This window comes from Numenius arquata, chromosome 1 (assembly GCF_964106895.1).
Source record: "Numenius arquata chromosome 1, bNumArq3.hap1.1, whole genome shotgun sequence".
Classification (NCBI taxonomy): domain Eukaryota; kingdom Metazoa; phylum Chordata; class Aves; order Charadriiformes; family Scolopacidae; genus Numenius; species Numenius arquata.
In genome coordinates, this window is record NC_133576.1 from 21,816,845 (window position 1) to 21,960,263 (window position 143,419).

The following is a 143,419-nucleotide window of genomic DNA, read 5'->3' on the forward strand; positions in this document are numbered from 1 at the left end:
CCAGCGCTCCATGATCCAGAGGAATGCAAAACCTAACTGCTTTCTTGCCTGGCAATTACAACCTAGTTAATTGTGTACAACTGTGCAAAGGAAGGGAGTGAGGAAATTCCTTTCTTGACCCTTCCAGCAATTGACTTGTGCCCTGGAGCATGAGATTTGATTACTCATGTAACTTATTTTCCCCCAGCAGTTTCTTCTTGGTAGCTCTGGTGTGACAACTTAAGAAAGTTTCAGGACGAGTCACAAGAATACTCCACTGGTTGAACTTTAGTTTACATCATGTTATTATTGTTTGATATGCCTCTCTACTCCGTGCTGCATTAACAGATTTTTAGATTTTTGACTCGGATGACTAGTGTAACTATTGGGCTTGATTTTTTCATCGGAATGGTACCGATGAATGCAGTCATGCTCCGAGTTGCCTCTTTATTTTGCAGAGATTCTCAATGAGCCTTAAAAATCAAGTTTCTTTCAGTACCCAGAATCCAGCCTGCTACGCTGCCTCAAAATGTCTCTGGGGAAGTTACAATAGAAGAATCACTACTTGCTTTGTAGTTTTACCAGGAGTTCTGGTTGTGACCATTATTATTATTTTCAAGCTATAAATAATTGTGTAGTTTTATTCTACAATGGCAAACAACAGCTGGGTTTCTTCACTGAGGCAGTAGTTCAAAATGCTCTGGTTACATACCGGAAAGCACTGAATCCTTACCACTTCATTTGTTGTGACACGTTCTTTCAAAAAGAGTGCAATTTAATAATCTATTGGTGTATTGGTGACACCAGTTCCAGAAACGGAGGCTTGGTCTCAAGCACAGCTCCTCAGATCTATGGTGTTCCTCTTCTCACCAATCACTCTAAAGCAAGTACTTCTTGGACCTTTTTCAGGAGGGGGAGAGGTGCAGGGAAGGAAGAGGTTTCACCCGGATCATTTTCTTGACCTGGTTTTCACAAATATCTGCGTCAGCCCACCAAAGAAGGTCACAAACTATAGATTGGGATCCCAAATGAGTAGTTAAGGCAGGAAAAGGAAGAAACCAGACCAGTTTTGCCACCAAAAGAAAGACTGGGTGTAGTTACACCCAGTCATCAATGGGTAGCTTTATCTCAACTGGCTTTGTCAGGCTGGGTATTGTCTCTCCACCTGCAGGCAGCATAAAGCCTGAACCAACTCCCAGCTGTGGGCTCTGGCTCATTTGACAGAAATGCTGTCACATCCACACCTGAAGTGGATAAAATCTGTAAAGGTGAGGAACGAGGTAATGCAGAGGTTGTGATTGAGGGTGCCTGCTCAGAGGTGACTTCATTTCTGAAGTAGCTGAAGTGATCTCTCCTTCCCTGTTGCAGAAGCACGGCGCTGAAGTATTTTATTAACGTTTTCAATGCTCCTGATTAAAGCATACTTTTTGCAAACATTCCAGCATTTGATTTCTGCTTATACGAATTACCATGGAAACAAAACTTTTATTGGGCATGCTTGCATACTCCGGGGTGGAGAACTTAAAAAGCCTCTATGATACGCAATACAGTTGATGCAGCTTTGCAGCTGCCATGAAAACAGTTAAAGCTAGCTAGGTGGACTGTTGAACCCATCTACGACTCTTAGCTCTCATGCAAGTTTCCATACCGTTTTTCCTGACTTTCTTTAACAGTACTATTGTTGCTTTTGTTCCAACAAGAGTTTTTAGCTCTTTAGTTTTTGGAGTTTCGCTTGTTTGCTGTGTTTTAAGTATTTCCTACTCATAAAATGTCCAAGAGTGTATTTTCTTTTTTAATATGTTTTTAAATTGCCAGATTCTTGCCTGCTAGACATTCCAATTTATCAAGTTATTTTAGGGCCCCAGCTATGGCTGGTTTTGAGTACCTCTTGTTATTTTAGAAATAAGTTTTATTCCGTTTTTTTCTCTCCTTTGCTGCCAAGAAACAGATGACACTGACTCAGATAAAATTTTCCCAGCATACATGTATGAGGGGAAACACATTGTCTGCCTGATCCAATTTTGCTGCCACCTCACCTACTGTGTAGGAACTAACTAAAGGAACATTTCAGCCAGAGTATCAAAAGTCCTTCAGAGTAACAGTTTATCCACAACTGCAAAGTTACTCCTTTCTGTACTAACAGGCATCATTTTCCCTAGGGAGATTTTTGCAGACTATTACTTACAGTTTTCCCACTTAAAAGGAAAAGGAAGATCACATGAGATGAAGGGAAGGCTGGCTGCTTTTGGTTCTGGTTGTGGCAGGGTTAAAAGTCATTCTCGCCTCTTCCAGCTGTGAGCATGTTCTTAACTCTGCATTCGTTACATGCCTTTATTTTTTTTAACTTTGTGCACTCCTTCTTGCTCATTCAGTGAAAAAAACCAGAAGAGCAAGGTTCAACACTAGGAGTAAATAAAGTACTCGGACATTTGTGGGGTCGTGACAGAAGAGCTCATCTAGGTGCTGGCCTATTAGGGTATTGGTCTCAAAAGCTTGTCTTTTTATATGTAAACTACGGTAGACACCAGGACAGCCAAGGCCATTTATTTTATTGGGTTTTTTTTTAATATTCTCCGGTACTGTGGGTGTTACTATACAGATTCCAGACTTTAATGAGTTATTGCAAAGTTTATATTGTGGTAAAGTAACAGTTTTAGCCAAGTAAAATATCCCCTGGAATACGCAAGGCAGGAACCGGATCATGACAAACCCCCTTTCCTTGCGGCGGACGGGAACAGTCAGCGATGGCGGTAGCAGTTTACATCTGCCGAGTGCCGTGTGAGCTTCCACGTGTCCCGCAGGACCCCTGCACGGCAGGTAGGCACTGAGATACCCAAATTTCCTCTGTGGGAAAAGAAATGGGGAAGGGTAGAGTGATGAGGCCACCACACAGCACGGAACAAGATTGCTACGCGGGATACACTGGCTCGCTGCCCTGAGCACAGTCTTCCAGGCTGGCTCGCATCTCTCATCGCTGGTGTTTTCCTTACCAAGCTGACACTCTACGTACGCCTGGAAAGCGAAGGTTCGTTGTAGCCCCTGGGGGCTCCCAGCACCCACTGATCCCGGGGGTGGGACGGCGCCTCCCTGGAGGCTCTTCGCCCTTGTTGTTCTCCTTGGGAACAGCTGCAACCCAGGGGTTAGCCTCGCTGCCTCTGTCACCGAGCGGGGACCCCCGAAGGGCTCTGGATCTGCACCCCTCAGCCACTCGCCAAACAGAGGAGAGGTGAGGTGCGCTATACGGGTAAACACAGTTTGCCCAGCTGGGGTTGGTTTGTACCTTTGCTTTGGTTTGGAAGTAGCACCAGCAAGGCCTGGCTGGGCTCACCAGCCCCACTCCCCGCTGTGGGACAGCGAAATGCTGGTGTGCATCCTTTGCTGATGTATGGGACCTGTACAGGGGTCTTTTGGGGGCCCTGTGTGCGTACACACATATACATATGTATATATGTGCGTATAATACGCATATAATATATATACACAAGTATATGTATGTATAATACACATATATATGTGTATATACATCCATATATGAATATAATACACATATGTATGTGTATGTAACACTCACATACACACACACGTGTATTTTTTTCAGGTAGGACTAAGTTGCGGGAAGGCTTCTGGCAGGCGGCAGCAGGGTGGCGACCCCCGGGCTGGGGTGAGCGGCAGGGACACCCCACCCGGGCACGGGGGCAAGCCGGCTCTCCCCTCGGGGGTTGGGAGGGCGGAGGGCAACCCCCTGTCCGACACGGCTGCCCCGGGGACGAGGAGGAGGAGGAGGATAAGGAAGAGGGAAGGCGCAGGTAAAGGCACCCCTCAGCCCCAGGCAAGGGAAACCGGGCCCGCGCCCTCCCAGAGCCGCCCTGTTTGCTCAGCTAATCTCGCAGGCAGGAAACTGCCATGCGATTCATATTTATGCATCGTCGGCCGAGCCCCCCCCCCGCCCCCGCCAACCCCGCGCTTGTCGGTATTCCCTGTGCGCGTATCCCCCTTTCCGCCCCGTCCACCTTCACACACACCTCCCCCCCCCCCCCCCCCCCCCATTCCGTGTCCCCTTCGGCCGCCCCGCTGCCGCGACCCCGGCCTGAGGGGAGCAAACCATTCCGCCCGCGGGGGGTGCCCCACGCCCCAGCCCTGCGCGGGGCGGCGCTGGCTGCCGTGCGGGGGGCGGCTCCCGGCGGCGGGGGGAGGCGGCAGGCGGCGGCAGGGCCGACGGCGGCGGCAGCCGGTCGGGCAGCGGGATGCGCGGGGGGCAGCGGCGGCGGTGGTGAGTGCGGGGCCGGGGGGAAGCTCCGTCCCGCGGGGGGGGGGTTGTAGCGCTGCCGGGGCGGCGGCGGCTCCGCTCTCGGGGATGGGGAGAGGGTCCCTCCCGGGCGCGCAGAGCCCGGGCTGACGCCGGCTCAGCTGCTCACAGCTGTCCCCGGGTTTTGGCTACTTTTAGGGGAGTTTTGTGTCAACCCATCCCCCGCCCCCCACACACACCACCACCCCCCCCAGCCCCCTCGCGTTTCTGACGGGTGGGGGCGGCGAGGTCCCTCCCTTGCCGCCCGGCTCGGCGGAGACCCCGGGACCGGGTTCTCCCCGTATTCCCTCTCGGCGCCAGTCGCTTCTCCCTCTTTGTCCGGGTGTTTCCCCCCCGCCGGTGCTGGCGGGCGCTGCCGCGTCCCCGCCGGCGAACAAAGCCTCTGCCCCGGCCGGCGGCGGGGGCGTCCGTCCCCGCGCGTCCGTGGGCTGAGGAAGCGAGGGGGGAACGGCGGGGCTTGGATTGGCTTGGTTTTCCACCGCCGATGATCTACCTGGTAGAGGGGAAGACGTAGGACGGGGCTCTTTGTCCGCGCTTCTTTGTTAGGCTGGTGGCTTTTCAAGCCTCCTGCGGCGGTGCGAAGGCTGCTGTGCCCGGCGGAGATGGGTTTCTCCCAGGGCTGAGCTGGTGATGGATGCCGCCTCGGCATCGCTGGAGTTGAGCAACAGGAATCCGGCATTACGTCCGATTGGCTTGCGGATAGCAAGGGGGTTTGGGCTGAGGTCTCCCCTGGCAGATTTCTAGCCCGGCAGTCACCCCTGGCGTTAGCCCTGTCAGAAGCCGGAGCCGGGGTGTCCTCGGTATCTGCCAGAACCACACGCTCGGTGGTGGATTCAGCTTGGAGATGGGAGACTTTTCGGAAAGCTACCTGCAGCCCACCAGCAAAAGGTGGAACGGGCTGGTCACCCAACAGTCCCAGCTCCTTCTCCTCCTGCCTCAAAGCTGCCTGAGGAATTTCCCTATGTGCAGGAGTGTAAATAGACTGGCTGTGCTTACATAAAGGCTCTAGAGATGGGCTTTCTGCTCCTGCCACCGAGTGCTTGTGTGATCTTAAACACATGGCTTTTGTCACCAGTTCCTTTTCCCCCAAATGCTTCTCTTGTCAACGTGTCATCTTGCCTGCATGCCTTCACTCTGTACGTGCCCGAATCCTCCACGTTTGCATCTCTAGGCAGCTGGGTGGACACGGTGCCAGTCAGAACACGGTGAATATTTCATCTTTGTGCCGCACCTTCCCTCTCTTTGGGGGAAGAGGGAGATAAGAGAGAGGCAGTTTTGCAAGTTCTCACATCTGGTGAACTTCCAATTTTTCCTTTCTCTATATTCTCATAGATAAGGTCCCCAAAGATAAGGTATTAACATAGGAATAGAAGAGAGATGGGAGGAGGTAAGGCGTGGTGGTACCAAATGGAATCGCAAAGGATGAGGATGGGCTTGCTTTCCCACAGCAGAACGAAGCGACGTGGGAGAGAAAGGAGAAGAAGTAATCAGAAGATGGAAGAGTGCCTACCTTTGCTGTCAAGGGGAGGGGTAGGCTGAACTAAGAGGGTAACAGAGGAAGAGATACTTTACGGCAGTCAAATAATAACACCATATTGCTTCCAGAGCCAATAGTACCGTTTTTGTTTGTTTTACGCAGTTGCTTTTCCACACCTTCCATTTTGACAAATGCTAAATTGAATCTTTTGTGTGTCTCTGGTTTTACTGAGGGAATGGAAATCTTTGGCAGCAACCAGGACAGGAAGAGTTGTCATTTTTCCCATTTTTTCCATATCAGTTACTGTCTATGCTTATCAGATACAGTTAGCGATCAGCTCCTTGAAAGTACGCAAAGACACCAGTCGACCTTTGTTGGGAAGGAACAAAATCTGTCATGAAAAATTTGGAGTATTTGGTTTTTAGATAGGAAGCAGAGGATGGGTCAGATAAGATCGCAGGTCCAGCTTGAGGCTGGAGTTGGATCAGAAAGACTGAAGGGGCTTGGATGGGAAGATCTTGTCTGTCTTTTCCACCTGAAGCTTCAGAGAAAAGCTGAAATAATGAAAGTGGGTGGGGGGAAGTGCTGGTGATTGTTTATCAAGGAATTAATGTTGTCTTCACTGCACATGGTGTGTATTCTTTCAATTTTCATTTTTTAAAACAAACAATTCTGATGTGTAATAACTGCCACTGTAGCAAACAGTGCTTCCTGTTGAATTAACTGAACATCTATAAGACGATGCCCTGTTTTGGGTGTTCGGAGGAGATGCTGTTCTTTTAGGTTTTGTTTTAGCCCAGTGGGGCACATCCAAGATGCCACAGAAATCCAAGAGGAGCTTTCTCCTGTCGAAGGTCCTCCAGAGCCTGCAATATAGCCATGAACTCTGTAAATGTGACCAGGCTTGATTTTTTCTTACTCAAATCTCATACAAGTGGAATAAGTTTTTAAGTGAACCATTTTATTTAACTTCCTTAATTATGTTAAATGATGTAACTGCAGGTACAGTACCTGTATTCCTCGCTTGAGGGAACACAGCCCTGGGACTTGCTGATAAATGCTGCCCCGTGTTTGTGCCGATAGACCCATGGCTTGGTAGCAGAACAGCCATGGTGGATGCCACTTGAGCTGTCACTTGTCATGATGTGGTTTGCCAAGCAAGTGTGATGAGAAGGATTTAGTCTGGGGGCATGCTTGCTGCCCGGAGAGTGCTGGAAAATGAAGAAGCGTTAAAGAGCTGGAGGGGACGTTTGGAAATATGGGGCAAGCATCTCGGGAGGGAGACAAATTGAGGAGAGATGGACAAATGAAGTAAGAGAGACACAAACTGTCAGAATAAGTAGGCACTGGAGGGAACTGATTAACGAAAGGAAGTGACAGGCACAAAGTGGCAGTGAAAGAAATCAGCACAGAGGAAAGCAGATCGTGGGCAAAGGTTGCCTGAGAGAGTGGGAAAATGCAATAGGCAGGAAAAAATGGTAAGGACATCCAAGAAGACCAAAAAAAAAAAAAAAAAAAAAAAAAAGAAAAAAGGGAGTAGATGATCTTGGAAGCTGTTCTGATTAGTTTTTCTAGCTGTGTAGATTTTCTGGACTTACCTACCTGCTGTCTATGGCAAACTTTCATTGGATTTGTTAGGGGCATCCTAGAGGCGAGCTTATCATGTCAGGTAGAATGGGAAAGGAGAAACTTTTCTTTAGGGTCTTTCTGCTCTTGTACAGTGAGATTTTCTGCTCCTATACAGTATGAATTTGGATTCATAATTGTTTTTCATTCAACCCCCTTCCTGAAATTTTAGATGAAGAAGGTCTGTATTTCCTGGGCTTCAGGGGTGAGAATTGTATTGGTCTAGAATATTTATGTGCATTTATTACTACACCAACTAGGTTGTTTGGTTTGGGTTTTGTTAGTCTGCACAATGAAGTGTAAGCAATCACAGTCCACCAGCCACCACCAGAGCTTTCTATTTGCCATGTCTGTGGGAATTTTTTAAGTCTCAATTTGCAAATTTTTTGAGCAAGTTCAAATTTTCAGTACAAAAAGAGTTAATGAAATAGTGTCAGAATAATACCAGGGAGCTTGTCATTACTGGCATGAGATGAATCAGTCATTGGGTCAGATAACTGACTCTTAAGTTTAACTACCAGAAAGGCACCAAGACAGAAAAGAGGAGTATGACTTGAGGTTAGCTTGTCCTCTGCCAGCCCTGTTTTTCTGCATGAAGAAAGGTGTCCATTGTTTTAACAGAAATCTCCTCTAATACGTTTCTACCTGTCGGTTTTGTTTGGGCAGAAAAGAATTAACTCTTCTTCTTACCTCAGTGAACTAGTCCAGATGAAACAGTGGTTTGTGTGACTGCAAAATAAGGAGGCGACAGTGATGCCTACTAAAATAATGCAGCTTGAGTAGGTGGTCTAATCTCTTGTCCTACCAAATGCATAGAAATGAGATTAGATTAATTTAAATGTGTAGTTCAACAGTTTCAGGTAAGAGTAGCTATTAATGCACAAAAGTTATAAAGCTCCAACATTTTCACTGTCATTTTATTTGGACACACTCAGCAGTCGGTGTCTCTTATGTCAGTGGTTTAAATCTCAGTTTGTAGTCACCAAACTGTAGTATTTACATGGTAATGAGTGTTTTCATTTTTGATGCACATTTAAAATTGTCAGTTGTCATGACCTGATTAAGATGATTATGTGGCTTCCATCTACTGGAAAGAGCAATTGATTTGACAATGCCTACAACATCAATCCTTATCAAGTAGGAGAGCATCATGCTCATACAGTAGGACAGAATAATGAAAAATGTCATATTTGGGTGCAATTTTTGGAGTAGTTGGGGGTAGTTATTCCAGTAAAATAGATATGGATTATGAGGGGAATAAAGTTATCTAGGGTGTTTTCTGTTGTTGTTGCATTGCCCTTTTTCTGCTCCTTCTCCAATATCCAACACAATAATTTCTCAGAGGAAGAGATAAGCCGTAAGAGCAACTTCCTCTGCCGCTCCCTTTTCCACATCGGAAACCTGCAGGATTACGAGGGAGTGACTTAGTCAAATCTGATTCACAGATATTTGATTTTTAATTTATTTAGTGTCGGTGAAGGTGCCAAGCTGTGAGCTTTGGGAACTAAAACACCCTATGCCTGTAACCAGACCTTGTGCTCGCTTGCACCACAGGGACGAATGTATTGCAGGACCTATGTCGTGAAAAGCCAGGGACTGAGCAGATTTCAGGGCTATGCTGGCAGGAAATTAGCTGTAGCTTGGGGTCTAGTATATTGTGTTGCGGGGGAGGAGGAGGAGGAAATGAAGAAGGATGTTTAAGGCGACCTTTAGATAACAGCCTTGACGAGTTGGCCGGTTTTTGGCAGAGATGGCTGCTCTTATTCTTAAGGATGTGTCCATTTGCTAGTTTATGGGTACAGAACCTCCACCATATTTTGCAGGTACCTTTCTGTGAATATATTGTTTTAGTTTGACAGTAAGCTTTAAGGGGCTTTAAGGGGTGTGTAAAGACGGGTTTACACTTAGGTGTTTTTGGAGATAAACTGTAGATCCTGGTGAGTTTTACTTTCCCATCAGTTTGAGCCTATCAAGGCTTTTGTTTGTAAATAAGCAAAGTCAGGGGAAAAAAAACAGGCTTGATTTAATCAGGAGCAAGTACATTGTCTTCAGATTATGCAGGAAAAAGGTAAATCAGCTTGGGAATGGAGCAGTCCATTTATGCACGTAGGTGTGCTATACCGTGGGAAAGTTAAATCTCTGGGCACCGAAGCCATCAGCACTCATTCACCAAATTTAGTCCAGGGTGAAAAAAATTAAGAGGCTAACTTGTTTCCAAAACAGTGTGTGTTTTATTGGAACAGATGAAACAGACCCTAATCATTTGAAAACCTTCTTGTTTCAGAATAAATTAAACTCTAATGATGTTGTGCGGACGGTGGCAATGAAGGGTTTTTGTCCTCACCCTCCACCACTTGGGGTCTCATCTGTTTTCTGTGAGTGGCTGTACACTGATGTAGGAGTTTCTGAAAAGTGTCAGAGACAGGAGAGAGGACAGGAGCTGCTGGGAACCACTGGTAATGTTTTGCGAGAAACTGAAAATGAAGAAACGGCAAAGAGCAGAAAAACCTTAAAGGAGAGATGGCCAAATTTGAGAGATTTGTTTAAAATCGACCGTTTATTATCAGTCAGAGGAGCACTTTAGCAATGCCTGAGGTATTGCAACCCACTCAGTTGGTAATGTAAGAGCAAAGTGGGTGCTGTAGCAGACTCTGCTAAAAGGAGGTGGGTACCAGCCCAGGCAGAAGTAAAAGAAGGGGTGAGAAGCTATGTGCTGAGAAAACATTGCCCTGAATCTATGGACTAAATGCTGGGTAGAGTTATACCTGTGGCTTGGTTGAGCTGCAGCTCCAGGCTCCTACACCAAGAGAAAGGAGCTTTGACTGTAAGGCCACCCTGTGTTATAATATCTTAAAATTGGAATCCTTTGTTTGACTCGCCGCCTGTTTGAGTCATGAATCACTGTTTCTTCTGGTCGTTAGTGAAACAAAACTTAATTTGGCCTGGGCACTGTAGAGATGAGACATGATTGGTAATGCTGTATACATTCACTTTGGATGACTTTATAAATCCCAGATGAAATAATTTTGCTTTGTTCCAGCCAAGGCAGAGCACGGCATGTGCTCTGTAACGAGAGTCAGCCTCGCTGGTTGTCGGATGAGGCCCTGCATAACCCATAAGAAAGAATATGATTTCATGAGAGCAGATAAACTGTGGATTTTGATGTGTTCATTTGCTTAGCTCTTTAATTCATTAATTGTTTCTTGCTTATGCTCACAACGGAGAGTTTTAGAAAGTTCTTCCCCCCAAAAAATCCAGTTATTGCTAGGTGACGACTTCTCTGATCTCTCATCCTCTAAGACAAGAGATGTGTAACGAGTTCTCAAACTTGAACTGAAACCATATAAATATTTAACCTTAAAAATGACATTTTCCCTTTCAGCTATTAGCAAACCCAGGTATTCACCAAACTGAATTGAAGATTGAATTTTCAATTACATAGAAACCCTTCCCTCTCAGCTGTTCTCTCCTTAGTGTTTGTCACATTGATTAAGCAGTAACCATCATTTTATGAAATAGAAAGGATGGGTTTTTTGGTGATCTTATCAATGATTTTAACCATAAAGCAGCAACGTTAGAGACCCGGGAAATCCAATTATACCTTTTCCTTTCTTTTAAAGCAGGCCTTTCATCTGTCTTTTAATTCCAAGTTGTCCATATTTTAGTTTTCTGTTCAATGGTATAATTATACTTTTGTTACAGAACAGTGTGAAATGTTGAGAGTCACTAGTTTCCTGTGTCAAGTTGAACCTGTCCTGAAAAGTTACATTTTTGGTTGTTCTCTGGGGAGCTCTGGGCTTGAAGTGCGGTATTTTTAATCAAGATTACACAAGTGATATGCCAAGACAGCAAGGTAACGCCAGTTTTAACAGGATTTCTGTCCTAGTCCTCTACTTTTTGTAGGCAGGTGAAAGGCAGAGAGCCAGTTGGGCAACTGGGAGAACCACTGTTAGCTCTTGCTGGGGTCAGCTGCCTGTTGGCCGCAGCCCTGCCAGGAGGTCCCGCAGGCAGCCCCCCTGCCCCGCTCCTGGCAAGGCAGGCACCTGGGATGCTAAGCAGGTTTTGAGTTTGGAGGGTGCGAGGCAAGCTGGAAGGAATTAGGGAAGGAGTCTCTCCGTGGGTTGGAAAACCCAGGGGGGTGAAAGGGACGGTAAATGTTTCTTGTCAGTAAAATAACCTCTTGAGCATGAAACCTGGGTTGAAAAGCTATCGGCCGCCCAGGCTGTTTCCTTCCATCTGGTCTGGGGAACTTCAGTCCCGTGGGGCTGGAGAGGGCAGATGTGGTGGGTGAGTCCCCCCAGGATGTACGGCGCTCTGAGCCTCTCCTTCATCTCCCTGGCTCCTTGGAGAGCAGAACTGGTTTTGGGGCATTGTAGATTGTGTGCTCTTGGAGGAGGCTGTCAGGGTGAAGCCCACCTCTCTCTGTGAGGGAGGGAGAGGTGCCCGATGGGGCGGAAACTCTTTCCTTAGGAGTGAGAAATGACCTCTGCAGAGAAAGAAGCAGCACTGGGAAGTGAGACCAACGCAGGGGGATTCCTGGGGGAGCAGAGGGGAGGGATGGAGGGGGGGGGGGGGGGAGAGCCCCCTGGGGGGAGCCGGTGAGGGAGAAGCCTAGAGGTCAGGCGAAGGAGCTTCCCTCTGCAGGGATTAGCAGCCAGCTCCCTTCTCCCAGGGCTGTCCTCCCAGGATAATAACGTGAAAAAGCATGGCATGAAAAGTCTGTGCAATGGAGAGCTGAAATGTTGCGGCTGTGATGACTGCGGTTAATTAAATAGGTGGCTCGTCTCTAGACAGCCCCAGACATCTGTCTCCATTCTTCACTTGTTTTTCTGCCGCGTTTCTATTTGCTTGTCCAGAGTTAAAGCCCAGAGGACCTACAGATGGTCACCATTATTTTTGTCACTTGATGCATTATTTTTTTTTTTTAAAGTTTTTTTGTCGACCTCTTACAAACAGATGTGTGTATAAAAATTAAATAAATCTTTTAATAGAGCAACTCACTAGAGATCTTCTATGTGGATTTAGATTTAATTTTAGTCTTTAGTGGCTGGGGTTTAATTTTGTCATTTCTTTTAAGCCAAGTCTCTCTTGTAGCCATATCTTTTTTTTCTTTTTTTTTTTTAAATAAACTTTAAAGAATCTCCTTGCATTCCTAGTCTGGCTTCTTTGGAACCTCAGAAATCATTGCATGCCAAAACATTTTCTACGTTTTGGATTGCATACCTGTTTTTTGCATAGGTTTCTTCATGATTGCAGGATGCTAGTGTTGCGTGGGCTGAAATTGGGCTATTGGCTTTCAAAAATAAAATCTTCAGTAGAAAAGTCCAACCTTGTTAATGATTTCTTAAAGAAACCACAGGATTGCAGGCAAAACTCTGGAGCTGTGACTAGTAACTGCTGGCACAGAGTCAGGATCATAGATAATAGCTGATTATCAAATCAAATTATATGGACTTTTAAACTTATAGAGCAACTGCAGACAGTTTTTTTTCATTGTCTCCACATTAAACGTGGAGTGCTCTTTCCAAATATCTTTTAACGTATTTCTTTTCGAGTTGTCTCTGCAAATTTAACTGTAAGAAAGCCAATTTTGTTCTATGTTACACACTTGGAAAATGTTCTCAGAATACAATTTTTAACATTATTTTCCTTTGTTACTTTATTTGCAGGTCAAAATTTATCTGTTTCACTCCAATTAGTGTTGTTTTAACCATCCTGTAGAAGATGAATATGATGCCAAACAGAAACAACCTCTCTTCCTTTCAGAATGCTGGATCAGGTAATCAGTTAATAAATATGAAGTTTGTTTGTAAACGTATTGAGATCTTTCAGAATTTGTATTGATTTTGGTCCTTTAATTCTCCTAACACGTGGATAAGATCAGCGCTCTGTTCTTATTCCACATCTAACTCCGTTTACCAGCCAAAATAAGGCCACAGCTGGATATGCTGCAGACAGCCAACCCTCCCCCATCAGTTTAATGCCTGGCTGGAATAGACATCAGTGACCCCCAGCTAAACAAGTCAGGGAAGGAAGAAAAGGAATGAGGGGGAAAAAAAAAAAAGAAAATTAAGAAAAAGAAAAAAAAGGGAAGAATTTCCTTCTCTGTAGCTCCAGGCAGCAAATACTTTGCTAAACAGAGCAGCCTTGCGCTGTGTGCTGAAGGTTACCAAGCGAAAGCTGGGGCTGACCTGGATGTGGGATGGGTTCAGGGCATGCTGCGTGCCGGAGCTCCCGGCCTCAGTCCCTATAGCGGCATGCGAAGGCAGTGTAAGCCAGGATGTGTAACACATCCTGGCGTATTCACAAAGTCTCATCTCAAACATTACCCTAAAAATAAACAAAACAAACAAGATCTGGTTTGTGGGAAGCAGCTACGGTTCAGCTAAATACATGCTGTCGTCCAGTTGGGATTTAACCATATAATTGCGGGCACTGTGGTGCTGGAACCAAAAACGCAGAAGAACTGGCATAAGGTATAGTAGAGAAAAGCTGAATCCAAGTGGCTACACAAAGGTATCATGACCTTTTCTTACTGTACTTGTTTGGATTTCAAGTACAATGAACCCCTCATTGCTGTGGTGAATGGGCCTGAAAGTTTCCATGAGCTAACTTGTTTCTTGGCAAAAGCATCCCGTCTTTTTAGGATTAAATGTGCCCTACTGGTGTTGCAAGGGAGTAATAAACAATTATTAATGTCCCATTAATGTGTCTGCTAAGCTATTTATATAGGAGCCAGTGTAATTTATGCAAAAACATTTGAAGTTCAGCTGTGTTCAAGTTATGATTTGGACAGTACAATTTTGATATGAGATTAGCTTTTATTTTTAAGAGAGATTTGGAAGAGGGAAGGAGAAAGAGAGATGAGGATGGAATGCTTCCACAATGGAAGGCTAAGAATACAAGCATATACATTGTGCTTTATATCTGTGCTCTTAAATAACTTTTACATCTTGTTCTTCTTCCTTATAACACCACTAATATAATGAATGCTTGATCTTTTCCAGATGATTTTGTCTTGTTCCAACAAGAGTTCTGTTGAACGTGGGTCACATTCCTCCTTTTGTTCATTTGAACTTTGTCATTGCTGTTGATCAAGAGTTGTGAAAATAGCTAAAAAATGTCAAGTAAAATGTCAAACTATAAGAAACTACAGTTTCACTGCTCACAGGTCTGATGGACCTCTGTGAACTTACTGGTTCAAAGGCAACTTAGTTGTGTCGTCATAATAAACATGTTAAAATTACAGGAGATAAAATCACAGTCAGCATAAAAATATTAAATTCTGTGTAGCAGTAAACCTGAGGCTTGGTTTTGAAGCTGCAAGTTAGTATTTTTGGCCACTACCAGAGTTTATAATATAACACATGCTTAGCCAGGTCCACTGTGCTCAAGAAGGTGTTTGATTTTTCTTTTTTTGTTGTTGTTTCTTTCCTTGTTTGTTTGCTTCCTCCCCCATAATGCTGACTCCTTTTATCTTCTGCCTATTCAATTACATTATTAATGCTGGTTACCCTTGTTTTTAAACTTATGGGTTTGTTCCTTAAGAACTGAGGAGAATGTATTGTTACATGCTTACCACAGTTTGCGTAGAGGAAGCCTGTGCAACTGAGGTCTATTGAATGATGCCCTGGACAGTAATGCCTTGTTGGCAAGGAAGGTCTCAGAAACAAAAACCCGCTCAAAGAATGCATTGCCACCTTCCACTAGATACCTGAACCCTAGTGATCCCCAATATCAACTCTGGTGGGGGGGCAGGAATTCAGGTTTTCTGCCTAGGTTCATGTAATTGTCTGGGGTGGTACTTGGAAGAGGATTAAAGTATTGCCTCCGAGGATTTTAAAGGCACTTAACACATTTAAATGTTAGGTTTTCCTACCGAGTGACAAGCTGAGATTAGGTTTCTCATGAGGTGGCTGAAGTCACAGGTGAAATGTGACTGAGCCAAGAGTAAATCCCAGGTTTGACCCTTATTTTCAGAGGCAGCACTTGCTGGCACTGCAGGAACTGACACTGAAGAGTGCTTTATTAGTTCGAGGCACAGCCTAGCACATCCAAGGAGCTGCTGTGAAGTGCTAATGGTGCCATTTCTACAGCAGCTGAGGTCTAAGTGCAAGCCTGCCGGGGGTCCTGTTTGTCTCCTGCGGTGACTGACACTGTCACAAGCTGAATTCCTTTCTTTGCTTTTGGCAAAGTGGATCTCAGAACTGTAGGCTGGAGCTTGACACATCGTTGAACAATAACATCTACCACAGCAAAGGCTTTTTTGGTCTGTATCCTCTTCCAGAATATAAATTACAATTCTGAACAAGCGTTAGGCCCCGGAACCTTAAGCCTCTGTCAGTGTTTTTCATGATCATGTGTTTTTGTTGTTGTTTTGAATGAAGTCACGGAGCCTAGCATTATATTCCTTAAGGCTATCTTTTAACTAAAGTGCTCTTTGCAGATGTAGTTACAGCTTTGTATTTTAAGAGCACTGAGCTGAAACACCTTGTAAAATGGGCTTTGGTTTTGTAGTTTTCCATGAAGCTTTGTACAACAATCCACAGAGTAAGCAGAAAGGTGACAAACTCGTACTGGGCTTTGGATTGAGCTCATTAGGGCTCAGATGCACTAGCTGCACAGGTTAAAAGAAGAGGTGGTCCAGAGCAGTATCTTATGTTCTGTATTCTGAGCCCTGGGAGACCTGCGTTCAGTTCTTTACTCTGTTCTCTGCTTTGCATTTTGTCCCTGCACCTCAGTTCCTCAGCTGTGAAACATCATGACAGTAATGCTTCTTACTTCATGGACCTCTTAGTGGACTCAGGATTATAAAGGCTGAGACACAAACTCCTGCAATGGATGGGACGTCAAAGAGTCTAGCTTCTTTCCAATGATGTTGCTGATTTGTAGTATGAATTTGGTGATGTTGCTGTACCCCTTCTTTTTTAGTCTCCGCCTTTTGCAAAAGCAGAGATGTAAAAGTTGTGCATCTCCTCCTTTGTATAATGATCTGAGACACATTTATTACAAGCACAGCAATTATTACAAAAGTTTTTTTCCAGGTGTGTAGGCATGCACATGCAAGAGGCTTACTCACTTGCTAAAAACACTTTTTTCTTGTTTTCTCTTCCTTACAGATTCCAGTAAGATTATGGCAGAGTATAGCCACGCACAAGCCCAGATGGAATTACAAAATGCTAGTTTGGGAAAGGGTTCTGTGGCGAATTCTCTTGAAAATGGTCTCCAGGATATTATGGAAAACCTCAACCCGAAGAAATATTCATCAAGTCTCAAATTTAAAACAAACGGGGACTATGCCGGCTCGTATTTAACCCTTTCACAACCTATGCCAGTTAAACCTAATCCTTCCTCCAGTGTTAAAAATACACACTCTGTTACCAAAATTCAAGGAGGCAAGCAGTTCCCCTGTGAAAGCCCATATCTTCCAGATAAAAGCATCTCTGTAAAGCATTTAGGTTTCATATCGGGCACGTCTCCGTCCCTCAGTGGGTACAGTTTAGGAAGGACAGACTTTGATATTCATGCCAACAGAGAAAATGAAAAATCCTTTGGACACGTGGATAAGTTTCACTACTCAAAGTACAGTCAGAGAAACAAATCCTACGACAACGTCTACTTCCCAGGAATGTTGGAGACGAAGAAGATCTCCGGTTCTCTTCTGACCATGTGGAATGGAAGCTCAGGGAACGAGCTGATGCTTTCACCTGCTAGCAATTCAGGGGCAGCCAGCATGCCTTCTAGCCCAAAGCAGGGCAGGAGGATGAATATGGAAGACAGCCTGGCCCTTCACATAAAACCAGTTAAGCACAAGGATGTGATGATGGAGACTCTGGGTTCACGGCCTAGAAAATACTCTGGTGGATCTCTAAGTCATATGGGAATGTACAGTCGTTCCCTACCCAGACTTTATAAATCAACAGAAAGCCAGCTGGTGCCATTAAGTTTGCCACCCAGAAGCTCTCTGGGTAATACTAAAAGGAGAAAACTCGGAGAAAAAGATCTACCTCAGAATGCTTTGGATGCTGATAATTATCTGAATTTTTCTTGCAGCTCAGGGGTTTCACCACATGCAAACTCCATCTCTGGGAATAATCCCTATGCCAGTTCAACTCTTAGTGTTCCTGCAAGCCCTCGAATTGCTAAAAAAATGCTTTTAGCACCTGCTTCCCCATATCTTTCTGATGATTTTGATAGACTTGGACTCTCAGGTACAAGTCCCAGTAGTTCTTTCTCCCCAGTGGATTTTGACAGGTCATTTTCTGTTCGAAGAAACCTTTCCACCAGTTCTGTGGAACTTGACGACCCAGATCTTGAAAGTTACAGACAGACGCCAAACTCACTGCAAACATCCATGCGAGAGCGGAAGAACAGCATTAGCTCCATTTCGGGAAGAGAAGACCTCATGGACTACCACAGAAGGCAGAGGGAAGAGCGGCTTCGGGAGCAGGAGATGGAACGGCTGGTAATTTTTTCCCTTCCTCATAGTTTTTTGTGGCAGTTAGTGTTTGCAAAATGTCCATCCCAGATCTAGCCACCAGGACTAGAAAAGCAAAGCATAAGATGCTGTATTTTGAAATTCAAACGTTGCCTGCTTCAGATGCCTTGTTCATTATCGCAGTCCATGAAGCTAATGCTTAAATAGCATCCTGCCGTAATAGCTCGGATAGACGGTACCATTAAGCCAACTTAAAAAAATGTTGGAACCCATGTAAATTGCATTCAGTCATTCTGTGGGCTCTGTTAAAATGTCTACGTACATAAAACCCACAAATTGCACTGCAGGGATCCAACGCTTTTTGTTTTAGATGATGGCGCTTTTTTTGGTGGTAAGTGGGTAAAAAAAAAATGCGACTCCGCTATAAGCTGCTCAGCCATGTGTGCTGCAGAGTCAGGTATACGTTGGTGGGGTTCAGTATCCATCAGCAGAGCTTTCTCTGCTTGGTTGTGTTTTTTTCTTCTGAGTATTTTCATTAAAATACAGGCCTCCTTGCTTCTCCCCCTCCCACAATGGAGTGTAGCAGAGGGGGACAGAGTTTGTCTCTAGGCAACGTAAAGCGGTGCATACTGCTTCAGTTTGGGATTAAATTTGGTAGTAAAATGGAGTTTATCTATTATTGAAACAACTTTTTGGGCAGGAAAAAAAAAGTCTCTTCAGAACACACAGAGGTGGTTGAAGCAGTGTCTTGTTGAAAGAGTCTCTGAAAGGATACTTAGTATTTCTCTGAAAAAAGTTTTCTCAGTGGCTACAAGAGTCTCTGACCCTATTGACATGCGTTCATATTGTACTGATCTTACCCTCCGTATAGAAACCCAGGCTCTTAGATGCGCCAATTGGTGTCACTGAGTCTTAGCAATACTTAGTAACTCTTTAGAAAGTCTTTACACTTGTGTGCTTTAATTCAGATCTTCACGGATTTGAGCAAAATGGGGATAGGATGCTCTTAAACCTCTGTGGTTTGCGTACCGAGGGGGAGCCTGCGGGGGAGGTCACTTCCCGGGCAGGCCGGGGTGAAAAGCCGTGGGGAGGCGGGATGTGAGCGCAGGGGGATGCGGACGCAGGGGCTGCCTATCAGGGACCACTAGCAATGGCCTGGCACCCGCGCAGGGCCACTGCTCCCGCTTCGAGCCGCACCTGCGAGCAGGTTCAGCTGGAGTTTTGTGACCGGCTCAGATGTCTCCCTCCCGCCTCACCTACGTCCTTGACACAAGCTGGTGAGGACCCTGGCAGGTGGGCAGGAGCCTGCCTCTTCATCCCCGATCTGCTCACCGCTGTAGTCTGTCAGACACACGCTGTTGGTTTGCAAGGTGTGAAAATGTGCATCTTTGCCTGTGTAGAGTTGAGGAGCGGGTGTGAGGTGAGAAGCCCCAGCCCTGCCTTGCCCCTTTTGCCCCATGAAACCTCTGCCGGCTCCCCCTTGAAGCTGCGGCTTCATGGGAGCAGGGGCCGGGCTCCTCTGGGCAAGGAGAGCCAGCTGTGAGTGGAAATGCCTGGGCGGCTTAGGAAAGGTTGTTACGCTTGCCCACGTCAAAGTGGGAAGCATCAGCAGAAATGGTGGCGGGTTATTTCTCTCTCTTCTTGCTGCCTTCTCCCTGCCGTTCCCGCATTCCTTTCAGAAATCTCCTCCCTTCTCCCTAGTCCTGGTATTTTGTGTGTGCAAAGTGGTGTTTGTTTGCTTCTTATCAGAGGGTTTTCCAGACAGTCAGGCTGTAAAACCTGAGATAATCAGTCATAAAAGACAACGTCGTAGACTGTATTTGTGTTTCAAAGAGAACCGCTTTTTTTTTTTTTTTTATTTTTGGTGAAGGTTGGAAGATAGGGGGTTGTTTCAGTATTCAATAGTGCTAAAATGTTTTATATTTGGATTTAATGACTACTTCTCCCCTGCCCCCATTTTTTTTTCTTGCCGGACAATACTTCCTTGAAGTCCTGATTCTTTAAAAAGAGAATTTGCCTACTGTTTTCCCAAGCATGTTAAAGTTTTTGAAAGAAGATGTTGTTTTGTGTGTTGGATGTAATTTAACATGAAGGAACTTCCTCCTGCTTGAGTTCATCTTCTGTTCACGATACTGCTCAATATTTTCTTTCCCCTTGTTAAAACTATCTGGTGGAAGAGTTGAATGTCAGGAGATTGCCTCCCTCCAATTGTCTGAGAGTCTGAAAAATGCCATAGATAGGTTTTTAGATGTCTGAGAAGAAGGAATAGATTTAAAAATAAAAAATCTGCACGTCAGCTCTTTGTACATTAGGGCCTGTTCTGTTTTGGTTTTGTTTTAGTTTTGTCTTTCTGTGTGCATCTAGTCAAGGGTCTATCCAAACAGGGTCCTTATATATCCAGCCTGACCTTCCAAAGAGCACTTTGGTCTGACCTTGTATACTGCGAGATGGACAAAGGTTAGAGATCCAGGTCTGCTCAAGTCTCTCTTTTTTGGCGGGTGGGGAAAGGTGTGAATAAAAGCCCACAACTAAATAAGCACCCATGGATAGCAAAACTGTGTGCTTTGGCTTTTCAGTGCTGAGTAAAAGTCCAGATTGATTAGCTGGTTGGAAAATGGAAGCGGAAACGTAGTCTCTCTTTGTACAAGTATGAGACTATTAGATACTGTGGTTTTTGAAGCAAGGTATGCAGAAGAAAAGTGTAGGACTACTTGGAGAACTTCCTTGGAAACATAACCCTCCTTTTTAGAGGATTAGACTGCTCTATGGCCCAGATATGAAGTGTAGAGCATCTTTCATTGCACCAGCACTGCCCCTGTAGCTACCCTGCTGGCACAGAGTGGTCTTGGGGTGTTGTGTTTGATACCTGCTATTCACTTCTGGATTATGTATTTACTTTTTTTTAGTAGAATCTATGCACACAATGTAATCTGACCTAGTATCTGTCCTTGGTCTCTTCTATTTACTTTCACTTGTTTTCTTTTTCTTTTCCATATAAATTACCCTATGAGCTTAATTTGTGCTTAGTTTGCCTTTTAAGTGACAGAGGCTCCTCTGGAAATTTGCATTTTGAACTGCTGCTTCAGCCTGCCTATGAAGCCAAATGATCTGCTGTCATCGCCCAAAGAAATAAACAGAGGATTTAAAAAAATGGTACAAATAGTGAAAATAGGTATTGCAGGGAGTGTTTTTTTGGGAATGATTTAAACGTCTGAGTTCTAATTTGTTCCCATGCACCAAACAGAAAAGACATGTATATACTTGTGTAGGATTTGGCGTTTCTCCCTCTGTCTTTATTTTGATTTGCCTTTTATGGCTGGGTTCACCCAAACTAGCTGAAGACTGGTGCCTCTTCTGTTTTGCCAGCCTGTGACCTGGGGAGCGGGAGGAACCGGAATTCCCGTTGCTCCCATCCCTCCAGCGTTACTGCTGGGCGCTGGGGACGGGTGGGCTGTGGGAGCCGGTGGGATGGTGCGAGGTTGCTCCTGGGGCTTGCACAGGCAGCGGGCTGGTGGTGGGTCATGATCTGCTTCTACTTCCTTTCCAGCCCAGCTGACCGGACATTGCCTCTTGGCGTAGGGATGTTTATACAAACTTTACACAAGTTGAAGTCAGCATTAGATATTGCTAAAGTTAGCCCAGGAGCCTTATAAACAAGGAAAAAAAATATCACTGTGATCTAAGAATATTGAATGAGATTCAGTTAGCTATTGGATCTTTTTTTATTTTTTTTTTTAATTTTTAAGAGGAAATCTAACGCTTTTTTTTCTATCTGAGATAAAAGCCCAGCTGTGGTAGCTGCTGGAACTGAAAGGCAGTCTTTCTCTTCAGCCCATGGGGAGGTCGGGGGTGGAACAGCACGGGCGACACAGTCAGATAGATATTAAGGCCATCTGTTTTGTTTGATACCCACTCATTTGAATAGCACTCAACTGGTTTTTTTTCTACTGCTGGTTTTTTGGCAGTACAATGTATTTCCTCTAGGTGGTGGTAGGTACTTAAAAATTACACGTACAGTATCTACATGATACTTTCCATAGTCCAGCTGTCTGCAAGGATCTGTAAACATAGGCTTGCTAATGAAGTTTTATTAGATGCAGGAATTGTGCTGGGAGAGGTTTCAGCTTATATGACTGATGCTGAAAAGAGCAATAGTAAAATTCAAGAAACTTATTTCATAGTCCATTTTTTTCATAGTCACAAGAACATAGAATTTCATTCAGTTTATTCAGCAAGTAGAAAATAATACAGAATAGCCTTGTGCCTGATTTGCATTGATGCATTACAATTTAGTAAGATGTGCTCATGTGAGGGGAAAATGAAAATATTTTGGAATTTTCAAAGTGGTACTGCTTTAAAATTATGGTTAATAGAGCTTATGTAAGTCTCCCATACAGCCTGGAAAAACCTCATATACGTGTTTTATAAATTTATATTGGCACTGTGTCTTTTTATAGACCTTTTAAACGTAAAGTACCCAAGCTGTATGTTAAAGTGTAAGTGACTTACCTCTTACAGGAATCCCAGCCAAGTAGACGAAGGCTAGATCAAGATAATTTTTCCCACCTCTAGTATTTGAAGGTCTCTATAGTGTTACAGAATAGTTACTTAACATCAATTTAGGTTAGTAAATGAACAAGTGCTATATAATAGGATAAAAAAGCCCCACAAAATATAATTAATACTGATGACTCAGTAAATTTTCAGGAAGGTTCAGTTTCAGTTGTGTTCCAAAACATTTCTGCGGATTCTTTAATAATCCAAAGTGTGGATTACATATACTTAATGTTTGCAGCTACAAATTTTATGCAAATGAACAATACGAGCCAGGAAGAAATCAGTTTCAGGAGACCTATTTTTCTGTACGGAAGCGAAGTACTGCACTGGAGCTCTAGTCTTCAGGCTCCTGCCCTCAGGGTGATTTGAAAAAGGGGCGCCTCCATAGGTGCTGTAGGGACAAAAGGGCACTGATCTGAACAAAAACACAGTGCTTTGCTGAAAACCTGCACTTACGCTTCTGAGGGCCGAGAGGTGATAATTCGCAAGCGCAAGCTGTTATTTTGGAAGGCAGTGGCATTTCCTCAGGAGCCGAATACGTGCCTGCAGATACAGGAGCTAGGTCTGCAGAAAGTCATCTGCTCGGTTCCTCCCTGGAGGCCTGCTCTACTCCATGCCACCACTGATCTCTTCTGGTTTTGCCACTGTTTCTCCTGTGCCTGTAGTGGGAAGGTAAGGACGAGGCGTGCCAGCCTGGTCCTCTGCTCTGAGCTGAGGTGGCCTCTCTGCGGTGCTTCTCCGTGGAGGTGCCTCTGCCGTGAAAGGCTGCCTGCTCATCGCCTGTGGGAGACGGACGTGAAGTACGGGCGCCTTCTCTGAATTCTGTGCTGCTGGTGGGAACTGAGGAGCCAAAAGACTAACTATAGCAAAGTGAGAAACTGGTGCAAACTGGAGGGAAAGGGAGGAACAGTTGGCGAGCTGTTCTCAGACCCAGTTAAAGTCTAGCTTTGAAATAAGCTTCTCGGTATCTTGACAAGTGTGAAATCCCCAGCTCCTTAGATATGCAGGAAGGAAAGAGAAACCTTTCTCCTGCCTCTTGCCCATGGGGTACTGAATGGATTTGTAAGAAAGAAAATTTGGGGAGTTTCTACTGCTCTCTTCCCCAGACTCTCTGCCTCTTCTCCCCGCTGTCCTTTTTGACTAGCTGCTGCTCCAGGCTTTTGCTGTGGAGCTGGTTGGTAGCCTGCCTGTGAGGTTTTTAAAGTGCAACAGTGGAAAAATGCTGTTCTTTGGTGGCCAAAAAGAGCAACAGCCTCTTCTTCAGGCAAAGGGAGCCTTGGCTGCATGGTCTAGCCATAATTCTTGTTAGCGTCACAAAGGATAGACTGCACATATATTTTTAATGAAATCTGGGGTTATCTAGTTGCTAATGGTACTTACCTAAAAAGCTTCCTGCTGGCCACAGCTGATTAACCAAGTCTTGCCTTGATACCTAGCTACAGCGTCATCTCTATGCATTTGTAAAATTCATATACGTGACACGCACCAGATGAACAAATCCAGGAATCGTTAACACGGTCGCTGTTAAAAAAGTGGGAGATATTTATCTTTGCTATTTTGGAATATTTTGCTTTACAGTGTGCCAGGGATGTCCCTAATATCATTGTTAATCAATGACAGAGGAGGGTTATTATCTCCTTATCCCACCCTTCTCCTTGAGCACCTAAATTTGCAGCCATCCGTAGGTGGTGTGTAGCTTTGCAAAGCCAGGAGTGGTGAAACTGCTCAGGCAGAAAGCACCCAAGACCTGTGTACTTGTAAGAGATCCACTGAAAATACATGAAGATGTTTTAGTCTGTTAGAAAGGACATTTTATGGGGAAATACACTGACAGGCTTACATAGCTTGACTCAACACCCCTCCCTCCCACCAGAGCCAAATTTAAACCAGTTTCCTTCTTTTGACATACCTTTTTTTTTTTTTTTCCCTCTGCTGTGTTCAGCATCACAAATAACTTGTGTGGTATTTCTTGGAAAATTATTGGCTGGATTTTCCATGTGCTACTGCATTTGCTACACTTTCCATTGCAGGGGTGCTTTCCTAGCTTCCTGCTTGACTCAGAAATTTATGCGGGAAACAGTTAAATGCAGGTGTGCTGGAACTGGAATGAGTTGGCCAAGATGAACTGATGAGAATAGAGCGTATAAAATAACCACAGAGCTTCCTGTCCCTAAGCCTCTCAGCACATGTCAAAATAGAAGTGAGAGGTATCGGTATTTCTGTAATGTGTCTGAAAGTCCATCAGGAATTTTTCAAAGACTGGCAGAGGCTTTCCTGCAATTTTTAAGCTTTCCTGAGCATCTGAGACTTGAGGGGTGGGGAAAAGAATCCCCCCCCTTTTTTTTTTTTAATGACAGCTTAGCAAATGGTGGCCTTGCAGTGAGAGCCCCTTACCCGAGTGCTTGGACTAGGATGACCAGCATCTGTGCTTCAAAACTTGCCATTTCCTATTGTTATTATTATTGAAGGGATGGAGGCTTGGCACCGGGTAACCTGATATACCCTGTTGTTGCAGGGAAAGATGGGACTCCGCATCCTGATGCTGTGCTTCCCATCTAATGCCATTACGGCGACCGTGTGAGAGGGCCAGGCCCGGTGCCGTCATGACAGGGAGAGCTGCATAATTACCGGTGATCCCAGCCAGGACTTGCACAGCGCTTTAGGAATTGGGTTGCGTGGCCAAAAGAGTTAGTAAGAGGGAGGATAGCGGGGTTGGAGGGGTAAGGGAACAGGCTGAGGGTCTGGCAGTGGTTGCATGGAGGGAACAAGGCTTTGGGGAGTTATAATTATGTCAGTCGTTTGGGGTTGAAGGATGTCTGCAGAATCTGCTGGACCCGTTTCGTGGAAAATACGAGCTAGCAATTGCTGCCCCAGGCTCCGTTATTTTAGCGGCTCCTCTCTGCCGGTGCTGTTACAGGAGACCTCAGAGGAAACTTGCAGTGGGAACCTGGGAATAAGCTACCTGAAGGCAAAATTTCTGTCTCACGGTGCTCTCTTGGTTGGGTAGTGCTTGGAAATGGATGGGTTCAGATGGGTTCTCCAGCTCCGAAATGCAGCTCTTAACTGCGAGTGATGCGGGGTGATGCGAATGTGTAGCGCGTACAACCGGGTAGTCTCTCGGTAGCTGTATAAAAAACTGGGTGCTTGTAAAGTAGTGTTAAATTTTCATAAAACTCCCATGGCTTGCTGCAGGGAAAGGGCAGGAAATGCATGGTCCAAACTGCTTTGCTTGATCCTTGTTATCACTTGCTGTTGGGCGTAGAGAGTGTTAGGGCTGTCAGAAATAGCTGCTTCGTAAATCCTGTTTGCAAATGTAATGCCAGGTAGAGCTTGGAAAGCGAATATGTCTGTAGTCGTTCCTGGGGAAGGAGGCTGAGGATTTTGGTTTTCTGGCTTTCTTTTTAAATACTACTAAAAATAAGCATTTCCTAGAAATCAGAAGTGAGATCATTAGTGCAGCTATTAATGCCAAGCATGGAACTCTCACAGTGATCTTTTTTTTCCAGCAGAATTTTCAATAGGCTTATGGTAAGCAAATTTTTATTTACATTATTTCTCTTCTTTGGCAAAAGAAAAATGAAATTACATAAAAGCATTACCTCTTAAAAGTGAAAAGGTAAAAAAAAATTATTTGACAGAAGTTGCAGGAAGATATGCATACCTTTAGGAATTAAATGTTTATAGCAACTTGAAGCACATCATGTCAAACTGGCACAGCTATTCAGATTCTCAAGTTTGAATTGTTAGTATGAATCCATAGGGAATTTGAATTAACTGGTAAATAAAGATTTCACTGTGCATTTGACATCTATTGTATTTTAGGTGTGATGCCTCGTTTTTCTGTTAATGCTCCTAAAATTGTGGGTTTCTGCCAAAAAAGGGAATCAAAGTTAACGAAACAGAAAATCAAAAAAAGTCAGGAATGAGTGAGTTCATGGAAAATCTGTGTGATACTTTGCAGCTTGGTGGGAGTATAGCATAAGTGTGAAGTGGAACAATTAATGATTTATACAGCGAGCTCACTGGACCTGTGTACATGCATATGGAGTATGGTTACAACCTGAATAAACAATATTAATATTAAAATTTTCTACATTGGAAAGATAAATAAGTGTTAGGACATCTTATTTAAGTAGCTATTGATTTCTGTGAAATGTACTTTTAATTCCTTAAGTTCTTCTTCCATGTTTACTTTGATTCTTCATCTTGCACTGTAATTTATTTATGTATATCTGTTAATTATCTCTAAGTGCTAGAGACATACATGCGACTGGAGGACTTTAATCCTTCACTCTAAAAAAAAAAACCAACCAACCAACCCTAAAAAACCTCCAGCAAACTTTTTTTAACCTCATCTTTAGCTCACATGTGACACTTAGTGCTATTATCTTTTTTTAAACTAGGAACGACAGCGTCTAGAGACAATCCTCAATCTGTGTGCAGAATATTCCAAATCTGACAGCGACCCCTCTGCAGCTACAACAGTTGCTGATGTTCAAAAAATTAACAAAGAACTCGAAAAACTTCAGCTCTCCGATGAGGATTCAGTGTTTGAAGACTCCCAGATGAATCTGGAAACGAGGTTCAGAAGCCAGTTGAAATCATCTGCCAGTGATTCGGATTTCTCGGAGCTGAGCAACCACAGTCGCAGCACTTCTGCTTTCCTCTCCCCTAGAGGGTTGAGAGCTGATGAGCACTTTAACGAAAGCACGAAGCCTCCACCTTTCCCTGCTCCAGGCTTTCTGAAGGATGCCAATGAATCGTCCTACCTAAGCATCACACCAAAGGTAATGCTCTGTAGGAGGAAAGAGTACAATCTAGGTTTGACAGCTTGAAATCCTCCTCTAGGAGTCAGCTGTCCTGACAGGGGCCATGGTTAGAATCACAGAATCATAGAATGGTTCGGGTTGGAAGGGACCTTAAAGATCATCTAGTTACAAACCCTCTGCCATGGGCAGGACACCTCCCACTAGACCAGGTTGCTCAAAGCCCCATCCAGCCTGGCCTTGAATGGTTAGGATGGCTTAGGTGTGAGAATTAATCCCAGAGCTCATACAGTTTAGCAGCCAGCAAACAGTTATTTCATTTTCTGTGAAAGCTGTTGGTACTGGAAGTTGGTTGGGTTTTTTTCAGAGGGATGTAGTTCAGAAAGAGTTTTAAGATTTTCTGAGGGAGAAGGATTTGCTTGAACAATTACAGCTACTTAAATAAGGAAGGTTTCAGGAACCCTGCTTGGCACCGTGCTGGGATGTAGGGGAGAAGAGAAGCTCTGCCGTCTTCTCCCACCCTGGGGCTCCTGTCTTCTGTAAGAGGAGGATGTTTTCTTGTGGGCAAACCAGAACGGTTGCATGGCGGGTGAAGAGGAGTTGCCTGAGCTGAATTTACTGTCCTGTCTCCTTTCCCAGGATTGGACCTGGGCCACTTGTCAAATCAGCTGTTGCCTCTCATGGGGTGCGGGGCAGCAGCCAGCCTCCTGCTGCTCTGACCCAGCTCCTGCACTTGACAAGCTGCAGCTCCTTTTCTGTGTGCTTCATCCTGCTGTTCTGTTACTGAAGGGGAATTGTCCTTTTAAAAAACCGAGCTCGCAGCATTACTAACAATTTCCTTCAGCTAGGGCAGCAGCAACCTCCTCTGGGGTGGGACAAGAGCCTTTCGTCATCTTGAGTCAGTGCCTAGGCTTTGGTGCGCCAGACCAGCAGCAAGTCCTGGTGACAGGCAGTGCGTTAAATAACTGTATTCAGGAGTTAGAATCAGGAGCATAAGATGACCAAGCAAAGCCATAAAAGCAGGTTTCTGTTTAACAAGTTCACACCTTCAAAATACTTTGTGTCTCTCCTTTTTACTGCTATTTACGCACTGTATGAGCTTCAGCATGGTTATATGCTTAGCATGAATTGTATTTAAACTCTACTTACACTTCTATTGACTATAAAGATGTTAAGTATGTGTAGAGGAAGAGAGGTGTGATTGATAGAAAAACTTTTTATCTTATAAAGGGTTATCTCTCTGGAAATCCCTGCTGAGTCTTTCGGTGTGAAATTATGTTGAACAGAAACGAGATATTATGTCTTGGTCTTTTCATGTTGAAAAGGTAGTAAGACATTTCATTTACAAGTTACCGTGGTCTTGCATTTCTTTCCCGTTTGTTGCTTTCTTTGTGCAAGTCAGAGATCCTATTTTGAACCCTTATTAGGAAGTTGAAATCGAAGATGTTATGTCAGCATTATCTGAACAGGATACCGGACAAAAAGAGGCTTTCCTGCTAGGATTACTAATGCTAATTAAGGAATACCATTCATTTGTTCATTGTAAAGGCTGTTCTGCTAAGCCCTGAGAAAAGCAGTAACAAGCAACTGTGTTAATGAAACACAGCTCATTGTTTTAAAATATCAAGATCAGATTTGTCCCAGGATGAAATGCCCGCTCTCAGAATAGCCATTCAGTAGCTGAGCAAGGCTGTGTGGTCCAGTGGTTTATGCAGCCCACTTCTAAATTCTGACTGGGGACAACGAGCGAGTAGCCTTACCAGAGTAATTGGATCACAAGCCCCTGGGGTCAGATGAACATGAAGAATACATTTGAAACTCAATACTCTTTGATCTGGCCTTTGCTGGTATAAGATCACAGGTATTTTCTTAATAATGTTGTTTAATTCTTGGCACAGTTATCTAGTAAGTAAACGGCAATGAAAAGAGCAATGTTAAGTGTATGACTTCCTTAGTGCTAAGGGGGAGACAGAACCAACTTTTGTCCTTATTTTACAGAAGCTGCCCATCTTAATGGCTGGCTGCAAAAACGTCCTATCCTACCTCCTGGCTTTTATTATATGAACAGCTGAAATTTACATAAAAAGCATCTTCATCTATCTGTGTTATTTTTATAAGGGAAAAATTAGACTTTTATAACCTAAATAGCGCAGCGTGTAAAGTATTCTCAAAGGTTAGGTTTTAATAATTCTTGTAGCATGAATAGCATTTATTGTTAAGTATAGTATTTACTTCCAATGCCTGGAAGTAAAGTATCATGTTTGTTTCTCTTGTACACCTTCTAAATATAGAAATAGGAATATAGTAGATATGAAATACATAAGGGGTTCAAAACCAGCAGTACAGTACTTGTTTAAAATGAACACAATATGAAAGGGGGAAGGAAGGACATTGTTTAACTCTTTTTCTAATGAACTTCTTGTAATGTGCAACTGCAGATACCAGAATGCACAAGTGATGAGCAAAGAGGGCAGGAGCTTGGTCGACTGGAGGAGGAGCGCATAGTAATCCTAAATAACTTGGAAGAACTTGAGCAGAAGATCAAAGATTTAAATGACCAGATGGATGAATCCTCGAGAGAGGTATGAAATATGTTTTGGTTTTAAATGTCTTGCTTGTTAGGTATGTCTACATAGCATAAGTCTGATGGCTTCAGCAAGTACATAGGGAACTCACAGATGTATGTAGCCTTCATATTCTGTGCTTTTTCCACCAGAATTAGGCACAGAATCATGGACCTGGCAGTCTCCTGCTACGAAGGGTATTTTTTCCCAGCAGGGAAGTGGATGTGATGCTCAGATTAGCCTTTCCCAGCTGTAACCATTATACTCCTAAATGGAATTAGAATAATCTTGCTTGTAGAATGGTCATGCAACTGATCCAAATACCTTGTGTCGCTTGGGAGTTTTATAGTGGTATCTCCTGTGACTGTTTAAAGAGAAAGGAAGTGAGACAACTTCCTTTCAAACCTCCTTGGCTTTACAGTGGCAGGGGTATGTTGGCACCCTCTTGACTTCTGGAATCTCACAGTTGCAGACTAAGCTGGCCAGGCATTTGGGTTGTGCTTGCTCCAATTATCAGCGACAGGAAAGAAACAGCTGTTCCAGAAGGGTTTCCTACGGAGCCTGGGCACAGAGAGCTGGTACAGTATCATAACAGGAGGAAGCACAGAGGAGAAGTGTTAGAAAAGAAAAGGTTTTGGAAAAAAGAATCTTCAAACTAAAGTTGGTTTGGACTTTATTTTGCAGTATTTTATGTTGCAGTTTTACTTTTTCTCAGATTTGTGATCTCTTTTTTTAAACTTTCTTTTGTGGGAGTAAAACTTAATTTTTATTTTTTATTTTATTTTTAAAATGTTTCTCTGTTGTGAATAATCACCAACTCACCCCCTTAGCCCAGAAAATAATGTGTATCAAGATTTCTTCTTAATCTGGACTGCTTCTGAAAAATGTTTTGTGTTCCTAGTTGGATATGGAATGTGCCCTTTTGGATGGGGAACAGAAATCTGAAACAACAGAGCTGCTGAAAGAGAAGGAAATATTGGATCATCTAAACAGAAAAATAGCTGAGCTGGAGAGAAATGTTATTGGTGAAAAGACAAAGGTAATTGAGTTATCTTAGCTAGCTGTATTCTCTGTTCCCCTTGATCTTCAAAATACATTTGTATGGTTAACATATTGATGGAAGCTTTTTTATGAAGTACTGTCTAGAAGTAAATTTACTTGATAAATATGGAAGAAAAAAAATAGTTGTCTCACCATCATCTCCCTGTAACAGTGTTGTTTCCCAAGGTATGCTTGACAAGCAAAATATAGTATGCTTAAAGAAAAAGACCTGTCCTACTGTGAAGATATTTTTGATTAATAAAAATATCCATACAGGGCTTGGATGTGAGTTATCTGCTGTTTAAAAGAATAGTATAAATTGAACTTTTCCACTGTCCTCCATTGTAGGTTATATATTTTGAACTAAAAAAAATTAAAAAATTAATCCTTTATCAGCAAACGAATAGAATGAAAGAAGGTTTCAGAAGATGGCTTTGTCTAATATTATGTAGAATGGTATATAAGACATCTGTTAAGTATGTAGTTTAAAAGCAATTATGTTGGTTTATTTTGTTTGCTGTTTGACAAATTCAGTACTGTGGAGCGTTCTGTGTGGGATTAAGTCAAAGGAATTAATTAGTTCTCCTGTACAGTCAGATACTTAATTGCTGTCAAATACGCAGCAAGTATATATAAGCATATATTTGCAAAATTGGATAGCACTATAATAAGATTTTAAGTTCAGAAATGGAAAGGGCCTGCCAGATGAATCTCTCCACCCCAAACCCGGGAGAGCTGGTTCCCTCCGGCAGGCTCTCTGCTGGCCTCTCCAGGCGGGCAGTTCCCTTTTCCACGGGGTATGTGCCACGGCCAAGAATATCTCAAGGTCAGGAAGTTTTTCCAGGGCTTCCAGACAGTAATGTTTCCTTTTTAAATTTCATCCTCTGCCTCATAATTTAAACCTGTCACTTGTGGAAATACTCTAACTAGTCTCTCCCCCTGTTTTTTTTAAGCTTTCCAGAAATATCTGAGAGTCATCTGCATTATTTGCTTTTGCTTAGATAAGCTGCATGTTTTTAGCTCTTTCACAGTTCCCATTTATTTCATGCCTTACAGCTTGCATTGTTTTATTCTGAACTTTTTGTCTTCAATTTCTGTCATGAGCCTGAACGCTGTTTTGCAGCTGTACTCATCAAGCCTGTGTCTGAGAAGGAGAATGGTGCTGTCAGCTTTCTGCTCTGTGGAGTGACAATACGCATCCAGTTTAAGCTTGAACTTTTCTGGACTTTCTGGCCTGCACTTTTCCTTGTTCTCACGTACCCCTCAGTGATCCTTCAGCTTTCGGTGTTGCCTGTGGTCACGTTCTAGGTTGTCCATGGAACATGTTTCATACTTGTTTTTTAGTATAAAGATGAGGTTAAAGTTGGTAATGGCAGATAGGGTGGTGCAAGCAAATACCCTCCAGAAGGATGCTGCTAGAAGTTTTGGTTGGTGGTAGCAAATAACCTACCCAGAAATTCAAGAGATCTTTTGCCTTTTGTATTTGTTCCCTAGTAACCTCAAAGTTCAATGAAACTAGTGGAATCTATTCTAAAACCTTTAGGTTGTTTAGATTTCCTTGCAGTCATATGATGGAACATTAGTGTGTAGCAGTCAGAAAATTAAAGTGCCAGGTCTAGTTTAAGTTTTTTGAACTGAAACATGAAAAGCAGCCTAGAAAAAGCACTATTGTTATTTAAAAAGCAAGTTCATGCAAAACATTTTTTTTTTTGCCATGAAGCATGCCACTAGTCAGATCAGTTACAATATTTTAGTTGTCTTTTTTTTTGTGTTCCTTTTTTAAACAAACAAACAAAAGCCCTAGCTGTGAGTGCGTGCTCTAGGCTTAAAGCCATGGCTTACTTAATACAGAAATTAGCTTTGTAGAAATAAACTCTTAAGAGAGCCCGCAAATTTTCTTCTGGAAGATGTCTGAAAGTTTTGCATAAAAGTGGAAGTTTAAAAAAGAAGTAGGAGACAAGCTTCTGTAAACAGGCAAAATATGAAGTGACAGCTGAAGTGTTCTGGAGAAAGTAGTGTCAGCCAGCAAAACAGATGGCACTCATGTCAACAAATAAAACTTCTGGCTGACTTGAAACAACAGTGTTTTTTTTAAAATCTTGATTTGTGTGTCTGTATGTTTAAGGTTGCAGCCCTGCAGATCTGATGCAAGATAGGCAACGTCTTGGCGCTGTAGTAGTACAGTACCCAACCCCCCCAGAAAAGGGGTGCTTGGGTGGAGGCAGCAGGTGGTCCTTCTTGCTGAAATTTATGACCTCCTTAACAGAATTAAGGCTTGGGTTTTGGCCCTTAGTTGCCACCCTGCCGATGGTACTTTTTGTGTTGTTTCTTCCAAGAACAAGCATCCCAGTGTCCCCACAGTGGTCACAGTTTCTTCTAGTTACCTGAATATTTCACCCCTGATAATATCAGTGGTCTTGGTTTTGGTGGTGCCTTCTGGCAAGAAGCTGTCAGGTCCCATCGCTTGGACAGTGGTTACATTTCTGTCAGAGTAAGAGAGTGATATCTGAATACGCTGCACAGTGTCATCTTGAGGAGAGAGGGAAAGTTAATTTCGCTCACGAAATGATGCTGGGGCATTAGCGTCATACATGATGGCACTCGTCTCTGGAGCGACTTCAGCATCTCCTGGAATTTGCCACTGATCTCGGCACCTGTTTGACAGGAAACCCCCGCCTGGTTGTGTTTCATCCTTACCGATGCACCTGTTTGCAAAACTTGTGAAGTTCTTAAAAAGAGAGATCATAAACTACAGCCATCATAAACTACTGGGCCGTGTTGTGTACTTGAAATAGACTGTAGGTCTAAGCTCTTGTACCACATTCTACTTGATTCTTTTATTTTTATTTTTATTTTATATTAACGCCCTGTGCACAATTCATTTAGATGAGGACACAAGATTTTGCCAACTTCTGCGCAGTTTTAAAGCCACAGTTTCTAGCCCTTGCAGGGCTAGAGAATTGACTGGAAAACATACTTGAAGGCAGGGAGAGTTGTGAGGTCAGTTTTGGGGCTGTGCTAGCGTGCTCTTTGCTGCGGTACAACATCTCTGTGTCCCAGTACCTTGCTGGTAAATCAGGAACGGATTTTGCATAGTGGGCTTGTATGTTATATGGTACGCTGCATTCTGATCTCATTTGAGTCCTGTGCGCAGCCCTGCCTGAACACACAACTAATGGTGAGGAAGAATGAACAAACCAAGGGGGAAGATAATGTAGTGCACACCGTGTGGTGAGCTGAAAGCATTTCCCTGGCTTTTGTGAGTATGCCACCACACACATTGTAAGGAACGAAGAAGCAATTAGTGTTGATTTACTTAGGTTTTGGAAATAAGAGCTATGAGCGGTTGCTGTTTTGAAAAGAAGATGACATAGCCTTTCAGCACCGTTGCAGAACTCAGTGTAGTTCTGGCTGTGGTGCATCTCTGCCAGGTACAAGTGCCGACAGGATTCTGTTGTCTTGGCTGGGGTAGCTCCTTCCAGAGCTGGGGAATGGGAATGCTGTCTGGCACGGCCTGTGCTTTCAGCAATGCTGGAAATCGTGTTAGTGTATGGAGTAGAGTCTAGCTTTGCCTTCATGGTTGTGCTTCTTGAGCACAGCTGATAATTCATTCTTTCTTTATTTTTTAACGGCATATTTGCACTGCATATTTGGTTTTATCCACAGGAAAAGATGACCCACAATGTATTTGAATAGCAGCATTTAAGATATCAATTGCAAGTTCCAGTTATGCAGGGACAGCCCTGATAAGTCACTAGTAACACAATTTGACAGGTACAGCTTGAAGCTCTCCAGGAAAGAGCTTTGATACAGATATCGACAAAATTGCTTTCAGCGCAGCCTGCTCTGGAGAGAGCCGAGCTGGGCAGTATCCAGAAACAAGCAAGCAGGTGAGCCATCTCCCTTTTGCCCTGCCACCTGACCTGCCTTCCTGTAATTACTGCGGCAGTCATTCATGTTACTGTACTGTTGGTGTACAATAATGCTGGTATTGTTTTAAGTGGAATAGCACCTCAGGTTCCTGGTACTATTTACAGTTATGACTTCCTCCTGGTGACTCTTCAGTCACAAGACTTAGTTCAAGATTGACATTTGTCTATAAGGAAGCTGGAGAAAATTGCATTTACCTGATTGGATGTAATCCAGATTTACCCAGTACTTTCTTTTCATACCGCGCTTCCTTAGTCTGTGTAGTTTTAAAACATGCAGTCCAGGTATATGTGGAGAAAGGATGCTTAATGATCCGGCATGCCTGATGTCTCCAAGTTAAAGCATGAGGTTGAAAGTAACAACATCGCCGGGGAAAGAAAGAAAAGATCAGCGAGCATGAATAGACAGGAATAACTGAAAATGAGTAATGAATTCAGCAGAAGTGCTGTGGGAGGTAATCATAGCTAAGAAGGAGTTTTGGCAGAGAGTTTCAAAACAATTATTTATGCAAAGGTTTAGACTGCATTTTAGGAGGGGGAGGTTATTCCTCTTTTTCTGGAGGACCTTTGCCTTATCTCATGGTGGAAATACGTACTCTGGGACTCTTTTTATCAAACTGCGTTTCCTGTCCCTTTTCGAGAGCAGAAATCAGGAGCAGCTGGCAGTGGATAACTCTTTTTTTTTTTTTTTTTTGAATACATTTAATTTTGTCCACATGCTTTTGTGGAAATATTTTTCAGTCATTAACAGAATGTCCCAGACATGCCAAAACACTTGAAGCTCAGCCTCTTTGCTCAACTAGTACTGCAAAGACTTGCACAAATTGAGCCAAGGAAAGAGCAGCTGTCTGAGCGATATGAAGGGGAACACCAGCAATCAAAGTTAAATATAATGGTGGTCTCTCCTCAGTCCTTCCTCTCCTGTATTCAAAAGTCCTGCTGTTGTTTTTTATTCTGATGAATCTGACAAATTTATGGCTCATAACATAGTCTTTTAAATCTTTTCTGGTCAGATTCCAGTTCAGCAAGACGTAAACAACTGTTTTAAATGGATGAGTTATCATGTCTATAACATTATTAACCTCCCTAAGACAAGATACACAAGATTAAGTATTCTGAGGAATGCTTGTCTCCTCTGGGTGTATCCACATAAGGATATCATGTGGAGAGAACACTAATGAGGAAAAAAATGAATATGGAGACTCAAGGAGAAAAATCTGAATTCACAAGCTTTCTTTTGAAATGGTTATGGAATAGCAGGATAGGTTGCACCACTAACGGAAATCCTCTTATTGTCATCTAGATGTTGAGAACTGTACAGAATATTAAATTTCTCACTTGAAATTTCTTTCATCTGGTTTAGATGATTATTTCCTCCTCTTCTAAATTCATGAAGGAACAGTGCTCTGGAATCAGGGGTCTTCTTTTGCCTCCCCATCTGTTCACTAGAACAACACATTGCAATGGTCAGAGAATGAGTTTAAAAACTCAAAAAAACTTGAGTTGTCTTAGGAGCAAGTTAATGTGTCCACTTATTGTGATTTTTTTACTTAAAGCAGAGGTATTGCTTACTGTGATTTAAAAGGCTTTAACATTAGCTTTATACATGCATGGGAAACAAAACCATTGAGATCTCTCATACAGATGCCATCACTCTATATAGTCTGTTATGATGCGTATAATAAGTTACCACTCACAGAGGAAAAAGAACTATTGTGAAATACCTTCTTCTATTGTATTATGATCCTTTTCACATGCCTGGCATACTGGGTTTTTGCACCCTTAATGGTTTCTTGCATGAAACCCACAAGGATTTAGTGACAAATAACTAAATCATTTTATGCTGCCGTTCTGAAAGATGGCAAGGAATGCAGGAAAGAGTACTCTGAAAAAATATAGAAGAGGAGCATGTACAGTATTGCACAGGAGGATCTGTTTCATTTCAACAGTATTTTTTTAATCAGAGTTGCACGAGGTCTGATTTGTATCAGCCATAGCATTGGAAATGCTTTCAATATGCAAGAGTTCCCAAAGAGTTGGTAGACCTCAGGTTTAACACTTTCCCCATGTGTAGCATTTGCCCTTTTCATGAGTAACCGCTGACGATCAGATAACGTTTGCTAGCCTGCTTTCTGTTAGGGACTAGACTATTTTCATGGCAAGGGTTAAGCCAATTTTATCAGTGAGTTGTTAAAGTCAAGTTTTCTTGCTCTTCCACTTATTCTCCAAAATATTTTACTGAATGGACAAACTCTGTGGCCTCTCACCACTTCCAAGTGGAAACGTATCATTTCTGTAGTCTGCTCTTTCTCCTCCACTTCTAGCTTTTGCAGCCCTTCTGTTTGCTGTAGATTATTTTGGAGAAGGGGAGGGTCGTTCTTTTGGAGTGTATAAGAATAAAGTTTGGCCAGAGGTGAAAGGATGAAGATGAGATGGAGAAGCTTTTCAGAACAAACAACTGCATGTGCTTCTCCTTATTTTTTAGAAACCTGTTAAAGTTGTGAGACTAGCTGATTCCATCCTGAGAGACAGGGCGTGCATGTCTAAAGCTTGGTGTGGGTAATGAGAGGTTGCTACCTTAAAAAATGATGAGTTGCAGGTGAGTTGGACTGAGGAAAGTCCTGGAGTTCTTCAGACTGGAACATCTGAAGTGTAAGAGCCTGTTGGATGGGAAGGCATTCAGTATTTTTTTTTTTTCTTTGTTTATGGCTTGTGGGTTTCTTTGCAGTTTCTCTCTCTCTATGAAAATAGCACATACTTAGCTTTTTTGTTGGGTTGTGGGGGTTTTTTTTGAGGGGTTGGGTTTGGAAGGTTGTAGAGTGAGCCCAAGTCACCTACCCATACAGTCCATTTCACAGTGACCTGGTAAAAATGGTAGGTTTCTAGTTTGTTTTTTTTTTCCCCCAATTTTTATCTGGATTTTTGAGAAAGCTTTCTTTGTTTCACCCACATTTACTCTGACTCATTTCTGCAGAGTCTACCAGTTTTTGCAGGAGGGTTGGTTCAGAAGGCACATATATGTGCAGACAGATGCTGCTCTACAATTATAGCCTGCCTGCCTGCAGTAGCAGAATATGGTGAATGACAAATCGAAAAGCAGAACTTCTCTGCAGATGAGGTATGGGGACCTGCTAGGGGTTTAAGTAGCAGTATTGATCAGGCATAGGGCATCCTTAACCACAGGAGACAACACTGAAGCAATTGGTCTCTCCCTTTCTTTATGTTGTTCCCATTCTTCTAGGGGCTATGATTGTCTTTTTATGTCCTCTATGTCCTCATCATCTATGAGATGTATTGGATATGTATTTGACATGTATTTTTTTTCTTTCTCTTTGCTCTAAAATCAATTTTACCAGATCTAAAGGTTGATTTCCTTTTGTGACCCGTGTCGATCTCTTGTGATCTGTGTTCATACGATGGGTGCTCTGCTGACATCCTACATCTGTGCTCTTGGGCGACAGTGTCACACGTCAATTCTTTCTACTGCTATCCTTCACAATATTCAGATATCCTCTAAAAATGATCCAAGCTGTGCCCCAGCATCATCAAAAAACAAATCAGTCCTGCACTCAGTCCTGGCTATCCCCAGGCTCATTTAACATGTATCTAGAGGCAGACCACAGGGTAAGTTGGGCAGTAGGCTAAGACCAGATGTTATGCTTTACTGAGCTGTACTTCTTTTCTGTGGAAACAGGATGTTAAGAATTCAGCCAGACTACAGATTAATGCGGCTCCAGAGTCAGTGCTGGGGCTGGGAAGCGTTTGTCTGCGGAGAAATTCTTAACAAGTACAAGCTCATGTGGTTAAGATGAGGATGCGGGGCTGGAGCACGTGGGTTCTGTTCACAGCTCTGCCACTGGCTGCTCCTGAGCAAACAGCCCGTGGAGTCAGCCACAGGCCCACGTCAGCTGCATCTTGCACTTAACTTGCAAAGTTATTAATCTTTTTCCCTTCCAAAAGAACTTGCCTTGATCCGTTTATGGGAAGAGACTGTATGAAAAAAAATTCTGATTATTCATTTATTTATCAAATTTCTTTTGTGAATTAAACCGACTTTACTGATGCACAGCCAGAGATGTCAGCGAACTTAACTCCACAGCTGCAAAACATATAATGCCTCTCATTGCTGAAAGGGATATTTCCTGTTAAGACTGCACATTTTGAAGGGAGCCAGTTTGGTGGGATGTTAGCACTTCCTATGCTATAAATAGACCAGATGAGTATCACTTTCAGTCTCAAAGGAATACATTTCTAATTTCTTGAGGGAAGTAACAGTATCTCTGGTAGGATTCTCAGGGAGCTTTATACTTGCTGATGATGTCTCCTCACATTTGAGATTTGATTTGCTTGTTAATGAATGAGCCTGCTTGTTGCAGCACATAGACATTTAGGAGTGCTATTAATAGCTTCAGAGGCACAATACTGCTAGTTAAGGTCAGAGAAGTCCTTGCTGCTTTAGATTGCTAGGTGGGCAGAAAAGGAAAGCGAGATACAACATGGTAGCCTGGAGGCTAAACGTTAAATGGACAGCGAGGTTGTGAGGAAGGGAACTACCAGTTTATTCATAGATTTCCTTCCATGTCGGAAGTAGGGATGATTCAGCAAATGGGGTTCCTTGGGGACAGAGGTCTAGAGGTGACCTCTCAAGAGTTGCATGCTTCTTCCTCATTGTGCATCTTACACGTGCTACATCCCCCCTGTTTCTGAGCCCTGCTGCTGTTGTTAGACAGAGGCTAGTGCAGGAAGTCCAGGTAATTGAATATGCTGGTTCAGCTGCTCATTTTTACAAGCTTAAAACCAAAATAAAAAAAAAAATCTTTTGTGTTCAGCATTTTGTTCATCTGATTATATGAGCTGCACGTAAAAATGAAAATAACAGTTGGGAATTTGGTTGACATTGGGCTTGAATGAGAATGCTTCCTGTTGCTGTTTTTAAATACTGGGAAAATGAAATCCCAGCCCCTGATCCTGCTCAGGTTTAGAGATAAAACCATAAAGAAAGCAGGCAGCTAATACATGTTTGTTATTGTGCCTCTGCCATGTGTGAGGGTTTGAGAACCGCGTCAGGAACAATAAAGAGAAGGTTTTGGGGAAAGACCATCCCACAGTTTGAATGCCAAGTACTGTAGACTAAAAGAAGTTTCTTCTCTGTGGTGTGTGCTGTCAGGGTGCTGCAGAGTGTCTGACCATACAGCACCCGCTGAGCCATGCATTTGATTTTAAAATTAAATAATAGTTGGGACTGGAAAGGGGACAAGTGAGTGGATGCCATGACAGAATTCAGCTGTTCTTGGAGCATCCAAAAAAAGCTGATATTTTGGGGCTGATACTGCTAATTTTTGAGTATTAAGGAGTTATGGACCATTTGAGAGGAGATGCATAACTACAGAACAAGAAGTGGGAAAAGGGAACTATATCGGTGTGACTCTAGAAGGTAGCAGAGCACTGGGCTTCAGGGACTTACTTGATTAATTGTGCCTGGCATATCAGGCATATTGGTTTTTTCCAGTTATTAACTTCTCAGTTGAAGAAAACACATCTGCTATGTTGGCCAGTGTACATGCCAGTAAAAGGCATTGAAAGAATTTTTCGCACTCTGGTTTATTCGTTCCCCAACTTTGGTCCATAGATAAATAATAGTCTACAAGGTAGTTTCAAGTGATCTACAGCCAGTCTTCAGAGCAATGCTGCACAGTAAATCATGTAGTATTTTATTACAAAGGTTTAAAGGTTAAAGGCTTTTGAGGGTGAGCAGCAGTATGCCGAGTACTGCCGCTCGAGCGTAAGGAGAAGAAAGCTGAACTCGCTGGAGGAGTCCCCTCCGATCCCTGCAAACAGGTTACAGTTCCTGCATACCCTGAAGCAAATGAATTAATTTGCTAAATCGCTTGGTGTTTCTGCTGCAACAGGATTTCCTGGCCAAGTTACTCTCTGTCTTGTTCTGCTTTTTCACTGCTTGCTAAAGGTACTTATCTGTACAGAGGCACATAGGCATGTAATTCATTCTCCTGGGAAGATCCATTTTCCCCTCAATGCCAGACTACAGTCATTTTCCATCCATTTTGCTTTCTAAAAGCTACTCTTCTCTCTCTCCTTCATCAGTTACCTCACTAACATGGCTACCATTTCCTCATTTTCTAATTTTGTTTTTTCCATTAGGCAAGACAAGTGTTTGGGCAGTAGGCTTTAATGGCATCATCCAGGCATGGGCAGAAAACACAGTGACAAGGGAGAGGGAATTAATCACCGCACTAAAATGATTAATGTTTTGTTTTGATCATTTTGCATCCCACCGTTGCATTTCAACTAACAACAGGTTTCTGTCCTTGACCAACGTGCTTCAACTCTTCGTTAACGTTTTGCCACTCACTGTCATAATCACTAACAACTGCTTGGGTTTGAAGGTAATTGTGTTTATTTTCTGGTTCATGCTTCAGGAAAAATTAAAACTTGATGCTGAGAGGGAAAAACTAGAGAGGCTTCAGGAGCTTTACTCCGAGCAGAAGACGCAGCTTGATAATTGCCCTGAGTCCATGAGGGAACAATTACAGCAGCAGCTGAAGAGGGTCAGTAGCAAGTTTCAAGATTGCACTAACTTTTTTTTTGTGATTTTTTTGTTTTGTTTTGTTTTGTTTTGCTTTTAGAGTTAAGTGTGACATACTCTGTTCCAAGTACCCAGTGTCTGAACACGTTTGCAACGTATAATTGTTAATAGTCACCAGGGTTATGTTTTTTTGTGGAATGCTTGTAATAGGTAATGTGCACGGTGGCAAAACGAGTAGAGCGCAAATGGGCGGATTAGAAATCATTTTATGTTGAATGCTTTTAAAGGTTTGGGCTACTTGCCTGTAATGGGCACCTTAGGGCTGCTGGGTGGTGTGGAAGCTGTTGTGAGGTTTAGATGGATGGCGGAGCATTGCTCTTTACCTGTGTGAACAAAGGCAGGAATTGAACTTTGGTCAGTGGGATCAGCCATTTCAGCAGCATTTTCCTGTCGCTGTCGTTTGATCCTGTTGTGTGTTGTGTACTCCTCCTTTGCACTGCTGTAAATGGCTCTCACTGAAGTAATGGAGAACTTTTTTTTTTATTTTTTTCAGTACATAGCTGTTAGTCTGAACTGTGCTTTGAAAAATTAAATTTTAATAATATACCTCTTATTTTAATGGCTTTGCTTGTTCCTACGTTTTCAACAGTTGCACATTGGTATAATAATCTTCGCATAAAATCTAATTGCAATTTGATTTCATTTTGTATTATTTGTAACCAAAAGAGCTACAATATTGTCTGTGAAGGCACAGTTATTTTCCAGGGAAGGATTTTGGAATTTATTAATGTTAAGTGCATTCTACAGCATATATAGCAAGCTTTGCTAGCTTTGGCGGGGGGGGGGGGGGGGGGGGCGGGGTGTGTGTGTGTGGACACAGGAAGGCAGAAATAATTTTCAAAGCACCAGTACCGCAAGCTCAAAAGGCCATCTGAAACTCAAACTACTTCCCCCCTCTCCCCCACCCCTCTTTGGTTTGAGTGTTTACATAGGGAATAAGGTCTGAAATAGCAGTGTCCAAAAAGTCATTTTTTTGCTTTAAAGGAAATATTCTTTAGATTTTGGTGTATTTGCAGAATTCTGTTTTGTTTTTTCAAGGAGCAAAAAGTAAAAAAGTCCAGCTTTGGAAATAACAATGTTAAATTCTTCTGTAGTAACCGAGAAGTTTGCTGGTTTTGAGACACTTAAGGATTTTTGTTAATACTGATTTTATTTTTTTAAGGTTACTATGTAATGTCATACATATTAAAAGGAAAGGAAGCCTTTCCTATGCAGTCATGTACTTGGAGGTATGAGTTAATAAGAAGTTGCAGTCTTGTTGCTATGGGATAGTATCACTATTGACCACCAAAAGGCTTCTAGAAATCTGATTAGATTTTTTAAATTTTTTTGTTCCTTCCAAGTTGGGTCAATAATGATCTTGAATTTGAAAGTGGGACAAAACTTGAAATGTGAGGGTGCAGTTAAATGTCCAGTTAGTCCTATTGCATTATTCCAGGCCAATTGCAGTGAAAGTTAGCTGTGGCTGCTGTTGTTGAAGCAGGAGAAGTTACCACTGAATTATTGCACAGTATATCTCAAACAGATATTAAGTGTGAGAGCAGCTAAGAAAATAATGTAAGTATTGTACCCAAAATATAGAAAATCTCTTCTTTCCCCTAAATCAGCCCAGCCCAGGATTAATGATCAGGGGCATCTTCAACTAGATCAGGTTGCTCTGCGCCCCGTCCAACCTGATCTCGAATGTCTCCAGGGATGGGGCATCTATCACCTCTCTGGGCAACCTGTTCCGGTGTTTCACCATCCTCATCATAAAAAACTTCTTTCTTATATTTAGTCTAAATCTACCCTCTTTTAGTTTAAAACCATTACCCCTTGTTGTATCGCAACAGGCCCTGCTAAAAAGGCTCATTGCAGGGGGGTTGGACTAGATCACCTTTAAAGATCCCTTCCAACCCAAACTATCCAATGGAAATCCCGAGTCTGCAGCAGGTTATGTTGTGCTACTTTCCTGCTAACATGGTCCGGTGTGAAATTTCCTTATTGCTTCATCTCTGGGACTTCAGTAACTTTGGTATTTGTGCCCAGAGGAGCAGGTAGCCCATTTCACAGTAGCAGCTGCCTGCAGGGTTGGGATGGCGTTTGGGTTGGGAGGGGTCAGTGGGCATGTGGACTACTGAGGGGTTGCTGCTTCCCGGTGTCCCAAATGAATATACGCTGTCCTTCTTGGGCAAGGAAGGACACTTCACCAGAGACTGGCGAAACCTGGGGTCTTGTGGAAGGCACTGAGGGAAAGCATAGTTCGTCCTGATGGCTTATTTAATTAGCAGGCTTAATCTTTCACTGTTAGTAGGACAGTGTCAAAGCTTGTTCGTTCTCATGTGCCTGAGTTATAAAGACATGCATAAAAGGAGAATGAGAGTGGATGCCTGGATTCCTCCAGAGATCTGAAAAGACACTGTCCAATGCTAGGAAATGCCTTACTCTTCAGATAAAATTCTCCAAATTTTTGCAGATGTTGCAGGCCTATGGAGCTCCCACCATACCCTGAAATAACGGCCAGGTTCTCTCCCATCAAATTTTCTCCAGTGCTATTAGAGAAGTAATGGAGATGACAAAAGAAATTTATGGTTTGGAAATGCAATACAAAATCATTGTCTGATGTTTTTTAAGAGATAATAAGTTACAATGTTTTCATGTCAATTGTTTTAATAAAAGGGAGGGAGTATACTTGCTACTTGGTTCGGGAAGCCATTATCTACAGCAAGAATAATAATCCTCCTACAAATCTTACGCTGCCGAGTAGGATCCTTGTGAAGGTCATGGCGAGGACTCTGTGGGCACATCTCAGAGCCAAACCTTGTGCCCCTGCTGCTGTGCCCTGCTCTCGCAGGCTGCCCAGAATCTCGGTCCCCATGGGCCTTCCTGGCCGGTGATCCCACTGCAATGTGCTCACAACCACTGGTAGAGCTAAGCTCCTGCCACTTACCCTTCAGAGGTTTTTTAATTTGAAAATTGACTTGGTTTCAAATTAGGAATGGATGTTTTTTACCCAGTGGACATGGTGGTACAGAATGTGGTGAAGTTCTTGTTCCATAGTGCGTCTCACCAAGAATATAGTGTTTCATGAGCTGAACTGGCTATCAGTTGCCTTTTTGGCTGTCAGTTGTCTTCTCTGAAGTCTGTCTCTTCCGCTTCAGTAGCAATTAATTTGGTATGAAATAGCCTGAATGTGTTGACTTCCACAGGTCAATGCTGAAGATGGCTGACTGGTTTGAATGAAACATTTTTGTATTGTAGGTAACCACTTTCTTGTAATTTTTAGCCCACATCTTTGCTTTCGATCTCTTCACTGTCTCCTACAAGTGGAAGGCACATCTTTGGAGAATAATGGGAAGATGGTGGCACTTCATATAGTAACTTGGATTCTTTAGCTTCTGTATCCCGTGTCTTTACCAGCTGGAAGCTGGTTTCAGATGCTTTTATACAGACCTGTCTGCTTATCTCAGTCACTAACCTTTGTCTTAGGTCGAAATAAGAAAAAGAGTAAGTTTGCATGTCTCTAAAATGATAGATTGCTTACAGGATGTGGGTTTTCTTACATATCAAGTTATGTGCAATGTGCCTATTTTAGAGAGCCTTAGCATTTAAATAATACTGCAATTATTAAAATCACCTTTATCTTCAGAAGTTTGGAACTTGTAAGTAGGGATTCATGTTATGAATACACAGATGTTCCAGGAGAAAGATTAGCATTCAGTTCTTGTGCTGAAAAGCACCATAAGTTTTATCTTGTCATCCCTAAGCAGAAGGCAGGTGTGTTCTTATTTCTTGGGTCTTTTTGCAGCATTCAACCTCTTTTTCCTGACAAAACCTGGCGTTAGTCCAGGGAAATGCATAAAAGTGGGCTGATACCCTTTCTGAAGTGATAGACTTACTAGGTAGGGTGGATGACTGGAGTTCTTAATTGTGTGTTTGCATAGGGAGAAACTGTTAGCTCCAATTTGGTGGTCCATGATCAGCTTCTGGCTGAGCAATTTGCATGGTTGGTCATCACTGCTGAGGTGATGGCAGTGTGCTGATGGTGCACAACTCCATGTATCTTTTGTCTTATCTGACTACAATAAAAACAGGGTTGGTGCTTAGGCTAGACCTGAAGAAATTCTAACTGCAGTTCAGACTCCTTCACTTGAGTGTGTATTCCCATAATTAGTTATTTCAGTGTGCAGTTCTCCAGTGTTAATGGGATGATACCAACCAGGCAGGACAGAAAGTAAGCGGATGCTCTCCCAATTTGCCACAAGACAACCTCACCAAATGGGTTCCATCTCTGGTGGTGTCACAGCTAGGCTACAGCAAAGTTATCTGCCCAGCCAGGGTGCCCACAGTGCCAGGAGGCTCCTGCTTGCTCTGAACGCAGCAAAACAGCTCCCTCACTGTGCAGGTGCTTCGTCTTTCTCGGCTGGGGGAGTCAGTAGGAGTGATGGAGAAAGGAACATCAAAATAATTATTAGCCATATTTGTTCTCCGAGTATGACAGTAGGTCATTAAAAGCTCTGAGCTCCTGTTTGAACGTGTTGTACGAGATATGTAAATACCAGTTTAGACTAATTTTTGTGTGTGTTTCTAAGTATCTCTACCCTGGTGTCAGTGAGAGCATGATTACTTTTTTCTTCTTGTTTATGTGTTGGTTTTTTTTCCTTAAGGATGCTGATATACTGGACATAGAAAGCAAACACTTTGAAGATTTGGAATTTCAGCAGCTTGAACATGAAAGCAGGTTAGATGAAGAGAAAGAAAACCTGACACAACAGCTCCTGCGTGAAGTAGCTGAATATCAGCGTAGCATTGTCAGTAGAAAGGTAAAAGCACTAACATTCAATTCATTTGTTCTTTGTTGTTGAGCATAAAGGGGATGAAACCAATCTACAACCTGCCTATCAGTAAGAAATAATGCAAAACTTTCCTCTCTGAAAAAGCTTTTGCAGGAGAGCAAACAGGATGGCCCAGTAACATCCCACACAGATCAAATCATGTGCTTCTCCAAAAGCAAATAAATCAATAAAATTCCATGCCCTGTTTGTATATTTGCATATGAAAATTATAGTCTTCAATTTACTACAAAGAGTACCAAAGCGTTGTTTTTCCTTCTTTAAGAAAGGAGACTTGTACACTCTGGACAAAACTACAGTTACTTTATGCTCATGATTGATGTTGATGTTAAATGATTTTGTTAAAATAATAATAGAACACCAAATTAATAAAATACCTTAATTTTTAAAAACAGTTTTAAAGGTCCTATCTCAACCAATTAAATACCAGTTTTTCAGAGATCAGAAGCTGCATCTCTAAATCAGTTCTGTTCATTATATGAAAGCTACTCACCATATTACCAAAGAATATGTGCAACTGTTCTTTTGTTTTGTCTATTGAATAAATGGTCTCTTTACTGTGTCTAAATCTTACTTAATTATCTGCTTCACAGCAGTGAAGTGTCTTGTAAAAACTTCTTTTCCTACAGCTTCATTCATATGAATGAGTGAAGTCTCATGAATAAGATCCTTGCTGCAGGTTGTCTTGTGCTTTGAAAGTAAAACATGTAAATTTTTTTCTTTTTATATTAGGAAAAGATTTCTGCTCTCAAAAAACAAGCCAATCATATTGTCCAACAAGCACAAAGAGAACAAGATCATTTTGTAAAAGAGAAAAACAACTTAATAATGATGCTGCAAAGGGTAAGTATTTATTGTCTTTCAAATATTTTAGCATGTAATAAAAAAGCATTTCATAGAATAAAAGAACACAGAACAAGAGAAGCATCAATTATGTAGAAGCTATCAGGTAGGTAATAATGCGATAGACATCTTTTGTATCCATTAACCTTTAAAAATAAAGAAAACTTTTGCAATTAATCAGCAGATTTCTTAGGAGAATATGCTAGCGACATTTGATAATCGAGAGGGTTTTAGAGGTGCCCCCCTTTCAGAGAATTCAACCAGAGGCACCCACCCAGGTGCTAAGGCTAGCAGCCTGTGCTCCCTGTGTGGCTCCTTGGAGCAGTGCACAGAGAGCTCAGACTTTGGCTTGTAATAGCCCATACTAGGCTACAACATGAGACACTTAACATCAGCTAACGCCTGGTTAATAAGAAGCTGGCATGAACCCTTCACCACTATTTTATGTTTTTCATCATGAGAGAAATCATGTTTAGTTCATTAAGCAGAATCAGCATTTTCAAAATGCTGAAGGAAGACCTATTTGGTTTGGCTGTGGTTATTAAATAACATCTTCCACTAGCTCTTCATTCTGTATCTCCATTTTTTGTTCAGTTCTGCTGTAAGTGGATGAAGTTGAAGTGCTGCTGTGCAGTTTCTAGCCTTTCATCTCAAGAATGTTTCTTTACATGCCTAAGGAAATGGCTAGCATTTATTTTCACTATGTGGCTGTTGGTATTTAACATAAAATGTCTCTTTTTTAACAGGAAAAAGAGAATCTCTGTAATCTGGAAAAGAAATATTCCACGCTTTCTGGAGGAAAGGGATTTCCTGTCAGTCCAAATAGTCTAAAAGAGGTAAAGAGATTCACTGCTTTTTACTTTACCATAAGTAACTTTTAATAATTTTAGTATTTAGTGAAGTTCTATTCATATATTTTTTATGAGAAGTGATGAAATTACTTTGTAAAGCTATTCATTGAAGTCCAAATGCGTGAGTGAGCAAAAATAGCTTCTCTTGACATTTTCCCAGATGTGACTGGTATCGCCTTTATCTCTTGCTCTGGAAAAATGATCATTTGTGGCGGGAGGGTGGTGGTGGTGGCGTGTGCCCAGTTTTCTCAAAATAGACAATTAAACCTCATTGAAGTGAAAAAGAATGAGGTCCAGGAATAACTCTGTTCAAGTATGAATACAGTTCAGTCTTATTTTTGCACTGTAGATTTTATCATTGCCTCCCTCCTTGGCCCCTTTTATTCTAAGGCTCTGTAAAAAGTATGATAAGTGTACATTTTGATCCTTTTAAAAAGCATTGAATTGAAGACTTTAAGGTATTGTGTTTGTAAGATACCTATTGAGCTATGTATTTAACTGTTTTGAAAGAGTAAAGGTGTCAAATATTTTCTTGCTGAAAAAAGTTGAGTTAGTTTGTGTAATGCATGATGAGGCCCTGAGCTTACCTGCAGTTGTCAAGACTTCAGAGCTTTGAGGGTACTGCTTTAAGCCTCAAGGTCCATGAGCAAGGACAATGTAAGGTAAGCCACAGTCCATTACAAAGATTCCGTCAGCACCTATGGTATTAGCATTGACTCGCCATATTTATCTTCTTGACTTGACTTGATGAATCTGCAAATTGCAGATAAACATGAAGTTACAAATGGAGAAGCGGAAAATCTAGCATTTAAAATACACTGACAGGTATCTGTGGCTGCTTTATTAACTTCTGCTTAAGAGGCCTGACTGGACTTGCCAGATCTCCTTGTATCAAAGCCCCGAACAAGGTCTGCCACATCTCATGATGTAGGAAGTTTGGCTCTTGAAGTCTAAAGCAACCACGTGTCCTCTTGGCACCTGGGAAATGTGGTCTTGCTTATTTGGGCTCAAGCTTGTGGTGAACCCAGGTGGCCTCCAGCACATGCCAGTGCGGTTGAACACCCTTCCTCACTGTAAGCCATCTTGCAGACACTTAGGCTTCCAGTGTCCTGGGTGGCAATCTGATCTGGACATCTGACCTCCCACCAGGACATCTGCAAGTCTAAACTTCATTTTTTTTTTCATTTTGAGATGGATCTGTTCATTCTCTCACTAGAGAGTGGATGCTATTTCTGGTTTTTATCTTCATATCCACATAATGGTTTGCTTAATCACAGATATTTCAAAACGCAACTACATTAAGTGAGCCTGACACTCTTTTTAGTGAAATGGGTTATTTAGTGGTATGGTTCTGTTCACTGCAGTGAAGTCAGTTAGGACTTACTCTATGGTAAATGAGGGAAGGAACAGCATTGGGTTATCTGTTTCATGCTCAGAGGCCCCATAGGCTCTGTCCTAAAAAAGAATTGCCTTTCCTTGCCAGATGTTACGTTTGTCTCAGTCCAGTTTAATTTCTCTCTGACCGTTCTGGCACCTTTAAAAATCAGGCACCAAACGATACACAGGTGTAAACAGACTCCCTGCACACAGAAGTGAATTTCATGTATCCGTTGAGTCTGTGGTCCAACATTTCTGAGCCCCTCTTCAAAGTCTCTCCCGTCCATCGCGAAGCTCACTCCCTGCATGCATAGCAATAGAGAGTAACACACCCTCACATAAAGAGGCAGGGTGCTTATTCCAGTACTTAAATAACCGAGGAAAATCAATATTGTTTAAAAGTTCAGCGTTGACAAAATTACTTGGATGCCTAATCTGATTTAAAACCATTCGTTTAATCTAATGTAATAGGGGCCTGAGCCAAAGCACAGCAGTCATTTGTCATTTGCTTATTTTTTTAACCCCACGGTGAATCCCCCTTGAGGTTGTGAGTCTGAACTGAACGGTTTTTATATAATTTTCCGGAACTGTGTACCTGTTTGAAATAACTGATTAAAATAAGTTGGAAATTATGCTCATAGATAATGGCATTGGTGTTTTTTTCAACCTGCCTTCTAGGATCAGTGCTAAGTTTAAAATGATGCATTTTTGAAAAGAAGCAATACAATAGCAGTCTGTGGCTTCTTTTACTGAATTGCCAAAGTATACATACTGACATGTCACAGTAATAGAGACATAGTCCCTTCAACACCTTCTCAATTTAAAAGCTGCTTACCATCTTGATTTTAAAATAAGCATATTTCTGTCTCATTTTTATGACATTGCTTAACAGTAATTTATTCTTCCTTTTGTTCTACGGATAAGGAGTGGGGACATTTGACTTTTTACAGTTTGGCATCCTATACACCATGGATTAGAATTTATATTTTATTTTTTGAATAACATTTATTCAGTTAACACCAGAACACACGCAATATTTGTATTCTGCCATCATGTTCAAATCTGCTTGCATAAGCCTTCTCTGCCGGCAGAAGCACACCCTGATGTCTGTGCCTTTCCTCAGTGTGTCACCTCCTGTGGTTTTTTGGGTTTTTTTATTTTTTTTTTAAAAAAAGACAAATTGTAGTGGCTATGGAGCTAACACTAACAGCATCTTACCCAAGTCTCCCGGTAACAACTAAAAGTTAGAAGCGGTTTCCAGACACTGCAAATGGAAGGTGTTGTGTCAGTGTAATTTATAGAGTAACAGTGGCATGCCTTTATGTAAGTTCTTCCCAGTCCTGTTAGTTATTTGGTTTGTTTAAACTAGCTTAAAAGTTAGGCAAGAAACAAATCAGGGTAAGTTATTATATTAAAACATGGGGGTTGGAGGGAGGGAGGATAAAAAAAACAGGTGAATAAAATTTGTTCTTTCTTTTTCTCCAATCTGCTTTCCCAAGAAAGAGCTACTTAATTTCTAAAGGGTATTTACATTTTTGTAAAGATTTTTGGTCACTTAATGTACATTTGCTTTTTGATCATACAAATGTATTTGTTTAAATGAAGAACAATTTTCAGAATCCAAGTAATCAACATTTTAAAAGCTTAATGATGATTTTATTTATGATGAAGTATTTCAAAGATAATAAATATTTGGCTGTATCACTCTAAACTAACTTTCATCGTACTGGATACATTAATACTCTTGCACGTCTTTTGGCTTTTGCTCCTTTTAACTTCTGAATTCCTCCTTTTAGGGCTATATCAGTGTAAGTGAAATTAGTGAGCTGTATGGCAATTCCACGAATATATCCCCTTCTACCCAGCCCCCCACAGATGCTGAAGCAGTTGCCACTGAGCCTTCCACGGCTGTGCTGACCAGCCAGCCACAAAATAAAGAGGTTTGTTTGAGAGACATTTCCCTTTGTTTGCATTGTTCTTTCATGGCTACCTTTTTATTTTCTCTTTTTTTTTTTTTTCTTGCTAATTCAACATGTAACAAATTGACCCTAAGGCATACTGCCATCTGCAAGTTACCGAGTCAGATAAGGATTAAATAGTAAAGCTGAAGGACTGCTCCAGTTGTAAACTGTCTTTGATGATGTAGGTGGGACTTCAAAGGCCAAAACACCTGAATGCCTATGACCCAAGCAGCAAGAAGTGACAATCTCTGCCTGTCAAACACTATAAAGTAATGCACCTTTGGAGAAATGGTCCGCAGACACATTTAACGATTACTCACTCAGTGGTGCTTAGGGGTTCATTCTATATGTTTTGTAGGGTTTTTTTTCCTGTGATGTGGCAGAAGTAGTATATTTAGGGCAGATGTGTAGCTTCTAGTTATCTTAGCTATTTCATGGAGTCTGTCCAATCTGTGTCTTCTAGCTTACTCTTTCTTTTCTTCATTCTTTGTGATATTTTTGCCTTTGTAATGACCATAGCAAACTTTGAATAAATCCCCTTTTAAAGGAATGGAATAATCTTGTGAATGTAAAGCCACTTATCTTTGTGTTGCAACTGGTTTAGAATTTGGCATTTCTGTGCTGCTTCTGGTAGCTAAATACGCCTCGGGAGTTGCAATACAACACATCTCCTTTCCCGCTAAATGCTCCAACAAAACACAGTGCTAAAACTGCAGCTTGTATGTGCCGTATCTTTTGAGCGATTCCAAAAAGAAAACTCTGTGTGTAATTTCTCTTTTTTCTATAAAGCTAAGATCACCTCTCTGTTCTGGATTTGTGTTTCCTCACTCTCTTTCTCCTCGCTCTATTGCTCAACTTCCATCAGTCCATTGGCCTGAGGTCATGGCTACTCATGTAGATCCTATTCCTTTATCTGATACACCTCCACCTCTGCCAGCTAAGAAACACCGCAGGCAACAACAGGTAACACATTCAAAGCTGATAACTTGGGAGTATTACTTTTGGTTGGTTTTGTTGTGGTGGCCATGAGGTTGATTTAATGTGTGAAGTTTTTTAAAGTGATGTGATGGATCATAAGTTGAGCGTGCGTGCGGAGTGTTGCACTTAAAGGCACTGCTCCTTTAAAAATAAGCACAACGCGTTCTAGAGTGTTACTGAACAAAAATTCTCCTTATATAAACAATCCAGAGGCTTATACTAATATTTTGGAGCCATTGTAACTGTCAGAAGACTTGCAGTCTGTACAATAAAGTACAGGTGGCCACATTTGAAATCCTAAATTAATTTTTCATATACATTTGAACAATGCCTCTCAAAAACCGCATTGGTTTTAAGCCACCGATTCATTTGAGTGACTTGTAAATAAATGTTTTTCTTTGTAGTTTGATTCCACTTGTACACTAGACTTGAGGTTTTTCTTAAAAAAATTAGATACAGGGACACGTACACAATATGTGCACATAAATTTAACGTATTTTATCAATCAGCATGATTTTGATGTGATATTTGTAGAAATTCTGGAAAGCACTGTGAAGCAGGAGGTACTCTGTATTTTAGATTTCGTGCTTTCCAGTGAAGTTCCCAGACTATCACCTTCAGTATATTCCATGTAGAGCATAAGTGAGCAAGTAGGTCAATTCATTTTGTCAAAACTGTGTAACAAATTACATTTGAAGCATTTCAGAAATCTGGAAGAGCGAAAGAAGCAGCACAGGGAATGCATGTACATGAGTGATACTTTACCTCGCAAGAAAACGACTCCCTCTGTATCACCCCACTTCAATAGCTCTACGCTTGGACGAAGCGTTGCATCTAAAGTACGTAGTTGCATGCTATTAATAGCCTTCCAATGTCTATATAAAAACCTATATCATGTTAGAGATAAGGTTGGGGAGCACTGTAAGCTTTACATAATCCCCCAAATTCATATCTGCAATTGATTTCGAAAGAAATTCAGGTTTATCAACATGTGGGAATATACATGAAGCTTTTACTTTGACTGCTGGAAATGCCATGCTGCCATAGTAATCATGCATTTATGATTAATGTATTGCAAGGATTATATTTCCAGGCTAGTTTAAATTGATTCTAGAGACCCAACAGGTTGTTTTCCTTCCTACCTAAGGCCTCTAAATGGTAAAGGTTGTGTATAAAGTGAAAATACTCTTTATTTTTGACATGGTAAATAAACAAACGGCAGCAAGGTGGATATGTAACTTCGGAAACATTTTGGTCTAACAGAAACTTTGCACAACTAAAATATCCATGGCTGATTGATATGATGTGACATTGATACCCATGACAAAGCAAGTTATTTTAACATTAGTTGCTGATACAAAAAAAAAAAAAAAAAAGTCTTGAAGTGTAGTTTTAAGCTTCTATTTATAAAATTTCCTGCAGGGACATTTACCATTAGGACAGAGCAACAGCTGTGGCAGTGTACTTCCTCACTGCCTGGCAACCATGACCAAAGAGTCAGAGTCAAGAAGGATGCACAAAGGTAAGACCTTTTTATTTGATTCACTGCTGCTAAAAGTCGGTGTTCAATTTTTCAGAAAATAAGTCTGAAACTGACATTGCTGTAATCAACAGGGCTGTAAAATAAAAGTTTCTGTCTTGGTGAAAAAAGCAAGCTCTAAATGCCAATTGCAGATATCAGCAAAATAAGATGTTAAGATTATGATGTAGGTGCACATGCAGTTTTGAAGTATGTGGTCATCAAATACACTCCCGTAAATAAGAAAATTATATTGAAAAATGCACATTGGTTTAACTGGGTAATTTCCATGCGTGGTTTTGATGATATTACATGTTGCTTTCTTCCTTTTTCTTGGTTTTTTTTTTTTTTTAGTAATTCTTTCCATGTTGTGATCTTAAAAATTGTTTTTCACAGCCATGTAGTTTTTTCCTGAACAAATTAATTCCCTAGACAGAGATACCTTTGCAAATCTGTAAGGGTACTATTGTAACTGGTCTTAAATATTTGGGTTACAAAATAGGAAAGGAGAGAGTTGTTCTCTCATGGATAGATAGTGCATTTTTTGTAGTAGGGACATGGCAATTCTGGATCCAAAAGTAAGTTACATCTTTGAAACATTGTCCTGTAGGCTATAGGATTTTTTGTCTGTTGTTTGTGGACTTAAGTCGATACACTTAATTTCCGCTTTAATGAGATGCATTATTCATAAGCGTCCCATCTTCACATGGAATTGCTTCTCAGTGCCGTCTGTCAGTTTCTTTTCTTCCCAGCATCTGCATCACTGTTATCGACGTAAGTGCAAAAGGTCCTTATGTAGAATTGCACTGACTAAGCCTGAGCTGAGATAGGATCCGTCCTGTTGTTCTAGGACTTGCCAGAGCCAGCAGCTGTTAAAGGTCAAAGAGCCCCGACTGAGGTCAGCCATACGCACCAAGATGACTCAATACAGGGGTGGAACAAGCTTGCTGAGAAGGGATTATGACTTACTACATTCACTTTATAGAGCTGATTTTGTTGTTTTTGAGCTTTGGTTATGCAGCAGTCCTTCCACAAACCTACCCTGTTGTGGCTAACTTGTCCTGAAGTATTTAAGATGTGATAGAAAAGGACCTTCATCCTCAACTTGGAATGCTTTGATGTAATGTGTGTGCAAGGATGGAATAGGTTGCAAGTACATTCAGACTCGTTATTAGGCTGTTGTGCAAAAAACACAGTCTGAAAAATCTTATCTGATATTATCTGTTAATAATAACAGATTATCTGAAAAATCTGAGTAAGATCTTCTACCAAATGAGTGGAACTCTGCAAGTGTGTAGATACTGCTTATATTGATAAATATGCACTTCTCTCCCTGCTCCAAAAAATTAGTTGTTCACCTAGAATACATGATGAATACATTAAAAGTGTTCTTGACTTGTCCTGCGCATTGAACCACTGTTTGCTTTCCTTGCCTTTCTTTTCCCACTTGACAGGCTTTTCATTCAGCCAGTTTTCTGTGTTCAGGGTGATGTATTGCAGACGACGTGGGGGTCTCGGGTCTCTGACAGCTTGAGCATGCAGCTGCACCAGCTGCATTGGAGCTGGGTTGTACTCGGCTCGGTGGCGATCCAGGGTCCGCATGATGAATGCCATTTGATCCACTCCGGAGCGTTGGCTATCACGCAGCGTCCCACAAACTGCTCTACAAAGAGGATAATGTGGTCCTGATGCAGTATTAGTAGCTTACCTCATTTCTTAGGTCTTAAACGCATTCGGCAAGCTTCTAGGCCAGATTTTGGCGTGTTTATGTAGATCTGAAAAAAAAGTGCCCGGAGGAAGAAGTGGCAGCTCAGCTAGTTTGTAGATATTATCTGAGAATCGTCACTAAATTAGTAATGGTATAAAATGATTTGCTAATTTGCTTTCTCCAGTTTTTCTAATTTCAATCCAAGAAGGTAAATGTAGAAGCTTGAAATGAAAAAATTCAAAGTGAAAAAATGAAGTCGGGAAATTAAGAACAGCCACTTAACTTTGAACTTGGATTTCAATCTCTTTGTCTTTGTGTGGGAACAAATAATGTCTGTGAATAAATTTTAGGTCAGAACCAGTAGGAAATATTTTAGGAAAGATTTTGAAGTACTAAATAGTCTTTATTGTGGGATTACCAAAACTGTGGTTAGTCAATCATGTGAATTCAAGAATTGTTCTTGAAAGAAACAGTCACTGTCAGTAATCATAGCCTGAGTTAAGAGCAACTTATAAAGAGGATGCATCTTTGATATAAATCAATAGTGGAAAAAGCTATTTTTTAGCAGCAACTCATGAAGTATTTTTGAAGCACTGTATTTATAAATTCACCTTCTGTGTACATGCCTTTGTAAGCAAACCATATGCAAAAAGAAAGAACGAAGAAGCTGCTATTTGGTACAATCTAGAGACCTCACTCTGCACAGGTCGAAACTTGGCCCCAGGAAGCTCCCCTGCGGGAAGCCTGCACAAGGACAGGCAGGAGCGAGGAGGGGGGGTTAACCGATTCGGTCCCATTGATTGCAGGATGACTCCAGAAGGGAAGAGGGAACAGCTAGCTGGGAGTTGGGATGTAAGACCAGACACAGCACTAAGAACAAAACTGTTGAGACAGAGAAGTTATGTACCAGCAAGATGATTATTTGTATTCTTTCTAAGCTCTACAGTACAAACATCTTCTAAGCTTTTCAAATCAGTTTGCCTTTTTTTTTTTTTTTTTTTTTTTTAACTCAGGAAAAGCCAGAAGAGGTATGAAAACATCCCTTTATCTGGCTGTATCTGTCATTGTCATGTTTTGGCAAAAGTACCAATTGCATCAGCACTGTCAAGTTGTTCCCAAGATCTTGGAAAACTTAAATAATGATAGCACTTCAAAAATTCTTTTTTCCTGCTGTCAAATAACTTGTCACAGCAAAACTTCTGATTAATGCTAATATCTGCAGAGCTACAGCTTTCTGCAGGCCTAATTTTTTGCTTCTTTGCTCATAGCCACACAAGTAGAGCAGAAAATTTAGAAATCTTTGCAGATCTGTGGGTGACAATGACAAGGTAGACAGACTTGGGCTTCCTACTTTGGCATGTTTCCATACAAAAAATGTATCTTGACATGTTAATGTCAATCTTTAAAAATAAGAAGAAAGAATGAAAATAAAAGAAAATGTTGTATCATGATCTTTTTTATGAAGTGCTATTTTTTAACATACTTGACAGTGCCACTTTTAATAACAGTTTTCACCTGGAGTTCTGGCCTCACCATAAATTTGTGGTGGTATATGTTTTTTTGTGATTCTGCAATAACTCTTTTGGATGTTTTTTTAAATGATATGGCTTTATGGATATTTGCAATATTTTGTTCAATGGGATGGCTGTTAACAGTGCTAAGTCTACTGCTTTACTACAGAGAATACAACTCAATGCAACAAGAAATGTTTTAGCTCTTGTATCAGCTTAGTCTTGGCTGATACAAGTCTTGGCTTGTGGGAAACTTTTAGTGAAGTGCTGGATCTTACAAGGAGTCTAATATTTTTAAGTGCATGTTCTGTGAATGGGCACCTGTGAAGTTAATAATTCCTTTCAGCAACAGATGTTGCCTGTGTGATGTGTCAGTGGGGCTGTAATGGAGGCAGGTTGGTTGTGAGCCTTCTCGGTGTAGGTACGCAGCTGATCCTGAGCTCTGAACCGCCTGTCGCTTACAGCATGAGGAGAAAGTGAGAACGTTGCGTTATGCTTTGTTTCGTGAATGTCTCTCATTTTGCGACCTAACGACTGTAGATTTCTTGCAGTGTTTAGTTACGTTTGCATGATTGCATAAATTTAACTGGTAAATGGGTTCTTTATCTTCATGGAAAGTTGACTTTCCTTTAGGAGACCATTTATAAAACTGCTATGTTTCTCTACGCCTTTTAGATGGGTTTATTTTTCAGTGAAATATAAGATACGGAATTAAGATTTCTGAGTAGTCAAGGCTTTGAAAAGGGATTGATAGAAAAACATGTATTTGAATAAGTTCTTTTAGTAATTTATTTTTTTCTCTCTTTCCATAATGAATAATTGATAATCATTTCACAGGAGCAATTAGTCATTCCAAAGGTTCAAGTATGAAAGGTAATTACTTATCTGCAGTAATAGCAGCATTTGCCATAATAATGGGAAAAAAACCATCAAACTGCACATGTGAATCAGTAACACCTGTGTTGTGTGATGCTACTGCCTATGACTGCTGAGGTGTATTTGTGTCCCTTTTGTCTCTTTTACTAATCGGTGCAATTGAACTTTAATTGAAATTTAGTGTTCTTTCAAATGGCAAGTAAAGTCCTGCTAGTTCCTTAGAAACCAGCTTTAATTGTCTGCAAGAAACCTTTGTAGGGTACAGAGGGAAGTGAGGGAGAAAGAGAAAACTATCTGCCTTGGAAATGCTTGTAGGGCATGATTTCCTTAACAATAAGCTTTAATGATTCAGCTTGAGTCATGCTTTTCAGATACCTTTTGGAGAATATTATAGTCTTTCCTTGGTAGAGCTGCAGTTGTTGGCTCCCTGAACTGGGGCTCTTCCCACTCTGGTATGGAAAAAATTACCAGACAGTAACCTTGTATGTGCAGATAGAGAACGGGAGTAAGGCAGGAATATATTCCCACTTTAAGCATGTTTTCCTAACATCAGTGTCTTAATAGTGTCTAGTAAAAATTTTTATCTGGACTTTGTTGCATTTGTACATTTGTCTGCATTCTTCCTCTCTCTGTTTATCTTAACTATGTGGAATGTCACTGGCTGGTTTCCTGTACGAATGGGAGGTTTTCATGTAGTCTAACAGTCCTTCCTTTGTCCTTCCTAACAGTCCAGCTCTGCCACCAGCTCGGATTTTGGGTCAGGAATGCGCAGAGAGTATTATCAACTTGACTGAGTATCAGCAGTGTGAGAAAGTCTCACTTCCTGCATTGATTGAAGGAAAAGATGAGCAGTGCGCTTGCATTTGTAATCGCATAGATTTAACAAACCTTAAAAGGGCACTGTAAAATAACTTCAGCAGTTAAAACGACAACTGTGATTATACTCTCCTCTTCATCAGGCAAGCTCAACAGCCTTTCTGTAAGCCTGAATAAATACTGCTGCATTATTTACAAAGAGCAATGGGGACATGAGATAAAAATAATTCTGAAGAAATATTTTTTTAAAGGAGACGTAGTCAAACAAAGTTCCCTGTGTTCAAGCAGGATGGCTTTTCAGAAAGGATGATTTTGTGGAAAAACAACAGCGCAAAGAACTTAATGTTGCATAAACCTTATTTTTCCTTACAGTCATTGAGCTATAGGGATCTGCATCAGTCATGTAGGGTGAACTGCAGTTTCAAAACTCCAGGAAAGTACCTCTACACCAGTAACCATGATGATGTGACAAGTAGCCTATATTATTTCAGCTGAAACTAAAAGCCCAGCTTGCAGTTACCAGAAGGCGAAGTTCCCCAAACAGACAAAAAAAAAAAAATAATTCCACATCCAGTAATATCAAGCAAATAAGTACTCAAGACCATTAATATCAGGACTTTTTTTTTCTTCCTTTAATTTAATCAGTGTCAATTCCTCAAGATCCCTGAATTTAGCTGCATTACTTTCCAGATTAGGCCTAATTTTCTTTTTAAAATGAAAATTTCATTCATTCAAATTAAATTTTCATAATACACATACAAGAATATATATTGAAACGTCAGCCATACTAATCTGCATATATCTGTGTCCATAATAGATTAAACAGGTATTTAAAGGTTTTATTTCAGTTATGATTAACTTGTGAAATTAACCGTAATATTGTAGTACTTCGGTCACAGTGCAGTGACCGAGGTGCTGTTCGAGTGACTGAGGTGATGTTCAAAATGCTCGTGCTGCAAATGTGTTATGTTCAGGTCAAAAAAAGTTCTGTGTAAAATAAATGTTTCCTCTGTACTCTGTAGGATATACCCATCAACGTATCTGTGAAAACCAAAGGCAGAAGTCTCCTGAATTCTACAGCAGAACAGCATCCGAATCGAATGTGTATTTGAATAGTTTCCATTACCCAGATCGTAGTTACAAGGACCATGCCTTTGATACGCTAAGCTTAGACAGTTCTGACAGCATGGAGACAAGCATATCAGCGTGCTCACCAGATAACATCTCCAGGTAAATCCTCTTTCATTCTGATGTTGCGATGGTCATAGGGTTATATGAAGAAAGAGCGTATGTAGATGTTGATGCTACGGTAATATGAATGCTGCTAAGTGGTTAAGAAAATACACAATCATTAGTCAGGCAGAACATTTAGTATTTGTGTTGCCCTTCATCATCAGGTTAAAATATCATCTCACCCGTTTATTTAAAGATGGAAAATAAAAATATGAAGAGGCTAAGTGATAATGTTGAAGGCCACAGAGAAGTCAGTGTCAGTCCTGAACTGAAATTATGAAGTCATTGACGCTCTTCTCAGAGTGGGTAATACCTGAGCTTCCTTCCCTGGTCACTAGAGACTTCCTGTGATAGGAAATGTCTCAAAGACATCTGCCGGCAATGAAGTACACTTGTTCTGCATGTCCAGCATGTTAATTTTACTAGAGCCTCGCACTTTAACTTTACTAGAGTCTTATGCTGAAGCACTTAGGGCTTCTCCGGCAATCTATTTTTGCCCTTTCCCCTCCCTCTTCTGGGTCAGTAAAAATGAAAAGATGACACTGGAAGGCTTACAGCCCTTGGCTGCTTTTCTCATCCTCAGAGGCTGTCAGCTCAGACACCGCTCCTCAGACAAAAGGAACATCAATGATCTGTCTTAAAAGAAAAGTCCAGCTGAGTCTCAAAACTGTGTGCAAATAATTTTCTTCTGACAGTCTGGTTTTAATGTTAGCGCTTTCATTTTTCCTCACAGTCCTGCCCCAACAGTTTCACGAGCGTAAGTGGGAGCTGATAATTGAGTACAACGTTGTCACAGGATTAAGAATCCCTTGTGAACACAAGGACAGCTTTTTTGGCTAGCATGTTGTGTTTTATTCAGCATCTGTTTCCTGTAACAGGGTGTCAGCCCACTGATTTCCTCTTTATCACTGCAATGTTAAGCGTTTCATAAAATACCAGTGCCGCTGATTCTGCTGGCTGGTGGGTTTGGTGGTTTTTTTTGGATTGGGTTTTTTGGGGATTTTTTTTGTTTGTTTTGGTTTGTTTGTTTGTTTGTTTTTTAAAGTAAAAACATTAGGACTCAGGTTTTGAGGATTTTTTTTTTAAAAAGGTAGACAGCAAGTTTCTGATAGCTAGAGACAGGCTGAGAATTAACCCTTAATTCTGCAGTAATCTAACATGGCAGTGGTATGAAATCTGTCTCTTTTTGACTTGCTGCTCTGACCATTCTGGAGGAAGTTGGCGTGTGTCTGAGCTACCTTGAGGCTATCTCACGGAATCTCCAGCTCAAGACTGGGGAGCCTCGACAGCTTTTGAGTTCCACTGGTTCTGTCGGCCCGTCTGTCTCCCTCTGGCTCTTCTGCAGCTTCCAGCCAATGCCAGAATAAAATAAGAAAAACCCAAACAAAACCAAACCCAAACCAATCCAAAAACCAGAAAAGGGCCCATTACAACAGACATTTCAGTTTCTCAGAAAGCAAAGATTGGTGAGGGAAGAAAAGAGTGTGGGCTGATTTTGCTGATAAGTCTTGGAAGACAGGCAGTTAATTTTTCTTGACAAAACTTCCCTTAAGCAAAATGAATTCATTCTTTTAGATGGTGTTTGAGAATCTTTTCTATCCTTATCAGACTTTGAAGGAAAACAATTTATCTTGCTTTGTTTTGACACATTTGAAATATATAAGGTATATATAGTCTTGTACAAGGTGAGAGACACCGTTTTTTGGGGTTGTTTTCTGGAAATGCATAAAATCTGTCCGTTCTCAAACTACAGCAGAAACAGAACCACAGTCATTCAACTCACTAAGCAATAGTTGTTTCGAGATTCGTGAGCAACTTATTTTTTCGTGGTTGAGGTTTCAGAGTTTATGATCTTCTATGAATTAATTTCAGTGAACAGGATAAGCAAATCAGGGATGAAAGAATTTAACTAAACTGAAGTATTGACAAGTTTTACACGGGTAAACCTAATGCAATTTATGCCTCATTGATTTTACTAAAGTTATTTGACCTAGATTCTCTTGGCCCATCAACTAAACATAGTGTGGCCAAACATGGTTTAGGCATCGATGGTGGCCCCCTTTTTTTCAGAGACTAAGCTTTTAGAGCTCAGCTAGATTTCAGATGGATTACACCTTTTTTCACAAGCTTGAGTTAAATGAGGTATGGGGTTTTTTTTTTTTGTATTCTATTGTATCCTCTCATGAAACATATCCCCAATATCAGACAGAGAAAAGTCTTCTGAAGAATGTCACACTTAAGACAAAAATCCTGGGGTCTTACAGATGTAACCGTCAGAGGCGTGCTCAGAAAGCAAAGGATGTAAGGATGTTTTTCTTACTTCCCCCTAGCCCAGGACATGTATTTGGACTACTTCCATTCTACCTGTGTCCTTTCACTGCTGGTCTGTATGCTATTAAGTAGCGTGAGTAGACCTGCCATCTGACACCTACTGCCACTCGAGTGGTCAGATAGCAGTTTCAGTACAATCCCAGGCCAGGTTTCTCTGTGCCCTAAACATTTGATTCCATTTTATTTCCTCAGGTTGTGCTTTAGTCTAACGGCATTATTAATGGTAATACAGTAATATTTAACATCAACTGTTTTTCTTGAACAGCTTAAGATGAAAAACAAAATAGAGAGCACACCATGGAAACGCCACAGTTGAAATGGCTGTTAACTTGAGAGGAAATGAAGTTGTATTGGAGAAAAGAAACGAAAAAAGGACAGGCAAAGGTGGCAGCTGTGTTGTGCTGGGCCAGGATCCAGCACTCTTTGTGATTACCCTTGTTTCTTTGGCTTGCCAGTTACTTTAACTAGTAGATCCTTCCTGACACTGCTCTGTCACTGAACGGCCTTTATGCATACCTCTTAATCCTCCTTATTTTTAACGAGCGCTTTTTGATGATGAGCTCAGTGAGACACAAAACAGTCTACAGCCAGAAAGACACCGGTATATTCAGATGGCTACTAATGCCAGCTCTGAGGATTGGTACTGTGTTCTCTTAGGACATGGTAACCACCTCCATCCATATTCTGTTATCTGGGAGGAGACGACAAATCACAGGGGATAGATAAGATGCATTTTTAGGCATTCGAGTGTGCATTTTTCACAAGTCTGCACAGGGAATGTGGTCATACCATATACTTTATACATATTTTTCTTGTTAGTGCCTACTGCCGTACCAGAACAGTATCAACTCCATTCTTAAACTGTCTAATGTTAGACTGTAAAACATGTCTTTAAATGCTAAGTATTATTTTAAATAACTGATTTTTTTTTGTGCAGTGCTAGCACTTCAAATGTTGCAAGAATAGAAGAGATGGAGAGACTTCTGAAACAAGCACATGCTGAAAAGACTAGGCTGCTTGAGACCAGGGTAAACATAATTTTATGAATAAAACTGAGAGTGGGGATGTTAATTGGATAATATCCTCCTAAATGCAACACTGGACCCTAAATAATTTACACCAAATAGACACTTAAATTACCTCTCCCCCCATAGTTTGGTGTGGTTTCACCCTCATACCACATCTTTGAGCCCATATGCAATAGCTGCTATTTCAATGGGTAAGTTGATGGCAAAACCCCATCAGAAGCCGGGTCAGCATTGCTCCTACACCTGCTAGGAGAGCTGCTTAAAAAGAACGTTACTTTCTAAAGTAGTAATATTTGCAATTTTCATCCCAATTGTCGGTCCACTTCGCTGGATATTTATTTTTGCCGACTTAAGAGGCAAAAAGGGATCTAGTCCTAGCTTAGAAGCTACATTATCAGCTATAGTTCCGCATGTAATTGAAGTTCTGCATGTGCTGTGGTATTTAGGAACGAGAGATGGAAGCTAAAAAACGAGCTCTGGAAGAAGAGAAGCGCCGCAGAGAGCAACTGGAGAAAAGATTGGAAGAAGAAACTAGCCAGAGGCAAAAATTAATTGAAAAGGAAGTCAAAATACGTGAGAAACAAAGAGCACAGGTGAGATACATTGTGAGATACATGAAATGGTTTTTAAGTGCAAGACTTCCTCTCAATGTACAAAAGGACTAAGTGTATTTCTGCCAGTGGTAAACAGAGCTACTTTCAGTTGAAGAGATGGATGTAGTATTTGTGAGGTGTAACTGTGCCGCTAAAAGTATGTTTGGGCTCTTAGAGCCATAGATAGATGTCTGAGTATTCACTTAAAGCTAAATTATATCATAGATATTTATTTAGCATCTTATATCCAAAATGCAAATATTAATCCTGTAAGGTTTGTTGCTGAGTATGGGCAGAGCAGAATTTCTTTAGCCTGAACAACAGAAACTTGTGAGTGTGTTAATTTTATAAACTATTGGTGGGGTTTTTTCTTTCTTTTAATACATAAAGTATCTTGTAAAGTGAATCGTCGCTTCCAAATATTTGACTGAAAAAAAAACCCCAACAGATAAAGAACCTTTTCCAGCTCCATATCTACTCTAGAGAAGAAATATTATTTTTCCTAATGTTACTGAGAAACATTCTTTAATTAAAACAGCATTACCTTCAACATCATCTTGCTTCTTGTTAGGATTTAGAGGTATCTTGAGCCTTCTGTAGGCTTAGATGTCTTGCCTATTTGTTTATTCCACCACAACTAATAAGATCTACAACAAATGGTACAACAAATAGACTAGGCAGTCATTTTATCGTTAGTATAGTATAGGAAGACAATGTCTCCATCATCATATATGTATCTGAGTGCAGAAGATTCTATATCATATTTGAAAATATTTCTGCTTTTATCTGTGCTACCTTTGCCAAATCTTTATTTCATGCGTTACTGTTATATTTTTTATGAACATTCCTGCATAACTTGCCTTTCTAGTTGATAACACTAAATCAGAACAATAGGACAACCCCAGAGGAACGCTAAGCTCTTTCTAGTTAAATATATCCATTCTTTTTTTTAATCTATAAAATGGAATTACCAAACATTAAATTTTATGCATGCTTTACTTGAATGCCTTCTTTTTTTCTAAGAAACTTTAATGACAACTCAAGTGTGGCATAAACAACAAAGCTATGCTTATATCTTTATCCCAAATTGGAGCATTCCTGTGTTGTAATAGAATGCCCTATCAGTTACTGCTAATTGGCAGACTTGGCAGAGAGGCTGAAGACGGAATTGGCAGGAAGACAAAACATATCTGTGAAAAATAACTACGATTTTTTTATTAGCTTTTTTCTTTCCTTTATACAGTGAGACTCAATTTTTTATTTTTTGTCAGCACTTCCTGATGCTTAGAAATGAACTAGGGGAAGGAATTCCACCTTTGCACTTGGCAAAGCTGGTGCCAGCTTGTATCATACAGGACTGCATAATTTTAGAAGGGTGCTAAGAGTTCTTGCAGGCAACACAGCTCCCGTTGCACCAGGAGGCTCTTGAGAATGCAACGAGGGAAAGTCCCTTTGATTTGTGACTCATGGTGGGATTTAACAGGCTAACTTTAGGCATGGAGCAGGGGCAGATTAGATTTTCCAGGTCACTGACTTCTCTGCACTCAGGGCAGAGGGAGAGCGGGAGAGGGAGAAGGGAAGGAGGGAGATGCACCTCTCACAGGTCAGTCAGAGCACCAAAATTCAGCTTCTGTTCTGAATTGCCTTGTGATGTAGCCTCTGCCAGCCTTGACTGCATCAGGAGCTCTGGGAGACTTGTCTTCTGTGTTTAAAATGAGGGGAGAAGCTGTGCATAGACCCATCGGGCACAGAAAACAAGCATACTCACTCCCTCAGCTGGCAAAGGTCACAAATCACTACATCCTCCTGCTTGTTGTCCCAACTTACATTATCTGGGCTTCACGTAGAGTCTTGAACTGCGATCAAGAATGAGGCACCGTTTCCTGTGCTGCTTTGCTGTCTCTTGCAGAGGGGTGCACTTCAGCTCTCTGTACCGCATTGCCAACTGTGAACTAGATACCACATTTAATTCGTTCAGAAGAAAATAATTCTGAAATTTGCTTACAGCAATTTCTGTGAAACTAACTAGGGATTACAGTTCACTCTCGTTATTTATTTTTTTTTCTGGAATAGCATGTTCTTATGACTTATATTATACTTTGCATGAAAATACCTGGAGCAGTAAAATATTAATGAGGGAGGTGTGTAGTGAGTATCTAGCCCAGAGAAATAAAGGGTTTGCTTAGTATCACACAAATGAAGTTCTTACACTTCAACTAAAGCAGCAACACACCTTTACATTTAATTAAAGTTTTATTTCTAAAACAGCATTTCTGTGCTGTTCCCCCTGTTTTAGCAGTTTATCAACTGATGATTTCAAGAAACTCCTATGCTATAATCTCGCTTTTATAAAGTTATCCTACACTTTGTAAAGTTACAAGTTTTAAGGATTTTTCTTTTTAAAAAAACAAAGGCTGCAGCAAAAGCTCTTTATTTTTCTTATGTCCATTCTTAGAATCTATTAGGCAGTTTACAATTATGTTCCTGCAGCAGAAAAAATGAAGGAGAAGTTAAGACCTCTGTTAAAAATAATATGATTTTCTTTTCTTCACTGTAGGCCCGTCCCTTGACTCGCTATTTGCCCGTTAGAAAGGAAGACTTTGATCTACGAAGTCACATCGAAACAGCCGGCCATAACATAGAGACCTGTTACCATGTCTCCCTCACAGAGAAAACCTGCCGAGGCTTTCTAATTAAAATGGGAGGAAAAATTAAAACATGGAAAAAACGATGGTTTGTTTTTGACAGAAACAAGAGAACCTTTACTTATTATGCAGGTAGGTTGCAGGATCGCTATTAGGCTATACTCGTCCTTCTGTTTTCCTATCAACCTCAGCTGAGTTGTGAACATGTAGGAAGTCCCGAGTAAAACTCACGTTTCCATTTTGTCGGGTGTTTTACACATACACTTGAGAGTTCGTGCAATCCCTTCCCTCTAGTGTTCAATCCTAATGCCAGGTAAAGCAGAAATGGGCATAACAGACAAAGGGAGAGATGTGGGTAGGCAAGCAGAAAAAATGGAAGATCATGAGGTTCCTAGTACACAGAATAATGGCTCCACATAGGTTTGGTTTTTTTTTTAAATATTATATACTTCCCCCAATGACAGAATGATTTCCTCCACCCTTCATACAAGAATATAAATTATTATACTGACCATGAAAATTAAATGGAATGCTTCTGCAGTGCTGAAAAGTCTTTCAGGAAATTAAATGCACAGGAGTAGACTTTTTGAGTTTGCTGTATTTTGAGAGTCTAAGGAATTTCAAATTAACAACATGCAATACTCTAAAGAGGTTTCTGTACACTAAGTTGTGTTATATGATATCTGGAGCCATTACAAGCATTACATTAATTTGTTATCTTGGGGTAAACACAGAAAATTGGAATTTAAGAACATATATGCCTCTGTGACTGCTGTGCAGATCTACACATGGTTTGACTTTGAAGATTCAGAGGAAGCCAGGAAAACATTTTGTGTTCTGAGTATTTATTGTTAGGAGAGACCAGACAGGGGCATATGTTGGATGGTCATTGCTAAGAAGCAGAAGAAAACATCAAGTACAAAACCCACCCACCCAGTTTCCTTTTATGACATTGCTGCTTTCCAGCAAGTCATAAGGAACTTAAAATTGATGGTAGGCTTATGCATTTCTCAGTCCATCTTTTTTAAAACACATATTTGAATTTATTACATTCATTCATTACATACCCACTGAATATTTCTTATTGGTTTGCAGTTATACTATGAAGAATGTGACAAACGTTTTTTTATTTTGTTCTTCACATCTGGTTTATTGGTTAGCAAGGCCCGTAGCATACAGTAGTGTTCCCATCTGGAACTGATTTTTTTAACTAGTTACATTAATAGTTAACAGTTTTGGTTTTGAGTGCAGTACAGTTGCCATAATGCAATTCGAATTACCAAAGAAAACTTTTCATAACGTCTCAAGGACTACAGCCAACAAACATAGTTTCGTGAGAATTCTGTACCAGCTGCACAAAAATGCAGCTGCTTCTATGAGTGAGGATCTGTCTACATCTTTAAATATATAGTAGGCTTCCAAAATAAATATTGATGCTGTAAATTCAGAGTAATTGAATTCTAAGTGAATATACCAGTATATTGTTTTAGTTCTGCAAGTGTACTGAATAAAGAACTCACCCTAAAGTCTGGCAATTTAGTGCAGCGACTGCAGCATCTGCACTTTCTGACCTGAAGCACACAGGGAACTCCACAAAGACTGTTGCGATGGGAGCTTGTGGGTACCTCAAATGCTCTTGTATCCAAGACCCCAGGTGGGACTTGCAAGGAGAGGGGATCACTGTTTGCTTGTACTGCATGGACAGTATGCTTTGTATAGTATTGCATTTAGCTTAGCGTAATGTGTGCTATAATGTTGTAATCTTATAGCTCACTACTTCTGCTGGTCCCCCGGGGGCGGGCAGGGAGATTCCCAGTGCTGGATCGTTTGGTTTCTGGGATTTCTTTTTGCCATCATATGAAGCTGCCTGCAGCTACCGGTAGGACGTAAACTGAGTTTTATGAGTGTTCAAAATGACAGCAGAATGTCTCATGGGACTGATACAAATGTTCTAAATGACTGTTCAGTTTTAGGGTGATACTAACTTGGGGTCAGAAGGCATTATATTCTCCCAATACAAAAGTACTGGGAATGGAAGAAAGTTTGCCCTTCGGCGTCATATGCAGTTGTGATGCGTCTTAACACCCTCTGGGATTATTTAACAATTTCCCTTCCATTGCAGGAAAACAGAAGGTACTGTAGATGCTTATCTGCCCTGTTCCTTTTTCTTGTGAAACATTATAGTTTTGACTGTTGTTACCTTCACAATCTGTATCCTCCTTGCCCTAATGATTCACTAGCTAATGGCGGGGCACAAGGTAATATCGGAAGGAGACTGTGTGTGGTCTCCCCTGAAAAGAGATGTCTAAAATAATTTGAAATTGACCCCCTGCAATTATCTGCTTCTTTCCAGTGCCTTTTATGGGAGATTGTCAGCTGTGTCTTCACTGTAGATAACAAAACTTACATGAGAATACTCCCACCCTGTATTTCAGCTTTGCTGCAGTGGGACATTGGTACCAGAAACATGGTACCACTGGATAACAACCTACTCCTTGTTAACAGCCTCCCTGGAGTAACCATCCATTCAGGCGTTCTTACCTCGGGCACTCTGAAGCAAATGGGGAGGTCCCTTTCACAACAGGGGCAAACTGCATCTAATTAATTTGGCTTTTACCTTGGATGTCAGAGTAGGAGAGTGCAAACAGGCAATTATGCTGCAGCTGGTGCCCAGGAACTTTTAATCTCCTGTAGACTTTTCCAGGTGTCAGAGCTCATAGAAACTTGCCTACAATCTGCTAACCTCACATTTGAGTAATAAATATTAGTTTGAGACTGAGGGATATTACTATAAATGGGAAGAAGCATTTTTTTTAATAAGTAGAAGCACAAATGATACTCTAATGTAAAGCTTTTGCTATCAAATTGTATTTAAAATTTGCCTATAACAGTTTTCCTTTGAAGACAAACTGTAGATCTTAGCCTGCGAGCTATGTGAAGTCTGGCTGGCTTTCATGGAAATGATGTATTTTGGAGATGTCAGTCCTTCTGTTGGCTGATGCCAGCCATAATGTTTAGACGCTTCAGCGAAGGGAGCGTCTTGCAAATAGATGAGGAAATTGCAAAAGCTTTATTTTCTTGGAAACGAGGTGGAAAAGAAACATATTAAAGTAGGAAACCCATCTATCGATGAAACTGACCAACCAGTAAGAAAGGTTGAAGAATTCTGTGGGATTTCACAAGCAGAAGTGTTAGTCCAGTTACTTACCAGCTGAACATATTTTGAAATGCAGACTAAGTTTTTGCTCCTTGAAGTACTGTTCATTTCAGTTCTCAAGTCATTCTCTCTCTTCCATTTTAGACAAACACGAAACCAAATTAAAAGGTGTAATATATTTTCAAGCTATCGAAGAAGTCTATTATGATCATCTAAAGAATGCATATAAGGTAAACTTTTTTATTGTTTTAACTGAGTATCATATAGCAGTACCCAAAATATGGTAACTGATGTAAAGTCAAAGGGAGAGCTGACATTATTAGGGGGGGAAAAAAAAAAAAAAAAGGAAAAAAAAGAAAAAACCACCCTCGAGTGGAGGAAAAGAAAGATGAAGCCAGATCAGTGACTAGCACTGTTTTCGTTTGGTTTGGTTTTTTACACTAATGAAAGCGGCGATAATCATTCTATGATAAGAGTGTCTACCTGCCAAGTAGGATTTGCTGCGAGGAATTCCTTAGCCCAGCGGCGAGACCACTGAAAGCAGCGGCTTTGGTAAATCAAGGGATGGCTGTATGCATCTGTCACAGGGAGGGAGTTAACTGGTGCTCGCAGCTTATGGCACCCCCTGCCTCTCATCTGTAATTTAAATGAGCTGTAAACAAGCTGAACATATCCTTGGCAGGTGGATTTGTGAAAGCCAAGGTGGTTTTGACCAGTGGACAGAGTGGTGGAGTTAGTTATTTGGGCATGAAACAACCGTTTGGAGCCCTGTACTACTGTGTAAGTCCAGTGAAAATATGTCATAAAAAGCGTTCACGCTGGATGCAAACACTTTAAACACATCTCTGCTTCCACTACTGCAATTTAGGATGCAGTGCTACAGCATTTTGCATCTTATCTTTCTCCGTAAGTAATTTCATTTCTGGTGCCAATAAATGGCTTTGCTTTCATTCTTTTGTTACCTTTCTTTCTGTTTTATTTTAGAGTCCCAACCCGTTGCTCACTTTCAGTGTTAAGACACATGACCGGATATACTACATGGTTGCTCCTTCGCCAGAAGCCATGAGGATATGGATGGACGTTATTGTTACAGGCGCAGAAGGCTACACCCACTTCATGTTATAATAAGAGAGGGCAATAGGGCATACTGCAATAACGTAACATATGAAGTTAGCCATATGTAGTGAAATCTGAAAAGCCAGTCCATACTCTGAAATATCCTCCTTATGATGTGCACCTGAAACCTCAGAATGAGATGGTTTTACAAATGCATTGAAAAGGGGGGCTTATTACTTATTTTAGTTGATCTTTATAGGAATGAAAGAGCTAAAGCTGTTGAGAGAATCCTAGTGCTCCAGGTAATTTAAATTACGGCATCTTGAGTCAATGATAATTTTCTACGAATTCTCTTATGCGGAGAATGTCTTCATAAACTCACACTAAACAGTTTACAAATGTGTCCGTTCTCATCAGTATGCAAAAATTCTAGTAATGGAACAAAAAGGTATAATAAGCATATATTTTAATATGCAGCATTTGACATTTATAGATGATTAGGTGAGTTTTTAAAACTTTTAGTCAAGTATTTTATAAAAATATAAACAAAACAGCAACCCTAAGGTACACACGGTTCTTGCCTTAGTAGTGAAGTATTACAACAGAGCCAAAGAGTTATACAAGTCCCTTATCATAATGTTTTCAAATTGTTAGTCGTACCTAACTTTCTGTAAGGGTACAGTGCCAAAACTCTTCATGACTTTTAATGTAGTTAAATTGTTACGATATTCTGTGTGTTCAAACACCAAGCGACACCAACGGTATGTTTAAAGTCTGCATCTATGGAGCTCAACAAAAAAAAGAGAAGGATAGTTTCATAAAGATGCATTTTTTCACAAGGATATGAAACAGAAACACATATATTAACTTCCTCATAAGGAGAGGTTTTTTTAATCTTTCCTGTTGAATAGAAGGAGCTGATTCTAGACCCTAGAGTAATTTTCTTTTATGTCGTAAGGTCCCAGCACAGTTCTAAATTTACTCTTTGCCAAGTGAACGCTCTATTGAAACCTCTCAAACGCTGGTCCCTTTGAAGCCAGCATCAAAATCTCTACCCATCTAAATTCTTTGGCATCAAGTTTTCAGTCCCAGAGAGTTGTTTTTTTTTTAAAAAGCATATCTGCACAGAATAGTGCTGTCAAATAGAATAAAAAGAGAGAGGCAAGTTCTAAGAGTTTACGCTAAGCAGCGTATGAATAAAAAACCCTGAAAATTTTACGTAGCAGAGACTGAGATTCCTAAAACAACAAAAGTACTGAGGGTGCAGTGGTCTCCCATCTTAAAATCACTTTCAAGGCCTTGAGTAATATTGCAAAAACATAACTTATTTAATTGAACTGAACTTCAAGAAAGTCTCATATAATATGACTTAAAAGAGGTTCTACTTCAGTAATCAAAACTTATGTGCTATGTGGTTTGTGTAATAAAAGAAAGCACATTAGCCTTTTTTTTTTTTCCTTTTGATGGAACAAATAAAAAACTGAAAGCAGAATAGAAGTATGCTGGCAGAATATTTTTGTTATACTTCTAAAACCCTGTATCTGTAATGAACGGGTTGAATTTTTTGTGGTATACACAGGTGATATGGTTGCTCTAGCACGACAAACATCAGTTTCGACTTGAATCATGAATGAAGGGACCGGCAAGATAATTGTTATCATCTGTGCAGATCATAGCTTGTAATCTAATGACTTAAAACACTATAAGAAATAATTTGCTTTGGTTTATATAATTATTATTTTTCCCTGATGTATCTTGATTTTACTCCTAAGTATGGTTATAAAGGTTTTCTAATAATGATTTTTGTATCCTGCATGATGCAATGAAGGCATTTCAATAAACGTTTTTAAAAATATGCTTGTTTTAAATATTCACTTGCTGCTTCATCTTGAGATATTTCAGCTTGTCTTTTAAATAGTATATACAGTTGTGCAAGCAATTTTGTATTTCTTAGAAATGCTTAATCTAACCATTCCATGTGTTTCCCTGTAAAAGAACTATGGAAAATAATCTTTTCAGATGGCAGTGATATTAAGAGTGTAGTCTGTTTACTGCATGTACATAATATTAATACCTTTCTCATTTTTTATGACCCTGTTTGAAAAATTTATCACCAGCCTTGGATATAGACAATGTTTGTTTAACTGCAAAACAGAAGTTGCTGAAGTGCAAGGCTTTCCTAGTTTTCCTAATATTTCCTTAGACATGACTTGAACTGCAGGAAGCATTATCTCATTGTAGAAGCCCATGCAGTTTTATGACTTTTTCACTAAGTTTGCTGTCATCATCACTAAGCGCAGTGGGTTTTGTAGTGGCGGACATCAAGATGTCTTGATGTCCCCCATGCAAAGCGTGGTGGTAAGCACCATCTTTTATGGTCAGTCTGCAAGCCCTCTGAGCTTACCCCCATGGGAGTCAAGTACCCACTTACCCTGAAGGACCTCGGGCAATTGCAGACCAGGTAGGCTGTGTCTTAAAAACCACTGCTGCTGCATCCCTTGACATACAGCTGCTGACAGGGGCTGGGGTGGTGGTTGCTTGGGAAAATACCTTTGCAAGCACTGACCTCTCTTAGCGTTGTTTTCTTCTTTTCTGTGTGGCCTTTATTATAAAAGGCACAATGCATAAAGACCTGAGGAATGGCCAAGCCCTTACACTGCTGCAGAAGTGGCCAAGGGAGGGACAATGGGTTCTGAAATGCCATTTCTGGCCATCTGTAGGGGACAGGTAATTGTATGAGCCAGCAGTGTGCCCAGGTGGCGAAGAAGGCCAAAAGCATCCTGGCTTGTATCGGGAGCAGTGTGGTGAGTAGGACTAGGGATGTGATTGTACCCCTGTACTCAGCACTGGTGAGGCCCCACCTTGAGTACTGTGTCCAGTTTTGGGCCCCTCACTAGAAAAGAGACATTGAGGTGGTGGAGTAGGTCCAGAGAAGGGCAACACAGCTGGTGAGGGTCTGGAGAACAAATCTTGTGAGGAGCGGCTGAGGGAGCTTGGATTGTTTAGCCTGGAGAAAAGGAGGCTGAGGGGAGACCTTATCACTCTACGACTACCTGAAAGGAGTTTGTAGAGAGGTGGGCATCAGTCTCTTCTCCCGAGTCACAGGTGATAGGACAAGAGGAAATGGCCTCAAGTTGCACCAGGGGAGGTTCAGAGTGGATATTAGGAAAAACTTTTACACTGAGAGGGTTATTACGCATTGCAATGGGCTGCCTAGGGAAGTGGCTGAGTCACTATCATTGGCGGTATTTAAAAGATGGGTTGACATAGTGCTTGGAGATATGATTTAGTGATGTTTTTTTCAGTGTTAGGTTGATGGTTGGACTAGATGATCTCAAAGGTCCCTTCCAAGCAAGACAATTCCATTATTTTATGATTCTATGTGTGTTACATTATACATGCATTACAAAATGTGTCCTTTGTAACCGTTTATCCCCATGTGCCTACAGGTTACCTGAAGCAGGGCAGTTTCCAGACGGGGTCTCACCAGCCTTGTCAGGTACAGAGACCTTCACGGAGGTTCTCATCTCCAGAATAAAGTTTCTTCTAGGGAAATCATAGAATGGTATGGGTTGGAAGTGACCTTAAAGATCATCTAGTTCCAACCCCCCCTGCCACATGCTGGGACACACTCCACTAAAGCAGGTTGCTCAAAGCCCCGTCCAGCCTGGTCTTAATACTTCCAGGGATGGGGCATCCACAACTTCCCTGGGCAACCTGCTCCAGTGCCTCACCACCCTTATTAGGAAGAAATTTTTCACTGTATCTAATCTAAATCTACCCTCTTTCAGTTTAAAAGCGTTACTTCTTGTCCTATGATAGATTCCCTCCCCATCTTTCCTGTAGCCCCCTTTAAGTAACCTGAAGGCCGCTATGAAGTCTCCCCGGAGCCTTCTCTTCTCCAGGCTGAACAACCCCAACTCTCTCAGCCTGTCCGAATAGAAGAGGTGCTCATTAAGTGTATTTATCGACAAAGCTTTGATTCCGACTTCACAGACAAGCACAGGCCATTAATTACGCTGACCAGACCCAGCCTCTTCCTCCCTTACGCCCCTTTCCCGCCGCCACGGCCACCGGCGCATGCGCGCTCCCAGCCCCGCCCGCCTGCGCCGTTTCACGCGCACCCGCGCTTGCGCTTGGCCCTGGCGCTGCCGGTGGCGCCTGCGCAGTGCGGCGCCCGCCCCGCCGCCCGCCCTGAGGGGCAGTGTGGGGCGCGCGGCGGCAGCAGCAGCCGCCATGGCGGTGGCGTCGCTGCGGGGGCTGGTGCGAGGCGGCGGCGGCCGGCGTTGTGCCTCGGCCGTGGTGATGTTGCTGTCGCCGCTGAGGGCGGCCCTGGGGCTCCCGGGTAAGGGAAGGGCCCCGGGGCACCACTGCTGACACAGGCTGGCGCCACTCCCCCCCCCGCCAGCCTGAGAGCTTGCGGGAGAAGGGGGTGTCAGAGGGGAGAGGATACGTGTCCGCGGCGGGTCTATGTGCCGCGTGTGACGGCCGTGGGAAGGGGTATCTGCTCTCTGCAGAGCGCAGGGCGGGCGGCAGGAGGCGGCACCTCCTCCTTCAGCGCCCTGTCTCGGTCGGGAGCGGCCAAGGCCCCTGGAGGGGAAAGGGGATGTTAAGCTCTCCGAGGGACGGGGTTTCTGACAGGCTTTTCTCCCCTGCCGAGCCTGCGGCGGGTGTTTCGGTGTCTGTGGGCAGGAGAGAGCAGGTACAGCACAGACCTGTGCGTGTCTCAAGAGCAGCTGCTTTCTCACGCGTGTTTAGTTCGCTGTAACTCCTCCTGCTGCCGCTGCTTCCTGAGGAGCTGGAAATCGGAGGAACTGGGCCGGTTCACTTGCTTGGATGTGAAACGTGCCTACGTCAGGCTTCACCGGGCACCTGAAAAGCTCACTTTTGAGGGAGATGATCCCCAGCCCAAACACATAGTGCCCCTTCTTGCTCTTCTGGACTCTGTCTGGCTTGTTATTCATTGCCTTAAATTTGACAGGCAACTGTTCTTCTTGATGAGGTAATGAACCTCATCTGAGGCTGCTTGATGTAGAAGTGAGTAACATTTGCCACTGAGGGTGCACATTTTGAATCTGCATGAAACCTGAATACAGTGGGGTTTTTCTTGATGGTTTTTCTGTGTGTTTGAAATAATTGAGTGTTTGCTGGTTATTGAGTGTGCCATTAGGTGCTTTGAGACTGGGCTAAGCAGCAGTTCCTGCTGGTGGGACTGGTGGCCTTCTTACTCCTGTAACATAGGCAATTGCATGAAATGAGGTGTGGACAACGTTGAGTCCAGAGCTGTGTTAATTTGCTGTTGCTGTGGACAGTGAGTAGATGGCAATGCTGGAAGGTTCCCGAGGTTGTTCAGAGGATTTCTTTGGCTTTGACATGTAGTGCTCTTCTCAATCACAGTTTCTGTTGGTCGTAACACAATTAAAATTGCATAGTGATTCTGATATGAAGAGAATTCCATAGCATCAGGCAAAGGGTCCCTGTGGTTCTTCCTGTAGCTAGCTCCTGCTGACTGTAACTTGCTTTACTAACTACTACGTTGCACCCTTCAGCAGTGCTTCCCTGCTTTTACGAAGGTCTTTCACTGAAATCAGGAGAAATTACTGTGTACCTACTCAGTTATCAATGTTTTGTCCGTCTAAAGGGAAGTCTGAGACCATGACTCTGGTGAGCCTTGCTTTTGGATTGCCTATGGTGGTTTCATTAGAGTTTTGCATTATTGAGATTAGCATTGCTGCTGGTGCACTTAAAGTGTCAAAACAGTTTGAGGGCACCTCCAGAGTGCTCCAGGTTGCAAAAACAGTGACTTCAGAGATGGTTATCGGGGCTTAAGGGGGAGAAAAATGCTCTTAATTTTTTTTTCTATGAAGTTTAGTACTTCTTGGTGTTACTCCTCTCTTACTGGCAGATGAAGAAGTGACTGACTTACTGATAGAGACACACACAAACCAAAAGCCATTATGTGGATGTATCTGAGTAAATAAAACTTTACTGTGGCATTTATTCCCCTTTTTATCCTATTCATGCATTGATTATTATAGAACTGTCCCATTGTTTCAGGAAAGATTTAATAGTTTTACTCTACAGTTCAAATGGTATAATTTCTGTTAGACTGTAGGACAAAGTGCTGAATACTGGCTGCATCCTGCATCTGTTATGCATCCACATTTCCTCATGCACGTGCAAGCTTAAGAACAAACAAAACCCCAAACCCCTTGAATGTAATCTCTCTGCTGGTGAGAAAATGTAGAACGCTGCAGAACATTTAAGTGGCGTAATGCTGTCACGGCCTGGTTTTGCAGTATTTATCCAGTTATTATACCACTATGAAGCCCTGATGTATTGTTTGGGGCTGCATAGTTTTCGTAACCTTCTATTGATTTACAGTATCGAAGAACCAATCTTCTTCTAATCTAAGAATGAAGAGTATCAAAGTCTTACAAGTCTTGACTGAGGTTTCAGTTTAACAAATTATCTTGCTTAGTGGGATAATAGAACGGATTAAGTGTCCATAACACCTCTCTACAAATCACTTGCCCTCACCCACAGTAGAGGTACAATTAACTGCTAAAGTTACATACTGTAGCAGCTGTTGAGATTCAGCATAATTATTAATCAGATAGCATTTCCTTTGTTAATCTTTTTTCCTTGTTTGAAACAACTCCATTTTTTAAATGGTTATTAATGTGAATAGCAGAGTCCAACCTAGTGTTTGCTTTCCAAATGTGTCTGGTTTGTTATCTTGAACTAAAATAATCTTAGGTTTACGCTGACAGGAAAACTTGTCTCTCGTGTAATATGTTGCAGATCGCTTTGACAGAAGTTGCACTAAATGATCTTTAATTTTTTTAAATATTTATGTTTGCAAAGTGTTATTTCATTCTGTTTAAACGGAACAGTCTGAGTACTGGACCAATGTAACATTCCCAGCAAGAACACACCAAACCGTGTAATGGGATGTTTGTCCCTCTTGGAGATGCATAAGAAAATCGTAGCTCTAAAATGGTCAATTCCGTTTCTTCTTATGGGATGTGTTTAATGTACTGCTCTGTATTTACAGAAAATGTAGCTTTATTTTGTTTTTTACCTTCTGTGCTTCACATCTCAGAAAAAGACTGATGTTAAGATGGCATAGTGAGACTTCTTTCCCTCGTGTTCCTGGCAATAATCTTTAACTTAAGCAGAAGTAGCAGTTGATGATACGATGAAACAGGCTAGATGTCAGTTATTTCATTTGGCTTTAAACAACACTAATGTTTTATGTTTGTCATATTGAAAAAGTTAGTCACAAGATTCTTTCCCAGTTCCCACTTTTGAACTTCCCCAGTGTACATCTCCTTCATAGATCTTGTGGATCTGTGGTTTTGATGCACATGCAGTTTTTGTCCTTCAGTTTTAATTTTAATCAAAAATTTATCATCTCATGTACTTGTGAACTTACCATTGACAGAGTACTTCAGTCCCAAAATTATATATTTTGAAATTCAGTCTGGAAAAAACCAAAAAGTTAAACTACACAGATGAAAAATTTTACTGTTTCATGTGAAATGAGTAAGTATATTCATGATAGTGTTAAGCATGAGGAGAAATGAAGCATAGGAAATCTTAGCTTTTGTCTTCAATCAAACACTTGGCTAATTGCTGAGTGAACTCCTTACATGGTTGGCATTTAATGATTTGAGAATGAATCACAATCAGCTTTCCCTTTCGGGTTGATCAGTACTAGTTAGTCATTAAAGAACATAGGAAATAATTTTTTTTCTTTTCTTTTCTCTTGAGCCAAAGTATCTTATTTTCACAAAATATGCCCATAGTTCCTGAATTCTAGTTTTATAAAATACTAGTATTTCTGCCGAGGTTGTCATGATGATTGTACTAAACAGCTCTTTTTATTAGTTTGCAGGCTGAAATCTTCAGTCAGCTTTCTTACTCGACCAGATCGACCAAATCTTGCTTATCATAAACTAAAAGGCAGGAATCCAGGGGTTATTTTCCTTCCAGGCTTTAATTCAAATATGAATGGTCAGAAGGCAACTGCCCTTGAAGATTTCTGCAACTCTCTAGGTCATGCCTTCGTCAGGTACATTCCAAGCATTGTTGTTGAGAATATGAAACTAGTATCATGGGTTGGGGAAAGGGTAAACTTTGGTGTTTGGATTGGAATGCCTGCTGTGCTGTTCACAGGCTAAGTGTCTTCCATTTCAAACGTAGTGTTTCTATCTGTAGCGAGACTGAGGTGAATCAGGAGAATGTATTCTGAAAGTAATTCAGAAAGTTCTCTGATAAATTGCTGTAGTCTAGCCAGTGCTATGTGTTACATTAAGGCTATAGGCACAAAAATGTAAAAGAAGAGACCTGGAGTTTGAATTTTTTAAGTTACCACTATAACCATGCTTATTAACTGCCAAATCTTATTAAGTTAGTGTCTTCTGTGGTTTTAGAAGAATATGCGTATCCTTGGTGATACTCTCTTTTGACAGACTAGGTTGAATGCTGAGTTTCATAAGTCTTCGAATTTGGGTATAGTGTTTGAAAGAGAGTTTGTACATTTTAAAAATAGTTTTAAAATTAAACTATTTGAGGTTTTTTTGTCTATAAGGGAAATTCTTTGAGAAATATCTGGGTAAATTTGGATATTGTTATATCAAATGATAAGAGCATGCTGCATCATTTAGTTGCATATCTTCTGTTTAAACCTCTTTTCATCTGATTTCTGGTGCTAGTGATATGCAGCACCAAGTAAGAAAATAATCACTGCAGTATCTTGTCCTGTTTATTTTGATTAAACGGTACTGTTTAACGTTGCTGTAGACAGTACTCTGATTTTCATTTTGATATTTACTTTTTCAGATTTGATTATACAGGATGTGGAAGCTCAGGTGGTAAATTTGAGGAATGTACAATTGGAAAGTGGAGAAAAGATGTTCTGTCTATACTGGATGAACTTACAGATGGACCACAGGTTATATTTTATTTTTAAACATAGAATGCTTTTTGTCTTCGAGGTAGAACATTAATCAAAAATATGCCATAATAGCTCTGGTCAACAGTAGCTTCTGTTTAACAACTGACACCTGCTCACTTGCAAGCTGAATCATTTGGGGGGACTTACTTGTAAAACCTCCTTTGCAAGCAGGTAGATCACAAAATCATGGAAACAAGGTTTGGCAGGACCTCCTGGAGATTGTTTATTAGAGCCTCCTGCTCAGAGCAGGGCCGTCATCCTAGGGAGTCTGAGAAAGCCTCATGGTGGAGTTTCCACCCGACAGGGGACAGGAAACTGTTCCAGTGCAGTACAGCCCTCATCATCAAAAAGTGTGTCACTGTCCCAGATATGCAGGAATGTTACAAGTTAAGATACTCTATATGATAAAATAGCTTTAAAAACCCCCAGGAGAAGCAGCATTTGACTTCTCCAGTTACTTTAGAAATGACTGTGAGAAACCTGAAATCTGCGATCTGGGAATACCTAGCATTGTGTTTAAAACAATTTTGTATTATGAATTGGTTTTGACTTCTTTCACTGCACTGAGCCTTTACCATGTGCATTTATTTTAAGAAGGAGACATGAAGTATGTATGTGATACTGAATTGTTTTAACTCTCATTTCGTTTACAGTGTTTCAGTCTCAGACAGCAATAACCAGCCATGCCAAACAAAAAGAATAATAAAATGCCAGATCCTGTGGTGCTTACTCAGGCAAAATTTCCACCGGAGGTGACAGCAGTTCTGCCTGGGTAAGGACAGCAGGATTATGCCCAAGGTTTAAGTAGTTAAACAAACTGAAAATTGGTATTTTTTTTTTTTTTTTTTTAAGAAGAAAAAAATATTAGCAGCTTCCTGTAAAAATAATCTCTCATTTTCTGTTTTTCAGATTCTCGTGGGTTCCAGCATGGGTGGATGGCTGATGCTTCACGCTGCGATAGCACGCCCGGATAAAGTAGCTGCTCTAGTTGGAGTAGCTGTAGCAGCAGACCATCTGGTAACAACTTTTAAGAAGCTTCCCATTGAGGTAAATGTTTATGGTTGGCCTTTGTGCAATCTAAAAATCTATCAAGCATTTAAGAAATTCTGTTCTTCAAACTGTACTTTTCCTGCAAGTCTTTTGCTAAGTTTTCTGTGTGGTGGAGGTAAGCTGAAAATTTACATTTTACAGACAAAAGTCTGCAAAATGCTGTGCGTCTAGTATGCAGTTAGTGTGAGCACGACCTAGAATGTGTTTGTATTACTGTGTCATATAGGACATAAAGTCAGATCCCTGCTGTTCAGCAGGCCACTAGATTTCAGTGTTGGATATCTTATATTTGCATTCAAATTGGATCCTTGTGCTTCCAGGGATGGAGAAGTAGCTGCTAAAGTAATTGAGATGACATCGGATGAGTTGAGTCCAACGCAGGTTGTGTGTGTAGAAAGGGAATTCTTCAGATTAGCGTGTTTGTAAAGACAAAGATTTAGGTGCTGGGAAATCTCTTTCTGAGTTGCTTCCTTGGTGGTGACAATGTCCAGTCTTCAGGAAAGTAAACCAGGTGTTACAATGTGACAAATATATATGACAATAAATAACTGATACTTGAGAATAATTAAAATATTTTCCTGATCTTTTTTCTTTTCCTAAGGCATTTCATAGTGTCAGTATTACCACTTAAGACTAAGGTAAGATTCTGGAAATGCAGTATTTAGACACAGCTGTTGTGGCAAAGGCTGAAAAGATTGGTCGTTGGAAAATTCATTTTTCCTAGGATTCTCCTTGTTTGAGGTTCGGTGAACTGATTGAAACCAAAGAGACTTTGGTCCGTGGTTGCTATACATCTTTTTCTTTCTGATAGATTCTGACTAAGAAACTTGATTTCATTGGTGATTCCTAACTAGATTAATTTGCAGGAGAGATGTGCGGAGTAGCTTTTGTGACATGGTAGGGACTTTGTCTTCTCAGATGCTGGAAGGTGAACAGGAATATGCCTTCTCTGCTAATAAAAATTAACAAAGTGAAATTTTATACCTGTGGAAGTTGTACTGCATTTAGAACAGAAATAAGTTGAGGCACTCTAAAGAACGTGTAACATCTATATCTTGTCTATTCTGTGCTCTCATTTTTTATAGGCACAAAAAGAAATAGAAGAAAAAGGTGAATGGAAGTTTCCAACAAAGTATAATGAGGAAGGATATTACTCCGTGACATATGATTTTATCAGAGAAGCAGAAAATCACTGTGTGCTAAATAGTCCTATTCCTATAACATGTCCCATACGACTTATTCATGGCATGAAGGATAGTGATATCCCTTGGCAGATCTCTATGCAAGTCGCTGATCGTGTTTTGAGCGAAGATGTGGATGTTATCCTCCGCAAAACTGGCCAACATCGGATGAGTGAGAAGGAGGATACAAAACTTCTTGTGAATACCGTTGATGATTTAATTGACAAGTTGGCAACAGTAGTATAAGCTGCAGATTAGCTAAGTGCATGAACTCTATACCTGACTCTTTTCCATGAGTAGCTGAAACCCTGTTCTTAACAAGATGATGCCAGGCCTGTGACTATCACAGTAGGAACTGAGCTTTTCTGCTGTTCCCTTACCTCTGTTTCATAAATACAGGTATTTTATTAATGCTGCATTTGCACAGAGAGTCCAAAATGCAGAGGAGCACTGCTGTTGGGTTTGGAACCTCTCCTTCACCACTTAAACCTTTTTTTGCAAGCTTCCTACACTTTTGTACTGAAAAATGTTGGTTCATTTTTGTTACTATTGGCATGTACAGTAAAACCTTAATTTCACACATCTTTGACACCTTTTTCACTATTTCCCTTTTGCTGTAACATTCTTGTATCTTATATCTGAAACCATCTGTGCGAACCAAAATACAACTTGAGTGTATACTGAAGTTGTTACTAGAAATAGTGAATAACATGAAGCATAATAAACATATTTCGGATAAATTGTATTGGTCTCAAGTACTGTTAAAATTGAAAAGTGGAAGGCACACCCTGATGGTGTGCCTGGGGTACTACAGAAGGAAGAAGTTTACTTCTAGGAACGCAGGGCCTCAAAGTGCAGATAGAGGTCATTTATCAATGCTTATCAGTAGGGCTTGTGTCCTCCAGGCTGTCTTTTTGTAATAGTTGATTTGTGGGTCTACTATTAAGGGAACAATATATAATCTTTGTGTAAACTAAAACTGCATCAATACAGTGACTCTTTTATAGTAGCTTCTTTAAAGTGGGGAGTACAGCACCACAGGGCATCGCTGCCTCTTTTCTGTGACTTGAGAACTGTAGATTACTAGGAACAGTGTCTTCCGAAGATAGGAATTTGAGGTGCACGAGTGCAAGCCTGAAAATTTGTAAATGAAACTTGGTAGTTGGATAATTCTTGTAACATAAATTCATAGAATTTGATAGTAAATGGATTTAATTGCAAGTACGACTATTACCTGTTTTTTGTCCAAAAATATGGTGCCATTCATACACTTGAAAGAGGGAGGAACTTAGGTGAGAGGCTGGAATTAGTTCAGGCTGGCCTAATTATGAAACATCAGTCAAAAGTATATAGTAGTTTCTGGCTTTATTATTTTAAATAGTAAATAGAATCACTATTGCTGCCTTAAAAGAATAAAGCTCCTGGGGTAACATATTTCTACAGAGTTTGTCATTTTTCAGTGTTAGCGTTGTGAGTAGAAGTATGTTGTTAGTAGAAGTACGTTGTATAGAGCTTTGCTGAGATAGTGTTTTTTAATTGAGAAAGAACACAACTAAAAAAACCAAAACCAACAACAAAACAAAAACCTGAATTTCAGATGAGTTCCTGTGAAGTACAGTTTTATTTAGGTTTCAATACTGCAAAAAATAAGTAAAAAAAAAATTTGAATTCTAGTATAAGAGTAAAACAGATGGCTCTAGTTTAGGTGCAAACTTTAATTCAAGTGTACCAATTCCCTAACTCAGTTAATCTAGCTCAGGACGCTTGTTTGAGGAATTGCAGTATTCTGTGAAATCTTGTTTCCAAGTATCTCTGTTTCTGGAGTAGACTTTTTTCTATCTGTATGAATATTCACTGAATTTCACTGAATTTTTAGAGTTGGAAGGGACCATAGAGATCATCTAGTCCAACTCCCCTGCTGAAGCATGATTGCCCAGAGCATGTCAGAGCATGTTACCCAGGACTGCATCCAGGCGGGTCTTGAAAATCTCCAAAGAAGGGGACTCCACAACCTCCCTGGGCAGCCTGTTCCAGGGCTCTGGCACCTTCACTGTGAGGAAGTTTTTTCTCATATTTGAGTGGAACCTCCTGTGTTCCAGCTTGTGCCCGTTGCCCCTCGTATATACAATTCACTTACAATACAATTCAATATACAATTCAATATACAATTAACTTCTTTTTTTAAGCTATAAAATCTCTTGAATGTGTTTTTTTACTTTTGAGAAAAATTAGTTCAGATAATTTATGCAAATTGCTCAGCCACTTCCATTCCTGAAGATTAAGCTGCGTTTCAGCTCTTAGTTTACCTGTGACAGTTAATCCACTTCTGTAACATCTCTTAGACTGCTTTGTCTCTTAGTGGAAGAAAAAGTTGAAAAAAGTGGACTGCAGTAATTCTAAAGTAGTTAATTTTAATTAAGGCCCAAAGTCACCAGCTGTGATAGATGTACTTTTTTGTTCACACTTATTAAAGTTATTTCAGTAACTGAAAAGTTTTGAGCTTTTTTTTTTTTTTTTTAATTGGGAGCTATACCTATAAATATTCAATTTGACTGTAACAGTTCGGTCAGGGAGAAGTCTTTATATGTCTGCATAAACTGTAGCTGTGGATTTCTCTTGAAAAGAATTGCATTGTATTCATTCAAAGCTTCACCTTAGCCTTTACTAAATAATTGATATTTTATGGCTAAGGTCTTTTTGTTACAATGCCTTAGAGCAAGATAGCTGAAAACAAATGCGAGGGGAGCAGCTGTCTGAGTAGTTTTCAGGGTGGTTTTTTTTTTCCTTGTTTGGTGATGAGTTTTGGTGTTTGGTGGGGTTTTTTTTCTTCCCCTATTATTCTGCTGTAATAACATTAGGTGGGAGAAGGCAGCATAACAGGATTGACACAACTGTTGGGGATACAAAACTGCAGCATCAGTTGCTCAAACCACAGCATAGCATGACTAAAACTTAATCCTAGGGAGGTTTGGGGTTTTTTTGCATGCCACTTGTTTTGTCGTTCTTTCTTTTTTCCTTCTCTGGTTACTAAGTGGAGATTAGTGGGAGCATTTACATGACAGGTACACCCAAAATTTCCTACATACAGCATAAATGCAAAGTCAGAGATGATACTTTCTTCATAGAGACAGTATTCCAGATAGGATTTTGAGATTCTCTCTGTTCACTTGACATTTTCTAAATTCAGTCTGTATTCCTTAAATATGAAGAGATGGCTTTGAGGTACACCTTATTCAGGCATACCGTTTCCTCTAACTTTGGCACAGTAAGTTCATTGGTATTTGTCTTTGCAGGCATAACATTTTCCTTGTGTTCATGCTGGAAATTACCAGCATTTTGATTACTGTCAACTTGGCATGTTCAAATGCGTGAAAGAAAGGATAGATGATAAACGGGGAGACTTACGTCCTAACCATGACTAGCTCTTGACCTATCAGGAATCTTGAATAATGTAATATTCACATATTGTGGTGCCATTCTGATTTTATTCTGTACTGTGTTTTGTCCCCTGAGTTAATGTCTCTGGCATCTCTTTTGTCTTTGCCAGTAGATGCCTAGATAGTGAATTCTTTTCAATATTAGTCATGTTTAAAAACAAGTATTTCTTTCCTCTGTAGAAATACTGTATTAAACTAGAGGATTATATGTTTGGAAAGCTCTGCATGGTGCGGATTTTTAAAATCCTTTGTAATGAATTCTTATGTTCTCTTTTTTTTTCCTTTTTACGGACTTCTAATTTGCTGCCAAATACAAAGTTTGTTTTGTGAATATGTAACATACATTTCTTCAACAATAGGCTTGATTCATATGAAATGATCAGCGTCTCATGCTTTCAAATTTACCAACTCTGCCTGGGGCGGGGGGGTTGGTTTTCTCTGAACACCTCAATCTACACTTAATTCTTTTCAGTAGCACTCTTAGCTTAAGTTGTTAGCATTCTCATTGTCTTTCACTTTTGACAGGTCTGAATGACTTCTGGGCTCACCTGTCACTGAGTGTAGTACAGGCATGTTGGGGCTGACAGGGCTGTCACAGTACGAGGAAGCTCTGGACACAAACTGAGCAACTCAGCTGCTTGTGGTGTTGATTTTGATCAAACAGTACTACTTGAGTAAGCACTTTGAGGTATTTATCTTCTATGTAACGCTTAAACTACGTAACACTAACTCCTGCTGTGGAGTTATAGTCATTCAAGTTTCATGAGTAAATAACAAAAAGCTTTTATAGCTAGGCAGGAAGCTTGATTAGCATATAAAACCAAAGAAGCAGGTAATAGTTTTCATTAAAAAGAAACGAGTATTACAAGCCGAGCTCAACTGTCCCTAGTCCTTACCAACATTTTTCTTTTAGATCTGTTGTAAAATCAAACTGCTTGAGACTTAACTTAGGAGACAAACAATTCTGCCTTCTATAAAGGAAGAAAATAGTGAGGCACACTTTCTATAAAGGAAGAAAATAGTGAGGCACACTTTCCTGTGTATGGGATTAAACTCTGCAATAGACCAGTATGTGTTGAAAGAGTCTTTAAAGCCTATTCAATTTGTTTCCTAATAAACAAGTGCTCTTATTCTGTGTACATTGAGCTGTACTAATGCAGTTTTATATACATGTATTTTTATCTTGTCAAGTATTCTACTTGTTCTGTCTCTTCTGTTGCTTGGCTTTGTATTTTACACTCCAGCTTTTTTTTCTTTTTTTTTTTTTTCAGGTAAGTGGTATTAAGTGTTTCCTGTAGTTTCAGTTTAGATAACTTACTTTCTCTTACATCAACACTAAACACAAACAAAGCAGTATTCACAAAAGAACCTAGCTGGATAGGCCTTAGAAGAACTGCCTCCTGCTGTTTCATTTTTATGTTAATTTTGATTACATGCTCTCTTGGACATGCTGTTATTCAATGGGGCTAAGAGATTTATGGTGCCATACTTTTCATATCAAATTAAAACGTGCTTAGAGAGAAACCTTCAAGCAGTTATGTGACTGCAGCTGCTCAAATGTTTTCAATGCTCTAGTTGTACTGTAATACAGAGTTACAACATTTTCTGAACCAGTGCCTTGGTCATTAGGTACATTAGGTCAGTGCTTGTTATTTTACCTTGGTCTATAGCCCCTCCTTCGGCGAGGTGGGAGGGGGAGGAGTGGGCGGGCAAATCTTGTCCTAGGGACTAGTAAGATTTAACTTCCTTGATTTTTAAGTTACTCAGCTGTGCTGTTATAGAAAGGCCTACCTTACCCTTTCAGATTTTTTTTTATAAGTGCTAAAAAATGATGTTAAAGGCTTCCCTGGAAATAGAAGAGGGTTATGTGTTTCACCTGTCTCTAAGATCAGCAGTTTCTGCTTTGGGCTGATGTACAAATTTAGTCAGTTGTGTGGGAATGCAGAATTTCACTAAAGCTTGGTGAAAATTCAACCGCTTTGTAAGGAATACATACAGAAATACCAAAAATCAGTGTGCACTCTCGCTTTTCCACTCTTGTTCTCAAGCCCAGCAGGGACAGGAAAGGCAGAGGGAACTCAGCTCTTCTGTTCAATAGCAGGCAGCTTGATACATACATGGTTTTATTGTCACTGTGCATGTTGCTTTTCTCCTGGCAGGTGTTTTCTAGGGGAAGAGATTACTATAACGGTTGGGAAGAAGAGACGGAGATGAAGGATGAAAAACTTGCTGCTCACAGATTTACTGCTCATAGGTCAGTTTACATAGCTCCGATTTACTTTATGACTGTAGGACCTTATCTTTCTTCAATATATATTTGCTTAGAACAGGAGAATGTTACAGCGTTGGCCACGTTATGCATAAATCTAAATTACAGGACCTATTGCAGTCTAGTTGCAGGCTTCACCTCGTATTTCTCTTTCAAGTCCTGCATATGTATGTTATATGGTCCAATGCTTCTATTCCATTAAAGAGAAACAGGCTTCCTCCATATGACACAGTAATTGTAGTTTGTGATCTGCTCACGGGCGAGGAATAGACGCGTTCTCAGCCTGTTACAGTGTCCTGTTTTGTGTTTGGCAAGGAGCTTTGCTTGGCTCTGCATTTATATTTGGAATGAAAAGCAAATGACAGCTGCTAAAACTTCCAGTCACTTGGTTCTGAAACTAAAATACAAATTTAAAATGTTTTTAGGCTAGCACGTGAAAGCTTGTGTTCTTTTTGGGCCTTCTGACCTGCACCCTGTTGTCCACTTGTCTCCCACGTGGCAACATGAGAAGGTCACTGCTGCTTGTCGGGGTGGAAGCAGGTGCTCATATCTGTAGCAAAGGTATGCTGAACAGTAGCACGCTTAAAGGTTGGAGTGATGTAAATGGCTTGCCCAGAGATAGGTCCTGGAAAAGCAATCCCTGAAGGACACGGGCTGCCTGGGATCAGATCCGGGCCTTATGAGAATCCTCTCCTTTGCTTCTGTGCTGAATGTAGTTGGCTGGCAGAAGGTGTGCCAGAGTGGGCTAGTCTTAGGACAGGAACTCTTGAAAAAGCCCCTGAAAGCAAAGCTAAATCCCCGCTAATAAGAAGCAGCATTTATTTAGTTAGGGGATTTGATCTTGTTTGTTTGCTTGTAAATCTTGCTATCTGTTTTGGCCTATGTTGTAGTGAAATAAAGATTCTACTACTTTTCTGTTCTCCTGGTAAATGTGTATTGCAAAGCATCATTTTCAGCCCAGTGTAGTTCTCAGAAGGTATTGGTTTTGTTGAGGAGAAATAAAAAATTGATGTGATGAAATGTGTTGGTTTTCTTTCAAGGAGTCTGTCACTCCAGCACAAGACTAAATGATCCTGAGAATTAAAATGCACAGTTTACCTCCAAGGTCATCTTGAGTATTGGGAATGCTGGCAATTGTATCCACAGGAGTTGATTTCCATGGGTAAGTGGTAACTGTTTTTGCTGGCAAGCTGCCTGGAAGGTGGTCAATGACTTATGAATCCCAGAAACACTTCTGGTCATGGCAGCCTTAGGAGTTCTCTTGTTCTGCAGATCAAAGCATCAGTGCATTCTGTTCTGTCCCACAAATAGGAAGGTCCTTCCTTCCTGAATTACTTTGCTTTTAATCCCAAATTTGAGGTGTTCAAACTATGCATTTGCTTGGGGCTTAACATCGTCAGAGCTGGCAAAGAAACCCCTTTGCAGGTGAAAGACAAGATGCTTAAATTATGCAATCCTGTGGTTACTGGAGAGACTATTTTAATTTACTGCATTCTTTCACCACTTTTTCTGAAGAGTGACTGTCACAACTCGGTATGATATTCCCATTGCTGTTGCACCTCCCACGTTTTATTCAGCCAAGCCCTTTGGTCACAGTGTCTTAGCCAGCATCTGTGCCCACCTGCTTATCTTCCATAACCCTCTGCATTTATTTTTTTTGAACGTCTGCTTTTTCATAGGACAGAGTGCTACGTTCTGAAAAGCGCTTTTCTGACGATGGCTGGACTTTGGCTGCAATGAGACACATTTTTACCTGCTTCCAGGTAGACTGTTTTCAAGGAGTTTTCTTTATCTTTGTGGTTTACTCATCGCAGCTTGCATGAGCTTGGATCTTCTTAGGAGTCTGGGCTTTTTTTTGTGACTCCTAATAACACATTGAATAGCTCGGGCCTGGGAACACATTCTGTACAAACTGAATGAAAATATATACAATCATTAATGATTTTTCAGTTACAGTCATGTTATAGGACCTACTAGTTAGCCAGCTTAATCTCTTCAATGTGTCATGTTGTTCTGGAGTCAGTTGAGTTCCCTAATCAACATACCATGCAGGTAGCCTACGCTAATGTACTATAGAGCTTTTAGTAAATTGCATCAACACTATTGCTTAAAAAAAATAAATTCATTCCATTGTTTTTCCCAAGATTGATGGCACAGAAGCAGGGTTATGATTTGATTAATCATACTTTGGAAATATTGGGGGGGGGGGGGAGGGAGGGAAGGAGGGGAGAGGCTGGCATTTTTCCAATCCTCTGCAGCTTTCCTGGTTTTCAAATCCTTATTAAAAATTGATATTGATGGACAAGCTTGCTTTTCAGCTTTCACAGTATGGAACAGTCCCTTGAGAATGGGTTGCATAGCCAGCATCTGTGAAGGGGGAGACCTCTGCTCTGCAGCTTAGGAGAGTTAAATTACTCATCCGAGCCCCTGAAACGGGGTCAGAGGCTGATGCAAAGGTAGGTGGCTTTCATGAAATCTCATTGCTAGTGAGCACTGAACACCCTGCTGTGACCAGAAACAGCCAAGCAACCTAGGTATCTCCCTTCTAAACAGCAGAATGCAAAAAGGCACGAAAATGCAAAATAAAGCTTCTTATTCTTCATTGCACTGGCCAAAGAGTGTAAGGACTGGCCCTTTACAGTTGCTTGAATGGAAAGGATGTCAAATTCATGTCCTGCCTTCTACTGTTGCAGCTGCAGTTTACTCCTCCTCTGATCTCCAGGCTTGGTCTGCAGTCTTGGTTCCTCCAAGGCATTTGCTATGCCTTCAACAGCGTGTTCGCTGGGATGGAAAGTGCTCAAGTGGTGGCCCTGTCACGTAGCATGCTCTGAGTTATGTAATCAAATGTTTCATAGGGTTTTAAAACTACCAGTGCAGTGAAGAGTAAGGTCTAGATGAAATGCCTGTGGAGGACAACAATGAATTGGGTCATCTATTAAATTTTTCATCTCTTGAGTCTGCTCAAGCCCAGCAGCATCCGAAGCTACATAAATCTGAGAATTCATGGTCTTAAAATGAGAAAGTAATGGACGAAGAAGCCATTATGAGGTAGATATACAAGGAGCTGTATTCCTTTCCCCCTTTTTTTTATTCTTTATAAATGCAGCAGGAGGGCTTTTATTGGCAAAGCTGATTGCGTATCCACCTCAGGTTTATCAGCCTCCTTTCATATGAATCATTTGCCAAAAGGGAACTATTTCATAGCAGGTTAGATAATGCAGGATGGATGAAAGATGTTTAACAAAGTCTGATGCAACTCAGAGAGGAGCAAAATCACTTCATTTAATAAAGGATAAATCTGCACAAATGAGACCGGAGGAAGAGTCTCATGTCTTAACGCTCCTTCTCTCCTCTCCCACCACTGCAGAGGTATAAGCAAGATTTAAACTACCTTACATGGGCATAGCTCCCTTGCTATCACTGGGGGTATGCTGACTCATACCAGCAGAAAATACGATCCTTGTGTTTTATGCTAGGTTTTCTAGTTTTCAGTGATTTCTCCTTGGTTTTAGCTGTTCAAGTGGTTTTCTTGGGACACTACTACCCTATTTGATAGCCTAATATATACTGATGTTCGTGTGATAATAATATTCTACTACCTTCCTTCTCTTCCTTGACTTTTCATCCTGTTGTTCCCTTGTTGAAACTTTTTATCCACACTTGAACAAGGAGGAGGAGAAATTATTGTTCATACTGCAAGCCTGTTAGCATCGTGATGCAGAAGGGAAAAAAATGTTTTACTTCAGCTTTGTGATTAAAAATAAACGAGATGTGTAGTAATTTCTGTTACCTTCATTTAACAGAGTCTAGTGAAGTCCCTCTGTTTGTGTTTCTAACTATCTGGCACTGGGATGCTTGGTGCTGCTTGGGCTGATGCAGCCTAGGTGGAGTAAAACAGCCTGCAGGGTGAACAGCGCAAGGCTGAGGAAGCAGGCATGAAAACAGACTGCAGATGGGCGAGATAAACAGGATCCCCAGGCTGTGACTGAGTAGGCAGGCCTCTTTAATGGCTCTTAGCAACGCCCCTGCTTTGACCCTCCTCATATGTGAGGAAAATCAAATCAATACACTGTTCTTCAAACCACGATGCTGCAGCAGCAGCAGGGCATTGTGGCAGCCTTCGTCTCTTAAATTCATCAACGCTTTTCTATTTGCTGATCTCTGGATATCCATCCCTGCATCTCTGCTGAGGAAGACCCTGGCTGCACCTTTAATCGGATTCCTTGAGCTCCCATGTACATCCTTCTTATTAGCAAGTATTAGGTAGGCAATTTTAAAGTGCTTTTGGATTTGCAGGCAGCTTTAACATTGATCTGAGAACTCTATTGTATTCTCTGTAAATATAGCAGAAGCCTCTCTTTAAAACCTACTCTGTTTCAAATCTTGTCTTTCTTCTTATGTTTTTGTGGTTGGGCAGGGGGGACTGCTGTTTTTTCCTTCTTTTTTTTTTTTTTTTTTTTAAAAATGATGTAGCTGATTTGTGCTTTTGGAAAAGGATATTCCCTCGTTGATCCCTCCCCTGTTCTGCAGAACAGCTATAACTGGTGCCATACAGTTACTTTCAATGTTGATGAACATCTGTTCAACTGTCTAACATATAGGGCAGGCTGCTCACTCTTTTATTCTTTAATTTTCCGGTGCGTACTTCAAAGCTGCAGATCAGGATTCTACCCACTAAGTAAGTTCTCCTTCGGTTCCAGAGATGGCTAACAGAGGACCAAGCTATGGCTTAAGCCGAGAAGTTCAGGAAAAGATTGAACAGAAATATGACCCGGAATTAGAGTCTAGGCTGGTGAACTGGATTATTGTACAGTGTGGAGAACAGATAGAGCACCCTCCTCCTGGAAGGCAACATTTTCAAACCTGGCTGATGGATGGAACAGTAAGTGTTTTGTCCGATTACATACTTGCATGTTTTTATATACAGTGTCCTTCTTTTCTGTCTTCATCTAGCTACACTGGTCAGAGCTTATTGCCAATGCAGAAATATATGTCTTATTATCTGTCTTATTATCTGATTTATTTCTTTTTGACCAGGAATCTTTATCTCAGAAGATAATTATTCTACTAGTGCACTGGGATTAGTACAGTACTTATGATTCTTATGAGTCATGCATGTTATATATGAGTATGACTCATTCCTTCAGCACCTTTTCTCATACAGTTAAATGAGATCTGTTCTAAAATCAGATGTATACTCTTCTCTTTAAGAAATAATCAGTGTTGACAGGGAGAGGTGAAGAGATATGATATAGGAAATCTGAAGGATTGGATTATGTCATAACTGTTTTCTTCTTGGGAATAATTCTGTAGCTAAAACATTGTATTCCATTGGTTTATTGAACAACAGGCAGATGCTGCAGTTTGCAGTGGGCTGTAAGAATACGCTAATCGTTGAATCTCTGCCAAAGTGACTTTAACAATATTTCAATTGACATTGCTTATTTTTTTGGCTCGGGCATGTGGTTTCTTCTCTGTCAGTTGTTATATAACCTTTACCAGTGATTGCTTTGTTGTTTCTAGCAGATTAGGATTTATATGCTCAGGCTCTTGCCATCAGTTAATGAAAGCTTTAAAGCATTTCTAATACACTTTGATTATTATCAACTCACTACTTTGTTTTTAATTGAAGAAATTATATCCCTGACAGAAACTGGCCAGGTCAAAAGCTTTTTGCAGCATCATTTCATGTGTGGAAATTGCGTCCTAGTTTGGTGACTGCTTTCTAATTTTGTTTCTGTATTTATCTCTCAGCTGTTATGCAAGTTAATAAACAGTTTACATCCAAAGGGAAACGAGCCCATTGCAAAGATCTCTGAATCAAAAATGGCTTTCAAGCAGATGGAACAAATTTCTCAGTTCTTAAAAGCTGCTGAAATCTACGGAGTAAGAACAACAGATATTTTCCAGACAGTGGATTTATGGGAAGGTAAAAATAATAAACTGGAAGTCAGCTTGCAGTCTTCATTTTACTTTGCTTTGATGTGTTGCGATGGTGCATTTTGTCTAAGACATATTCTCTAATGTAATTATCTTTTGTTTCTGTTTGCCTTACCTTATTACCATGTTCTTCCGGTGGTGCATTATCTCCTCTGAGGGATTTATACTGCCCTGAGGACATAACGGAGCCTTTCCAAGCTCATGTGTTATCCAAAAGCCCAATCATTCTGATAGAAATCCTCAGACCTTGTAAAAAATGTTCTCTATGCTAGTTATTTCCATGTAAATGGCTTCTAATAGCAAATATGGAAACACCTTATTTTCTGATGACAAGATTTTATTGCCGTTTTCAAATTATAAGCAAAGCTTAAATTAGAGCTATAAAATGCATTCCCAGGAGCATATATGCCTCTGTGAAGCTTACGAGGGCTCATTTCTGACTAGCAAGAAGCAAAATTCACTGCTATCACCATGTTAGCTGAGCATCTCTCTCTAAGCGTACAGTCTTTTAGGAGAGGTCACTATGGCAACAGCAAAAAGATTCAGAGTGCCCCTGTGGTTTTGCAGTAGCCCAGGTGAAGGCCATCTCCATCCCATGCTCGAAGTGGAAACGGCATGTTCTAGTTCCTGATGAGCTGAGTCATTTATGCATTCATATGGCTGGTTTTGCCCATGCCCTCTGCTGTGGTGATGCATCTCTTGCTGGTGCTCTAACCGAATACACTGTATATCCTGCAGCTCTCTGGACAAAGTGATGAAAAACGCTTTCTGTGAGGGCTCAAAACAAGGACAGCTCTAAGGTAGTGAAAGGGTCAAAAATCTGCCATGAGAATGAAACCGTGGAAAGAGGAAAACAATCCATTGAGAAAGCTGGTCATATAGTTTGTGTAGGAACACACATGGAGCAAAAAAAGTGGGGTCTGTCTTCACAGGCTGTTGGGATATATGGAAGAGATCACTCCCCTGAAGGACAGCTCAAGGAATGAAAGACTAGGAGGCTCTTTGCAGATGGGTTAGAAAGGAAGGATACACTGACAGCTGGAGTTACTGCGATCTGTAATGTTCCCAGAGTGCCAGATTTGCTTGATAAATCCTACCTTTGGGCACAAGGACAGGTTTGTTTCTTCCAGTTCAGTCTTTAGTGTTTCATCTAAGCTACCATTAAATGAAGAGATTTTCACTTCCCTGAACGCCCTTCCCCCCCTCCTCAGTCTAGAAGGCTGCTGAAAGAGAAGCTCCATCTATCTTGTAAGGGATGATAATAGCTCATTTCAGATGCTGTTCTTTGCAGTCTTTTGCTTCTCATAATGGCTTCACACCATGCAAATCAAAGTACGGTACATTGATCCTTACGATGAAAAGGACTTGCTTCAGAGACAAAAAGCTCCTAATGATGGTGGCTCTCTCCTCATTTCTCTTCCTTTCACTCATCACTTTTTCTCAACAGATGTAAGGAAAAAATCTAGTGTCTTCCGGAGAACAGGAAGTCAAAACACAACTTGCAACCTAGGAGGGATACATGCAAGACTTTTCTCTGCTATTATTTTAGGACTTCACAAAACTAGACTGTGTCTCCTCACTTTCCCACTCCCTTTTCATCCCTCCTGCTGCTCATTTCAGTGCTGAGATGAAACAGTATGTCTCCCCAGTAGTGAGTCACTACAGGCTTTTTGTGTCTAACTATAACTCTGACCTCTAGCATCTGTATTGCTTCAGGGCTGCATTGTCTGAACCTGGATGCATTAGCTGGACAGAAAGGACAGTCTCTTTTTTGCTATTTCATAATTACAGCACTCCTAACACTTCAGGACATAACCTCTTTAGAAAGAGAGGAGCTGTCAATATATGTTTATAGGGAAAGAAAAGTGCATGTGAGTGAAAACCAGCTTTTTTCTGGCACTAATTGTTTTCCAAGAGCTTTTGCTTTGAAATTCTTAGTAATGATTAATGAAAATGTTTTAGGATGCAATCTGCTGTTGGCTGTTTCAAACTCACTCAGTCCATCTGGTGCACTTTTCCTCATCTTTGCAACTTCTTGGTCCAGGAGAAGTATCACCTCTTTTCAGCCTTTCTTAAATGTACTGCACTGAGCAACTTTCCCTAATCCATGCCCAAGATACGATGTTCACTGTTTTTTACAGATCCCTCCCTGGTATGTTTCCAGGCAGGCAAGAGGCAGCTGTACCTCTGGGTTGCTTGTTCAGCCTTTACCAAAAAGCATTTCAGGAATACTGTGCAGAGCACAGTATTGGATTAGAACCTTCCTCTTTCTGAACCTGGAGAAAAAGGCCCTCTGGCCAGGTTTCCCCAAAGAGACAGGCTTACCGTGAGAAGTGACCAGGAAACCCGTTCTCCTTGTACAGGCAATGCTGAGATAGATCCTCTGTGACACTGTGCTATTCAAAGCATGCTGCAGAGGACACTGAAGATGCAGAAGAAATGCCGTCAGCGTGGGTCCCTGCAGCATGATTCAGGGAGGCTGAGGCTGGGGGCCGGGCAGGCGGCCCACGTGGCTGTCAGTGAGCGAGTACTGGAGCTGGGGGAAGGCACTGACCGCAATTTTCTTCAATGCCAGAGTCAAGCCTGGCTTCAGAGGATGCAGATTATCCCTTCTGTCAGGTGGCTGCAGTGTTAGGTGACTTTCTCAGTGGAAATTTAAAAATTTTCACTGCCCTTTTTATGCTGACCACCAAGCCCCTTGTATCCTTTGCTGGAAGAGGGCAAATGTCACAAGACCACATGGATTTGGGGTCTTCTCTCACCCGTAGCACCCCTCATGGGCAACAAGGAGGCTCTGGAAAGCAGAGCCGTGGCCGTGGCTTTGTTTTGTCACGTGGCGCTCGGCTCCCACTCGGTCTGTTGTTCCTCTGCAGCGTCTCCCACTCACCACTGACAAATAAAGCAGAGCTGAGTGCGGAGCGTGGGGGGGCTGCCAGATGGCTCCGAGAGGCTGATCATCATATTTTGCTACCCATCTTTTGTTTCTTTTTCTTTTTTTCTGTGCTTGCCGTCATTATTCAGCTCATTCACTTTTAAATTCTTCTTCTCATCCCTCTTCATCCCAGTCAGTCACCACGCTCCTCGTTATATGGGAGGCATCCCAAGGACGTTGTATGTGGCATCTGTTACAGCATATGGTACATCTGCTGCTTCGGGGAGCACTGGGTGTCTCTGCCTCGCGCTCTTCCATGTGCGCCTGTGTACGTGTGCGAGATGTCGGCTCTTCAGCTGCCCTCTTAAGCAGGGACCCCGTCTGATGCAGTTTGCTTTAACAAATACAGTAAAATGAGGGTTCTGGATGGCTGACAATTTATTTTCTGAGCAAACGGTCCCCTGCAGATAGGATTGCTATAAACGTTAATAGGCTGTATGACAGCCACAGTTGGAAGCTGCTAGATGTTTTCAGCTTTGGGGTGTCTTTGTCACCTCAGCCCAGTGCGTTACGCATTTAGTTTTGTATGTACCGAAGCCCTGAACTGCATCTGCCAATAATCGGGGTGATGCGCAGCGTAGACACAGAATGTGCAACGCTCACTTCCCTCTACACTCCAGCTGGTTTACAGCGATTTTTCATTAATACTAGTCTACTGGAGGTATTTCTGAAATCTGTTACCATCACGTCTCTAGTATCTCATGGGTTTATGAATTGCTTATTTCCCCATGTGAAGAACTTGCAGTCAAGATCAGATAAATTATTTTAAGAAAGAGGAAGGACTAGAACAGAAAGAAAGGGAGGGGAGTCACAGAAACACTTATGGAAGGATTTCAGAACAAGGGAGAGGCAAAAGACAGATTTTCAATAACTTACCACTTCACACGATTGGACATACATGCTGTAACTCATTTTTGCTCGGAGGTTTTCCACAAGTTACCGTGTCTGGATTGGGTAATGACTTAGAGTCTGTCTGACTCTGATGTCTTTATGTTCCCTGCCCTTTTTATATCGAATGAAAAAGTATAAGGGAAGAACTGAAAAAAAAAGGAATAATCTTAATTTTTTAAAAAATGTCTGTGTCCTTTTTTTTTTTTTTTTTTTTTTAATTCACTGGAGGGTTTTGGTGGTGATTTGATGGTTAAATTGGGAAGGACTAATATGAGTTATCTGCCCAGGAGCTCTCCAGGATTGCCATAAGCTCTGTTAGCACAGGGACTGGCTGTAAATACCAGGGGTTAAATGGCGGGATCAGTCTTACCAGCTTACAAGTGAAGAAACTGAGACACAGCAGTTATTTACCACATTGTTCTCCTTCAGCCATGTTTTACTGAGTATAATACTGTTCTTTGTACGCCAAAATGATCTCTTTTTAGGAGAAAATTTTGCCAAAAGGATTATCTAGAAGGACTTAAATAGTATGGGGAAAGGCACTGAAATAGCCAGAGGCCTGGAAACCTGGAAATATCTGAATTGTTAAGTTTTGCTTTAATGCTGTCCCTTTGATGACTTTTAATAAGCTCTTGCGTGTTAGTACCTATATTCAGCAACTGTAAAATAGCATTTATTATGCTGTTAATGTACTTTTTCAGGGGAGCTGAGTTAATGTGTTGGATAAAAGTGTTTATCAGTGTGCCATGCTATTTGTTGTGCAAGGATTTCTTATATTGATTTCACTGTCTGGCTTTCTAGGGAAGGACATGGCAGCAGTGCAGAGAACCTTAATGGCTCTGGGCAGTTTGGCAGTCACCAAGGACGACGGCTGCTACAAAGGGGATCCATCCTGGTTTCACAGGTAAAATCCAAAGCACAACTTCCCAGACCTGTCTTCCCAAGGAAACTGATAATATTATGTGTGTGCCTTTAGGCTTTAAGGAAGTTTAAAGGGAAAGGAAGGTAAGAATCTTTCCAGAATTTCCTTGTAATTGAGAAATTTTCTCTTGGGAATCTAGAGGAGGGAAGCAAAGACCAACCAGGCAGCAACATTTTCTAACCTTCACTGGTTCCCAACTTTATCAGCATCACTGCTAAGTTCACAACTTACCATAACTTGTCAGCCCAAAGTTACACCAGGGCTGCTGGGGAGGAGCTCTGTGGGAGCTGTGTAGCACAGCTATGCTGCTGCCTTTTCTCATGTAGGCCCCCTCACCACACCTTACCTGTCCCTTCTGCCCTGGAGCTGCAACAGCACTGCTGGTACCAGGATGAGGGAGCGCATCGCCCATTACTCCAGCTCTATTTTCCTCCTGGAGGCACCCCTTTCGACCAAGGCTGTTACAGGCTGTGTTGGTGTGGATGTGTGTGTGCACGTGTGGGGACCCTACCGGATGGCTACTTTTGGTAGTGCACACAGGTAGGAGTGCAACATCCTGCTCCAGGAACCTTCGTAACATATCCCTCTTGCTGTGTGATCACTGAGGAAGAGACATAATTTTCTTGTCCACTGATGTTATCCCTGACTCTTATTCCTTGGAAGAATAGCAATGATACTTAGGAAGCTCAGGCACCAGTTTTGATGACATTCACCTGTTAAGCAGCTTCAGCTAATCCTCTATATCCATTTTTGAGGAAAAGGGAACAAAAATGGCAGCAGCCATGCAGATAGGTGTGCCATAAGAGTAGCTGGTAGGAAAGGCGTACTTTTGCCTCACATCAGATAACAAACAGAAAGACTAATGGAGGCAAGGCTGTCATAGATGTCAGTAAACCCCCATAAAGTGACCCTTTTACCAAGCAAAAGAGAAGGCAGGAAGCCCATTTCCATTTCATCAAACCAAAAATCATTTCATTTCCTAGTCATCTTTTTTCTTGGGGAGCACCACTTATCTGTAAAGAATTCTCTGCCATGGCAAAGCTGTGTATTTGCTCTAAAATTCCATTTGTTTTGGCTAGGGACTCTGAGAAGCGGGTACAGGAAGAAAAGGAAATCCTTCCAGTTATCCCACCTGGCCCACAGGCACATTATTGACATGAGATTCCACCATCCAGGAGTCCAAGAGTATCTCTTGTGCTGAAATGTCTGAGAGATGTTACCAAAAAGAGTGCTAGCTGCTTGTCTTTGGTTTCCTAGAATTTTCTGATGTCTGGGTGAAGCTCAGCAAAAGCAAAGCAATCTTTACTTAGTTTTCCTTAAACCTTGAGCTGGTTTACTGAGGTGAAGGGAGACTTGAATTTTAGGTGAATGAGTGCCAACTCCTATGCATTCTTTATATGAAATCAGTTTAAATTAACTTAATACAGTCCACAAAGAGATTTGTATTTACTGAATCTAATTGGGTTTAAAATTCAAATCCAGTTACAGGCTCTAATATAAACCAGACATGAAATCACTATGACCCAGACAGGCTTATTTGTTTTATGTAACTAAAACAAAGTCCTACATGGAAAAATTAATTTTCATCTGGCCTCTCAATGGTAGGTGGGAACAGTTTTCATTGGCAAAAATGAAGATGTGATCGCCTCCCTTCTCCCCTAGCTGTCTGTCCTGCCCGTGCTGCTTGGATAGCCAATCCGTATCTATTGCAGCCCCTAAAGTAGCATTTTGTAGCCATTGCTTTAAGGAAAACTGATGCTATTTCTATAAGGAAACAACATATGGCAGATCAGGAGCTGAGTAGCTTACCCATCCCTTCAGGCAGATCAAGCCCCCTCACCGCCACCCAGTGTTAGTCATGAGTCAGGGCTTTTAGGATGATTCTTAATCGCCTTAAGTTAAATTGAAATAAGTCTAGATTAAATGGAATGAGAGTATCCATGCAGGGATCTACAGTGATTAAGATACCCCTACACAAGCTAAGCTGTTTAACTTTCCCTTGCCAGGCCTTCCTTGTGCGCCCTAGTGAGGTTCATGGACCCATGGCTGTTTGTTATCTTGTAGTTTGGCAGCCACAAGCCCTGGTGCAAAGTTGGCATGAGAAGCTAACAGATCTGCGTGGTGGGCTCAGTTTGCAGTAAGGGTGATGCCAGGCGGTGGCAGACAGGCCAAACAGAACTTGAAATAGGGTGAGACACTGACGGGAATAGACGCCTTCACCAATTTTTCTACAGTCTCAGTTAAGGCCATTTCCACTAACCTAAAAGTAAATGGTAAGTACATGTTGTGATCTGTAAGACCATCATATGCTAAATGCGGTGCTTATGAAGGTATCATAACACTATATGATCCAAACTGTTTATGTAATCAACTTCTATTTGCGTATCCAGACTTCCCTTTGGTCTCTCTTTTTATTTCTTCTCTGCAGTTCTCATTTTTTTTTCCTATTCAAAGTCACCTTTTCAACTTTCTGTGGAATTACTCTACAACACAGCTGAAAATTCTAGGAGGAAAGAGAGAAAAATAATAGAATGTGTTCCTGGGATTTTAATTAAAATAAAGGCAGACACAGTGAACCTGAGATTCGGTTATGTAATAGGAGTAGTTCTAAAAACATCCTCTCTTGGAGATCCTGGCAGTAGTTTGGTGCCTGTGTAAGGATTCTGGAAAAGAAATTAAGCAGCAGTGAGAGGAGGTTATTTTCTGAGGCGCCCAAAGTTCTGCGTGCCTCCGTCCAAAACAGCATGCTTTCTGGCAAGAGCTGTGGGATCTGAGAGCCTGTGGTGGGCTTCTATAGGCCCTCTTGTTAGTCTATACATTAGCACTGGAGACCCATGCTGAAAAATGACAGGTCAGTACTGTTTTTCTCTGGACTTTTCCGGTTTGCTGGGCTTTCAGGTGGACATGGGCTCTTCTGTGGTGTCCTGAACGCCCTGAGCCTAGCAAAGCAAGTGATTTTTTTGGTCTCGAGCCAGGGTGCTCAACACAGTACAGGATCAGACCCTCACAGAGAGGATCATGTTGATGGTTTGCAATCGCAGCAGTCACATAATCTAGCATTCTCATCTAGTGGTGGGGTGGGGAGAAAAGGGGACTTGTAACTCGATGCGATATTGCAGGGTAACCTGATTCCAGGACAAACAGACAGCGAAGGGAGAAGGGTTGTACCTGGGTGGGAGTAGAGTGGTTGATCGAAAGCCTCCTTCAGTCTGGGGCTCTGCCAATGCTTACAGCTTATTTGGCAGCAACAGACTGATTCTTCCCCCTTGTAAATGACTTGTTTTCCCCACCTTGTATAAATGAAAGATTAATCTAAGATGAAGAGTTTCTCAGAAGGCAGCAGAGTACAAACTTTCATGCTGCTTCTTAACTGCCACTTTTGCCCTTGGTGTTATTTTCAGGGGAAAGAGTCTCCTTTTAAACTCCAGCAAAGATTCATTGATCTAAAGGGCTTTTGAGACCAAGGACAGTGAACAAAAGTGGTCAGTATGTTTTGACAGAAGATAAAGGACTGTCATACAGTTAAGACACAGGTACAAAGGGCAAAGTCTGTTGCTTAGAGGAGAGAGATCTGGAAATGGCAAGAGAGCAATTGTTCTATCCAGCAGGCAACCCTCATCCACTCTGCGAAAATGAGCAAGTCACTTCTCTGTCCCATTGTTTCTCTGGGTACATTCAGCTCTTATTTACTCCTCTGAGTTAAATTATACCATTTTGTACTGTTGCTCTAGATGGGTATCAACTTGTATTACAGCTCAGGTAAGTTTCTCATTGATCGGATTCCATGGACTACAGCTTTTAAGGGCTATAGGGCTGAAGACAATCCTATCATGCCTGTTATATACAGCTCTACATAAATATTTTACCTGTCATAGCTGCTGGGAAAATCCCTTGGGGTTCTGGAATAAGTGCTACAGTGCAAGTCTCAAGTGTTGCACGTTTGACTAGAGCATTACTTCTAACTGCAGGAAAACAATTAGCACAGCCAGTATTGTCCAGCCCATGGGATGGTGCAAATGAAATATTGAATTACAGGGGACACATCTGTTAACATGAACCAATTTCAGATTGCTTTTCGTGATCCTCTGGGCATATGCAGAATGACGGTATATGTGTGTGTTGCTTTTTTGTGTGCATCTGGACAGGAAAGCCCAGCAGAATCGACGAGGATTTTCTGAAGAGCAGCTTCGTCAGGGACAGAATGTAATAGGCCTTCAGATGGGCAGCAACAAAGGAGCATCACAGTCGGGTATGACAGGCTATGGGATGCCAAGGCAGATTATCTAAAAGCGTCTCTGTCTGTAGAGAAAACACTCCTTCTGCAGCATGGTCTGTTAAAAAAAGAAAAAGAAAACAAAAAAAGCTCATTAGTTCCCTTTCTGCCTGGTTTTTAATAGTTAGTGCTCTCTAAGATTTGGGATATTTTTGGTTTGGTTTGTTTTATTTGCAGCTGCAAGAGTTCATCTAGGAACTTGGGTTTTCGTGGTGGTGTGTGTCAGTTCACAGCACGTGCGCACTGCTGCCTCCTACTTTTCACTTCTGAACTATGCAACGACAATTATTCTGTATTAATTTATTTGCAAAGTGTTATCTTCCATATTTGTCTCACACCGCACTTGTATTTCAACCAGTAACCTCGTTCTTCAATTCAGTGATGATATTGTTTGACCTAAGAATAAAGGCAAAATAAAGACACCTCTTAGACTCGTTATTTAAAGGAGGTAAAAGCAATTAAAACCAATGACCCCACGGTACAGTGCTGAGGAATTAAATGTTTTGAATGGTCGCTCTGTCTCATCTCTAACTCAAGAGTCCTCTCTGAGTGACTCCTTGCTGTAGTGTTTACAGTCTGTGTTACATGTTCAGTTTAGTGTTTGTCTAAAGGCACACCCACTGTATTTTCCTAAAAAGATGTATTATCCGCTGAGTCTGATTCGTGTCATCCCACCCAATTTAGCTCAGATTTCCCTTGACCTAGTGTGCTGGGCTGACTGCAGCTGGCAAACTTGTGGATTGAGATAAAACCAGTTTAATAGGGAAAGCAAGAGCTGTGTGTGAAAACAAAGCTTCTTGCCCACCCCCGGCTGTGGGGGCAGAACGAGAAAGGGAGAAGGCCTTGGCACTGTGCAGACACTGTTTAGCAATAGCCACCACACCGGTGTGTTACCAACAGCGCTTCAGGCACAGATCCAGAGCACAGCACCCTGCGGGCTGCTGGGGAGAAAGCTGACTCCATCCCAGCCAAACCCAGTGCATCCAGCAGCAAACTCAGGGAATTCTTCACCATGAAAGGGCAATCTGTCAGAGAGAGGTGAGACCAGGCTGTAGCTTGTGATAGTTGATATTATATCAAACGAAATGCTGCAGAACAAGGTGTGTTTTAAATGCAAAGGAAGAAATAGAAGCAACGTGCCAGAATGCTTCTGACCTGGAAAACGCCCATGGGTCAAATTCAAATAATCTGTTATGTTCACCTGTGATGAGCTGTAAATGTGCCTGGGAGTTCATTTTGGGACTGTTTGTTGGAGAGTCCATAGAAGAACTGCTTGCTTGCACAGTCACCTGGCCACAGAAGCTTACCAGAGCAGGTTCACCAGCTAGTCAGCTCAGGTTGCCTCATGGCTGTGTGGCACGTACACTTGGGGGATATATGCTATTTTCTCTGCAGGGTTTTCTTCCTGTTGTTAACTATCTCTGCAGGCTTCACTCCCAAACACCAATCGCTTCTTCCTGACAGGCAAATAGGAAGGGAAACTATGAGTTGCCTATGGGTAAGAATCAGGGGGAGGGCCAGCAAGGCTGGTGTCGTGGTTGGAGCCTGTTACAGACAACCCAACCAGGATGTAGAGGTAGATGACATATTCTATAGGCAGCTGGGAGAGGTCTCAAGATCGCTTGCCCTTGTCCTGGTGTGAGACTTCAACCCACCAGATATCAGCTGGGCACACCATACAGCTGAGAGGGAACAGTCTAGGAGGTTCCTGGAGAGTGCTGGGAGTAACTTCCTGACGCAGCTGGTGAGGGAGCTGACTAGGGTGAGGGAGCACTGCTGGATCTGCTGTTTGTGAATAGAGAAGGACTTGTGGGGGTGTGATGGTTGGAGGCCTTCTTGGGCACAGTGACCATGAAATGACAGAGTTCTCAATTCCCAGGGGAGCCAGCAGGACTGCCACCATGGACTTCCGGAGGGCAGACTTTGGTCTTTTCAAGAGTCTGCTTGACAGAGTCCCTCGGGAGGCAGCCCTGAAGGGCAAAAGAGTCCAGGAAGGCTGGACGTTTTTCGAGGAGGAAGTCTTAAAAAGCGCAGGAGCAGGCCGTCCCTGTGCGCTGTAAAGCGAGCCATCGGGGGGAAAGACCGGCCTGGCTGGACAAAGAGATATTGTCACAACTCAGGGAAAAAAGGAGAGTTTATGGCCTTTGGAAAAAGGGGCAGGCCACTCAGGACGACTGCAAAGGTTTGCAAGGCTATGTAGGGAAAAGATTAGAAAGGCCAAAGCCCAAGTAGAACTTAACCTGGCCTTGGATGTTAAAAAAAAAAAAAAAATTCTATGAAACATAATAATTGAACTCTACGGGCTTTTTCTTTTAATTCATGACAGACTTCCAAGAAGGCCTGAAAACGTAGTATCTGGGCAGGTAACAAATGAAGGGTGATCTGTTCTGACAGCTGCCTGAGTGCCCACACGCATAGGTAGGGGTGACTTCTGTCGGAGTCTGAACCTAGTGACACGCGGTGGCAGCTAGCTGTCCACTAAGTAGCGCTGGAGCCGGCAACACCCAGATTGATGCGGCTTCAAAAGTTGCTACCACGGAGGAAACTGAAGGGATGACTCCCCGCGCTCAGATGAACGTCTGTCCTTCCTGTCAGGAGAAGGGTGGGAATAACGCCTCCCCACTTCAGTCAAGCTTTGCTGAAGCGCTGGGGAGCACAGCAAGCCCGGAGTGACGTAAAGGTCGAGTTACAAGGTCAGGGTTGAGGGATTCTATAGCAGCTGCCACTGAAAAGGTCCTGCCCCCACCTTGTACTTCCTCTTACACATGCCAGGATATCACGGCTCCTCCACTGTTCCCTTGTCAAGCACTTTTTTTTGTGTGTTTACTACCTGTTTAGGGCTATTTTTCTGTTACTTAGGTGAGTTAGCTCAGTACAGGAATAGATGACCACCCCAAATGGTGCATCTGGGGTAGGAGCTCACCTTTCAGCTGTGGTGGGGCACTAGCTCAGTGCAAAGCATGGCACGTATCTTCCCCCTAAATATTACATTAGGTGTGATGTGAAGATAATAGCAGGTTTTCTTACTAAAAACAAATCACAGAATCACAGAATCACGGGATTCTCAGACTTGGAAGGGACCTCTAGAAACCATCTAGTCCAACTCCCCTACTGAAGCAGGATTGTCTGAAGCACATTACTCAGGACTTCATCAAGGCAGGTCTTGAAAATCTCCAGAGTAGGGGACTCCACGACCTCCCTGGGCAGCCTGTTCCAGTGCTCTGTCACCCTCACTGGAAAGATGTTTCTCCTCATGTTCAAATGGAACTTCCTATGTTCCAGCTTGTGCCCATTGCCCCTTGTCCTATCACTGGAAACCACTGAAAAGAGTCCAGCTGATTAAGATATAATAAGCTGATTAAGATATAAAACCAAGATCCCTTAACTTCTTTGGGCTGGCGGAATGACAAGCGACTGCCACCAGAAATTTCACTTTTGTGAATGTGAACAGCAACCATCTTCCCCTAACAGGGACTAGAAAGTGGCAGCCACAGCAGACAAAACAGCTGGATGAGGGAAGCTGGAAGAACGGCCTTGCAGGTAAGAGGTCTGAGAGGTCACAGCCTGACCCCTCTGTCCCACACTACCCACTCAGGGCACACAGCCTGCAGGAGCCAAACCTGAGCTTGGTGACCTGGATCTACCCCCTCCATTCTGCATGTCCTTTTCTTGGGAAACACCAGTTTGAAGTGACACGTGCCAGTTGCGTTCCTAGGGCATGTTCCTTACTTTCTGTACCCCTAATCCCACCTGCCCCTCTTCTCTGTCAAATTTTCTCCCTGACCGTGCAGCCAGCAGAGGGTACCTGGGCAAATTTAGTCCTAGTCATTGCTGTGGCTGACTCAGAAGAACAGAGAGACTTGCTGGTCAGAGCAGTGGTCCATCCAGCCCAGTGCTCTGCCTCCGGCTGTGGCAAAAGAGACTACTTAGAGCGCTTGAGCCCAGCTGCTTTCTGTGGTCCCTGCCCTTCCATCAGCATTGCCATTGTAGCAATAGGGCACATCCCAGCAGAAGAAAGGCCATGCTCCAGTTAAATATTCTTTCATTAAAGCTATATTCCCTAATTAAATGTGCTTTCATTAGATTTGGCATTCTAACAGCCTCATTGAAGTTATAGAAAACATTTTGTGCTTGAACAAACAAAAAAACCCCCAACAAACCCAATGTGATAATTTTAACAAACTGTGTTAGCAACACCAGCTAAGTGCTCCAGGAAAGAAAATCTGTACCCTGTAGCTGCAGACACAGGACCTGGTTAGTGTGGCAACAACAACCGAGAAGGTTAATCCCCAGGATCTTATCTTTGACAACCACTCCTCAAGCTCACAACATTCTTTTCCATTCCTTAAACCATCAAATTAATCTAGCTGTTAATAGCTGGCAGAAGATGCTGCAAAGTATACTTTATTCTGGTGGCTTAACTGTAGCCTTCCATTTTCCCATAGGATGGGTATAGAAATACTAAAGTTGTTATGAATTAAATATTAACACACTCTGCCCTACTAATGTCATCTTATTGAAACATCCTTGCTACCAAGTTTACAAACATCTTAAGCTAAGGAGTAAATTAATATAGTACCAGGCTACTTTAGTAACCAAGTTAACAGGAAATATTATCACTTTTCTTTTATTAACAATAAACCATTCTAAGTTTGCTTCTACTGCATCAAAAGCACTTATGCAGGTCTCCCAGAAGCCTAATTAATTTCTATGACAACCTTCTACTCCTAAAAGCCTTGATATACATTAGAATAGAGACACACAGGGGGTTTGAACACATACTGAAGGGTATGGTGTAAGTGTGTGCTTGGGAGGAGGGGGTGTGCATGTGGTTCCTCTCTGAGCTGTTGGGCTCTCTAATGCTTAGAAGATGCTTGGTTCCCTCTGCGGGTGATCATCAACAGCTCACTTAAGGCTGTGAACTCACTTCAACAGCAAGTATGAGCTAAGATAAGACGCTGTCACATGCTGCCTATAATCCTTTTTGAAGTCTGGCTGTAACTTGGCCAGCTATCCCACTTTAAAATCAAAATAAAATATTTTTGTGAGAAAGGGCTTTAAATATCTTCTCCATCAGCAGCTGGACCTGAGAAAGCCCCATCATATCAGGCTGGACCAGGAACACCTAAAATATTGCTGCCCTTGTGTTTGACGTACTTGTAGAAATGTAAATGACATTTATCTGCCTTCATGAAGGTTTTGAGACCATGACCTCATTATGGGCAATTGCTTAGTAATTTCTTTTTAACATTAAGGTGGCATCTAATGGGCTTGCAAAAGGATGCTTAATCATGGAATCATAGAATCATAGAATGGCTGGAGTTGGAAGGGACCTTAAAGATCATCGAGTTCCAACCCCCCCTGCCATGGGCAGGGACACCTTCCACCAGACCAGGTTGCTCAAAGCCCCATCCAGCCTGGCCTTAAACACTTCCAGGGATGGGGCACCCACAACTTCCCTGCGCAACCCATTCCAGTGCCTCACCACCCTCACAGTAAAGAATTTCCTCCTAATATCTAATCTAAATCTCCCCTCTTCCAATTTAAAACCATTACCCCTTGTCCTGTCACTACATCTCCTGACAAAGAGTCCCTCTCCGGCTCTCCTGTAGCCTCCCTTCAGATACTGGAAGGCTGCTATGAGGTGTATGAGTGAGGAAGAACCACATACATGAGCGTGAAATCCAAGTTTATCCCCATTTATAAGGACAGCAAAAAGAAAATACAATGAACAGAAAGTCAATATTTAGTTCAGCCAGTTCAATTAAGCTGGAGCTTGAGGACTATTAGGCTAACATAACAGGACATGTTTCATATAAAAGCAAATGAAGGTGAAAGGCATGAAGTGGCCCCACTCATCAGCAAATTTGTCCATAGCATCACTTTGCAGCGTCTTCTGACAGCATCCCCCGGGCTCCGCAGGGGAGCGAGGAGAAGATGCTGCTGCAGCAACGGGTATCGGCCAACCCTACCCCACCGCCCGTGAGCTGCCCCTGTGGGCTGGTCACACTCCAGCCACAGCACACTCAGACCAAGCTGCCTTCTTTTGCTGACTGCTGAGGCCAAATCAGAGCCCCCAGGGAGGAAGGGTGAGGACTCGGGATGTCAGAGATTCATTTCTGTGTCTGTAATCGATTGCGTTTGGCTCTGGCTGCATCATCTGGATTTGTTTCTCCTTTATGAAAGCAGGGCCAACACTCACTTGACAGTGATGGCTTGAACAGCTCAGGCATTAACAGGATCAGTGATATGATGATGTCTCCTAGCTAGAAATAAGTTTTCAATATGTTGAGAAGGGAACTGAACACCTTCAGGGGAAAGAAATTCAGCCATTTACTCCAAGCCCCTTCTGACTGCCATGGTAGTTCCTGAGCCAGGGAGAGAGGGGCCACCAAGGCAGCAGGTGATTGTGTATTCACAGACACACACACACCCCCCTCCCTCCAGCTTTTTGTCTTCTATAAACTTAAAAAGAAACATAAAAGGTGATTTTTTAATGCACACATAAGCTACTAAGGCAAACAATCTGAGACACCCTAAATTTAAGGCAATCCCCAAAGAGACAGGGAGAGGAACAGGCATTTTTGTCAGCACGTGTTTTGCGCACAGTGTGCTCTTGACTGGAAACACATGTTTTCCCTCTCTGTGCGGCTTGCTGTCCTGCAGAAAAAGCAAGTGACATGGGCACAAAGACAGCACAAGCAACTGCTAGGAAAACACGTGCAGGCGACCACCTCTCCCCTCTCTAACAAACAGATTTACCTGTTTAAAATTCATGGAGGTTGTTCTTCCCACCTGAATTTCCAAAATAAAAACACCACAGTTTTGTGACTAAGCTCAAGCAATACAAAAACATGAGGGAAAATGGGAGGAGGGGGATGAAAAAAAAGATAGGAACTGTTATTATAGGGGGAAAATCACAGCCTTGGATGGAAGGAAATTTCTCTGCTCTCATCTTGCAGCGTTCACGTGACAGCACAGTGCACGATGCTGTGACATTCAAGTAAAGTTATAATGCCATTTCTCAGATACAGAAATACATTTGTCTATAGTCCTATTGGATTTAGAGAGGAAATTAGGGAGGCGACCTTTCTCCCTAATGAAATTTCTGTTACGTGGCTCAAGTTGGTAGCAATGTTACTCCGCTATTGAGTGGGAATAAATCCTATGCTCTAGTGATCCGGTGCTCTGCAGACCACGTGGCAGGAGTAATACTTATGCCTAGGTTGAGAAGAAACCACGTCCAGAAACAGAGAAGCGGCCTCTGCTCTGGTCTGAGGATCTGCCTGGCGAGGGGGGAGGCAGCACCGGAGGGAAGGAGCAGGCACCCCCAGGCACGTGGCTTGCGGAGGCTTGAAGCAGCACGGCGTGTCTGAGACAGACTGGTGACTGCCACGTATTTCCAAACTGGATGTTAAGAAAGGATATGCGTTGTCATCATGTCAATAAAGATGTGAGGGGGATGAAAGCTTTTGTGTTTGCACAAAAATCAGCTAAATGCTCTGTTTCATTTCTTGTTAAGGGACAGAAAAAGAAAAGGACAAAAATGAGCAAGGATTGTTTTTAGGAGCAGGTTTTGCATAAGTGTTGTTATGAGTCAACAATTCATACTAAGTTTCTTTGTATTAGCTCCCACACATAATGTAGATGGGAGCGTAGCTCTGCTGCTTCCAGCTCCTTCCAACACGCAACCCAAAAGTTGTTGTTTTCCCCAGGTTCTTAAAGATGCTGGAGTGCCTCCCCCCATGGATGTACCTTATCACCCCCAGAGCTGCTGAGCACCGGGCCTGGATTTGGCCCTTGGTAAAAGGGGGGACAAAAGCACAACCCCATCTTGCAGGAAAACAGTCACATAAATGCAGGTCTGACTTTGAAGTGCTTGGATAGTATGGCAACATTTGTTTTCCAAGTGAATAGCAAAGCTTTTGACGCAAGGAGGAAAAATCAATACTTCAGGTAGCAGTTTGGAAAGTCTCAGTGGGATATCAAGGAATCTGTGCACGTGCCAGGAGCGATCATCATCTCCTGCCATCCTCTGGAGAGACAGTTTTCCCTGATCTGCCATGACAGTTCAGAAGAATCTGTGACACAGTTCTGGTGGTGGTGGTAAAACAAAGCAGCATTCTTCTTCTTGGATTCCCCCTACCTTAGAAAGGTATTTGGGAAGATGGGCTACAGCTGGGTCCACAGACAACAAGTAGCTGGAGAAGGTTTTGCTGCTGAAAAGCAAGATTTTGAGCTGTAGCCAGGTGGATTTTGTTGCTAGATTGCATTAAGGAACTGCAGCGGGAGGTTTAGGCCTTGCCTGAAGAAAGATAAGGCGGGGTAAACAAGAGCCGGACTCACGTTCATAAGCTGAAGTGTACTTTGCTTTCCTGTTGTGGGGGCTTTCGCTCTGGGCAGTGTCCCTGCAGCGGCTCAGCACTGGCAGGAGCTGCTGGGACCGTAGCAAAGCAGCTATTAATCCTTCTCGGCTGTTTGTTGTTAAGTGCATTTTATCGCTGGATGTTGATGGAGCCGTTATTAACCAGGGGCAGTGTGGCCCCCAGCTGAAAGCGAGCTGTGTAGGAGTGTGGCTGTGTGAAGGGATTTGACTCCTGGGCACACGTGGCGCTTGCAGGAGCTGCTGGGGGCACAGGACATCTGCTCCTTTGGGAAAGGTTTGCAGCTAATATGTACTGACTGCCACCGTGAAGGTCAAAGTAGTGAGTTTTAAGGAAGGGACCCGCAGTTCCTAAGTCCTGGGAATTATTTTTCAGACTGCTGTGCACTCAGTTTCATTCTCTACCATTTGTATTGGAGATCTACTCTTTAGGATTTCTTAGTGTAATTAAAAAGTGTTTCCACCGGGATCTCACAAAGAGACCTGCTGAAATCATAGTGTGTGTTTTGTAAGAAATGTACTTAGCCCCAGAGGTCTTGCTTAAAAGCAAAATTATTTTCTTTATATGAAATGTTTAATTATGTGAATCCTTTCTGCAGAAGCATTACCAAAACCCAAACTGTTTTATGAGGTGCAGAATACAATGGCTGGAACAGAGATGATTTTTGTGTGTGTGTGTGTTAATAAGCCACGCTATTGCCATAATCTTTCAGGAGAGAAAAAAGAAGCATTATGTGAAGGTGATTGCTGTGGTAGCTTTCTATGTTTTCTGGATGTGAAACACCTGTAACCAGTTGAGTCAAAGTAAGTAAAAAAAAAAAGCTAGTCATTTGTAGTCATTGGCTGGTTTTCTTTTTTCCTATTGCTTCTCTGTTTTTTTTTCTTTCTTTTTATATACTTGGTGTAGGATGAGGATCAAAAGCAAAATTATTGTTTACAGCCAGATTCAGCAGTCTCTGTATTCAGTAAAACGAATCCATGAATGATTAAACAGTTTTTGTGCTCTTTGCTTTTTAAGTGGGAGTGGTGAAATAAAAGCAAGCCGTAGTACTGCCATGTCACTGAAGTAGGCTGCGTGAGTGAACCTCACTGTGGCAGAATATGTTCTGTATTTAAAATGTCTGTCCCCATGTAATATGATGAGTCCCTTAAGAACTACCTTCTGCAGTTGCTCTGTGAATTGCACTCCCACTGGAGTCAAGTACATCTAGGCAAATTGGATTATTAGCTGGAGATAAATGGGCCCAGGGAGCACTTAACTGAAGGAGCGATGATGCTCATGCCCTTCAACTAAGTATAAACGCTGTCTCCTACAAAAACAGGAGCTATGGAGGAAGGAGGTTTCAGTTCTGAACATTGTCTGTTTTCTTTAAGAGGCTGTGTATTAGCTGTAATGGGATGAATCATAAACCTTAGCATTCATCTAGAATTAATCTTTAGTTTTGAAGACAATGAATTTCAGAAAATGTTATCTTTGAAATAATTTTTAAATGAAAGGAGTGATTTAGCTTTGTGTTTAGGATGATCTTCTTAAAATGACATTGTTAGATTAATCTGTACTGTAGGTATAACAAGCATGATTAAGGCCAGCTGAGAACAGTTAGCGTGCTTTAAACTTCAAAACCTTTCCTTGCGATGATACTTTTGGAGCACTGGAATTGGAAAATGGAGGATGGGAACAGCTGGATTTCTTTCTTCGTTTGCAGTGTCATGGTGGTGAGATGTGAGCCCCAAACAGCGCACTGTCTGGACAGCAAAGTCTGCAAGGGACTGAACTTCAGTGGTCATGACTGGCGTAAGTGGGGGATGATGCATGCAACACCCCATAATGGGCAGAAGAAACAAAGGAGTTTTTTTGATTCCTGGACTCCTTACTTAAATCTGAAAAGAGGAATGGGGGGAAATACGGTCTGATGGAAAAGAAAAACTAAAAGCAAACTTTTCCTACCTGCTACTGACTTGCCTGTTTTATACATGTGGTGGGTCTCCAGGAAAAAAAGCCAAATTAGAAAGTAAATGAATTAGAAATATAGCTAGAGTAACAGCTTGAAATAACCTGTGAAATAAAGGGCAAGGTGGACAGAATAAAAGGTGTTTTCAGGAAAAAAAAAAGACTAGAATGGAAGAGATCCTTAGGGGAGGGACAGGGGACTAGCTGCTCTATTAGAAAAAGGATGATCCCCCTCATTTGGGAGGAGAAAGAGATAAATGACCTCTACAAATGGAAACATAACCCAGTCAGACTTAGTGTCATCAATACCACTCCTTCTGTCACCACAGGTCACCAGGGGTCTCGAATTTTAGTTGTCCCTTTGGTCAATATTTGTATATTCTTGGTTAATGTTTCTAATTTAAAACCTATATATAGCAAGTGAAGGTGAAAGTTCTGTCATCTTGGCTGGGAACAAGGGAAGGCAGATCTTTATTCACATTAGTGGGAAGTTGTTCATAGCGGAGACCGGTAATGTACATTGCTTAAAGAGAACTGGCATTTGCTTGTTTACTTGGCTGTCTAAAAATAAGACTGAATGCGCAGCAAAATGCACATGTTCTTTCCAAAACCTCACCTCTGCGCAGGCAAAGCTGCTGCACTGGGATAAGCTGTTTCCATGTCCTGATCTGAAGAAATGAAAGCCAGTGCTCCTGCTGAAGTCGTCTTATTCTGAGACGGACGAGTGTGTAACCATCAAAAGGAAACCAATGCCTCCAAAAGAAAGGGATTTTTTTAAAAAAACTGTTTTGCTCCTTGGAGTGAGGAAAATTAACTCCAAAAATAGCTCTTTATGGAACATTACTTATGAGCTGGGCATTTGTAGCTACACTTTGAGATAAAGGCTGTGGCTATTGCCATTTGCTTGGCGTTTTACAGGATGAATCATGTTTCCTCCCTTGAGATTCATTACAGATGCAAAACCCTTCTGAGACTTATTGCGGTGTCTGGGAGTCCTTTAAAATCCTCATGAGGAGGGCTGCACTGAAAATGCAATGTATTATGAATAACCATTGAAAATTAAAATTTCTGTAACCAATTTAAACAATTGGAATCATGTTCTACACACTGAATCTCCCTGCCCACCCCTCCTCACCTCCCCCTGAAATACAGGGAAATCAGAGTCTATGTCTTCTATTCTTAAAAATGTTATTAGAGAAAAGTTTGAGAAGTGATCAGGCCAAGATGAGTTCAGAAATTTGGTCTCTGGAACAGGATCCCAAAAATGTGATGGGTTCAGCATGAGCGTGTAAGGGTAGCAGCGCGGTTACGGCTGCCTCCTGGTAATGCTGCTGGTGGAGAAATATTTACAGCTCTGCATGTCACTTGCAGGATTGAGAGCCAAGACACCATGACGCTGCATGAGATCCTAAGCTAAGCGAGGAGGGGTCCAGACTGTCCACGTAAAAGTGTAGGCATTTTTTGTCTTGTTTGTATTGCTATGTGGCCAAGGCAGTAAAAGCTCTTAGGAAGGTGGCTCTGCCAACATCTCAGATGACCCTAAATTAGCTCTTCCCTCTTTTTGACTTAACAAAACACCATGAGGAGTCCATTTCACCTGCTAAAATAAATCCAGTACAAGTCTGGACAGGCAAAAGGTAGGAAGATGGCTGACCAACATGGAAGTGGATGTAGGGAGCTCCCTGTGTCTGAAGGTTGTGGCACTCAGACGTCCAGCTCTGCTCTGTTACATGGAGGAAGCGCAGAATCTTGGAACATTCTGACATAACTGCACACAAAGGATTTAGTGTGAGGATCTTATCCTGTGTGTCCTGTCTTATCGTTAAATCTCAGGTGGCTTCCCTGGTTTGGCAAACTGATGATCAGACTGATTTCCCCAATGGTCTTGATTAGCTTCATTTTATCGTTCATGAGTTGGTTGGCTCTAACAGTGAGAGGGTTGAATCTGCTGACATAGAACGAATGTGGAGTAGGGCCTGCTTGTGGAAAAATACGGTATTCAAATCACAGACAAAGCTTTTGTCCACAGAGCTTGTTCAAGAGCTGTTGCTGTGAGATGTTGAGTGATGGAGCTGGCTAACGTGACAGTGCTGGAGGTAGGCTCACAAGATCTTTGAGTTGAGTCTGTATGCAGACCCAAGGGCTGGAAAGGGTGCTTCTCTCTGCTGAACTTCTACACAGCAGACACAAAAGGCAAAAACAAAACAGAAGCCCCTCTGCTTTAGTTCAAACCATGGTAATTTTTTTTGGTCAGGCCCCCTTGGTGACATTGCAAATGGAGTGGACAGCTGTACCTCCCTCCTGTTAATAGCTCTTCAGTTCTTGCAATTTCATTATGTGTCAGTGAATGCATAAGGACACTGCCATATGCAGATCATGACCACATCCAGCTCTTTGAAGTCCTGCTGCTCTAACCAACATGAAAACAGCAATGTCTATAATGTAGAACCTAGAAGAAACAAATGCAGCTGATGTGGATCACAGTAACAAGTTTTGTATTTAGACTTTCATTTTTGCTGCCATCAATCCAGATGCTCTTAACTTCTGCCTGTTATTTCACTGCACACAGCCCAAGGGCATGAGCAGATATTCGAGCTGATGATCAGCACCTAATGAAGATTAGCGTCCCTGCAGCTGAGATAGAGCAGTTGCCTGAAAGTACTTAAAGATGTCAAGGTCAGAGGGGACTGTGAGGACCTAGCTAGAACCTCAGGAGCATCTCTGAAAAGATGTTTGATCAGGGGACCATGCAATTTGGTGAACAGGATTCAATGCAATTCTTGGACAGTTTTATTCATGGTTAACAGCCTTCACTAGTGATTCATCTCAACTGGTATTTCTGTGCTTGTACATGGTTTTTATTTTGAACACTGGATTTTGTTTGTAAGTTATCTAGTTGTACTGCCCTGCATCTGCTGGCTCTTACAATTTTCTTTGTCTCGGTGAGGAGCCTGTCAAGAACAGAGCTACGTAATTCAAACACTAAAAATATTTTTGTTTAAACTTTTCCTTGTTGAATTAACTGGACCAACTTCCTGGTGTCCCTCCTTGTCAAGTATGTTTTTTCAGTCCTTGAATTAACCTCTATAGGTCTTTTAGGTACTCTACTTATCAAAACTTTTGATGGCTGACAGATGACAGTCACTCCTAGGGGTGGAATGCTCACCTGCTCCATAACCCCTGAACAAAGAAACTGAAATCCCAAATTTACCAGACTGAGTGAAACAGCTTGTTTAACACTTGGAAATGCAGATAATCTAACTGATGGTAGGTTAATTCAAGTTACTTTAAAAAAAAATTTAAAAAATCTGTTCTGCTCCTTAACAGTTTAAAGTTGTACGTGCTTGCCGTAGTCTGTCACTGCCTGGATGGTAACACCACAGGACTCAGACCTGATAGAGCAGGGATAAAACAAGCACAGGTGGCCTGAATGCCCTGCTGAAATCTTTCAGGTGGAAGTAATGAAGCCAGAAAAACCTTTTTTGGTGGTTTTTTTTTTGTTTGGTTGGTTTAGTTTGGTTTTTTTAGGGGGAGGGGCTTGTTTTTTTGTTCCCCACCCCCCAGGCTTTTTGCTTCTGTCCTCCTATTTAGAAGATGATCAGAGAAATAGAAATGAGATGAAAGGCCAAGACTGAAAGGAAGGTGCCTGGGTAGGTTTTTGAAAGACTGAGGAGGGAAGACAAGGAGTTAAACTTCCAGTGCTGGTTTTCTTCCAGGATGTCAAAGACATTCTGTGATTAATTGCAAGGCAAATGCAACTGTGGAAAGGCAAGACTTAGCATTTTATAGGGAAGCTTATTTGTGGCAAACACTGGCGCTAGACTGGCATGAGGCTCGTGAAAGCCTTGGTCACAATGTTTCCTGGGGGAGACACTGCAGTTCTATCTACGCGAGTGAGAGATCTTTGGTTTGCTTGCACTAAACAGTAGTCTTGTTTCAGCTGGCCATCCATTATGGCAACTGACTGCTATGAAATTGTGGGAAGGGAGGTGTTTTCCTGTTTGCCTTCCGTGTAGCACATAGGATTTGATGATAAAGAATGAGGTACCATTAATCATAACAGCTTCTGGGTGCCTTAGCCTCATGGACCAATGCTTTTGGACAGCACTGCTTATAAGCTGAAGTGTGAACTTATAAATTTCATCTTTATTCACATTCAACAGGACCAGCTCATCAACTGAGGTGTGATTTGTTGGGAAGGGCACAGACATGTTCATCGGTAAAAGTAAGTGCTTTGACTTGGCTTGTCAAACTCTGCTCGGGCCTGACCTACCCAAGCACAGGAGACCGAGAGCTCTGGTAGATGGGAGTTTGCACATCAGCACACCTCATCACCTGGAAAGCCACAAACGTCGCTTTTGCTTGGCTGACGTGCTGCCGTGACCTGACTTCTGTAGGGAGTGTTATCATTGACTTCAGCGCTAGCTCAGCTGGATCAACATCATTATTGTGGAAACTCTACCTTTTAAATATATTATTTATTTTATTTGAAATGCAGCATTTTCCCTAGCACTGTGATTCTCCTAACAAGTTATATTCAGTCTAGTAGTACGATTCATGTACGCTGTGTCAATATTACTTGCTGCCTGCCATACATAGCTGTCTAGTTTCATATAAGCAAGAACGAAATTGAGAGTAAAATTAGCTAGTGGCCCCAATAAGAGGCGAGTGGTGCAAGACCATTAACTGATGGAATAGCAGGTCTTGTCTGTCCTTAAAATGCCACAGACTGATAAATGGATGCTGTGCCCAAAAGATGTGCTCTCTTAGCCTTTTGTTTCAATTTGAATTGATGGGGATACAAATAACTGAGCTGTTCTCAGTCCACATAGGCGAGGCAAAAGAGCTCTATTAGTGCTCAGGGAGGCTGCTTTGCAAGGTGGTCAGCTGCTTAATTTCAGATGACACGCTCTGTCAGTGGCAGTTATGTGTCGTGTCTGGATCTTTGAAGACAGCTCAATTGCCTGCAATTTCCAAGATGATTTTTTCTGTTGGAAATTATTTCGTTACATCAGTGCATAATCAAGCATTGTCAGGAACCAGAAATTAAGAGCTCAAGGAGAAGAAAAAAAATACATGAGCACTGTGATTTGAAGCTGCATCTGTAGATGACAAAAATCTCGAAGGCAAGCAGCATGGTATTCATTCAATAGGGGAGGAGAAGGAGGTTCAAAGTTGATACTGAAACATAAGTTAGTAGCCCATTATTAGTAATTTAGGATTTAGTAATCAATTGGCACCCACTTCCATACTTTTGTAAAAGCTTCATTTCAACTTGCTCACAATTTCAACTTCAAAAAAATTTAAAGAAACAGCTATTCTGTGCTGGTTCTGTCGCCTGTGATGGAAGAGATATATCCAAAATGTTAATGACTTGCCGGTGTGTATGCAGATCTCTGCAGACTATTAGTACTGTATCAGTTATTATTAGTACATGCTTATGGAAGGTATAGGTATTTGACCTTCTCCAGGTTCAAACTGAAGCTGAATTACAAATTCTACTGTGTTGTTAGGAAGGACAGCCAAAACCTTTTCTTCTTTTGGAAGTAATCTTGGCTGTAATTTGCAGAAATTATTCAAGGGACAAGATGTGCAATTGTACAATGTTAGTGTCAGCTCTGATGAAAATTGATTAAGAAGCTTTATGAATGCCTTCTTAAATATTATCATAAGTCATAGTTTGAACTCTTGTTTAGCTTTCACAGGTCTGTACTTTGTCTGAGTTTTGATTGAAGAAAAACAGATGCGAGCAATATGCAAGAGAATTCTTATAGGTATCAAACCCAGGTTTCAGTAGAATTAACTGAATCCATTGTGTATGGACTCTTCCTCCCACATTTTTGTGCAGCTTGTTAGACATTGCTGCTTGGTAAAGGGAAATCCTGAAATACAAGCAAATTGTCACTTCTGATGTTCAGTTTAGGAAAAAATGACATACTGAGGTTAGTAGTTCTCTAGAGCGCCCTGATACGTTAGTGGGCTGATGCTGGGAAGCTGGTTCCAGGCTCCTATCAGTTAAAGGAGCAGGAAAGACCGCATCTGAACTGACATGAAGGCAGCTTTGCTCAGAAGGGAAAGACTTCTGTTATACAGAGAGGGTTTTGCAGATGATCGGTTTATTCCAATCTAAGATAATTGCCTTTTTTTCTATCTGTACTCAGTGGTGAAAATGTGATTCATCTTCTCTGTCTTAAATGCTTTTCTGTCACCATTGAGTATAGACTGAGCCTAGAAAACAAACTTGGATTTATATGCCTAGCTTCTAGACAGTCTGGGACAGGTGAGATGAACACTGCCTCTCTGCTACCTTAGCACAAGGTTTGTTTAGTGCAAGACAAGCTTTTTCTCATAGAGAACTGGATCATTGGTATCCTGGCTTCCCCCATGGTATCTGTCGGCAGACATCCCAGCTGTGACTTGAGGCTGTTGCATAGATCTGCAGCCTTTCCCTTAATCAGGGACTCAGTGGGCTGGCGGGGGTGTGTGTCACATATTAGACTAACAGGCTGCCCTTGATTGTGTGGGGGTCTTGGAGAGAGAAGGAACAGAAAATCAGGCTGCCAAACCAATACATATGAGGAAACCGCTGCCCTACGAGAAAATGATGCAAGTAAAACCAAGCGTGACCATCGTTGTGCGAATAAACTGAGAAGTCTGTGATTTGTGACAGTGGGTTTTGTCATAGTAAAAAAGCATAAGGAGGTGGAACTGGTCTGTAAGCCATGACAAGGGCAAGAAAACAGGATGCTTCTTAAAATAATCAGTAAAGGTGTTTGCTGATCTGGGTCAGAAAGAGATAATAGACACGTTTTGATATACGTCACTTGCAGGAGATAAAATCAAGCTGCTTAATGCTAATGTTCATGCACACCAAGTAGTGGCTCAAAGCCGTTTCAGATGGGCCTATGTGAAAATACATTTTCCCACAAAGCTCAGAAACTTAATAATTGGCTCATATTAACTTTTCAAGCTGACCTGGAATCACTGGTATCCATCAGGGGAACCTGAGAGTAAGCCTACAGTTTGCATTGGCTTTGGACTTTTTTAATCTTGAGACTTTTTTTTTTATATAGGGAACATGCAATTAATGAAACAGAAGGAAACAGCAGTGCTCAATTTCATAAGATGATTTTATTTCTAATGTGTTTGATGTCTTATTTCAGTTAGCCAACCTCTTTATTCTTAGCTTTACTTGGAAACAGAATGCACTTATTTTGAAAAAAAACCTCAAACCTTAATTTTGTATTTTAAAAGGAGGAGAGGGGGAAGTAAAAACCAGGGACTGTAACACTGTTGTGGGTTAGCTGTGGCTATCAGCCAAGATCCCACCCAGCCACTCCATCCCTCCCTCTCCTCCGCAGGATGGCCGGAGAAAACAGGAAGAACAAGAAGGACAAAAAATTAATGGGTTGGGATAAAGACAGAGACGTTACTTGCCTATTACTGTCACAGGCATAATAGACTCAACTTGGGGAAAATTGACTTGATTTATTGCCAATTAAAATAAAAATGTAACTGCTAACTTGGGCATTGGGAAACAAAAAGACAAACATTGAAACAACACTGCTCCCCGCCTCTTTCCCAGGCTCAACTTCATTTCTTCACTCGCGACTCCTCTACTTGCCTGTCCACCTCCACCCTTGAACCCTGAGTTGCACAGTGGGGATGGGCTGATGGTTTCTCTCTGCTGCTCCTTCTTTCTCGCTCTCTTCCTCTGCTCCAGCCTGCACTTTCCATGGGCCACAGTCCTTCAGGAATATTCATCTGCTCCAGCATGGTCTCCTCAATGGCCTGCAGCATGGATCTCTACTCTGGCACCTGGAGGACCTCATCCTTCTCTGTCATTTTATTTTTTGCTTCATTTATTTATTTCGTACAAGTGGCCCATATACACCTTAGATAAGTGTAAGGTGCGTAATAACGTCATTTATTTCATTGAAGGGATGGAAATAACTTCCACCTCAGCATTTCTATGTAATCCAGAGAAAATAGCATATAATTTTCTTACCCATTTTAAAGCACACATTTAGTACTATACCTTTTGATTGACTCTTGTTGCTACTTCAATAACAAACACTATAGTTATTTTTATCGTCTCAGGAGAAAAATACGTGAAGTTAAACAGCTGAAGAGAAGTGAAATCTGCAGAGGATAACTGTGCTTTCTCAGAGCATAAAGAACTTACTGAATAAACATGCAAAAGTGATACTGACAGAGGGAAAGTATTTTTATGTACAATACTCTTTTAATCTCTGGACCAGCTTCTGAGATCACATTTGTATCACAGTAACTCCCTGTGCACAGGATAGTAGAAGGCTTTTGGGGGTTACATGAACACTTAATTTAAGAGGCCACAGCAGTCCTCCAAAAATTAAGTGTAAATATTAGAGAAAAAAAAAAAAAAAAAAAAAGGAAGTTGGAAGCAATTATATATGGTAATATGGATTAAATTAATAGATTTTCCTATGCTACTGAAGCATTAACAAGGCCCAGACCTTAAAGCATCTCTTTATATAAAATGTATTGCGGTTCTAGAATGAATAATAATGACTGAGGACATAAGTATTGCGCTTCAGGGCAGAAGCCAAAGACTAGCACACAGACATGAAATATCTTAGTTTACAAGTATATTATCTAACTGTAGGATTTTTTGCCTTGTAGTTGGAGTCATTTGTTGTTGGTTACACCAGTGGAGCGTAGATTGCGCCTGGAGCTCGCCTGTTATGAGGTCTGGCTACATCTTTCCTATTCTATGCCTCTACACTACTGTATTGTTAAAGTTTTTATGATTGTGAGTCAATGTTTTATATTTTCAAAGATAAATTAAACATTATTAAAAACTAAGTATTTTTTTATAATAAGAATTTGGTATTTCTCCAGTTCTGAATTTCAGTTCCATTTCTGAAGTTGACCCAAGGAAGGCATTTAATCACTTAAAAGTAAAGACAGCTCTATAGTTAGCATCCATTGAGAAAAGTACTGTTTTACATCCTCTATAAATATTTAATTATCAAAGAAAATAGGATGGAACTGTTACGGTACAAGTGACTTCCTGCATCTGATTACAAAGAGGATTCTCAGTGTGTAGCCTGATCTATTTTAACAATCAAAATGTGTTGCCTAGAACAGTTTATTTCTCAGTTACAATAAAATAACTAAATTTTAGTGTTCAAAAGGCATGTTACAAAATTCTAGAAAAGAGTAAAAATGCTCTTCTTGTTTTGCACTGGTTAGCTGCTATTTGCAGCACTCTGAATCAAGGTGCTTACAGTAATTTTCTTTCTTTTAGTTGCATGATCTTGCTTTCATGATTACATTTTACTTGCTACTTTTATTCTTCATGGCAACTAATTTTGTGAAGTTTTAATGATGTATAGATTTTAGTACTGTGATTTTGTTTTAACAAGTTGGAGTCTATTTCAGCTTAAAAAGACAATCAAAAGTCTATTTATTGAGTCCGACTTTCATGTCTAAAGTTACTTGATAGTATCCTTCTAATGTTCACAAAAGAGCAACAGGGCAGATGAGATTACAATTGGAAACTCATCAAAGTAAATTGATGCCTCTCTTGGTCCTGGACATTGCTGTTAGCTGTCTTCAGCTTCAGAAGTAGAAGTGGTGCCTGAGAAAAGGTCCAAGGCTCTTTTTCAGCTGGGACAAGCAATAAAATTAATTCTGCTGGAATGGATGAAAAAAATGATCCCCCAGCAGCTAAACCTGAAGAAGAACTAAGTGTAAGTAGGTGACTTAAGCATTCTTGATTTCATACCCTTCTTGACACTATTAGATCTCTCATGTTCTAATTCTCAAATATTAAACCTAACATCCCAGTTAGATTTGTTATAACTTTCTGTTTTATAACTCAATCCGAAAATGCCAACGTATGTTTGTCTACTCTCAGATTGCTGGTAACATGTATTTTCAGACAAGTGAAATAATGAGAATGTTGGTGTGACAATAGGAAAAACTTATATTGGTGTCAGGGCAGCATGTTTTTCCAAAAAGAAACCGATTTCTAGCAAGAAAGGCAACATTAAAGAAGGTGAAGTGTTTTGTTTTTCCCTAAGAAGATGCAGAAGGGGACCATTGCACGAGCATTAACTCATGACAAAGAAGCAATTAAATAATTCAGTGTGTGGTGATAGTGAAATTGCAGTTTTAGCTGGAAACCAATTCTAGAGCGTAAGAACTACATTGCAGTAGAGAGGAAAGCTGAACTAAGAATTGTGATCCTTATCAAGAGAAGGGAACAGTTTAACTTTGCCTTTTTTTTTCTTACTATAAAGTATTTATATAAGCTAGTATAACCTAGAGAAATATGTAAAATGTAGAACATAGCATTCTGTATTCTTATGAATCCTGTGTAATAGAGAACTTTGCTGTGCAAGCCTTGATACATGAAGTGTATTTTTAAAAATAACATTAGAATTGTAGTAGATGCAAAGAAGGCATTAGCTGCTTCAAGTGCATACTTATAGTCCAGTGATGTCAATCTCGAGCAGTTTTTAACAATCCTTGACAGGAATTTGTATCCAATTTTTAAGAATAAATCTCTCTGGTTAGGCCTACAGTTACAAAAATGAATGACATTTGAAAACTTAAATAGAAAATATTCTTGGGGAAACCTTGATGTAAGTGCCTCAAATTTCAGATGTCAGAACCGAGCATTCATTCAGCTGTCTCAAGCTGTCCTATTGAATACCTGAGTGTATAAGGGAACTTTCTATGACAGAGGAGAGCTTTAAACAAACAAATTTATGCTCAAAAAGGTTTTTAAAAAATACAGAAGACAGGCAAATTGAGTTTTTCTTGAGAATATGCAAAACAAATGCAGTTAATTATGTATGTTGAAGATACAGGTCTGAAATCTTCCAGTTCAGTTCTTTCACATTTTGCTTAAGGAAATTGTAAAGTGTGCTACCGGGTCTTATTGCTCTACTCATGCTTACTTATTAGTCATTTTTCTTTTCATCTTTGAACATCGTCAACTCTGAGGTCAAAGATTGCTAGCTAGATTGTATTTGACTATAGCACTGGCAGGATATTTGTGACTGAGATTTGAGATGTACCCTCTCTCTGTGAGGGTACACAGAGCTCTCTTCCTGGAAGAATTGCTAGGGAATAATGTCAGAGAATCATAGAAAAATGTACATTGGTGGCGACCATTTTTTAAAAACAGGGCTAACATCAAAGCCAGAATGGATTTCTTGAGGCCTTGTCCCACGGAGTTTTGAATATTTCCAGGGATGGAGGTTCCCTGACCTCTCTGGGCACAGCTCATGTGCATGACCCTCATGGTGAAATGCTTTTCTCTTTTTCCTTCCTCCCCACCCCGGTATGTCCAGCTGGATTTTCCCCTTCTGCCATGTGTGACTGTTGTGGATGTCTCTTCATTGTGCATCAGTGAGAAAAGTGTGGTTCTGTTTTCTCCATAACCCACTTTAGGTAGGGAAATCAGTGATTAGATTTACTCACGCTGACTTTGCCTTTTTATCTCCAGCTAAACAATCCCAGGGCTCTCAGCTTTTTCATCTACATCACATCCTCCAAGCCCTCGCCTCTTACGGCCTTGCCCTAGAAGCACCCCAGTTTATCAACATTGCTGATATACTCATGGACCCAAAACTGGACACAGTACTTCACATGTGGCTCTACTAGAATTGGGCAGAAGGAAACAAGCACTTACTGTAGAATGTTTCACAGCATTGTTTTTGCAAACGTCTAGTAGTTATGCTTGGCATTTCCTGGGTGTCAAACTCCATCAGCACGTAGCTCTTTTGTAGCCACTGTATTAAACTTAGCATCCCACATTGAAAACTTGGGAGTGTAGTTCTTAGCTGGTACTTCCTGACTGTCATAGTCTTCTCCCTCCTCAAGCGAAATACAGTTAGTAGGGATGAAATATGAGTCTTGTGCCCACACCTTTTAGCCTGTAACAGGCTGCACTCTTGCAGTGTACCTTCTGAGAGGCTTCAAAGAATGAAGTGATGGCAAATACCCTGGGAGCTTGTTGCAGCCTTTCTCCTCACCAACTTCCCCTTGTAGCTCTGCAGAGACTGAGAAGGGTCTATTGACCATAGGGAACAGCCAGATCTGCCCAAGTCAGGGTCTGTGCTGTTGTATGTGCATCTGTTCTAGCATGACGGTGAATTCCTCAGTGTTTTCCTGTGTGGGAACAGAAGGGGATAGGTGATGGGACAGTGGTTTGTCCCTCAGCAGAATGAGGCTATTTGCACCTTGAACAAATCATAGACCAGTCACTATTGGTCTTTGTCAGAGATTCTTGATTTGAATTGTCCAGAGATGGTGTACCTCTGAGTAGATCCTAGCCCACAAGCGATATAAAATCAACTGTGAAGTGGGGGAGACCAACTTTGAAAATGCCCTTAAAATGAATCAAGCTATTCCAAAGGCAAGGAAAAAGACCTTTTCTTTTGTTTTGGTCTTCGTCTTTAAAATAGTGACGTTCAGTTTCACCTTTGTTTATATGAGCTCCTGAGCCAGGTCTTTTTGTCTCAAAGGCTGTTTTGTGCTTCAAAGAAGACTTCTCACTAAAACTCTTGCTGCTGTTTGCTGACTGGTGTTTGTCAACACATCCAGTCATGGAGAACCCATAACTTCCTAAGGCAGCCTCTTGAGATCTTCCCTCTCACTAGCATCAATATGTTTTTAGAATATTTTTCCAGAGTGTTCCTTATTGTTGTGGCAATATTATGTAACTTATGTCATAGTTGAGATATAAGGAGGAAACTCAAGGTTTTTTATAGTTCTGTCTTTGGTCCAGCTGAGTATCACAGCTGTGTTCATCATACCCAGCGATGTGATGCCTGTGTTCATCATACCCAGTGCAGTTGGTCATTAATGCCCTGAGTGGTCCAGGAACTCACCAGCTAACTTCTACATAGATGAGACAATAAATTGATTTGAGAAAAGGTGATTGATCTTCTTGCACATCTCACAACCAAGTGTTTGACTGTCACAGGAGGTCTCCAAGTGGGAATTTTATGAAGTCCCAGAGATTTCCCCAGGCAGCTCTTCCTATGCCTGCAGCAACTGATAGACATTATTTGTATGCTTAAATGTATTATCTTCTGCAGAGGAAAATGCCTACGGGAATGTCTGGTACAAACATATTTTTCCAGAACAGACCAAACTGTAGATAGGTAAGATACTGATAGGAAGTAGAAACTATTCCTGCATATGTAGAAATGGTCACATAGTAGTCTTTTTGTACCTAGATAAGATGGTCAGGAGATATTTTGAACCTAGCTTTAGAAAATCTGGGACTGTAGTTCAAAATAAACCATCAGGGGACTGGGTATCCAGATGATGACCATGTCCAGGTCCTATCCCAACAAGACCTGTGCTATGTCCTCCTGTCTACTGGAGGAAACTTCTCAAAGGGAGCTGGACATGCAGGAGGAAGATGTCTGTACCCACTGCTCCTCCTCCTGAAAGGAAGTGGAGACTTTTCTTCTGAAGAATGAATGGGTTGAGCCCGCTTGTATTGAGATAGTCCTGGTCTGAGAAGAAAATGGCTTTTTTTTTCCAAACAGCAGTGACATTTTGACAATGGGCTGGGAGGAAGCAATGGTAGTGTGCATACGGCTGTCTCTTGGTTCTTTAGCAGGGAAAGGACAAGGTATAGTATTGGAAAAAGGATTGACTATTTGAGTATCATGCTGACACCTCCCTCCTACTTCATGCAAAGGGAATGAATGAATGACTGAATGTGTGTCTGCTTCTGCATCAAACTTGCATAACATAAAAAAAAAAACGTAACAAAACCAATAACAACTACTAGGGTCATGAGACACCTTGCTAGGTTATGTTACCAAGCTGCTGGTGAAAAGCTGCTGTTGTACAGTACTTGTCTGTGTATACATCTCAGCTGCAGATAGTGCAAGGTAATTCAGCATTGTCTACCCTTTGGACTAAAGAACTAATTTACACTAATGAGGGATGCACCAGGATATTAGCATTCATTCAGATGGTTAATGCCGGGTAGCTGTTGCATGGTGAGCTCTTATCCTAGGATACGTTGTGGTTTTACATCCTTATGCAACAGGGACTGACTTTGTGTTATATCAGCAGGTGTCTGGATGAAAAGGACCTTACTTTCTGACTGGAGTTTTAAACTGCTAAGTTAATTACAGTTGTGTATATTCAGTAACAGATAAATATGTGTGGGAATCTGTTCTAGTCATCGGTCAGTCAATTGCTGTTAGAAATGTTCCATGTTGTTTGTTGTCTTTCACCTTATTTTAGGTAGCTAACATCTCAGTCCAAATGGTAACTGCAGAAGATAAGTTGGCAAAGAGGATTCTGGCAAGGAAAAAACATGACAAATTGAAGAAAAAGGATAAGTTGCTGTGGAATTTTCAAAACAAAATAATTCTTTTTACCCTCATTCTGTTCATTTTAGGAGTTGTAACCTGGACATTACTGTGGCTCTTCATTGGTGAGTTGCTGAAAGCTCATGCCAGTTTCACACATCACTATCCCCAGTAGCACTTTCAGTTGGGTTTAGGATCTCACTTCTGAAGGCTGTTCCTAAAATAAATATGAAACTTAATCAAACGGGGCCTGAAAGGCTTTTGGGCATCTTTGTAAATTCAAGGGGAATAAAATATAGAAGACAAATATTTATTTTAAGATCTGTAAAAACACTGGACAGATCAGGAAATTACCGCTTCTGTGGATTGTTTTCTTCTTTCTTGATACGTCTAAGTAGGCAGTAAAAGCTATGTTCTCCTGTTTAAACCCCCAATGTTAGTATTGCCTAAGATTCCTTAAGGATGCTCTAGAAACTGGATGTTGATATCGCCTTTGTTATGCTGGTTCATTTATATGGTGGCATCTTGTCTTGTGTGTGTGGAACTGGTGTTCAATTAACCTTCATACCGTGGTACTCATCTAGAACAGTTTGGCTGTGAAAATATAGCATTCATTTGGTAGTCCTTTCCACTGTAAGGCTGAATAGATTGATTTGGTGTAGAATTTAATCAGAAAAAAATACCTCATTGTTATTAAATATAAAATACCTCATTGTTGTTATTAAATATAAAAAGTTGGAGGCTAACTGTCGTCTGTTTCTTGCAGTTCAGGCAGAAAACAAAGATGCATTGTATTTTGTTGGACTGTTTCGTGTTGCCAACATAGAGTTTCTCCCAGAATATAGGCAGAAGGAGTCGAAAGAATTCCTCTCTGTGGCACAGAACGTGCAGCGTGTGGTAAGATGAGTGGGCTGCTTGGCTAAGCAAAAAGATCAGAGCTGTGAACAAGAGGTGCAACTTCCAGGTGCTATTGGGTCTGCTGTGGTGTTCTGCCTCCTCCCGCCCCCCTGGAAGACTGTGTACAAAGGGTGGCTATCTGGAACTGAGACAGGAACTGAGTGCTTTAGCTTGTTAATCACAAACTGAGTTTTGAAAAGGCCTGTTTGACTTTGCATTTCCATTTTACATTCTTTCACATTTAAATTTTACCTATTTTCCCCGGCAAACCAGTCTATGAATAGAACTCTACACAAGCCCTGCAAAACTTAATTGCCACTTTTGTGACATTACACCGATGAACTCGTTTGCATTTAAATTGATGTCTGCTGCCAGTCTTCTGCCTTAGAGCATCTATAATTACCTTAGAGCTCTCAAACATATTTACATTTACATTTCCTTCTGATGCCAGGTATTCTAAAGACCGTTATTCTTCCCAAACACCTTGCATCAGTCAAAGCAGAAATAGCTCTCTGTTGTAGGCAGTTAAGGCTGCTCTAAAGTGGGAAGAGAGGTGTGGGAATCTTGCTTAAGAGTGAATTTGACTTTAAAGACATTTGGTGTGGGGAGTAAAAAGACATTAATGCCAAAAAATGCAGTGCTGTCCGCATAAGGATTCAAGCAATAGTAAGAAAACTGCTAAAAAAACAAACAAAAAAATGGTGTCAGATAGCAACAAGGGTTTTTTGAGTAATTGCTAAGTTTTTTTCATCTTATAATATGAACTTATGTCCCTGTTTTCCAGCTCTACCTTCCTTCCCCGTCCCCCCCTCCCAAAAAAAGCTGGATCACAAAAGACGTGAAAGCAGATAGTCTAGCTTTCCTAGTCCTGCACCTTAATGACTGAAGTGCTTTCAGGCAGGGGTAACAGACAATGAGCACAAGGAGTGTCTTTTCCCCACTCTCCATGGAGCAGCTCTAACCTGCTGGGAGTCCCATGTCTTGCTCCTGTCCCAGAGCATCCTGCTGTTGTCGCACACAGTGGAGAGAGGTGACAGACAGCAAGTGTGAACTGCCAGTGTCACCACCTCCTACTTGAACGTAACTTGGAAATTATTTTTCTGTATGTAAACTGTCTGAACTCACAAAAGGATTTTACACTGTTGAAACTGCATTTCTTGGTGATGTGATGACTAAAATTTCTAGTGGGGATGTAGGGGATTTGGTGTTTTTTTGTTTGTTTTTAATCCTTGAAACCCTTTCATTCATAGCTCCTGGCCCAGACGTCCCTCGAGCGGTAGTGGAAGAACCTCTCCAGACAGGCTCCTTTCCCCTTTAGTAGTAACAGTAACATATAAAATCCCTTGTAGTCTAGTCTGGAGAAAGACTGGGCTCCACCCATTTTATTTAGGCCCTAAAAATAATTGTTCAAACTTCCTGTGTCAAACACTATAAATTAGGGACTAATATTAATGTGATATTTACAGCCTTTGCTTCAAAATAATCTGTGTTACAGTCCCCTGGACGTTAATTTTAACCATTAAGCAGCAGGACGAAGTCTGAACTGCTTGAGGTACATGCCACCTTGTGGCTTTAGAAATGTGCCTCTTTGAACATGAGGAATGAAGGTTATTGTCACACTGGTATCATCACACACATACAAAGAACTGGTGGAATTGAGAGCTTGCTTTTCACAAAGACAGTCTCACAGCGTGAAATGAGCAGAGTTTTTCCATCTCCACATATATTACAGTGTGTATTGGAAAGAAATATGTTAATACTAAGCCATTAGTGAAGAAAATAGACACAAACTGAATTGAAATGCGAGAAAATTCCACATAAATATTAGAAAAAAAAGTTAAACTGTGAAGATGATTGAACACTGGAGCAGGCTGTGCAGAGAGGTTGTGGAGTCTCCATTCTTGGAGATACTCAACTGGAAGTGGCCCTGAGCAAAGTGGTGTAGTTGATTCTGCTTTGAGCAGAGGGGTTGGGCTAGAAGCTCTCCAGAGGCCCCTTCTGTGGAAAACGCTCTGATGTGCTGTTAGCCACACCTTAGTACCAACACACAAAACGTTATGAGTATGTGCTTATTTCCTAAAGATTGGCCCTAAGTTTCAGCATCAGGATAGGGAAGCCCTCTGTGTTTGGGATTTGCTGGGCAAAGAATGAGCACTGTTTTCAAAACTCATTTATTTGGAAAAAGCACTGCTGTACACGTCAGCTGGTCATGGGCAGAAGATTTGATGCTTCCTGGGAATATTGGAGTTGTTATGGGAGCATTGCAGAGCTGGTCTGTTCATGTCCGCTGCTCTGCCTGGCTTCACTGCTGTATGTCTGGAAATGTGTGCAGAACACATGTTCTTGGTGGAAAAGAGGATGTTCCTAGGCATATAACATCTCTAGGTATAGCTGATTTTCAGAAATACTAAACCTTCATTGGCTTAATACTTTCTCTTTCAGATGAACTTGGTCTATACAACCTCCTCATTCTCCAAATTTTATAAGCAGTCCACAGTTTCAGAAGTCAGGTAAAACTGTGATTAATGTAATTGTATTTCTGCTGCATAGTATATAATGTATTGAATCCACAACAGAAACCTGTTGTTAGTGGTTATGATTTAATCTCTTTACTATGTACTTGTCCCAATAGCAAAATACATTTATAATCTGTACCAATTCATTTCACAAAAGTAAGGGCAAACAAAAGTCATATAAGCAGTTCCTGTCTGCCAGGAGTATAACATGAGGTAAATAGAAATAATGTCCGTAAAGAGGTTTGGTGATGTTTTGGTTGATAGTTCACACAGAAGTTTAGCCACTTAAACATACTGTTAGAGCACAACTCTGTATTATTGACCAAGTTGCACGTGTTTTATAAGTAACGTTATTGGTATAAAACCTTTTCCTATTGACAGAAGAGGGGTAAAATCCCTACACTGCAATAAAATACATTTACTCTAATATTATGTATGCAATTAATTCTAGAGGATTAGCTATTCCAATCCAATGATCTTTAGGAGATAACCCAGCTCTGATTCAAGTAGATATGATGATTTCCACTGGTTTCAAAAGTCAGGAGTCCTCAGGAAGTCAGCCTAGTGAAGATCCCCAACTGAGTGTGAGGAGTGATTTTGGCATTTTGGGCTTTTTTTTTTTTTTTTAAAAATTTATTTTTTAGGAGAGAAAATACATTCAGAATGTCAAAGCAACAAGGCAAGATGGAAGTGAGCTTCCATACTCTTCTCAATTTGTACTTCAGAAGCTTGTGTTGCGCGTTTAGTCTTTAGAAAACTTTCAACATGGTGGTAAACTGTAGGACCTTTTTATTTCAGTAACAACAACAAGGGAGGCCTCCTTATTCATTTCTGGATCGTATTTGTGGTACCACAGGCGAAAGGCCAAGTGCTGTGTGAGGATTGTGTGGCTGCCATTTTAAAGGATTCCATTCACACAAGTATCATTAACCGGACCTCAGTGGGAAGTCTTCAGGGCCTTGCAGTCGACATGGACTCCATTGTACTAAGTGGTTAGTATTAGCACATACCCACATCCTTGAGGAAACGCTTCGTTAAGCAAATGCTTTTATCTCGGAGTAAAAAATTCTATAAATAAAGCAAAATCTTTATCCAGTTTCTAATTAACTTCTATCAGCTTCTAATACGAAAATTATTATGGCGGGGGAAAGGAAAATCAAAACCAGTTTTGAGGTCAAATCAAGGTAGAAAGTATCCCTGTGAACACTATCTGCAAAATTTCCTTTACTTGGAGTGCTTATGTTCATATCCAGGAGCTAAGCCTGACACCTTGTTACCTAGCTCAGATTTGGGTTAGTCTGTGATTTTTAAAAGTATCAAAAGATGAAGGGTTAAGGTTTCCACACAGATCAAACTTTAGACCCTTCATTAAAAATGAGATTTTGTCACCCCTTTATTAAAGATTAAGAAATGGATTATAAAGCTACCCAATCATTAAACAACTCCTGTGCCATTCCTGTCTGGGGAAGAATTTAGTAATGTAGAATTCAAGTATCTGTTCAATGTAATGAGCTACAAAATGTTGTACCATTTTCAGCTCTATGAACGAAAGACAGAACAAACTTCATTCAACAAGTCTGGCAACTGAAAGTTGAAAAAGATTGTGGCCAAGGGTAGAAAAATGACCTCCTGAATACCTCTGTCTCAGTCCTTCAATTAAATTTGACTGCTTAATTGACATTCAAGCTCTTCTTTCCCCAGGCGTTAAGAAGATTGGGAACATGATACCTCCAAAGCTGCTTGCAGAATTTGCAGAAATGAAGCGGGCTTGGGCAGCCTCCCTTGTTGAGATGGCTGTTTTGTCCTGTGTGTTTAGTATTTTGATTAAAGAAGTATGATTGAATGAAACCATGAATTCTGGATTTTGGGCAAGAGTATACTGACACAACTCTCTTTTTGTGCAGCAGGTCTTCGTTCAGATTATTGGTCAACAACAGGAACAGGTAATTCACCATTTTGACAGCTTCCTGGCAGAGAAGAGGTAGAGAACAAAGCTTTTAAATCATGTCTTAGACTCAAAGATACTGCTCTGTGTTAATTTAAGAGAGTTAAATTCAGCCTTGCTGTTTATGTCCTGAGCTGCTATAAGAGTGGCCGGGAGTCTTGCATGTGACAAATACAGAAACTACTTGCCTTTCGTCTGACTGTTGTATTTGAAGATGTACCTGGTGGCATGGTAGGAAATAAACTCTGACAGTTAGTTGTTTGCTATTCACTCTGTGTTGAAAGGAAGATAAAGGTTTTCCAGACTGGGCAGTACTGAATTTAAATCTATTTATTGGCTCTTGAGACAAACAATAGTAATGCTTTTGTTCATCCTTTATTCTCCTTTGCTTCCTGTTCTCCAAGGTTAATGATGAGTTCTTCTCTTGAATGAATTCCCTAACATAAAATAGTTTAAGCAGCTTAGTTTTGACAGGTTTACGGGAGACACTACTTATGTGACTGCTTGGTTTCATGTCATAAACGTCCCAGCAGGGTTCTCTGGCAGTGTGCAGAGACTTTACAAGCATTTTGAATGTACAGTATATCTATGTTCACCAGTATGTGGAGTAGGTACCTAGAAAAAATACGTGACTAGGCTAACCAATAGTTTGCTGATCATCTTTGACACAGAGAGACACCTGATAAGTCTCTGTTGGGTCAGCAGCTGTCAATCAGGAAGAGATGTGTTGACCTGCCTTGTTCCTTGACAAAGGCTTACTTTTCATCTTGTGAAGTTGCACCCTTTCATTTTTTTTTATACCTTCCCATGTCTGTATTTGTCTTTTCTGAGACATTAACTTCTACTATTTCAACAATTACATTTGTATCTCTGATTTCCACTTCTATTATCTTGCAAGGTTTTAGCTTGCATCCTTTCTCAGAATTCAACAATTATTTTGCCAGTGCAGCCAAGTCAGGGTCTCCAAGTACTGCTGTCCACAGGTGGACTTTGGGTCACAAACGCTGGGCCATGATTTGCAATGCCAAGATTGATATCAAACCATAATTTCTCAAAATTCAAGTCAATTGAATGCTATAACATTTGTTTGCTCAAAACCTCTCCTGACTTAAAATACAAAGCATAGCAATATTGGCCTTTGTGACATCTCCTTATATGCATCTTAATTATGTAAAAGAATTTTGTGTATTGGTGCTTACTTGCATAGTAATTGCAACTCCCAGTTCAGTTGTCCAGGGCAGAGGAATTAGTACAGTCAGATCTTGTGTTTCAATTTATTCCAGAGTGCAGTCCCTAATAGAGAAGAAAATAAGGAGAAGAGTGCAACACAAATATTGATGCTAAGGCTTTCTGAGGAGTTAGATGGTATCTTTCACACAAAGGCAGAAGGTTGACCTTCCATAATCTCAACATCTTTCAGAGACTTACAGTGTAGTCAACCACAAGTGGCAACTGGTATTTATGAGAAGCGCAGTGCTGGTATGCAAGTTGCACGGGAACAACAACATGGATTGCCACAGGAGTTGAGGAGTGTCTTATATTGGTGCAATTTCATTTGTTGTGGTACCTTGAGTGCGTCTGCTTCGGACTATAGAATATGGCGCAGAGGTGAAAGCGTTAATGCATCAGCGTGAAAGGAAGGTGCCTCGCCTAGTTATATTTTGATAGCAATGGAGTTACTTTGGCATGAAGATACACCTAGTTGCAATTTCAGGCACAGCACTGGAGTGTAGATTTATTGAAGAATGTGTTGGAAAAGGGACTTGTCGAGCTTCAGTTGATGCGAGTGACTTGCATTGCCATGGAATCTGGCTATGAAGAGTCTGTTTGGGTAAAGACTGTATCCAGCTTTGGTTTCAACCTGGTGTACTGGCATTACTTTTAGTTCCAGAACTAACTCTGAATTCTCTGCACCATGCTCCACAGCAGCAGTGAGCTAGTCACATAATCAACTACTCAGTAGAAATAATAGTAGTCACATAATTCTAAAGATCACGATGAAAGCTGGTTTTGTCAGGGGTGAGTACATAAGCACAAATAACTATTATAAAAATCATGCTATCGGGAAGAGATAAGAACAATAAGGAAGAAGGAAGAACAATGGCTCAACCAAAGCTTTAAATAGTTATAACTGTAATTCAGTTGAACGGTTTGTGACCCTTACATATTGTTTGCGAACATTCATAGCATTAGTTTCAAGATCGTAAATTAGAAGTGGAAGTCAGACAAAGCCTGCCACTTCCTGTCTTGGTTAACTGCTGGTTAAAAGGCCAACATTTAATTTGAGGCAACAATTGATAGCAAACTTTCATAGTGCTCTAATTGGTGTTCCACGGTAGTAGCTATTTCAGAGACTTGTCTTTTTAATAGGCAGAAATTAATGCAAATATTTACTTTGGATTTTATTCTCCCTAATTTGCATTTTCCTCCTTCTAACCTTTCAAAAAGCTATTTTAAGAGTTTTAGACATGACCAAACAAAAAAAATGCTTAAGCTTTTTGCTGAATGGGAGCTGCAATATTGAATTTAAATAAAGATCTCAGTACGTTTGACTTGAAAGCAACAATTGTTTCAAGTTAATTGGAAAATTGGATGCAAGTATGTTAGTTCTCTGGTGATTCTTATCTAAATTATGACACAGCCTTTTTTTTTTTATTTTAATAAAAATTTTCTGTAGGCTTGGCTGTATCATTTACATTTCAAGGTAATTCCATTTCTAACAGTGACTTCTAATGCTGTAAATGCTTTCAGGAATTGACAGGGCAAACTCCTGGTCTAAATTAATTTTGACCCTGCTTTGAGCAAGGTGTTGAACAAGAAAGGTCCTAGCATCCCTTCCACCTGAATGAAATGCTGAATCTTAATTTATTGGTAGCACTTACCCCTCAATTCACAGTAAAACATTGAGAAGCCTGATCTTTGAACAATAATCTAAAAAAATCAGAATAATACAAAAATGTAGCTTGATTTTCATTTTAGTTTTATTTATTATAAATATCCTAATATCAGTTGGTTTCTGCTTTGATGAACATTTTCTAGTGAACAATTATTTGATCCTTTGGGAGATCCACAGATCTTTGTTAACTGTCAACACCTGTTGTACAAAATGTTGGTGCTTTTGCAAATACTCTACCAGGACTTACAACACTGTTTGCTGTGATCTGTAGTTTTATGAACAGACTTTTCCTTGACCACAGCCTTTAACTAAGATACAAATAGTGACATAGACAACTTTGTTTTCATGTTTAGCTATATTTTCATTAGTTGCTTTAGTTTAAAACTGGTTTTAGGATTATTTTTTTTGTACTCCATGAGGATTTAACAGTTTTGTAATGAGTGTCCACTGTTGAAAATGTGACATTTCCACAGGAACAAACTGTATGTATGATCTGTATGCTGATCGCCTACATGAGCACTTTCCTCTGGATATCCATGCTACCTCAGGGGGAACTATCTGCTATTTTAAGCTGATTGCATCAGTGGGCCATCTTATTCGTCTTTCAATAGTATCCCTTCAGATTGAAGCAGATAACTGCATCACTGACTCCCTAACCATTTATGACTCTCTGATGCCAATCAAACATAAGATACTGTACCGGTAAGTATAAATTTTCATTGAGAATTCATTGACAATCATTTCTTTGGTTTTTTTCCTGTAGATTTGTCGACCGCAATTTTGGTGGGTTTTGGTTTGTTTCCTTAAAAATACTCTAATCTTCATGTATTATGCACACACCACCTGGCAAAATTCTTTTTTTTTTTTTTTTTTAAAACAAAAGTGGAAAAGTTGATCTTGCTGATAAAAGAAACGGTTAAATATTCTTTAAATTCATCTTCACTCTTCAACTGTAGTGCATATTCACCTGGCTGCAGAACTATGAGAAGTTCACACATTACTGGGGGGAATTTTCTGTTTCTTATCATGAAACAGATACTAACTAAAAGAAAATGTCAGAATTTCCTCCCCTAAGCAAACTCGTCTTCCATATGAAGTTTAGCGCTCTTCATATGAAGACTGAAGTTCAAAAACCTAAATCTTGTGATTCCTTGGAATTTACTGCCACTCACCAGTTCAGTATTTTTTTAAGCTGCTCTATTTGAGTAGTTTAGAGTGTTACTAAAACCTAGAATTGAAGCTCTGATGCATTGTAGGATGCGGATTTTTAAAAAATTATTATTCTTTTTTTTTTTTTTTCCTTTTCCTCTGTTTAGTGATCCAGTGGGCTTTTTTGGGGATTTTTTTGTTTTAAATTCTGGTAGCTAGTTCTATAGGGGCCTGTCATACCAAAGGTAAAGACAGCACCTCCATGAAGTAGATGAAGAACTCAGTGTTTTGACCCCTGAAATCCTTTTCTCTGGCCTGTCAGCGTGTGTATAAGCCTCAAAAAGGAGCACTGGCTTTTCAATCCTCTTCAAGACCTGTCCTCTGCTAATCTGAATCACTATCTGACTTGTTTATAAAACAGCAGATGGTGTTCACTTACTTGTCAGACTCTGTAGAGGTCTGAGGATATCTGCTAGGAAATGCATGTGAAAAGTAACATTTTTGGGGTTTTTTTTTGTAATGAGACCAGTTGATTGGCTCACGTTCTTCATTTCTGACTTGAAGAATATCTTGCTTGTCTTTCCTACTCCCCAAACCCAACCTAAATCTGTTGGTCTAATAAAACTAATTTTCTCTTTCGACAGGCTTTTCTTTACTATTGGCTTCATTCTTTTTTTCTTGGAGTGGAGGTTAAAAGTCAGTATTACCTCCTATGACTAACTGTTCCATCTTCCTTTTCATGCTTGCAATTTCTTTCTTTTTTGTAAGAAGTGACTTTCCAATACTGAGTTTCTAACTGGCCTTATAACAGGTAATTTTGTGTTTAAGAGCATGGAGTTTTTACTAGGTTTGAAGTAGGTAAGCTCTGCACCAGTGGAAAAATTTATGCACAGAGTGAGTGCAACATGTTCGATTTCTGGTTTGGTCTTATTTTGTTGGGGGGTGGGGGGGTGGGGGTTGGTGTGTGTGTGGTTTTTTTTTTTTTTAACTGATTGCTTACATATGTACTCTCCTTTCTTCCTCCTCAGAGCTTGTGAACCAGTCGATTCATTGGTGTCGCTTGTGTCCACAAATAATCTCATGCTGGTAATGTTTAAGGCAGCCCAAATAAAGGATCAGAAGGACTTCCATGGCTATTTTGAGGTCATTACACAAGAAAGTAGGTTTGTTTTGCGTTTGGAAATGTGTTTATTGTATTGTTTCTGTCTAAGATCTCAAAGTGGCTGACGTGTTCCTGACTATGGATAAATGACTCCTGAATCTTTTTTTCTACGTCTATCTCTTTCTTTCATCTCCTCTGTATTACTGAGGTCTGCCTTCCTTTTGATTCATTTAATCTGTGCAGATTAGCTGTCCTTAAGTGAAATACGAAGGGAGAAGACTGAAACCAGTACTGACTGTATTCAGTTGGTCAGGACTGCAATGTGCCAGTAGATGGAGTTGTTATTCCAGGTGTAGCACTGCTCTGGCCTCTCCCCTGTTTTGGGACTCAGTGGTGATGTTAAAGGTAGAAGTTCAGCACTAAAATCTACTTCCGGAAAATAAAACTTCAGTTGCTTTGTCTGCGTTTTCTGTTGGACCCTGTCTCCTCATTAACACGGAAGAGTCAGTTATGTTTGTGTGTCAAGTCCATAATCTGTTTTCTATTGCTTTAAGCTTTAAGAAGTGATTAGACAATAATCACAAATAGTCGAAGGAACGTCAGGCTAGTAGCACAGGTAGAAAAATCTAACACAATCCAATGCAAAGAAATTCAAGCTGCTCAAAAAGATGCTGCATACTTTCCATGTTGAGAGTAGTTAAGCATTAAAATACTATCATAAAAGCATGTGATAAATTCTCTGCCATAAGCAACTTTCAATTCGGGGCTGTTATTTTTATATGTTTGGTTAGTTTAAGTTCAGGGCTGGGCTTTCTTTGTTGGTTTTTGGGGGGACAGGGGTGTGTGTGTGTTGTGATTTTAATCAATTCTCTGAATCCATTGAGCAGTCATAAAAGGCAATTTTGGCTTCCAGGAGGCTGATTAGATTAGCACATTGTCCGTTTCTCTTCTACCTGTCTGCATTTTATGACTACAGATCCTCGTGTACTACTGCAGCATGGATATATTGATGTGCAACACTGTCCACTGAGACTTGTTTGTAGAACTACCTTCAGTGAAATAACTGATATAAAACTTCACAATGTTTATTACCCAGCAAGTAATCCTAGGTTTTTACATCCCTTGTCTGTCTGTCTGCATCCTTGGGAAGGGTATCTTTTTACAGCTTGAACCCAGATAAATACAATTCCTGAGCTGCCCTATTTTGCAGCAGGAGAATTCTGATAAATTTGGATGCTTAGCCCACTGAATAGCTTCGTTGGAAATATACTAAGGTTTACTAACTTTGGTTTCTTTTTTTTTTTTTTTCCCTAGGGTGTGGAAAAGCAATAGTGACAAAAGAGAAAATTGGCTATGAAGGGAGAATCACAAGTCCCTATTATCCAAGCTATTATCCTCCAAAATGTCTTTGTGTGTGGAACTTCCAGGTAACATGGATCTCTTTCTCTCTTAGGCACTGCTACAGGTTCTGTGTGCTCAAAACATGCAAGTATAACAGAAACGATTGTGTAGGGAGTAACCTGCATCCTTACAGATGTGGCTCACGTGTTGGTTTGTTTTTTTTGTGTTGGGTTTTTCTTTCTTTTTTTTTTTTTTTTCTGTGCACTTATTCTTAATGAAGAGAACATAGTTCCTAAGGTGTCCTATTATAAAGGTGAAGAACTGAGATATGTTTTGATGTTTAGCTTGCAGAATGGCTTCGCAACACAGAATGTAAGACTACTGGTTTTATTCCCCTCTTCCCACCCCCAAAAATTTGTACATACTTTTTTCCAAAGCAGTCCTCCAACTTAATTAGTACTGCTGCTTCTCTGATATCTCCTCTCAGTCTATTTTGCTATGCTTAATAAATTGAATTTTTGTCTTCTGAGGTGTTCTGTCCTATCAGCACAATCCCACAGACGGTTTTTTCTTGGTATCCTTTTTCTGCATCTTTTCAGATACTTTCTTGAAAGCAAACGACCAAAAGTTTACATCTATTTAAAACAGTTTTGTCATACCTTGTCTGATGACATTAGCATTTCCCTATTGATGCTGCTAAAATATGATCTTTGACTTATGGCTTGCTCTTAGTGTTTTCTTATCTAAAGAATGTGGTAATGGATACAATGCACTCCACAGGTTACCCATCTTTCTGCTTATGCCACTCACGTCTGCTTAAGCTAGTGGTTGCCCACATTGAATCACACCAATCTGAATGGAGTCCAGCTAGCCATGACCGACAGCCTCATCCTCTTCTAGAAAACTAAGGCAATTACTTTTTTGCTAAACTTTAGGTCTTCAATTCATCCTGGATTTCTGAGAGAAAAGTTCATGGATGCTTAATATGGGCAACCCTCAAGACCTATTTCTCAAAACAGTTTAATTTCCCAGTAGATCAGTGCTGACACTTCCCTTGTGTCCCAAATCATGTTTTCTGTAAGAGAGAAGGAGAAATATCTCAATTTCTGGATGCCAGTTCCAAAGCAGCACTTTTTTTAAAGGAACATTGCCTTGTCTTGCAAAAAGATTCTGTTCCTTTTAATAGAGGAAATTCTAATTAATTATGAACCCTCATGATACTTCTGGGCTTAAAAATTGTTTGTAAAATGCTAAAGAATGCTTGGCTGAATAAGTGCTAGCAGAAGACTATAATATTTTGGTAGAAATAACTCCTAGCATTGCAAAGGTGACACAGGTATTCACTACAGTATCTTAGCTAACAATCCACTGGGGCTGTGTGTCCCTACACAAGTAAATTTGGATTTGTTTGAGTGCTTTGATCTTGATACAAAAGCTGCTTTCTGTGTATGTCCAGTGGCCTTTTGAAGATGAAAGGACTGTTGGCTAGAGGGGGAAAAAGCCTGCAGCTGTGGTGGGGTTTTGCCAGCATTTGCTTTCACTCAGGACTGAATAGCTGGCAGGTGTCTCCAGTGCTGGCTGTTGAGCTGGCAAAGCCAGCACAGCTCCCAGAGCGTGGTGTTGCCAAGCACTGTAATTGCTGAAATAAGTCTAAAGACTTTTGTGTACTATGTACGCAAAAGGAAAAAGAAGACTGCTTGCACTGTCTTTCTTGCTCACAACAGACTCCACAGAAAAGCCTCGGTATAGCTCTGAAGTTTCATAACTATACCATCAGTGAGAAGAATATTAAGGGCTGTGAGCGAGGATGGTGGAAAATTAATGAACACATGTAAGTACTTCTGCATGGGTTATTAAACTAACATAACCAAAATAAACCTTCCCATTACTACTGCAGCTTAATCAGAGGCTTTCCACAAAGACAGAGATGCCTCACTGGTGTCTCTTAAAATTTCACTTTGGCTGATGGCATAACTGAATCTTCATAAAACACACACATATACATATATGTTATATTTTATACATATAAATTCTATCAGAACATACCAGAAAGATGAAAATAAAGTCCCTTGGTACTCTTTGGAGAGAAAGAAATGGGAAGAGTGGATGAAGATGAATGTCCTGTGAACCCTGAAATAATTCTGGGTTTTCTGGGATTGCTGAACAATTGCTGTAAAAACCTTTTTAAGTGTAACTTAATTCTATGGTTGCTCATGAAGACACCAAACCTAATTAACTTCTCAGTGAAAGCTATTACAATGAGATTATTGGGAATAGAAGAGTAACTGCTTCTGCATTCCAGTCACTGGCTCTAGAAAGAGAAACCTCACAGCGTGGCTGCCAAGGTACGCTGTATTTCTTAAGTGGTTTTTATTAAAATACTGCTTTTTTATTATTATTATTAAATTACTGCTGCTTTATCATACACATTGGCCACCCATTTTTTCCCCAATTCTTTCAATCACTGGATGATGAAGCAAGGTTAGATTTAAGATGTTGGTATTTTAAGATTTTTTTTTTTTTTTAATTTTGTTCAAATGGAAACCTCAGTAAGATCATAATTGAAACTGAATTTCTCAACTCACTACTGAAACTAAGCAAAGTCAGTCAGGCCTTTAATAGCATAACTGAAAGAATTACAGAGGGGAGGAATACTTTCTCTATTCTTTGATACCATGTTGTACCTACATAGAGAAAACTCTCTATAAAAAGTTTGTCTGAAGCTCCTAAGATTGTGCCTTGATGGGAATTGGTTGCTGGACTAGATGGGCACACAAAACACCAGTCAAAACAGACAACATTTGGTGTTTTTGTAGGGTTTTTTTTTTTTTTGGTGTTCATTTTATGATGCAATTGGAAAGATTTGAGATATTAGGGATGTCTGAGGTATGAATCAAGGGCAAAATCTGGAGAAAAAAACAATGATGGGTTCATATTGCAAGGATTCTCTGTACGAAGGAGCAGCTTTTAAATAAGCCTACCAATTATACATTCCACAGAATCAAATGTCAGTGTATGACTCTTAGAAATGCACTTGAGGTTACTTTTGAAGTACTGCACAAGAATATACGCTCCTGATTTCTGTTGCAAGTTGTGGATGATATAAGGAGACTAAGACAAGCTTTCCTTTGAAAGTGTCACTGAAAATAAGGCTTTTGAACTTCTATGATCTCCTGTTCTACGCCGACTTTCCATGGGAAAAAAAAATAGGATTTAAAGCATGAAACGTTTTGATATTTGATTATTTCCAACCCCAATTTCAATGGTTAATGAAATGGGGGAGGGACACACCCAACCTTTTCAGCTTCCTGCATTTGCAGCTTATAGCGTGCATATTTTGCTATTTTAGGTAAAAAGAGTTAAGAAGCTTCAGGAGACCGACCTTGATAAATAAAGACTGCTACCATGAAGATGGCGTAGATAAGGTTCCTTTGTACCTCTAGGGACAAATTTATCTAAACAGAGACACTGAATGCAACCATATAGTTCTTCCTTGTCTGTCTTTCAGTGGACACGCAAATGCTCCTCTGACTAGTCAGAGGAATTACAGCTGATGAACTGCTTTTGCTGAAATTCTCATAGGCAGAAATATCAAGTCCCTGTGAGCAGACCAGTAGACATTAGTGTGAACAAAGAGGTTACTAGTGTTTTATTTTTCTTAAATTTGTTCGTGTAACATCCCATTGTCTCTGCTATGTGATGCTTGTATCTACTCGTCTCCTGAAAAGGTATCCCATTCCTTGCTTCAGCTTATGGGACAGGATTCCCTTAATTAGTTTTTCTCTGCAGCAATGGCACAGAGTTACAGATGGTGCCTTGCAACCTCCATTTGCCCTGGACCTGGAGAAATGGCTAGTAAAACACCACTAAAAGGCTCCCAAGGATCTGTAGCTCTCTCTTACAAATCCCACGAACATATGGCATTTCTCACTGTGTACAGGGGAAAGCTTCCTTGATGTAGCTGTCTCATCTCTTCCACAGATGGGCAGGAGCTTCCTCTACTTCTGGTGAGATGAGGTTGTTTTATGAGGCTGAAAAGTGGTCAATGCAGCCTGCATTTTTTTTTTTTTTTAAATGGTGCTGAGGTTTGTTGGAGGGAAGTTGTCTAAGTCATTGACAGAAGGAGAAATGTAGAAAATGTCTGTGGGCTGAGCAGAATCAGATGGTTGGGTGGGATTTTGCTATGCGCTTTGGTGGGATGTTTTAGGTTGGGAACATTGACAGAGACACTAAAATGAGTGAGAATAAGATTTCCTGTAGCAGGAAGTCTTCACTCAGCCCTGATATATTTTTTTTATTGTTGGTAGTTTTTCGGGGTTTTTTCATGGAGTTTTTTTTTCCTAATTAACTTTTCTATAGTAGAAAGCTCTTAAATTAACTCTCTTCTTTACATCTGTTTTCAGGATGTATAAGAGAAGTCTATTTTTAAAATTGTTTTGCTCAT

The 143,419-nt window shown here is 41.2% G+C and overlaps 4 protein-coding genes across 6 annotated transcripts in view; all 4 read left to right on the plus strand.

Moving 5' to 3' along the window:
- The first annotated feature begins 4,161 nt into the window (after positions 1–4,161).
- PHLDB2 (pleckstrin homology like domain family B member 2) lies at positions 4,162–72,450 on the plus strand. 3 transcript variants are annotated; one of them, XM_074159407.1, is made up of 20 exons: positions 4,162–4,249; positions 13,058–13,167; positions 16,508–17,853; positions 26,787–27,170; positions 29,588–29,731; positions 30,615–30,752; positions 41,121–41,249; positions 45,934–46,089; positions 46,852–46,962; positions 47,709–47,798; positions 50,987–51,130; positions 51,941–52,114; positions 52,828–52,968; positions 53,552–53,651; positions 59,582–59,789; positions 63,061–63,151; positions 63,598–63,744; positions 66,302–66,521; positions 69,691–69,776; positions 70,531–72,450. In XM_074159407.1, exons 2-20 carry the CDS (start codon positions 13,113–13,115, stop codon positions 70,669–70,671), a joined length of 4,005 nt encoding a protein of 1,334 aa, XP_074015508.1. In that variant the 5' UTR covers positions 4,162–4,249; positions 13,058–13,112; the 3' UTR covers positions 70,672–72,450. The 3 variants fall into 3 exon arrangements, with proteins under 3 accessions (XP_074015508.1, XP_074015517.1, XP_074015526.1); XM_074159416.1 differs by lacking the exon at positions 51,941–52,114; XM_074159425.1 differs by lacking the exons at positions 50,987–51,130; positions 51,941–52,114.
- A 2,321-nt stretch (positions 72,451–74,771) lies between these two features.
- ABHD10 (abhydrolase domain containing 10, depalmitoylase) lies at positions 74,772–83,228 on the plus strand. Its single transcript, XM_074153317.1, has 5 exons — positions 74,772–74,947; positions 78,496–78,679; positions 79,450–79,561; positions 80,474–80,611; positions 81,700–83,228. The coding sequence occupies exons 1-5, from the start codon at positions 74,839–74,841 to the stop codon at positions 82,039–82,041; spliced, it is 885 nt and encodes a 294-aa protein (XP_074009418.1). The 5' UTR covers positions 74,772–74,838; the 3' UTR covers positions 82,042–83,228.
- An 8,975-nt stretch (positions 83,229–92,203) lies between these two features.
- Positions 92,204–102,869, plus strand: TAGLN3 (transgelin 3). Its single transcript, XM_074152247.1, has 4 exons — positions 92,204–92,383; positions 93,256–93,430; positions 98,066–98,168; positions 102,332–102,869. The coding sequence occupies exons 1-4, from the start codon at positions 92,204–92,206 to the stop codon at positions 102,471–102,473; spliced, it is 600 nt and encodes a 199-aa protein (XP_074008348.1). The 3' UTR covers positions 102,474–102,869.
- A 19,562-nt stretch (positions 102,870–122,431) lies between these two features.
- The window catches only part of TMPRSS7 (transmembrane serine protease 7), a 32,210-nt gene continuing 11,222 nt past the window's right edge, over positions 122,432–143,419 (plus strand). Inside the window, exons 1-10 of the mRNA XM_074146227.1 lie at positions 122,432–122,527; positions 127,062–127,254; positions 127,896–128,026; positions 130,469–130,536; positions 131,341–131,534; positions 132,447–132,485; positions 135,857–136,085; positions 137,561–137,691; positions 138,949–139,061; positions 140,700–140,806. Coding sequence (XP_074002328.1) covers positions 122,477–122,527; positions 127,062–127,254; positions 127,896–128,026; positions 130,469–130,536; positions 131,341–131,534; positions 132,447–132,485; positions 135,857–136,085; positions 137,561–137,691; positions 138,949–139,061; positions 140,700–140,806 — 1,256 coding nt within the window. The 5' untranslated portion in view covers positions 122,432–122,476. The remainder of the gene's footprint in view (positions 122,528–127,061; positions 127,255–127,895; positions 128,027–130,468; positions 130,537–131,340; positions 131,535–132,446; positions 132,486–135,856; positions 136,086–137,560; positions 137,692–138,948; positions 139,062–140,699; positions 140,807–143,419) is intronic.

Coding starts and splice junctions, on each gene's coding strand:
- PHLDB2 (XM_074159407.1), top strand. CDS start 13,113: ATGAATATGATGCCAAACAGAAACAACCTCTCTTCCTTTCAGAATGCT. Junction 59,790..63,060: donor TCACCAGATAACATCTCCAG/GTAAATCCTCTT, acceptor TTTTTTGTGCAG/TGCTAGCACTTCAAATGTTG. Junction 63,745..66,301: donor GTGAGAAACAAAGAGCACAG/GTGAGATACATT, acceptor TCTTCACTGTAG/GCCCGTCCCTTGACTCGCTA.
- ABHD10 (XM_074153317.1), top strand. CDS start 74,839: ATGGCGGTGGCGTCGCTGCGGGGGCTGGTGCGAGGCGGCGGCGGCCGG. Junction 78,680..79,449: donor CTAGGTCATGCCTTCGTCAG/GTACATTCCAAG, acceptor TTACTTTTTCAG/ATTTGATTATACAGGATGTG. Junction 79,562..80,473: donor AACTTACAGATGGACCACAG/GTTATATTTTAT, acceptor TCTGTTTTTCAG/ATTCTCGTGGGTTCCAGCAT.
- TAGLN3 (XM_074152247.1), top strand. CDS start 92,204: ATGGCTAACAGAGGACCAAGCTATGGCTTAAGCCGAGAAGTTCAGGAA. Junction 92,384..93,255: donor CCTGGCTGATGGATGGAACA/GTAAGTGTTTTG, acceptor TTTATCTCTCAG/CTGTTATGCAAGTTAATAAA. Junction 98,169..102,331: donor GATCCATCCTGGTTTCACAG/GTAAAATCCAAA, acceptor GCATCTGGACAG/GAAAGCCCAGCAGAATCGAC.